We start from the raw sequence: 144,179 nt of genomic DNA on the forward strand, positions 1-144,179 counted from the left end.
CGTTCGACCTTTTTTCGACCTTCTGTGTAGACATACAGTTGAAAATACAGTGCAACGTAAAATTCTTTGTCGTGGCCTGGATAGGCATAGACATAGATTAAAATATGCTGGAGGCACAAAAGAACAAAAAACCGCAAAGCGTTCAAAAAAATCTCAAAACATACTCAAAAACATCTCGAAGCATACAATCACATGTTTTTGTTGAAACATAATGCGGTATACTAACACATGCAAAGATGTTCTCTCTGCGCTCTCTCATCCCAGCAAACCAACTAACGTGCCTTTTGCGAGAATTCCGCAAAATGCTCGCGAGCGAGCTTGTGTACGAGCGATATGCTTTTGTGTCGTAAAACGCTCGCAAACGAGCTTGCGAGCGGGAGTTTAATAATAGGAAAGAGCGCTGCGACTGTGCTGCCGGTCGAAAGCCAAAAAAAAAGCAAGCTTTCGTGTGCCTTCGGTCCGGCAATTCTCCTTCGAGTTTGTGTTCACGTCTCGACAGATGACGTGTCGAAAGATCAGTGGCATTAGAAACAAGTGCAAAAAAAGCGTGCGTTCCTTGCGCCGTCATTTTAATTATTTTCGTCGAACTGTGCAGTGCTAAGTTAAAAATCTCTACCATCTCTTACACATTTAAAAGAAATTTCTGCCAATCGGTAAGTACATTATTAATAAAAGAAATAAAATGTCTTACAAAAGAAAAAGCATATCGGAGAGGCTCGACACGTGCAAAGAGCTACTGGAGATTTTAAATTGAATCATAGGCAAAATATTTCGGAACTCGAACTCCAACAAAATGAATTACTTTGCGAAAGTAATGCATTCCAGTTTACTGAACATGCGTGGGACAGACTCCAAAAAGTGTGTAAGAGGACTTCGAACCACTTTAGCACTACGAAGTAAGTTTTACTATTTTAGCTTGTGTAATTCCCCAATTTTTAATATATTTTATATTTTCTACAGATGCATTTAAACAGAAGATTGCGATCGACAATCAGGATTTCGACCATACAACTCAAAAATATTTCCAGTATGGTCAGGAACGGAAGGCCAGATTGGAAAAAAGTGATGCAAAAAAACTTAAATTTTAGTACATAGTTCATACATATTACATACATACATTAAATTCACTTCATATTACAAATTAAAAATATTTTTTATTACGGAACAAAATGGGAACGGGTCCAAAAAAAACTCTCGAAAAAACTATTTCTTGCGAGCCTTTTGCGATATCATTTATGATAGCTCGCAAAGCAATCATTTGTGAGCCTTTTGCGATATCATTAATGAGTCTTTTTTGATACTGCTATGGGCTCGAAAAAAATATTTCTTTTGATATTATTTTATATCAAAAACGACTCATAAATGATATCGCAAAAGGCTCACAAATGATATTCAGTACCCGAATGATCGTCAGTACCCGAATGCCATAGCCGAAGTCTCTGGGGTATTCAAACTGGTAACCCATCGTGTGACGCTTTCTGGTATGAACTGGCTCATCAATATACTGTATGGTTATAGGCTATTCACACTGACGACCATCCACCATCCATTTCGGGGATGGTCCGTAAGGTTTTGCCGTTCTGAAAATTTCCCAGTTTCGTTCTCTTTCGTAGTGATCAGACGTGTTTTTGTTTTGCGCTCCGCATTTTTCCTTTTGTTTCGAATAAACAGCCGGAGTTTTCCTAATTAAATTCTAAATATACTTTCTAACCAGACAACAATCTGGAAACCTATTCTTTTACGCGAGTGCATGCCTTTTGATTTGTGTTAAAATATTATTTAACTTTTTATTTTTCGGCGTCGGCTTGTGTTGTGTTGTTGCAGTGAGTGAGTATTGCATTGCAGTCCGCTCTCGTCTGGTAGCTTTTGTTGTCTTATCACTCTCTCGCTATCACCTCAACCTCAATAACTGTTCTTTCTCTCTCGCTCTTTCAACTTTCTGAGCAATAGCGCTCTCTATCTAGTAGCTCTCGCTATAACCGCTCTCCACTCTGCTCTCTTTTTTTCTTACCAATTCCGCTTTGAGCGTTGTCTGGCACATTGGTCTGATACCAATTTGTTTTGGAAATTTTTAATTTTTTTGATTTTAATAAAATATTTGAATAATAAAAAAAAAATGGAATTCGCTGTGGTCTGCGCTAAAAAAACCTGCAAGAAGCAGATCACTCACGATCAGCCAAATGTCCCCTGCTGGCTCTGCGACAGCGTAGTCCACGCAAAATGCGCGGGATTTTCTGGCCTCGTGAGCGATGCCATAGCCAAACGTAATGGCTTGCATTACAGTTGCGAGGCATGCCGTGCGGTGGAGAAGGAAATGGTATCTTTCATGAGGCAGACGCGGAGTGGCTTTAAGGAGCTGACCGTTGGTTTCAAAAACCAATACGATCGGCTCCTAGCCATGGAGGCTCAGTTTAGCGGTTTAGAACTGCTGAATGAGTCTCCGAGGCGCAAAAAGGTCACTCCGCGGGACCTGCAAGTGCCAACCGTCACTCAGCCGTTCGCTGCCGAAAAACTGACTCCGACCACTCCAAGTGTGCAGCAGTTGATCTCGTTTGCCACTCCAAAGGCAACGACAGCTGCTGGCGATGCAGATTCGGTAGCCCAATTCATCGCCTCGGAGAATGTGCAGCCAAGTACGTCTGCAGCGTCCGTGTCCGTGGTGTCCGCAAGTTCACTAGTTGTCCCGTCCATCCCGATCCCACCAGTAAATAGACGTTCCGGACCTCCGGATATTGCCACCACAGGTACTAGACCTGTGGTGACTAAACCACTGGTGGGAGTCCCACCAAATCGACAAGTTTTTGTTTCACGGCTGGCCCCTGACCTCACATCTAATGATGTAACTGCTTTCATTCAAAGCAAAATAAAAGCCGTGGGTTTAAAGGTGGAGAAATTTAACTTCTCTTATGCCAGGGAGATAGCGTCGTTTAAGATAAGCATCTCCCCAACTCAATTTGACACCATTTGCTCCACCAATTTTTGGCCGGAGCATTTGGTGGTGAAGGAGTTTAAGGCTAAGAAGAAGAATAGGCCCCCCATATCGCTTCCAAATCTTTCCAGCGTGCCACCCTCAACCTCAACTTCCTCTTCCTCAACTTCCCGTCTTGCTCCAACCTTTGCAAAAAACTAACTTCTCTTTTAGTAACGTATCAGAATGTAAGAGGCTTGCGTAGTAAGCTCAGCATTCTTTTCCGGGATAGTGTTGCATTTGCTTCCCACGTTATTGTGTTTACTGAAACCTGGTTAAAGCCGGACATTCTTAGTTCCGAGGTTTTGGCAGGTCGGTACACAACTTTTAGAAAGGACCGTTCGTCTCGACGTGCAGGAGGGGTTCTAATTGCAGTGGACTCTTACTTCACGTCAGAACACTTCACAGTCCAAGTTCAACAGGAACTGGAATTCCTGTGTGTAAAACTGATTCTTCCCGCTTTCGCTATATTCATTACTTGCTCGTATATCCCACCTTCTTCGGATATTTCAATTTATGAGCAGCACTTGTCCGCTTTAACCGCTGTTGCTTCCTCGCTATCTGATAAAGATCGTATGATAGTTCTTGGTGACTTCAACTTGCCAGGAACTGTTTGGTCTTCGGTAAACGAGTCTAGTATCCTAGTGCCCATGTCACGACATGACTTTGTTGACGGCTTGCTTGACCTGTCCTTGTCTCAAGTCAATCATGTGAAAAATTCCTTGGGTCGATTGCTTGATCTATGCTTTGTATCGGATCCGACCATAGTGTTGTTAACCCGAGCCCTTCCGCTCACTATACCTGAAGACGCCTACCACCCTACTTTCGAGGTGTCGCTAGACATAGGACCAACTGTATTGGATCGGTCGAGTAGACTACCTGAACGTGTCCGCTGCTTTCGTAAAGCCGAGTTTGCGAAGCTTAATAACCTAATTAGGGATTTTGATTGGTCCGCTTTGTACTTGTGCACTGATGTCACAAAAGCCACAAACATTTTTTACAATGCTCTTGGCACATTTTTTGATTCTTGTGTCCCGCTTTCTTGTCCGATTAGATCTGGAAAACCCCCTTGGTTTACCAAAGAGTTATCCAGTCTAAAAAACTTAAAATCAAGACTTTATAAAAAATTTCAAGAAGTGGGTTCTCCTACTTCTCACTCTCGTTATGTAATAGCTCGGTCAAACTTTTCAGTTCTTAATGCTCAATGCTATAAGAACTACCTATCTCGTTGCAGGATACGTTTTTCTCAGGACCCTAAACAGTTTTACTGCTTCGTAAACAGTAAGCGTAGAACGTCCGCACACCCATCCTCGCTATCATTTTGTAATACGTCGGCAAATAATGATCAGGCAATTGCCGATCTTTTTGCCCAGTTTTTCCAAACTACCTATTCTGAGGAACGCTACTCTGGTCAACCGTACCCATACGGATTACCGAGGTCGAACGGCATTTTCAGTCCCTTGTTAAATGAGTATTCCCTACTTCAAGATCTTCGACTAGTTAAGCCGGTGTTTTCACCGGGTCCAGACGGGGTTCCAGGTTGTGTACTCAGGTACTGCGCCGAGGCTCTGTGTGGACCATTGCTTAAACTATTCACCATGTCCATTGATTCATCTTGCTTCCCCCCAATCTGGAAGGAATCGTTTATAATTCCTCTCCATAAAAAAGGTAGTAAGTCTGATGTAAAAAATTATAGAGGTATAGCAAAGTTATCCGCTATTCCCAAATTGTTTGAGAAGGTTTTAACTCCGCACTTGCAACATCTCTGCAAGTCACTTATATCTCCAACTCAGCATGGATTTATAAGGCGGCGATCAACCACCACGAACTTGTTAGAGTTTACCTCTTTCATTATTAAAGGCTTTCAAGGTAACTTACAGACGGATGTTATTTACACCGACTTTAGTAAAGCATTCGACTCTGTAAACCATTCCCTTTTAGCACATAAACTTGACCTTTTAGGGTTTCCGCCCAACCTCCTGAGATGGATTTCTAGCTATCTTTGTTCTAGGTCTCAAAGAGTCCTCTTCAAAAACTCCCTCTCATTACCAGTAAAGGTTTCTTCGGGAGTACCACAGGGCAGCCATCTAGGCCCCTTACTCTTCACACTCTTTATTAATGACTTGCCTTCAGTAATAACATACTCTCGAGTACTTATGTATGCGGATGATGTTAAACTCTGTGTCCAGTACAAGGACATTTCATTTCATTCTCGCTTGCAATCCGATCTCAATAGCTTTCAGTCATGGTGTTGTGCAAACTTGTTACACCTTAATGCCTCGAAATGCAAAGTTATGACATTTCATCGTTCTAACCCTTTGTTGGCTCCCTACACCCTATTTGGGGGTTCTCTTGAGAGAATTACCCTGGTGGATGATCTGGGTGTTATGCTAGATCCCAAGTTAAAGTTTTCCGAACACATTTCTACCATGGTAAATAAGGCCATGGGCGTGCTTGGGTTTATAAAGAGGTGGTCAAAGGAATTTGACGACCCCTATATAACAAAGACTCTCTATACCTCGCTTGTTCGTCCGATCTTAGAATACGGCTCCTGTGTATGGTGCCCTCAGTACAAAGTACACCAGGACCGTATAGAATCAGTACAGAAAAACTTTTTACTCTTTGCTCTGCGGGGCCTTAACTGGGATGCGGGTGTAAGACTCCCATCTTACTCTAGTAGACTATTATTAGTAAACCTCCCATCCTTAGTTAACCGTAGAAAAATGCTTGGTGTGATATTTATGCACAACTTGATCAGGGGTGACATAGACAGCCCTGATCTGTTGAGCCGCATAAACTTCACGATTCCTATTAGACTGACTAGAAACTTTATACCGTTGTTCCTTCCACTTTGTAGATCGAATTATTCCTTGCATGAACCGTTTAGGGTCTTATGCTCGGACTATAATTCCCTCTACCATATTATATCCTCCACTAATTCTCTTCCTCTTATTAAATTACTAATCCTTACACACCTTTCTAGTAATTAGTAATTGTAGTGGTATTTGTATTTTGTATTTTATTGCATGCTTAATTTCTTAATAAGTTTAGTGCTAATTTTCCTCGAAGGTTAGTCTAATATCTATCTTTCTTGCATGCTCGCGTTTGGTTCGGCTACGCACCGCGCGTCATGCGGCAGCGCCCCTCGGTCGGTTGGGCGGGAGGAGGGCTGCGTTTTGCCTGGGATCCGCGCGTAACAGCCTTCTGCTGGTGTCACACGGGCCACTTGACGGTGCAGTAATTGCATCGCCTCTTGTTAGATGCAGTCATTGCATGTCAACGTCCAATAAGTTCACCATCCATTTTGGATGTTCCTAAGCCGCACGTTTCTATGCGATAGTTAGCCGATGGTTTTCAAATGCAACTCTGAATAATTGTCCTTCGCAATGGAAAAATGGTATTCACTGCGAAAACGTAAACAATGATTGTGACAAAATTAACAAAAAATAAAAACAACAACAGAACAGCTCGGAAGGACAGCAGACCAAATTTTCGAAAAACTTATTAATCAGGCAGGCTCCGTTTTTCATTTATTTTTGCGGATTACGTTTTCAGCCAAAACGTTTCGTTTTAAGGTGTTCCATTTTTCACATTTTTTTTTATCGATATGTTACATTTTGAAGTCCGAATTAAATTGGGCGGGAAACAGCTGTGCTCACCCAGATTTTCTGTTAAGCGCATGTTACAAGCACAGTCTGAGCTGTTACATGCACATTTGTGCTGTTATACGCAAAAATTTATTAATTGCCAACGTTCCGATAACCAAATCGGAATGCGTCAGCTGCTTACACCAAAACGAAATTTGTTGTTGCTGTGGCCAATTTTTTCCGAGTCAAATTTTAGGTTGGGTTAAAATAAAATTATTTATAAAGAAAGCACAAGTTAAATTACCCTGATATAGGTATCAAGTTTATGTTAATGCATCAATAAGTCATCTATTTTTTTCCTTTTGCAATTAAGGTTCGTTTTGTTGTATAAAAAGCCGTTTACTTTTCATTTCGTCAACGAAAATGTTTTCGTTTTGAAAACGAAGAAATCTTGCGGAATGGGAAAAAGGGAGCCCCAATTTATGTGATTTCAAAAGTAAATCGGAAAACTTTTGTGAATGTGAAAAACGGAGCCTGGCTGAATAAAATGGATTTAGTGCCAGAAAACTCCTCCAGTGGTACGTTGAATAGATATATTTGTTTTTTTATTGTTTATAATATATAATATTATTACACGATGCAGCAAACAAGAGAACAACAGCAGGCGGCAGGGTGAAATGGAGTGCCGCGCTTGAGTGCCTGCTGATTGACATATGGCAGGAGAAAATTGAAGATTTGCGCGGACCACGCAGCACCCAAACAAAATTCCAGAACGACTTATTAGAAGTTTTAAAAAATAAAAATAAATGAGTTTTTAATTTTCATTACGGTCTACACAATATTTTGCGATTGCAGATCGTATCTGTTCTGCTGGTATCGGGCTGTTCGCGCTGCTCATATGTTGCAAGCTCCCAATTTTCATTAATCGCGCTGTTGTGCATATTTAATATATTGTGTAAAATACAACAGCTCATTATTATGGCGCTATTATTTTTGTGGTGGCTATCAAGACCTTTTCCGATTATTCGAAATCTGGCTTTTAAATGCCCAAATGCATTTTCCACCACTCATCATCCATTATAATAACCAAGAATTAATAAATCTTCCGCGCAAATTTAATGAACTTGTTATTGGCATCAGCTGTTTTTGATGGATGGTGGATGGTGGCAGTGTGAATCGGAGTTTCACATTTGTCAAAAAATCCCACCATTCCCCCGGGATGGGCTCAGTGTGCAGAGCCTATTAGTGGTGATACCATGGATGGTGAACCGAAACCGTCGATGGTCAACTAATTTTTCAACCATCGACCGTATCGATAGAGCTATCGATTTGATTATCAACCCTCCTGCCATTTTTTTCGCACGGTGCTATGCGATTGTTAGCCGATGGGCTTCAAATGCAATTCTGAATAATTGGCATTCACAACAAAAAATGATTTACGGAACTGGAACTGCCGAACTGGACAGCATGCTGATAGATATTTGGCCGAAAAAAATTGCTCCCATGTGTATGTGGAAATGGCCGAGCCATTAAAGGCTTGATCTGGGATGGTCAGAAGATAAAAGCAAAAAAATACAAGTAAATATTTTTTTAGTTGGCAGATAAAAGTTTTTCTCTGCAGATGTTGCTGAATTCTTTTCGGACATAATAGTGGTTGACTTGGACGGATCATGCAGCTCCAGAACATTTTCTGCTAGTTTGCTGGCTGCTTCTGCATTTGAACAATAGCAAAGTCTTGCTATTGCTAAGTTTTCACAAAAAAATAACAAGCTTTTCGCGAAAATACTATGAACTTAATATTGTGCCTCACCTGTTTTTGACTGATGGTGGATGGTTCCAGTTTGCCTCGGAGTTTCACATCTGTCAAAAGTCCCACCGTTTCCCGGGATGTACTCAGTGTGCAGAGCCAATAAATAGCATATTAGTCCACCAACTATCTAGGCTGTTTCGAATCCGAACGTTTCTATGTGATGTTTAGCAGTTAGTTTTTATTTGAAACCCTTAAAAAAATTAACATCAAGAAAAAATAATTCACGCCAGCAATAATAAATCGTGCAAGACAAGAAATAAAAATCCAAAAACAAGACGACAAAATGAAAGCTGGTGTAAGTGAAGATTTCTCAGGGAAGGCTGGAATTTCAGAAAAAGTAGCAGAAAACGGCGAAGGAGCACCAGACAAGTCCTAATCAACTTCCAATCAACTTGTTAAAATTTCACAATACAGACCAAAATTTTGTTGTTATAATGGTCAACTGCTGTTTTTGATGGATGGTGCTCAGTGGGTTTCGGTGTGTCACATCTTTCAAAAATCCCAACGTTCCTCTTTGATGCTCTCTGTGGGAAAAGGCCATAACAGGAATCCACCCTCAGATTCTGGTCGATCACTATAGAAAAAAAGATCTTGCTGGTGTTATGAGTGTATCTAATATTGTACATCTCTAACTTTGATTTGTCATGACGTTAATTTCGGACGTATTGGGTTTGCACGTGTCATCCAAATTTATATTGGTCGGTAAGTATTTCCACACTGCATATACTTATAGTACATTTTATTTTATAATTTTTTATTGTTTTGCTATGTGGAGGCCATGGAAATCAAGCGGTTTTGCATACCCCGAAAGAATCCGTTCAATTGCCACTAGGCGCTCGTCAATCTAAAGTACATGGATTTGCATTGAGTTCTTGTCATGACGCACAACATCTGTTATTGCTATATGGCGAAAATGCATTCTCGTTATTCATTTATAGCGTTAATGAGAAAAGTGAGCCGTTTCAATTGATTTACGAAGGCGAAACAAGAGACTGGATTAATGCTGCGGTTATTTTTGACAATGATGAAAAAAAAGATTGGAAGCTAGTGGTGCACATGTCTCACAGTGCCTTTTTATACCTTCAGTGTAGCATCTCATCAATGGTCTGTTCTGTGTTGGAATTAGCAAGCTGTACCGATTGCTCCATGCTTTACCATACGCGTCTGTATGGCAATAACTATAATGATTTGGCAATAATAAGTGGAAATGCGTTTGGTGAATTGTTGATTTGGCATACACAATGTCCTGTAGATTCCGATACAATTAATTGTACAAAAATATATCCATTGCTGTTACGTATTCAAGCACATAATGGGGTTATCTACTCCATCAATTTTAACCTGGCGTTGAAGATTTTAGTTACTACATCTGATGATCGTTCTGTGAAGTTCTGGAAAATTCAAAAGGTCGGTTCATGGAAAACCTTCTATATAAAACCTATGTTTAGCTGCTTTGGACATACTTCACGAGTTATGAGCTCTATTATAGTCGAAAATGGTAAGCTTTCCTAACAAAAAAGGACGGTAATACGATATAACCATTTATGATGCAGGTGGCCACGTATGTGTAATAAGTGCTGGTGAGGATTCGTATGTGTGTATTTGGAACTGTTCCGGTGATTTGTTATTAAAACGTCGGCAACAATTTGGGGCACCTATATGGCGGTTAGGTTTTGACAAAGCTACTTCTACACTCTATAGTACCAGTTCAATAGGAAATGTAGTTGCTTATAACATTAAAAACATTTTTAACCGACAGAAAAACCGATTAACCATGGTGGATGACATAGATGCCACAAGTGAGTTTATCGGAAAGCTAAAATTTGTTAATGATAAGACTATTGTTGGCCTAAGTAGCAAAAATCGTATATTTTATATGAACCTAGAAACAATATCGCCGCATGTTGAAAAGTGGTATCTAGTGTCGAATTTTCCCTACTACAAACGTACAGTGCTAGCAGCGTTTGATGGAGTCATTGCTACTTGTGGTTATAAGAGAATAACATTGCACAGTTACAATGTAAAAAAAAAAAATTTCGAGATAATTTTTGATGGCGTAAGACTGAAAGGGACAATTCGAGCATTTCATTTTTTAACCAAAGAACATTATCTTGTATCCGATGAGTTAGGAAATTGCCAGCTTCTAAAGGGACGTAAGTTGGACTTGGATTCACATATTTTGCTGAATAATTTTGGTAGGTCCTGGACAACTGCCGCCTTGCTTGTAGTAGAAAAATATCTCTTCTTAAGTAATCGTAAGGGTCACGTCATGGTATACTACCGCTGTGCTGGGAAGAATTTTGAGTTGAAAAATACTGTCAAATGTTTGCATGGAAACATGGGTTCAACTTTTTTAAAGTTATTGAATATAAATAGTCACGAACTCCACGTAATGAGCGGAGGCCACGAGCCTTATTTAAAATATCTACGTTTGAGATTTGCTGATAATAGTTTAACAGTTCTGCAACGGGAGAGAGTCCCATTAGGTTGGGTTGAAGCGTCCCCAGGTGAAGATTTACTTCTTGGTTTCAATGATAATCACATTGTGGCCTGGTCGCGTAAACACGATGTGCTCGTGCAGATAGCTTGTGGGGGTGGGCATCGTTACTGGGACTACCATCTACATAATGATATACTTTGTATATTTTTTATAAAGCACAAAAAGGTGTTTTTTTACCGTAGCTCACTTTGCAATGAAGTCAACGAGATAAATGTACAGCGTATTAACTGGCACGCTCGTAATTGTAACACAATAAAACTTCTTACGGGCCACAATGCTCTTACGCCCTTGCTTCTGTCAGCAGGTGATGATAATATTATAAAGATTGCCAAGCTAGTCAACGACAATTTAATTCATTGTGCCGAACTTCACTCCCACATTTCAAGTGTACGTTGTTTAGAAACTTGTCTCTATAAGTTCGAAAATGGTTTATTTACGTGGCTTATTTTCTCAGTCGGCGGACGATCTCAACTTTGCATTAATCAAATTGACGAAAAAGTTGCTAGTGCGTGCAATGTGAGTGAGCTGTGTACCCACAAAGTGCTAAGTACGTCAGAATCAAAAATCTGCGCTCTTGAAGCAAGATTGATGGCAATTTCCATCGCACAACATACCCTTTCGGGTATTTTTACGTTATATATAGCCAGTGCTGAAGGAGAGATTCGTGTTTATCGTTGGCTTTTTGAAAGACCTTTAGAACTACACTTAATTAATTTTCTTGACATAAAAAGATGTCCACTTAAAATGCATTGGATCAATAGCAAAAGTATATTGCTTATCACAACAACCAACGGGGAAATCTACGGTTTTGACCAGAAGCTTTCCAAACAACGTTTTCAGCTCCAGCTGCACGACGGTGGCATTAATACTTTAGATATAAAAATTTATGGACAGCTTTTACACGTTTTGTCTGGCGGCGATGACGAAAATATACAGTATACCATTCTAAATTTGGATAACTTCACAGTTCAGCAGAATACAGCATTTTTGGGTCTGCACAATGCGCAGGTTAATGCAGTGTCATTACAACAAGATAATGAAAGTGAAGGATCTCAGCTATTTGGTTATTCATGCAGTGTAGATAAACAGATATATAGGATCAATTTGATGACACATCAATTCATTCGTGTTGGATGCACATGTATAGCTGATATAAAAGGGATGTTGCTAGATGAGCATCAGCGCATGTATTTTTACGGATGCGGAATTCAAATATTACGTCGTACATTATTTGATAACGGATATTTAAAATAAATTTGCATTTATCATTTTAGGTAAGTCGACAGTATAATGCGTCGGTTCCGATATAGGTACTAGTTCAGTTAATTTGTGGAAATGTCTTTAATCCCATCTACCCATCGAAGAAATATTTATAGAAATTAAATTACTATTTTGGGTTTTTGGTTTTTGTCGAGGCCTTTTAACAAAACTTAGTGCGAAAAATATAATAAAATTAGTTAGAAATACATACAACTTAGAGATTATTACGAAGGGATGAATACAAAAATAGTAAACATAAATAACGGCATCATGAAAATTATAAACAATTACAAACATTATAAACATCCTTAATATAAGTAAGTCGGTTTGATTTTTTATGTGTTGCCTACAAAATACGAAATCTTATCATTTCAATAAAAAGGCGAAAATAAAAAAATTTAAACAAAAGTCTCATGTTAGTATTGTCCTTTTAATGCGGCTTATAAGAGGTAAACTGCTTGGTGCACACAATCCTGTTCCCACTTTGATGCACCATTTACTGACATAAACTGCAGTGAACGCCAGCTCTCGTTGAGCTACAGCGGACGGTGACAATTTCAAGTGCATGACGAAACATGAAGCAGCATGAAGATAAAGGAACATTGTAGTATATAAGGTGATGAAACTTTGAATAGTTTTAATAGAGAACTTAAAAGAAGGCATGTCAAAATCAGTGCTGCTCATTTTCTATCAGAAACTTTGAACTGTTTCTAACTTGAAACGAGGGCTAACGTTGTGAGTTGCTGCGGCGACCGCAACTCTCCATTTATACCCAATACATAGTCATTATGGCTCTCCTCCGGCAGACGCCGCGAATATTAAACGACACGACAAAGAGTGCGTGCGAGAGAGACAGAAAATCAGTCTGAGCGTGTCGTCGGGCGCTGCGTAGCCACTGCAAATTGATTTGTTCCTTTTGGCTATAAAAATGATCCGATCTGATCCAGATTAAGCAACCTGATAGATACATTCATTCTTTATGACTGTGCGATTATAGTTTTCTCGAATCTTCAATATTGTGGATGCCACAGATCTTCGTTTTTTGTGTGGTCGGAAGGGGGTCTGGCGAAATTTTGAAATATACGTTTTATAGTGAGAACTAATAGGAGTGTGGATACCAAATTTGGTTAATCTAGCCTTAATATTTATTTATTTATTAAATTAACAATTGTCTGTTAATAATGCTACTTAATTACAAAAGGAGGAAAAAAGAGAAGTTAAAAGTTAGTTAAATTTAGTTGATTATAAATATTGCATGCAATTAGTCTAAGGGACAGTTCAAAGGATAAGGAATGACAGAGGGAGTTATCATTTGACCTACATATGGGTTAACGGATTGGCATAAAAGTACGGGTAGGTCTAGATGGGACGGCCAAGCCAATCTGACCCAACGCCATTGCTTCCGGACATCCAGAAACCCAGTTCGAGTCTGTCTCAAGAATGTGCGCATTTCGGCCGCAATCTCCCGACAAGCCAGACATGACCAAGACAGTCCCATACGTTTCGAGATCAGAACATTTAGCCGGCCAAAATTCCCGCCACCAGCACATGTGGGCAAAATTGTCGCACAGCCAGCAGCTAAGGAATGAATTACCAATGATTACACAACCGAATTCACATTTCTTTGCACTGCAAACAATTGCCATTATTGACAGCAGTAGAAGAAGTAGACACTGTGCACGAATAATAAAAGTAAAGACGGAGAGCGCAGGTAAAATGGGAGAGCATACAGCAGAGCGAGCCCGACAATCAGCAGCAGCGGCAATAATTTAGAGCAGATATCCAACGAAGTGCAGGAAACGAGCAGTAAACTCACCAAAGCAGAGACACAAAAGAATAGTCCACATAGATGGAGAGTATAGGCAATCCAGAGAGAGTGAGAGCAACAATGCGAGCAGCAGGCCCGATTATGCTTTCGAAAGAGTGTGGACTATGCAAACGCTGATGCGCGAGAATAGTGCACACCGAAGAAGCGATAACGAAAAGCAGGGTAAAAACAATAACAAATTGCCTGCACCAGTCCGATGCGTTACGTTGCGAATATTGTATTTATATTAAACACTTGTTTACAAACGAAACCCTGGTGATTAATACAAAGTAAAATCAAAGTAAAGAGATTCGACCATATATCAAAACAAAGTGACAGCAATGTTGTGCGATATTTAAGCATAGGGCGGAGAATGTAGCTTTAGCAAGAGCTAGAAGCGAATACGAATAGTCTCTGAGATGTGTGGATGCCCCAGATTTTCGTCCTTTGCGGGGCGGAAGGGGGTGTGGCGAAATTTTGAAACTAACTTGTCACGGTCTGATATCACAGTAGTGTGGATACCAAATTTGGTTGCTCCAGCTCTTATAGGCTTTGAGATCCTTGAACTCACATTTTGCAATAAGCATAGCCGACTGTTGCAGCAGGAGAACTTAATTACACTACTACATAAGCAGCTTGGCGTGTGCGATGTTGTGAGCTGAGCTTTTGTTCTCACACGCGGCGCTCTTGTACTGCTCTGTGAGCATGCAAGATCGGCTCTGCGTTGGAGTCGGGGAGTTATTGCTATCTCTGACTGCGACCAGTCGAATAAATACTTTGAAGTAGACCACTTGTTTTATTGTTCTGCTATTACCTGACAATTTGAAATCAAAAAATTGCAACTAGAGCCCGTTGACTCCGTCGTATAATTTAATTTGGAAAAAGTCTTCCGAATTTTCACAGACCATGAAACCGGTGTGTCAGAGAGAGACTGAAATTGTTTTCTTGATTCTGGCCATAATAATTATACGATCTGGTTTAGATTGTAATCTAGAAGATGTAATCATCCTCTTCGATTCTGTGTTTTCTGATTTGGATGTTGAGTACGGTAACCCTAATAAAGAGAGCTTGTGAATAAGCAGAGCATAGGTTAGAAAACTCAAGAGGGTTAGTCAATGTTGAATGATGTCTGAGAAAACCGTGTTGCGACGGAGATATCAAGCTGCAACAAAGATGTTGTAGTTGCCGGGTGATCAGGAACTCAAGAAGCTTCGGGATGGCAGAAAGCTTTGCGATACCACGATAGTTTTCAATGTTTGATCTTGAACCTTTTTTTGTGAAGCGGAATGATGTAGGATTCATTCCACATTACAGAGAGACAAAACTGTTCCAAAGAGAGGTTAAAGAGAAAGGTCAAGGGTTTGCAAAGGGACAGGGCACAGTATTTTAAAATGCAGCTTGGTACCTTATTTAGACCTGTAGAAAACGATATGTCCATAAAACAAATGTCCTTGCAAAACAACGCTGTCCTCGAAAATAGACAGAACGAGGGGGAACGTTGTGGCTTGCTGCGGACACCGCAACTCTACGGTTATACCCGATACTAAGTCAGTATGGCTCTCCTCCGGCAGACGCCGCTAATATTTAACGACACGACAAAGAGTGCGTGCGAGAGAGACAGAAAATCAGTCTGAGCGTGACGTCGGGCGCTGCGTAGCCACTGCAAATTGATTTGTTCCTTTTGGCTAAAAAAATGGCCTGATCTGATCCAGATTCAGCAATCTAATAGATATGGTCATTATCTATGATTCTGCGTTTTTAGTTTTCTCAAATCTGCAATATTGTGGATGCAACAGATTTTCGTCCTTTGTGGGGGCGGATGGGGGTGGGGCGAAATTCTGAGATATACGTTTTATAGTGACATCTTAAAGGAGTGTGTGCACCAAATTTGGTTACTCTAGCCTTAATAGTCTCTGAGATTTGTGGTTGCCTCAGATTTTCGTCCTTTGCGGGGGCGGAAGGGGGTGTGGCGAAATTTGGACAGGAAACGGTCAAGGTCCGATATCACAGGAGTGTGGATACCAAATTTGGTTGCTCTGGCTTTTATAGGTTCTGAGATCCTTGAACTCATATTTTGCAATTGGCAAAACCGACCATGAAACCTGTGTGTTAGAGTGAGACAGAGCGAGAAAGAGTGAAATTGTTTTCGTGATTCTGGCTGTAATAATTATACGATCTGGTTCAGATTTTGCACTCTAGAAGATATAGTCATCTTCTACGATTCTGCGTTTTTAGTTTTCTCGTATCGTCGAAATTGTGGATGCCACAGATTTTCGCCCTTTGTGGGGGCGGAAGTGGGCGGGGCAAAGTTTTGAAATATTTTTGGAGCAGTGACATATCGCAGAAGTCTGGATCCGGACGGACAGACGGACAGACGGACGGACGGACAGACAGACAGGGCTCAATCGACTCGGCTATTGATGCTGATCAAGAATATAAATACTTTATAGGGTCGGAAACGATTCCTTCTGGACGTTACCCACATCCATTTTCACCACAAATCTAATATACCCCAATACTCATTTTGAGTATCGGGTATAAAAATGCTGTTAGCGTGAGGTAGCTGGAACGGATACGGAGTGGATGCGCTGTAAATATGAGACGAGTACGTTGTTTGGAAAAAGGTAGCGAATAAATTTTCAATACCAACAGCAGAAGCTTCTCTTTTGTTCTGGTAATGAAGGGACGGAGGAAAAGCTTTTGACTTACGCTTAGAGTTAACGAACGAATATAATTTTTTAAGAGCACTACAAAAGTTTGTACTACATTTTGAAAGGCAATGATTATAGCATTGACTATTAACGGCAAGGAACAGAGAGCGAGCGGAGGAGTATAGAGCTAAGGCCAACGTGGAGCCCGAAATTTGGTACTTTTTATAGAGCCTGGATTTATTATTTTTTAAGTATGACAAATACTTGGAGAGCCAGGGAGGCTTGGACGATACAGGTACAGTGATATCTGGAACAAAAATGTATTAAGGGCGGAGTAAGTAAAGCTAGAAAACGAGTTAACAGCATCTATGTTCGGTAATGAATAAAGAAACGACCAATCAACACGTGAGAGATGTAGATCTAAATCGATAAAGTTTGTTTTGCGAAAACATTTTATGTGGCAAGAAGCCATGGAAATGTCAGCACAACCAGATCGGGTACACTCAAGAGATATCTAAAAAGTTGGATGGTAAGGATGTTCAGGGAATGATATTGGGCTGGCTCTGGATACCGTAGCAAGAGAAGCATCGTTAACAAACATGAGGTCAAGTAGTCTGTCCCTAATGTTTTTAACGGCATTAATTTGGACAAGGCAAATATCTTTTAGCCCATTGATAAAGTCATTGTGGCAATTGGGAAACAACAGGTTATCGTCATCGCAAGGCAGCCAAGAAAGAAATGGGTGGCTAAAGTCAAAATATGGGAGGTCCATTCTATAAATAGTGTAATTATCAATGAAAATTTCAGGATCATTGATAGAAGAGTTGAGCCAGGTTTCGGTAAAAGCGATGGCATCAAATATTGCTTTCCGAGGGACCACTGCTCTAAGCTGAAGTCCTGAGCGAGATAGTGATGGTAAAGCCACTCCTAAAAGAGATCTCGGTCCTGGGGCAGAAGACTTGATAACAACAGCTAGAGCAGGACATCGCCAGCAACCAACACACCCGCACTAGGAGTACTCACCACGTCAGAAGTGATGGCAGCAGAAACTGCAGAGATGTTGGGAACTTGGATGCTTGAAGGAAGCACATTGCTCGGAGTAAAGAACACCGGAGCCGCCGTTGGCGGATTTACAGATAACGACGAGGCATGACCCCACGGAGTAACAAATGCTTCCGATGGATGGAGGTGGGAGGCAGGCGTACCAATCGGTTTTGGTTGCAATGGATTGGTATCATTATGAGCAATTTTCCGTCTAGGCGATTCGCTCAAGAGTTTGAGCCCAAGAAACTGCGATCCAAAGGCATCTCATTGAGAGCCACAAATTGCTTCCGGACATCCAGAAACCCAGTTCGAGTCTGTCTCAAGAATGTGCGCATTTCGGCCGCAATCTCCCGACAAGCCAGACATGACCAAGACAGTCCCATACGTTTCGAGATCAGAACATTTAGCCGGCCAAAATTCCCGCCACCAGCACATGTGGGCAAAATTGTCGCACAGCCAGCAGCTAAGGAATGAATTACCAATGATTACACAACCGAATTCACATTTCTTTGCACTGCAAACAATTGCCATTATTGACAGCAGTAGAAGAAGTAGACACTGTGCACGAATAATAAAAGTAAAGACGGAGAGCGCAGGTAAAATGGGAGAGCATACAGCAGAGCGAGCCCGACAATCAGCTGCAGCGGCAATAATTTAGAGCAGATATCCAACGAAGTGCAGGAAACGAGCAGTAAACTCACCAAAGCAGAGACACAAAAGAATAGTCCACATAGATGGAGAGTATAGGCAATCCAGAGAGAGTGAGAGCAACAATGCGAGCAGCAGGCCCGCTTATGCTTTCGAAAGAGTGTGGACTATGCAAACGCTGATGCGCGAGAATAGTGCACACCGAAGAAGCGATAACGAAAAGCAGGGTAAAAACAATAACAAATTGCCTGCACCAGTCCGATGCGTTACGTTGCGAATATTGTATTTATATTAAACACTTGTTTACAAACGAAACCCTGGTGATTAATACAAAGTAAAATCAAAGTAAAGAGATTCGACCATATATCAAAACAAAGTGACAGCAATGTTGTGCGATATTTAAGCATAGGGCGGAGAATGTAGCTTTAGCAAGAGCTAGAAGCGAATACGAATAGTCTCTGAGATGTGTGGATGCCCCAGATTTTCGTCCTTTGCGGGGCGGAAGGGGGTGTGGCGAAATTTTGAAACTATCTTGTCACGGTCCGATATCACAGTAGTGTGGATACCAAATTTGGTTGCTCCAGCTCTTATAGGCTTTGAAATCCTTGAACTCACATTTTGCAATAAGCATAGCCGACTGTTGCAGCAGGAGAACTTAATTACACTACTACATAAGCAGCTTGGCGTGTGCGATGTTGTGAGCTGAGCTTTTGTTCTCACACGCGGCGCTCTTGTACTGCTCTGTGAGCATGCAAGATCGGCTCTGCGTTGGAGTCGGGGAGTTATTGCTATCTCTGACTGCGACCAGTCGAATAAATACTTTGAAGTAGACCACTTGTTTTATTGTTCTGCTATTACCTGACAATTTGAAATCAAAAAATTGCAACTAGAGCCCGTTGACTCCGTCGTATAATTTAATTTGGAAAAAGTCTTCCGAATTTTCACAGACCATGAAACCGGTGTGTCAGAGAGAGACTGAAATTGTTTTCTTGATTCTGGCCATAATAATTATACGATCTGGTTTAGATTGTAATCTAGAAGATGTAATCATCCTCTTCGATTCTGTGTTTTCTGATTTGGATGTTGAGTACGGTAACCCTAATAAAGAGAGCTTGTGAATAAGCAGAGCATAGGTTAGAAAACTCAAGAGGGTTAGTCAATGTTGAATGATGTCTGAGAAAACCGTGTTGCGACGGAGATATCAAGCTGCAACAAAGATGTTGTAGTTGCCGGGTGATCAGGAACTCAAGAAGCTTCGGGATGGCAGAAAGCTTTGCGATACCACGATAGTTTTCAATGTTTGATCTTGAACCTTTTTTTGTGAAGCGGAATGATGTAGGATTCATTCCACATTACAGAGAGACAAAACTGTTCCAAAGAGAGGTTAAAGAGAAAGGTCAAGGGTTTGCAAAGGGACAGGGCACAGTATTTTAAAATGCAGCTTGGTACCTTATCTAGACCTGTAGAAAACGATATGTCCATAAAACAAATGTCCTTGCAAAACAACGCTGTCCTCGAAAATAAACAGAAAAATGCTGTTAGCGTGAGGTAGCTGGAACGGATACGGAGTGGATGCGCTGTAAATATGAGACGAGTACGTTGTTTGGAAAAAGGTAGCGAATAAATTTTCAATACCAACAGCAGAAGCTTCTGTTTTGTTCTGGTAATGAAGGGACGGAGGAAAAGCGTTTGACTTACGCTTAGAGTTAACGAACGAATAGAATTTTTTAAGAGCACTACAAAAGTTTGTACTACATTGTGAAAGGTAATGATTATAGCATTGACTATTAACGGCAAGGAACAGAGAGCGAGCGGAGGAGTATGGAGCTAAGGCCAACGTGGAGCCCGAAATTTGGTACTTTTTATAAAGCCTGGATTTATTATTTTTTAAGTATGACAAATACTTGGTGTTCAGGCCAGCAGCAGATGAGTGGCGTGCACTGTGCCAACTTCGTGCGCTCCGGTCCCAACTCACTCTCGCGCGCTCGGAGGGGCGCTCGGGAGATTTTACGACCCACTATCCACCCGGCGCTCAAGCCATCATGGACCATAGATTGTAAGGCCTAGTTTAGTGACGTTTCAACCCCCGTTTCAAACGCACGATCTCCCGCGTGACCCCCGAAATAAATACTACACATTTACCACAAAGCACCACGGCATTTTCTTTTCTTGCGACGGCTACAGGAGGTTTCACTTCATCATCCATATCGTCATTGGAGTCTTGAGCTTCGTCCGCCCCCCTACAAACATTGGTCCTTCGAGCCGGATCTTCGCCTAAACAAAAGGAGAAGTCCACATCAGCAAGCACCGACAATTCCCAACCTCCAAGATAAGTACGGATTCCCCATCTGCCCATCTCCAGTGGCTCCTCACCTGGTCCCATTCGGCTGGACATATATACATATATATACGTGCCGCGTCTTTCCTTTCACCGTTCTATCGACGGCGCCATATTCTTGGCAATTCCGGGCGCTCTCCGCTTCTTCGAGTGCTCGTACCCACATCTACATACCCAATACAACGGTCGTGCTTATAGTTCCGTTGTCTGTGCAATCAGTTGTGCCACAGTGAAGTAAAAAGCATTCACCTGCAGCGGGACCAATTTAATCCGCCTCCGATCCAGCGCTTACATTCATACACATATGTATGCATATCTGTCGGTAACTCATCTGCCTTCCTCTCCCAGCTACCAGCTGAGTTTTCGCGGCTGACAAACGGACATACATATGCACATACACATTCTGCACAGTTTTTTGGTTTTATAATTACATACATATATAAACTAACACGGGTCACTAGCGCCAGCGCGTACTGCCAGTCCAAGCCGTTCTCAACCCTCCCACACAATGGCTCACTCCGCTGCCACTACAGCAATGGCTAAATTTGGAGCAGCCTCACGCAAACTTATGCATTTCGGAGAGCGAATAAACCTTCTGAATCCTCGCACTCCATCTGCCTCTCTTGCCACGGTACGCCGTGACCAAATCCGAAGCATGTGGGCGGAGGTTGAGGCAGAGCACAAAAATTGTTTTGTGGTTGTGGCTGAAGACGTTGCGCAGGCTGAAGCGGACCTTCAATCGAAGTTCAATGTCTGTTTTACGGTGTACGAACAGTGCGTTGCTGATCTCACTGATCAGTTCCAACAACCAGCAGTCCGTCCGTCCGCACAGCCAGATTTCCACGGCGGCTGCAGACTCCCCCCATGCGACATCGAAGTTTTCGCTGGGTATTACGTACGCTGGCCTACGTTCCGAGACCTGTTTACTGCGATCTACATACAGAATCCCAGGCTGTCTCCCGTGGAAAAGCTGTACCACCTCACCACTAAGACCAGTGGTGATCCGAAGGCCATAGTGGAAAAGTCCCCACTCACAAATGATGGCTTCGAGGCTGCCTGGAATGCCCTTCGGGACCGGTACGAAAATAACAGGCTCCTGGTGACTAACCAAATAAATATCCTCCTTTCATTGGCTTCCGTTGGTACCGAGTCCAGTCGTGCGCTAAAGAAGCTTCTCAGCACCATCCAAGGAGTTTTAAGCACTGGCCCACTCAAAGGTCTCCACCGAAAACTGGGACAGCTTGCTGGTGACTATTTGTGCCTCCAAATTACAGAAGTCGACCCGGGCTTTGTGGGAAGATTCCGTCACCACGAAGAAAGAGATGCCTTCGTGGAAGGAGATGGAATCCTTCCTCAGCCAGAGATACCTTACGCTCGAAGCCATCGAAGGCAACCCGTCCGCTTCACACAGTCCGAAAGGTGATCCGAATCCGCCACCTTCCCGAAGCAACCGTTCCGTTCCCAAGGGAGTCCTGTTCCTCGGAGGGTTCACTCCTTCGAGACAACCGTAAATCCGAACCGGAGAACGTGTGATCTTTGCGGGAAAGAGAATCACCCAATTCGGCTATACCCGGACTTTCTCCAAATGAACGCTGATGCTCGTTCCAGCTGCATCAAACAAAGGCAGCTTTGTCTCAATTGTTTCACACGAGGCCATCAGATCCGGGAATGCATCGTTCTCTTTCGTAGTGATCAGACGTGTTTTTGTTTTGCGCTCCGCATTTTTCCTTTTGTTTCGAATAAACAGCCGGAGTTTTCCTAATTAAATTCTAAATATACTTTCTAACCAGACAACAATCTGGAAACCTATTCATTTACGCGAGTGCATGCCTTTTGATTTGTGTTAAAATATTATTTAACTTTTTATTTTTCGGCGTCGGCTTGTGTTGTGTTGTGTTGTTGCAGTGAGTGAGTATTGCATTGCAGTCCGCTCTCGTCTGGTAGCTTTTGTTGTCTTATCACTCTCTCGCTATCACCTCAACCTCAATAACTGTTCTTTCTCTCTCGCTCTTTCAACTTTCTGAGCAATAGCGCTCTCTATCTAGTAGCTCTCGCTATAACCGCTCTCCACTCTGCTCTCTTTTTTTTCTTACCAATTCCGCTTTGAGCGTTGTCTGGCACATTGGTCTGATACCAATTTGTTTTGGAAATTTTTAATTTTTTTGATTTTAATAAAATATTTGAATAATAAAATAGAATGGAATTCGCTGTGGTCTGCGCCAAAAAAACCTGCAAGAAGCAGATCACTCACGATCAGCCAAATGTCCCCTGCTGGCTCTGCGACAGCGTAGTCCACGCAAAATGCGCGGGATTTTCTGGCCTCGTGAGCGATGCCATAGCCAAACGTAATGGCTTGCATTACAGTTGCGAGGCATGCCGTGTGGTGGAGAAAGACATGGTGGCTTTCATGAGGCAGACGCGGAGTGGCTTTAAGGAGCTGACCGTTGGTTTTAAAAACCAATACGATCGGCTCCTAGCCATGGAGGCTCAGTTTAGCGGTTTAAAACTGCTGAATGAGTCTCCGAGGCGCAAAAAGGTCACTCCGCGGGACCTGCAAGTGCCAACCGTCACTCAGCCGTGCGCCGCCGAAAAATTGACTCCGACCACTCCAAGTGTACAGCAGTTGATCTCGTTTGCCACTCCAAAGGCAACGAAAGCTGCTGGCGATGCAGATTCGGTAGCCGAATTCATCGCCTCGGAGAATGTGCAGCCAAGTACGTCTGCTGCGTCCGTGTCCGTGGTGTCCGCAAGTTCACTAGTTGTCCCGTCTATCCCGATCCCACCAGTAAATAGACGTTCCGGACCTCCGGATATTGCCACCACAGGTACTAGACCTGCGGTGACTAAACCACTGGTGGGAGTCCCACCAAAACGACAAGTTTTTGTTTCACGGCTGGCCCCTGACCTCACATCTAATGATGTAACTGCTTTCATTCAAAGCAAAATAAAAGCCGTGGGTTTAAAGGTGGAGAAATTTAACTTCTCTTATGCCAGGGAGATAGCGTCGTTTAAGATAAGCATCTCCCCAACTCAATTTGACACCATTTGCTCCACCAAATTTTGGCCGGAGCATTTGGTGGTGAAGGAGTTTAAGGCTAAGAAGAAGAATAGGCCCCCCATATCGCTTCCAAATCTTTCCAGCGTGCCACCCTCAACCTCAACTTCCTCTTCCTCAACTTCCCGTCTTGCTCCAACCTTTCCAAAAAACTAACTTCTCTTTTAGTAACCTATCAGAATGTAAGAGGCTTGCGTAGTAAGCTCAGCATTCTTTTCCGGGATAGTGTTGCATTTGCTTCCCACGTTATTGTGTTTACTGAAACCTGGTTAAAGTCGGACATTCCTAGTTCCGAGGTTTTGGCAGGTCGGTACACAACTTTTAGAAAGGACCGTTCGTGTCGACGTGCAGGAGGGGTTCTAATTGCAGTGGACTCTTACTTCACGTCAGAACACTTCACAGTCCAAGTTCAACAGGAACTGGAATTCCTGTGTGTAAAACTGATTCTTCCCGCTTTCGCTATATTCATTACTTGCTCGTATATCCCACCTTCTTCGGATATTTCAATTTATGAGCAGCACTTGTCCGCTTTAACCGCTGTTGCTTCCTCGCTATCTGATAAAGATCGTATGATAGTTCTTGGTGACTTCAACTTGCCAGGAACTGTTTGGTCTTCGGTAAACGAGTCTAGTATCCTAGTGCCCATGTCACGACATGACTTTGTTGACGGCTTGCTTGACCTGTCCCTGTCTCAAGTCAATCATGTGAAAAATTCCTTGGGTCGATTGCTTGATCTATGCTTTGTATCGGATCCGACCATAGTGTTGTTAACCCGAGCCCTTCCGCTCACTATACCTGAAGACGCCTACCACCCTACTTTCGAGGTGTCGCTAGACATAGGACCAACTGTATTGGATCGGTCGAGTAGACTACCTGAACGTGTCCGCTGCTTTCGTAAAGCCGAGTTTGCGAAGCTTAATAACCTAATTAGGGATTTTGATTGGTCCGCTTTGTACTTGTGCACTGATGTCACAAAAGCCACAAACATTTTTTACAATGCTCTTGGCACATTTTTTGATTCTTGTGTCCCGCTTTCTTGTCCGATTAGATCTGGAAAACCCCCTTGGTTTACCAAAGAGTTATCCAGTCTAAAAAACTTAAAATCAAGACTTTATAAAAAATTTCAAGAAGTGGGTTCTCCTACTTCTCACTCTCGTTATGTAATAGCTCGGTCAAACTTTTCAGTTCTTAATGCTCAATGCTATAAGAACTACCTATCTCGTTGCAGGATACGTTTTTCTCAGGACCCTAAACAGTTTTACTGCTTCGTAAACAGTAAGCGTAGAACGTCCGCACACCCATCCTCGCTATCATTTTGTAATACGTCGGCAAATAATGATCAGGCAATTGCCGATCTTTTTGCCCAGTTTTTCCAAACTACCTATTCTGAGGAACGCTACTCTGGTCAACCGTACCCATACGGATTACCGAGGTCGAACGGCATTTTCAGTCCCTTGTTAAATGAGTATTCCCTACTTCATGATCTTCGACTAGTTAAGCCGGTGTTTTCACCGGGTCCAGACGGGGTTCCAGGTTGTGTACTCAGGTACTGCGCCGAGGCTCTGTGTGGACCATTGCTTAAACTATTCACCCTGTCCATTGATTCCTCTTGCTTCCCCCCAATCTGGAAGGAATCGTTTATAATTCCTCTCCATAAAAAAGGTAGCAAGTCTGAAGCAAAAATTATAGAGGTATAGCAAAGTTATCCGCTATTCCCAAATTGTTTGAGAAGGTTTTAACTCCGCACTTGCAACATCTCTGCAAGTCACTTATATCTCCAACTCAGCATGGATTTATAAGGCGGCGATCAACCACCACGAACTTGTTAGAGTTTACCTCTTTCATTATTAAAGGCTTTCAAGGTAACTTACAGACGGATGTTATTTACACCGACTTTAGTAAAGCATTCGACTCTGTAAACCATTCCCTTTTAGCACATAAACTTGACCTTTTAGGGTTTCCGCCCAACCTCCTGAGATGGATTTCTAGCTATCTTTGTTCTAGGTCTCAAAGAGTCCTCTTCAAAAACTCCCTCTCTTTACCAGTAAAGGTTTCTTCGGGAGTACCACAGGGCAGCCATCTAGGCCCCTTACTCTTCACACTCTTTATTAATGACTTGCCTTCAGTAATAACATACTCTCGAGTACTTATGTATGCGGATGATGTTAAACTCTGTGTCCAGTACAAGGACATTTCATTTCATTCTCGCTTGCAATCCGATCTCAATAGCTTTCAGTCATGGTGTTGTGCAAACTTGTTACACCTTAATGCCTCGAAATGCAAAGTTATGACATTTCATCGTTCTAACCCTTTGTTGGCTCCCTACACCCTATTTGGGGGTTCTCTTGAGAGAATTACCCTGGTGGATGATCTGGGTGTTATGTTAGACCCCAAGTTTAAGTTTTCCGAACACATTTCTACCATGGTAAATAAGGCCATGGGCATGCTTGGGTTTATAGTAATTTGACGACCCCTATATAACAAAGACTCTCTATACCTCGCTTGTTCGTCCGATCTTAGAATACGGCTCCTGTGTATGGTGCCCTCAGTACAAAGTACACCAGGACCGTATAGAATCAGTACAGAAAAACTTTTTACTCTTTGCTCTGCGGGGCCTTAACTGGGATGCGGGTGTAAGACTCCCATCTTACTCTAGTAGACTATTATTAGTAAACCTCCCATCCTTAGTTAACCGTAGAAAAATGCTTGGTGTGATATTTATGCACAACTTGATCAGGGGTGACATAGACAGCCCTGATCTGTTGAGCCGCATAAACTTCACGATTCCTATTAGACTGACTAGAAACTTTATACCGTTGTTCCTTCCACTTTGTAGATCGAATTATTCCTTGCATGAACCGTTTAGGGTCTTATGCTCGGACTATAATTTCCTCTACCATATTATATCCTCCACTAATTCTCTTCCTCTTATTAAATTACTAATCCTTACACACCTTTCTAGTAATTAGTAATTGTAGTGGTATTTGTATTTTGTATTTTATTGCATGCTTAATTTCTTAATAAGTTTAGTGCTAATTTTCCTCGAAGGTTAGTCTAATATCTATCTTTCTTGCATGCTCGCGTTTGGTTCGGCTACGCACCGCGCGTCATGCGGCAGCGCCCCTCGGTCGGTTGGGCGGGAGGAGGGCTGCGTTTTGCCTGGGATCCGCGCGTAACAGCCTTCTGCTGGTGTCACACGGGCCACTTGACGGTGCAGTAATTGCATCGCCTCTTGTTAGATGCAGTCATTGCATGTCAACGTCCAATAATAATGCCAAAGTGCCCATAACTGCAGTACTTGTGGGGACCGACACCACACGCTCCTGCACCGTGGCACTCCAATCGCCCGTGATTCCACCTCCCCAGTCGTACCGAGTCCAAGTTCTTCCGACGCGCCACCCAGCGTTCAGAATTATTTCGCCTCCGGCCAAAGAGCTGTCCTTCTGGGAACTGCAATCATTAATATTTGCCACCTGGGGACAAATTTCCGCGCCCGCGCTCTAATCGACCCCGGATCCGAGGCAAGGTTTATCACGGAACGTCTTTTTAACATAATCAAGTTGCCGTTCCGACTCATCCAGGCACAAGTCTCGGGAATCAATCGTACAGTATCCGCTCAATCCACGAAGATCTGTCATTTTGCCAAACGCCACGGCCTATGTTCTGCCGGAACTGGCGGGTCACCTGCCATCCTATCCGATTTCGCAAACTTCGTTTCGAGACCTGCCGGGCCTTGCATGGGCAGACCCGACCTTCCACGAGAGTTCACAAATAGATGTCCTGATTGGAGCGGATATCCTTCCGTCCATCCTGTTAAGCGGCTCATAGACCAACATCTGTGGCTCTCTCCTCGGGCAGGAAACCATTTTCAGGTGGGTACTTACCGGCCAAGTGCCCAATACTGTACAAAGCAGTATTTCATCCTTCTCTACGCAAGTTTCGAACGAGCTAGAGGCTCCCTTAGACCAGCTTCTTACCAAGTTTTGGGAGGTGGAGACACTACCGGTGAAAATCGTAGGCGAGTCGGATGCCTACTGCGAAAGCCATTTCCTCCGAACCACTTCGAGAACGTCGAACGGAAAGTACGTTGTCGCATTGCCGTTCCGTGACCCAGATCGTCTCTGATCCGATCTGGGGTATTCAAGATCGATTGCCCTGACTCGGTTTCTGAGGAACGAAAATCGTTTAACAAGAGACTCTACCTTACAAGCGCAATACGACTCCGTGATCCAAGAATACCTAGACCTTGATCACATGACAGAAGTTCCTCCGATTCATGGGTCCTCAACCTACTACCTGCCGCACCACGCTATCTTCAAGCCTGATAGCACCACCACGAAAGTCCGCGTTGTATTTAACGCATCCAGCCCGTCCACTAACGGTATCAGCTTGAATGATCTTCTGCACCCCGGCCCTGTTTTTAGGGCCTTCAGATCCTGAAGTGGCGCTACTACCTGTACGTCTTCAATGCTGACATCACCAAGATGTATCGGCAGATTTGGGTAGATCCGAAGCACACCCCCTTCCAGCGAATATTGTTTCGCAACAAGGAGGGCGAGATACGCGACTATGAGTTGCAAACTGTTACCTTTGAGGTCAATTGTGCTCCCTTTCTCGCCATCCAGGCGTTGCAACGGCTTGCAGACGATGTCCAGTCCCGATTCCCGAGAGCCAGTCACTTCATTCGGTCCTGTATGTATGTCGACGACGTCCTAGCGGGAGCAGACTCTCCCACTGAGGCTCAACTAGCTATCCGCGAGTTACAGGCCGCCCTGCCTGGTTTCCACTGAGAAAATGGACGTCCAACCACAAGGATATCCTGACTACCATTCCGAATGACCATCTCCTTCACACCGACTTCCTTGAAATCGAGGCAGAAAGCACAGCGAAGACTTTCGGAATTCGCTGGAAGGCGACAACAGACGATTTCTTCTTCGTTCCGCCAGAACTGGCATCTACGGCATCCCATACCAAGCGAGCGGTGCTTTCCCAGATAGCAATGTTGTTCGACCCTGCGGGCTGGTTGGCTCCTTTCATTGTCTGGTCAAAGATCTTCATGCAAGAGATCTGGTTGCAAGAAGTGAGATGGGACGAAGATCTTCCGACTGAGATGCGTCAGCGCTGGATGAGTTTTCTGCAGAGCTACTCCGCTCTCGACCAGATCCGCATTCCAAGGTGAATTGGCTCCGAACCATCTGTAAGGGTCGAGCATCACGGATTTTGCGATGCCTCCGAAAAGGCGTACGGTGCGGCGATCTACGTACGCATCGAGACTCACCCCCTGGTCAAGGTGCAGTTGCTCACCGCGAAAACACGAGTCGCACCCGTTAAGACTGTATCGCTCCCCCGGTTAGAGCTATGCGGCGCCTTGCTACTGTCCGAAATGGCGACGGCTATCCTGCCAAATATGCCAAGCGCACCTACAACCTGTTACTTCTGGACAGATTCAGCTATAGTACTGTCCTGGCTGAAAAAGCCTGCTTGCCACTGGACTACCTTCGTGGCCAACCGAGTGACCAGAATTCCCCAAGCCACCGAGGTCGAGAATTTTGTCACATTCCGTCCGCACGAAATCCCGCCGACCTCGCCAGCAGGGGCGTATCCTTACCAAGAGAGAACCAACTCTGGTGGCACGGAACAGCGTGGTTGCAAGGGCCCCAGCATCAATGGCCAGCCCAAGGCGGGGACGATCCCGCTATATAACCCTCGAGCAACGTGGGATGAAGGTTCACTTTGCACCGAGCCCATCCGAAGACTTCCTCGATCGGTTCTCCAATCTGGAGAGAGCCCTGCGAGTCCATGCTTATGTCCTTCGCTTCACAAAACGCTGCCGGAAGCTGGTCACCGGACAAGAGGACCACCTTGCAAGCGAATACATTACCGCAGCTGAGCGCACTCTTATCCTAGAGACTCAGCGCAGGGAATACTCCCAAGAGTATCACTGCCTAAGCGAGAAGCGGCCAGTGCCAAGGTCAAGTTCTATCCTGAATTTGAACCCGTTTCTAGACCAACATGGGCTTATAAGAGCATGTGGCCGTATCGCAACTTCTACCTTTCTGAAGTACGACGAACGGCATCCCATTATTCTGCCGTACCGCTGCCGGCTTTCCCGCCTTCTCGCGCAATTCACCCACCGGATAACTCTTCATGGCGGGAACCAACTAATGGTGCGACTTATCCGATCCAAGTTCTGGATTCCCAAGGTTCAGAAACTCATGACGGGGGTGGTAAACTCCTGCAATGTATGCGTCATCCACAGACAAGTTGCAAGCCCAAATGATGGGTGATCTTCCTACGGAACGAACGTCCTTTTCCAGACCGTTCACGCACACCGGAATTTACTACGCGGGTCCCTTCGAAATACGCAATTACACAGGAAGAGCGTGCCTGATAACCAAGGGGTATGTGTGTGTGATCGTGTGTTTTTCCACGAAGGCGATCCATTTGGAGCCCACGTCGGATCTCACGACCTAGAAATTTCTTGCAGCCTTCGCTCGTTTCGTCGCACGACGAGGGTGTCCGCAGCGCATTCACTCCGACAATGGCAAAACTTTCGTTGGTGCCGCCAAGGTGCTTTCCCGTGAATTCCTAGAAGCATTCAAGGGCTCGATAACTGGTGCGTACAGCCATCACCGGGTTTCGTGGCGTTTTATCCCACCAGGAGCTCCACACATGGGAGGTCTGCGGGAAGCCGGGGTGAAGAGTTTTAAAACTGTCTTCTACAAAGCCACGTCCATTCGGAAGTACACTTTCGAAGAGCTTTCCACGCTTCTCGTAAAGATCGAAGCACGCCTGAATTCCAGGCCGCTCTCACCGATGTCCGAAGATCCAACTGAGTTTCTGGCCCTTACTCCCGGGCACTTCCTTACCGGGGGACCCTTGATGTCTACGGCCGAACCCGAAATAAAGGGTGACCTTAAATCAATAATCAATCGATGGCAGCATTTAAAGGCCCTCACCCAACAGTTTTGCCAGCGGTGGAAAGAGGAATACCTCAAAGAGCTCCACAAGCGCACTAAGTGGCAGACGCCGACGCCAAACCTCCAGGTTGGGGATATGGTTGTCGTCAAAGAAGACAACCTGCCCTCCAATGAATGGCGGCTCGGGAGAGTCCAGTCCGTGTATCCCGGCGCTGACGATAGAGTCCGTGTGGTAGATATCCTTACTGCCCGCGGGGTCCTTAAAAGGCCTGTTGTAAAGGTCGTTCTCCTCCCAGTAGAACGCCCTAGTTCCGTCCAACAATAACGCGACTGTACCTTCCAAAGCTCCAAGTTTCATTACTAATACTTCTTCGACCACTTTCCTTCCTCCTAGTTCATCGTATCCAGACATGGCCACACGCTACTCCACATATCCGCGCCTCGCTGTCCAGCCCGCTCAGCCTCGGAAATACAGTCGACAGCTACATCGGCCCACGCCGGACGCCGCCCTCTTCGTCCAGCCCCGGCTGCACCACCGCCATCTACGCCTGCTCACGCCGAGCGCCGTCCTCGTCGGCCCGTAATCCGACCGGTCGTAGGAACCGCGACCTCATCGTTTTCGAGTCCAGCTGAACGCCGTCCCCGTCACCCCGTGAACCGCCCCGTCGTAGGAGCCCCGGCGCCCTCCGTAAGCTCCCTTCTACAACATAAGAGCCTCAATATCCTCCCGACGGCGCTGGTGGTCCTGGATATGGGCTCGAGGGATTTCGAAACGGGCGCGCTCATCGACCCATGTACGCCGGTGAGCAGCATTGACGACTCATTGGCCTCCGCCTTCAAGCTACCTACTACGCGCGTCGGCAACGAGAAGGTGTGCACCGCGGTCATTCGTACCAAGACGGGCGACTTCCGACTGGAAGCCATCCTGAAGGTCGAGCCCCGTTTGCGACCTTTGAGCGATACGATCCGGGCTCGATTTGACGATCTGAAGCTCGCAGATGCGCAATTCCATCGACCAGCCACCATCTCTCTGGTCTTAGGCGCCGACGTCTACCCGAAAGTGACAACCCGGGTTCCTGGCACGCGAGGACGGCCTTCCTGTGGCCATGAGCACGGTGTTCGGATGGATCGTATCCGGTGCATGCACGCAGCGATAGACACCGATTGGGCTTTGCATCCTGCAGGGGAGGGGGGGGGGGAAGGATGTTCAGGCTAGCAGCAGATGAGTGCCGCGCACTGTGCCCACTTCGTGCGCTCCGGTCCCTACTCGCTCTCGCGCGCTCGGAGGGGCGATCGGGAGAGTTTACGACCCACGATCCACACGGCGCTCAAGCCACTAGCCACTAGACACTAGTTTAGTGTCGTTTCAACCCCCGTTTCAAACGCACGATCTACCCCCGAAATAAATACCACAAAGCATCACGGCATTTTCTTTACTTGCGATGGCTACAGGAGGTTTCACTTCATCATCCATATCGTCATTGGAGACTGGAGCTTCGTCCGCCCCCCTACAAACACTTGGAGAACCAGGGAGGCTTGGACGATACAGGTACAGTGATATCTGGAACAAATGTATTAAGGGAGGAGTAAGTAAAGCTATAAAACGAGCTAACAGTTGCATCTTTGTTCGGTAATGAATAAAGAAACGACCAATCAACACGTGAGAGATGTAGATCTAAATCGATAAAATTTGTTTTGCGAAAACATTTTATGTGACAAGGAGCCATGGAACTGTCAGCACAACCAGATCGGGTACACTCAAGGGATATCGACAAAGTTGGATGGTAAGGATCTTCAGGTAATGATATTGGGCTTGCTCTGGTTACCGTAGCAGGAGAAGCATCCTTAACAAACATGAGGTCAAGAAGTCTGTCCCTAATGTTTTTAACGGCATTAATATGGTCAAGGCAAATATCCGTTAGCCCATTTGTGACGCCCAGCACCAGGAAGACCCAGCGCCGGCGCCACAAACACAACAAAACATTAGAAACACCGAGTAGAAACCCTGAAGACTAATTATACTAGAAACACCAAGAAACGCAATGAAGACTAAACTATAAGTATTAGTAGAATAAGTAGAACATAAGAGACAATACATGAAGACCTGCCCTATAAGGAGAAAAGAAATAAACAGAAAAAGAACAAACAATAAGAAAAAACCGAAAGAAACATTAAGCCAACCACAGCTGACCAGCCCAAGTATGACCATTCCCCAAACACCAACGGGCACACTATCAGCTGATCCGCACAAACGCGTTAGGGACACATCAGCACAACGCGCTAGGGACATGCCGTACGGATCAGCTGCTTTTCGGAAATAAAAAGGGCTCCGACAGAGCGATCAGCATCAGTTCGGCTCCGGCCAGTGGAGAGGTAAGCATCAGTAGCAGCCACCAGCAGCCCCAGCGATCCTCCCATCCTCCTCGGAGCGCATTTACACCCTTCGCAACATTTATTCTCCTCGGAGCGCATTTACCCTCCGCAACATTCTTCTCCACGGAGCGCATTAGACCTCAGCGCCCTCAACCCACACCGACCAGAAGACTACCAGGACCCGCACGCAACCATCCGCCACGTGCGGCCAACCCGAAGGACGACCCCGAAGGAAGAGCCAGAAGAAAAAAAACCCGCGCACCTACCAACTTTGTACCCTTTAAGAACAATAAAAATAACTCTATCTCTTTTATTACCGCTCAAGCCCCGCCTTATTCTTGAACCACGAGACTCTCTTTCAGCTACCACACCCAGAGATCAAACCAATTTCTGTGGAACCCGGCGCGACGAGCATACCCCGGCCGAAGCGTCGTCACAGTGGCGCCCGAGCAGGTTGTGGTAGCATAAGAAGCATAATCTCAAAGGTCAAGATGGCAAAACAATGGATAAACCAAGCAACGAAACTGGAGTTACAGAACTATTGTGAGGAATTCGGATTGGAGAAACTGGACGGACTAGAGACCCAAAGGAAACAACTACTACAATTTTCGGAGAGAACAGACCTCCCAATACATATTCGAGAGAGGCTAGAATAACTAGCAAATACCCAAACATGAGGAAAAAGCCCGAGAACCAAGAGCCCAAGGCAACAATCACCAAAAGGAGTACCCCAAAATTCAACAATGGAAGAGAGCCAAGGGGAGACCAGTACAGGCAGGAAGAAATCGCTATTTCCAAAACAGATAAAGAAAGGATCACCAGAAGCAGTAGCGATAATAGAAAAAATACGCAAGTGGGACCTGATCTTTTCAGGAAACGGAAGGCTGCTAGAATTCCTGAGCAGGATGGAGGAATTAGCAGAAACCTACGGTGTAGAACCGGACCACCTCGTATTCGCAATGCCGGTAATCCTGGAAGAAAACGCGCTAGACTGGTGGCATACAAAGCCAGCGCCAGTCATATCATGGGAGGAAGCAAAGGTCGGACTAAAAAAAACTTCTTATCCCCCCGATACCAAGAGGAGCTTGCAAAACAAGTGTCAGAGCGTAAACAAGCGGAAACAGAACCAGTTCGAGACTATATCCAAGAAATAAGGAAATTAATGAAGTTCGGAACCTACACAGAGCAGGAAAAACTGGAAATAATATACCAGAACTGCCGGCTGCCGCTGAAACTATACGTGAAGAGGAGAGAATTCCAAAAGCTGTCGTAATTCATTATCATCGCAGAAGAATTCGAAAAAATAGAGACAGATGCAGGACTCTCCAAGACTACAGGTCGCCAATGGAATTACCCACAAAACGACCAACCAGCATGGCAAAGAACCCAATACCGACAAAGAAGATGTCAAAGATGTGAAAACTATGGGCACGAGGCCCGAACTTGCAGCAGGAAACCCGTACTGTACTGCTGGACCTGCAACAAACAAGGAGTACGTACAATAGACTGCTGCAGAAAACAACCGGAAAACACACAGGGCGCAGGACCAACCCGCGAATCTCCTGTGGCCCAGAACCAGCTGAGCGGGACAACACACAACTAATATTTAACAAAAACCAACTTTTAGGACGTGCCAGGATTGGATCAAAACTGATGGAAGTAATCATCGATACAGGGGCAACAAGATGCATGATAAACGAAAGGGCGGCCGAAAAACTAAAAGGAGAAGGTATCGAAGGAGTGGAAAGCAGATTAATCCTTCTCGCGGATGAAAGCACTCGGAGAACAACACGAAGAATCCAAATAACAGTAGAACTAGGGGAAAAAGAAACCACCCAATCATTCCTAATCATGACAGGGGTACCAGACACCCCTAGGAATGGAATTCTTAAATGATGCAGGCACGTCAATAACGTGCGGAGAAGCCACAATAAACTTCAACGGGGAACCAAACCCAAAGAGAGAGGAGGAAAGCGCAAGATATTCAGTAACAGAGCGAACGGACGAGGAAATCGAAAAATGGATTACAACGGAGGTACAGAAATCCAACACTCTTGAAGGGGTGAGCAATATTATGAAAAATCGGAGATTTCTGAAAGATGACAGACCAGTCAAACAGAGGTATTACCCAAGAAATCCAGCGCAAATGGAAATCATCAACAAAGAGATCAGCGAACTCATAAAGCAAGATCTAATAGAACCATCACACAGCCCATACAGCTCACCGATTGTCCTCATAAAAAAGAAAACTGGAGATTGGAGGGTCTGCGTGGACTACCGACTGTTAAACGAAAAATCAGAGAAGGATGCATACCCATTACCACGGAAGGACTTTATTCTAAATCAGCGTAAAGAGGCTAAATACATTAGCACGCTCGACTTAAAGTCAGGGTATTGGAAAATCCCAATGGCAAAACAGAGCCGACACTACACAGCCTTTACAGCTCCCGGGCGAGGATTGTACCAATGGAAGGTCATGCCATTCGGGCTCACAACAGCACCTGCTACGTTCCAAAGAGCCCTAGACTCGGTAATCGGACCGGACATGGAACCATTCGCTTTCGCATACCTAGACGACATAATCGAAATTGGGCGGAAGATGCGGACGGAGAACATGTAATTTCCTACGCAAGCCGCAAGCTCAAAAGCGAGGAAACCAAATACTCCGCAACGGAAAAAGAATCTACTACTGGGGTATACACAAGATGAGGATGTACCTAGAAGGCTATCAATTTAATGTAATAACAGACCACCTAGCCCTCAAATGTTTAAATTCCATCGAAAGCCCATCCGGACGAGTAGCAAGATGGGCATTGGGACTGCAACCATTTTCATTCGAAATACGATATCGAAAAGGCAAGTTGAACGCAGTGGCGGACGGACTCTCCCGCAGACCACGCGAAGAAACCCGAATAGCACAAATCGTAGAATGCGCTTGGTATCAAACCAAATGGAACCAAGTAGTGATGACACCAAAAGAAGCTACGGATTATACCATAAAACACGGAAGATTATACCGACACATACCAAGCCCAACCGACGAAGACGATCAACCCTGGAAACTGTGCGTGCCAAAACAAGAGAGAAAATCACACAAACCCAGCAGCCGGACATCTCGGGATCCGACGCACAAAAATCAGAATAAGGCAGCGATACCTTTGGCCAGGGCTAAGCAGAGACGTAACACGATTCTTACGAACATGCGAAAGCTGCCAAAAATTTAAGGTATCGCAACAAGCAGCGGCAGGCAAAATGCTGACCAAAATCGCAAACGCACCATGGGAAACAATATGCGTCGATTTCGTGGGACCACTCTCAAGATCGCCGGACGGCAACACCGCACTAATCGTGTTTATCGATAAAAATTTACAAGCAGAAAAACGAGACAGGTAATGAAAACGTGGGGCACCACCCAACAATTCACGGCACCATACACACCACAAGAAAATCCAACCGAACGAGCGAACCGAACACTAAAGACGATGATCGCACAATTCGCGGGAGGAAAACACAACAAATGGGACGAACAACTACCAGAACTAACCCTAGCGATAAATAGCAGCAAGTCAGAGGCAACAGGGTTTAGTCCAGCATACTGATATTCGGGAGAGAACTTAGATTGCCGGGCAAGCTATTCGACGAGGTAACACTAGGGTCAGGTTTTAACAATCAAACAAACCAAGAAAGCACCGACAAACGAAAACAAACAGAAACATAAGCCAGGCAAAACATGGAAGAAGCAGCAGCAAAACAGGCAAGACATTACAATTTGCGAAGCGAGCATGGAAGCCAAAAAAGGGGACCTGGTATGGGTACGAACGCACCCACTATCGAAAAAGATCGACAAAACAACAACTCGAACTAACCTCACCAGTGATTACAACAGTACAAGATACGACAACGATAAAAAAACTACGAGCACACGTCTCACAACTAAAACCAGCAAAAATAGAGGAAGCAAACACAATAAGGATGCCATCTCTCTACCTTTTCAGAAAGATGGAAAATAATGAAAATAAATTCAACATTTCGGCCCGGAAATTTAAGGAAAGGATGGCACAGGCCAGCCACAAAAACCGAGCGGCAATACTACTATCGGCCGCCCCCCCAAACAGCTCACGGATGAAAGTATCAGGAACAAAAGTGTCAGCACCCAGGAAGACAGCAACAAACAAAACGATGGAAACCACGGCAGGACAGCGCGAGACACAAGGAGAACCAGAAGAAACACACAAGGAAGTAATCCCCACAAGGAAGAGGATCAGCTGGGCGAACCAGGCCAACCAACAGGAACAAATGGCACAAAGAGTCAGCAAACAACAAGGCACGGAACTTTCCTGGGCAGAACAAGTAGAAGTCGAAGAATCGGACAGGGAAGTGCTGGACCTAAGCCCCGAGTGGCAAACACCAGAACCGGGACCATGCAAGCGCAGCCAGAGGGGAAGCATCCCGAGGGAATGGAAAATAAAAATAATAATAAGAAAAAAAATCAAAGCGAAACTCGAAGACCGCTCGAAACACACGCAAAGACGCTTCAAACTATGGAACGAGGAACAGGAGGTGTGCTGGGTCAAGATCGGCCGAACGGGAGATGTCCGCATCGGTACCTGGCTCCGAGCGACCCAAGGAAAGACAACCGAACACGCCACACTGGGAAAGGAGGGCGGAGTGTGACGCCCAGCACCAGGAAGACCCAGCGCCGGCGCCACAAACACAACAAAACATTAGAAACACCGAGAAGAAACCCTGAAGACTAATTATACTAGAAACACCAAGAAACGCAATGAAGACTAAACTATAAGTATTAGTAGAATAAGTAGAACATAAGAGACAATACATGAAGACCTGTTCTATAAGAAGAAAAGAAATAAACAGAAAAAGAACAAACAATAAGAAAAAACCGAAAGAAACATAAAACCAACCACAGCTGACCAGCCGAAGTGTGACCATTCTCCAAACACCAACGGGCACACTATCAGCTGATCCGCGCAAACGCGTTAGGGACACATCAGCACAACGCGCTAGGGACATGCCGTACGGATCAGCTGCTTTTCGGAAATAAAAAGGGCTCCGACAGAGCGATCAGCATCAGTTCGGCTCCGGCCAGTGGAGAGGTAAGCATCAGTAGCAGCCACCAGCAGCCCCAGCGATCCTCCCATCCTCCTCGGAGCGCATTTACCCTCCGCAACATTTATTCTCCTCGGAGCGCATTCACCCTCCGCAACATTTATTCTCCTCGGAGCGCATTTACCCTCCGCAACATTATTTCTCCTCTGAGCGCATTTACCATCCGCAACATTTCTTCTCCTCGGAGTGCATTCACCCTCCGCAACATTTATTCTCCTCGAAGCGCATTTACCCTCCGCAACATTATTTCTCCTCGGAGCGCATTTACCATCCGCAACATTTATTCTCCTCGGAGCGCATTTACCCTCCGCAACATTATTTCTCCTCGGAGCGCATTCACCCTCCGCAACATTATTTCTCCTCGGAGCGCATTTACCCTCCGCAACATTCTTCTCCTCGGAGCGCATTAGACCTCCGCGCCCTTAACCGACACCGTCCAGAAGACTACCAGAACCCGCACGCAACCATCCGCCACGTGCGGCCAACCCGAAGGACTACCCCGGCAGCCGACCCCGAAGGAAGAGCCAGAAGAAAAAAAAACCCGCGCACCTACCAAACTTTGTACCTTTTAAGAACAATAAAAATAACTCTATCTCTTTTATTACCGCTCAAGCCCCGCCTTATTCTTGAACCACGAGACTCTCTTTCAGCTACCACACCCAGCGATCAAACAAATTTCTGTGGAACCCGGCGCGACGAGCATACCCCGGCCGAAGCGTCGTCACACATTGATAAAGTCATTATGGCAATTGGAAAACAACAGGTTATCGTCATCGCAAGGCAGCCAACAAAGAAATGGGAGGTTAAAGTCCCCCATGACAATAATTTGATCATTGCAACCTAATGCAGATACGACAGTATTAATCGCTGAGAAGTGGTTTGAGTAAATCTCAGCATCAGACCTGGGAGCAGGTTAAATAGAAAAATTCCGAACTAACACGAACTTTGACTGCAACAAATTTAATTCCATGGATGTTATTAACTCAGATGAGAAATCAGATTTGACTGCAATCAGAACCCCAACCTGCAAAATATGGGCGGTCCATTCTATAAATAGTGTAATTATCATGAAAACTTCAGGATCATAAATAGAAGAGTTGAGCCAGGTTTCGGTAAAAGCGATGACATCAAATATTGCTTTCCGAGGGACCACTGCTCTAAGCTGAAGTCCCGAGCGAGATAGTGATGGTGAAGCCACTCCTAAAAGAGATCTCGGTCCTGGGGCAGAAGACTTGATAACAACAGCTAGAGCAGGACATCGCCAGCAACCAACACACCCGCACTAGGAGTACTCACCACGTCAGAAGTGATGGCAGCAGAAACTGCAGAGATGTTGGGAACTTGGATGCTTGAAGGAAGCACATTGCTCGGAGTAAAGAACACCGGAGCCGCCGTTGGCGGATTTACAGATAACGACGAGGCATGACCCCACGGAGTAACAAATGCTTCCGATGGATGGAGGTGGGAGGCAGGCGTACCAATCGGTTTAGGTTGCAAGAGATTGGTATTATTATGAGCAATTTTCCGTCTAGGCGATTCGCTCAAGAGTTTGAGCCCAAGAAACTGCGATCCAAAGGCATCTCATTGAGAGCCACAAATTGCTTCCGGACATCCAGAAACCCAGTTCGAGTCTGTCTCAAGAATGTGCGCATTTCGGCCGCAATCTCCCGACAAGCCAGACATGACCAAGACAGTCCCATACGTTTGGAGATCAGAACATTTAGCCGGCCAAAATTCCCGCCACCAGCACATGTGGGCAAAATTGTCGCACAGCCAGCAGCTAAGGAATGAATCACCAATGATTACACAACCGAATTCACATTTCTGTGCACTGCAAACAATTGCCATTATTGACAGCAATAGAAGAAGTAGACACTGTGCACGAATAATAAAAGTACAGAGGGAGAGCGCAGGTAAAATGGGAGAGCAGACAGCAGAGCGAGCCCGACAATCAGCAGCAGCGGCAATAATTTAGAGCAGATGATCCAAAGAAGTGCAGGAAACGAGCAGTAAACTCACCAAAGCAGAGACACAAAAAAATAGTCCACATAGATGGAGAGTATAGGCAATCCAGAGAGAGTGAGAGCAACAATGCGAGCAGCAGGCCCGCTTATGCTTTCGAGAGAGTGTGGGCTATGCAAACGCTGATGCGCGAGAACAGTGCCCACCGAAGAAGCGATAACGAAAAGCAGACTGGGTAAAAACAATAAAAAATTGCCTGCACCAGTCCAATGCGTTACGTTGCAAATATTGTATTTATATTAAACACTTGTTTACAAACAAAACACTGGTGATTGATACAAAGTAAAATCAAAGTAAAGAGATTCGATGATATATCAAAACAAAGTGACAGCAATGTTGTGTGATATTTAAGCAAAGGGCGGAGAATGTAGCTTTAGCAAGAGCTAGAAGCGAATACGAATAGTCTCTGAGATGTGTGGATGCCCCAGATTTTCGTCCTTTGCGGGGCGGAAGGGGGTGTGGCGAAATTTTGAAACTATCTTGTCACGGTCCGATATCACAGTAGTGTGGATACCAAATTTGGTTGCTCCAGCTCTTATAGGCTTTGAAATCCTTGAACTCACATTTTGCAATAAGCATAGCCGACTGTTGCAGCAGGAGAACTTAATTACACTACTACATAAGCAGCTTGGCGTGTGCGATGTTGTGAGCTGAGCTTTTGTTCTCACACGCGGCGCTCTTGTACTGCTCTGTGAGCATGCAAGATCGGCTCTGCGTTGGAGTCGGGGAGTTATTGCTATCTCTGGCTGCGACCAGTCGAATAAATACTTTGAAGTAGACCACTTGTTTTATTGTTCTGCTATTACCTGACAATTTGAAATCAAAAAATTGCAACTAGAGCCCGTTGACTCCGTCGTATAATTTAATTTGGAAAAAGTCTTCCGAATTTTCACAGACCATGAAACCGGTGTGTCAGAGAGAGACTGAAATTGTTTTCTTGATTCTGGCCATAATAATTATACGATCTGGTTTAGATTGTAATCTAGAAGATGTAATCATCCTCTTCGATTCTGTGTTTTCTGATTTGGATGTTGAGTACGGTAACCCTAATAAAGAGAGCTTGTGAATAAGCAGAGCATAGGTTAGAAAACTCAAGAGGGTTAGTCAATGTTGAATGATGTCTGAGAAAACCGTGTTGCCACGGAGATATCAAGCTGCAACAAAGATGTTGTAGTTGCCGGGTGATCAGGAACTCAAGAAGCTTCGGGATGGCAGAAAGCTTTGCGATACCACGATAGTTTTCAATGTTTGATCTTGAACCTTTTTTTGTGAAGCGGAATGATGTAGGATTCATTCCACATTACAGAGAGACAAAACTGTTCCAAAGAGAGGTTAAAGAGAAAGGTCAAGGGTTTGCAAAGGGACAGGGCACAGTATTTTAAAATGCAGCTTGGTACCTTATCTAGACCTGCAGAAAACGATATGTCCATAAAACAAATGTCCTTGCAAAACAACGCTGTCCTCGAAAATAAACAGAAAAATGCTGTTAGCGTGAGGTAGCTGGAACGGATACGGAGTGGATGCGCTGTAAATATGAGACGAGTACGTTGTTTGGAAAAAGGTAGCGAATAAATTTTCAATACCAACAGCAGAAGCTTCTGTTTTGTTCTGGTAATGAAGGGACGGAGGAAAAGCGTTTGACTTACGCTTAGAGTTAACGAACGAATAGAATTTTTTAAGAGCACTACAAAAGTTTGTACTACATTGTGAAAGGTAATGATTATAGCATTGACTATTAACGGCAAGGAACAGAGAGCGAGCGGAGGAGTATAGAGATAAGGCCAACGTGGAGCCCGAAATTTGGTACTTTTTATAGAGCCTGGATTTATTATTTTTTAAGTATGACAAATACTTGGTGTTCAGGCCAGCAGCAGATGAGTGCCGTGCACTGTGCCAACTTCGTGCGCTCCGGTCCCAACTCACTCTCGCGCGCTCGGAGGGGCGCTCGGGAGATTTTACGACCCACTATCCACCCGGCGCTCAAGCCATCATGGACCATAGATCGTAAGGCCTAGTTTAGTGACGTTTCAACCCCCGTTTCAAACGCACGATCTACCGCGTGAGCCCCGAAATAAATACTACACATTTACCACAAAGCACCACGGCATTTTCTTTTCTTTGGACGGCTACAGGAGGTTTCACTTCATCATCCATATCGTCATTGGAGTCTTGAGCTTCGTCCGCCCCCCTACAAACATTGGTCCTTCGAGCCGGATCTTCGCCTAAACAAAAGGAGAAGTCCACATCAGCAAGCACCGGCGGACAATTCCCAACCTCCAAGATAAGTACGGATTCCCCATCTGCCCATCTCCAGTGGCTCCTCACCTGGTCCCATTCGGCTGGACATATATACATATATATACGTGCCGCGTCTTTCCTTTCACCGTTCTATCGACGGCGCCATATTCTTGGCAATTCCGGGCGCTCTCCGCTTCTTCGAGTGCTCGTACCCACATCTACATACCCAATACAACGGTCGTGCTTATAGTTCCGTTGTCTGTGCAATCAGTTGTGCCACAGTGAAGTAAAAAGCATTCACCTGCAGCGGGACCAATTTAATCCGCCTCCGATCCAGCGCTTACATTCATACACATATGTATGCATATCTGTCGGTAACTCATCTGCCTTCCTCTCCCAGCTACCAGCTGAGTTTTCGCGGCTGACAAACGGACATACATATGCACATACACATTCTGCACAGTTTTTTGGTTTTATAATTACATACATAGGTTAGGTTAGGTTCAGGCGGTAGCCTGGGAGAGTGATGAAACCCTCCCAAGCTCACTTGGACCTATAGAAGGTCCGTTGTGGTGCCGCATGGGCGTGTGCCCCTTCCCAGTGCCTAGAAACCGTGGAGAAACAGGCTGTTGCAAATTAAGGGCAGTCCCATCCGGAGGCTTGGATGAATCTGGACAAGGTCCCCGGTTTGATTTCGGACAGGTCCGAAATGTCTGTTAGGAAAGCAGCCCCGAGAAAACGAAGACGACGATTTCCAAGGGCTGGGCAGTGGCAGAAGAAGTGGGCGACCGATTCCTCTTCTTCCTCGTCGCGACAACTCCTGCAGAAGTCGTTATGAGGGATTGACAGTCTAGAGGCATGAGTGCCAATCTGCCAGTGTCCCGTAATGGCTCGAGTAACTGCAGAGCACTGTGCTCTGCTGAGCCTATACAGCTCGGCTGAGCGCTTCTTCGATCGATATGGCCATATCAATCTTGAGATTTTACAGGAAGCTGTTTGCTGCCATCTCCTATTGGCATTTTGCTCAAACAATTCGTGCGTGAGGAGCCTACACGTGGCCAGAGGCATCGCTACCTGCTCCCTCTCCATAAGGAGAGGAATTGTAGTACCCTGCCTTGCTAGCTCGTCGGCGGCGTCGTTCCCCTCGATGTCCCTATGGCCTGGGACCCATATAAGGAAGAGGTCTAACTGCTCTGCGATCTCGTGCAGAGACCTGCGGCAGTCATTTACAGTCGCTGAGTTCGACGATATTGAGCCTAGAGCTTTAATAGCTGCTTGGCTGTCCGAGAAAACGCACACTAAGTGCGTGTCTAGAAATAGTTTGGAGACGATGGAAATGGCCTCCTTGATGGCTACAACCTCCGCTTGGAACACACTGCAGTGGTCCGGGAGCCTGAAGCAATGACTGATGTTCAGCTCGCTGCAGTAGACTCCGCCTCCCACGCGGCCGTCTAACTTTGAGCCATCAGTGTAGAAGTGAACCGCATTTGCGGGGCCTGGTTCGCCCATCTCCCAGTCCTCCCTAAGTGGGATTGATACCTGGAAAGGCGTCGAGAGGTGATCAGTAGGGACACAATAATCTGTCCTCTCTGGTAATTGCGGGTGTCTCGTCAGGATTCCCGAGTGCCCGACCGCGGACGCTTTCCGCAGTCCGGCTTCTCTCATTCTGAGTGCGGAAAGTGTTGCCATTTTCTTTCCCATGAGATCTATGGGGAGGAGGTCCAGCACAGTATCCAGGGCTTCCCCTGGAGTAGTGCGTAGCCCGCCAGTTATGCATAGCTCTGCCATGCGTTGAACTCTGCTGAGTTTGTTGAGGCATGTCTTTTTGTCTAAGGCTGGCCACCATACTACCGCTCCATAGAGCATGATCGGTCGTATGATGGTGGTGTAAAGCCACCGAACTATATAGGGGGTCATTCCCCATCTTAGTCCGATGGCTTTCCTGCAAGTATAGAGGGCTACTGTGGCCTTCTTTACTCTATCCTCTATGCTCAATTTCCAATCGAGCTTTCTATCGAGGATTAGACCAAGATACTTGGCGTTGTTGCTGAAGATTAGCGCTTCCCCACATAGTCTTGGGGGAATCAGTGCCGGTACTTTGTACTTCCTAGTGAAGAGCACCAGTTCCGTTTTAGACGGGTTGACGCCTAACCCGCATTTGTCTGCCCATTTTGACATCTTCATGAGAGTGCTTGTCAGGCACTCACATAGCGTCTGCGGGAATTTACCCGAGAATGCTATAGCAACATCGTCCGCATACGCCACCACGCGGCAGCCACCCCCCTCTATCTCCCGCAGCAGTTCGTTCACTGCCACGTTCCATAGGAGGGGCGAGAGGACTCCGCCCTGCGGGGTGCCTCTACTGACAAATCTGGTGGACGTTGACGTCCCCAGTGATGCCTCAACCGTCCTGCATTGTAGCATCTGATCGATCAGGCTCACCGTCCGGGAGTCAACCCCCAGTTCCGTCAGTGCACCCGTGATGGCGGTCGGTAGGATGTTATTAAAGGCGCCTTCTATGTCCAGGAAGGCTACCAGGGTGTATTCCTTACAGTTGATGGACGCTTCTATGATTGAAGTGATCGTGTGTAGGGCCGTTTCGGTGGATCTTCCTTTCCGATAGGCATGCTGGGAGTCTGAGAATAGACTAGGCGGAATATTTACCGTAAGATGCATCCCCAAAAGCCGTTCCATCGTCTTCAGAAGGAAGGACGATAGACTTATGGGTCTGAAATCTTTGGGGGCAGTGTGCGAGGGCTTGCCTGCCTTGGGGATGAAGACGACTTTGGTATGAAGCCAGGTTTCCGGGATATATCCATGGGAGAAGATTCCCTCATATATCCTTTTGAGCCAACTAGTGCCTTTTTGTCCAGCGTGAATCAGTTGGGCAGGGATGATGCCATCTGGTCCCGCGGATTTGTATGGTTTGAAGCTTTTTATTGCCCACGAAATGTTCTCCTGGCTTAGCAGGTTCATGATACCACGTGAGGCAACGGAGGGAGCCGCGATGTAGTGTGGTCTGTTTTCATCGCAGCCGGGAAAGTGGGTGTTAAGGAGAAGATTTAGCGACTCATTACTGGACGTTGTCCATGATTGGTCGGCGTTCTTCAGGTAGCCCAGAGTGGGTGTAGTCTTCGAGAGAACTTTGCGCAAGCGCGAGGCTTCCGAGTTATTCTCGATGTCGCTACAGAACTTACGCCATGAGGCGCGTTTGGCTTTCCTCAGTTCTTTATGGTAAACTGACAGACTGGCCTTGTAATCGGCCCAGTTCTGCTCAGCGTTTTCGGCCTTAGCTTTATTGAAGAGTCTTCGGGAGGCTTTCCGGAGTTCCCTCAGTTTCGGATTCCACGGAGATGGTCTGAGTACCGAGCCCAGTTTGTCCGCCTAAGGTTACGAAATTGAGCTGGTCTCGGTAGTGAAAAAGAGAATACGGTTTCCACGTACCTGTGGTCCGAGAAGGAGTGCTCTTCCAGGACCCTCCAGGATACGATGTTCCCGTGTAACTCGTGAGAGGCAAGTGTGAGGTCCAGGACCTCCTTGCGGTTTTTAATAATGAAGGTGGGATCACTCCCCCTATTTAAAAGGACCATCTGAGTGGTCAGTAAGTAGTTGAAGAGGTACTCACCCCTTTCGTTGGTGTCAGTGCTTCCCCACTGGCAGTGGTGTGCGTTGGCGTCGCACCCTACGATTAGGCCGGTGTCCTTGGCCTCGCAGTCTGTGATTAGCGCCCTGAGCGCCTGTGGAGGGGGGTCTGGTTGGTCGTGACCCATGTACATGGAGCAGATTCTCAGTGAGCACCCCTGGCCTTCGAGGCTCACTGCTGTTTGGTCTTCATTGCTGAAATTTGGGAGCAAAAATAAGTGCAAATCTCTTTTTGCAAGGATGCAGGTGCGAGTTTTACCTGCGGAGTCAGCTACGTATAGCTTATAGTCAGGAGTCCTCAGACCAGGGACCCTGTTTCCGAGGATCCAGGGCTCCTGAATGAGGACTATGTCGGCTCCACCCTTGGCTAGGTGGAGCAGAAGAGCAGCGCATGCTGCCTTACAATGGTGGAGGTTTATCTGCAGGAGTATCAGTGACATTCCTGAGGTCCACCTCCACCATTGTCCTTTCGTGGTCGCTCTCCGAAGAGTCCAACTCCTCCGCGACCCCGATGTGTTTGAGATCCCTAGTGAGATCGCTCACGTCTGAGACGTAACCATCTAAAATGTCATCCGACACCACTGATGCCACGTCTGACACCGCAGGCTTGATCTCCGTACTAGGGATCTCCGGGGGCTCCAGGTCTGGCCCGACCGTCGGCTGCATGCCTTTGGAGTCGGACTTGTATGGTACTACGACTACTTTCTTGTAGCCGTAGTCCACAGCGCCCTCCGTGTCGTGGAGAAGTCTGACCGACTCCTCGTTCAGGACGAGGATAATTTGGCGCCTCTGCCCGTTGCTCTCCTCTACTTTGGCCACCTTCCAATCGGCTGTGGGAAGGTGGGGGTTGCAGACCTGCAGAATCCGGAGAATCTTATCCGGCTCTGCAGGCTTCGCCGCGACCCACGCTCTGGCCCTCGGCTTGCTGGGGATGTCCTCCCACTTCACGACCTCCAGCTGGGCTCCTGGGTAGACCTCCTTGAGCGACGCTACCGCCTTCGCGTAGAGGGCCGCCGAGCGAGCATCTTGGCAGGCGATGGCTTTCACCCTGCCTTGGTGCCACCCGGCGTCCTCACACTTGGGCGGTGGTCCTCCATTCTCCTCCAACTCCTGGAGGAAACGGTCTTGGAGCTCGTTTTCCACGAGGTGCCACTTGTCCCTAGGGATCTGCCCGTCTTTAGAGCCCCTGTCTAGGACTCCAATCAGGGTTTTTCCCCTCGCCACCTCGGCAAACGAGCGGTTGCTCAATGTCTTTGTCCTCTTGGCCTGTTGGACTTGTGTGGCGGTGTCCTCCGCCGAGCGTTGCCGCTTGCTTGGGGCCTTGGCTGTGGCCTTGCCAGCTTTGGCTGGCTGGTAGTCGGGCAGGACTGTCTTGGCCCATCGCCGCGATTCGATTCCCTGGGCAGACGCCAGGAACACCGGGTCGTCGTTGCCCAGGATGAAGGCCGCACGTCTTTTGTCCTGAAACTTGGGCCTATCTTTCGAGGCAGAGGCGCCGCCTGCCGGGGTTGTCAAGGGGTTCCCGGTCCCAAGGGGTCCGCCAGCCGCGATATCGCTCTGCATGGTCGCCCCCCCGGTAACCGGGTCGCCCTTGGGGCCCCCGACGTGGATTGGCCCGATTGGCTTTTCGGTCCTCTCCTCACAGCGCCTGCTGCCTCGAGACGGTGGACCGACTTAGTCTCCTTCCCCGTCTTTTTGGGCACTGGTTTCCCAGATGCGTTTGTAGAGGGATGGTCTTTTCCCTCCGGCACTTTAGGAGGAGTGCCGTGATCCTTTGCGGTGTTTTTTGTATTAATGTTAATGTTTGAGTTTGGCATATATGGTCCCACGAGTAGGCGGGAAGGGGTTAGTCGCCCGAGGTATAGCCCGCGTGCCCCGGGAAGCCTTATTAAAACTGGAGGTCGGCAGGTATCCAGAGTCCGCATATAAGCGACCGAGCACCCCCTCGGCCATGCATCCCTCGGCATATGACAGTGTCACCTTGGATTGGGGTTATTTCACTGAGAGTTTTCTTCTCTCCGCCCGACTACAATTAGCCAGCATCCTGGCAGAGACATGACCGTACCAGGACCTGTTTCCAGCCGCCCTCACGGGGAGAGTATAGTCGGACTTCCGCCGGTGTGTACAGTTACGGCGGGTGCCGGTTCGCTCGTGCCCACCTGTATCCTATGACGCGGAGCACAGTCGCCTTGGATCCAGGGCAAGCCATGAACCCGAGGCACCCGTGCCCCTTTCCAAGTCTACAGTTGTGACGAGCCGACCCGACATCCGTTTATCCCCCTATAGCACCCGACGGCTGACGGCCATTACATACATATATAAACTAACACGGGTCACTAGCGCCAGCGCGTACTGCCAGTCCAAGCCGTTCTCAACCCTCCCACACAATGGCTCACTCCGCTGCCACTACAGCAATGGCTAAATTTGGAGCAGCCTCACGCAAACTTATGCATTTCGGAGAGCGAATAAACCTTCCGAATCCTCGCACTCCATCTGCCTCTCTTGCCACGGTACTCCGTGACCAAATGCGAAGCATGTGGGCGGAGGTTGAGGCAGAGCACAAAAATTGTTTCGTGGTTGTGGCTGAAGACGTTGCGCAGGCTGAAGCGGACCTTCAATCGAAGTTCAATGTCTGTTTTACGGTGTACGAACAGTGCGTTGCTGATCTCACTGATCAGCTCCAACAACCAGCAGTCCGTCCGTCCGCACAGCCAGATTTCCACGGCGGCTGCAGACTCCCCCCATGCGACATCGAAGTTTTCGCTGGGGATTACGTACGCTGGCCTACGTTCCGAGACCTGTTTACTGCGATCTACATACAGAATCCCAGGCTGTCTCCCGTGGAAAAGCTGTACCACCTCACCACTAAGACCAGTGGTGATCCAAAGGCCATAGTGGAAAAGTCCCCACTCACAAATGATGGCTTCGAGGCTGCCTGGAATGCCCTTCGGGACCGGTACGAAAATAACAGGCTCCTGGTGACTAACCAAATAAATATCCTCCTTTCATTGGCTTCCGTTGGTACCGAGTCCAGTCGTGCGCTAAAGGAGCTTCTCAGCACCATCCAAGGAGTTTTAAGCACTGGCCCACTCAAAGGTCTCCACCGAAAACTGGGACAGCTTGCTGGTGACTATTTGTGCCTCCAAATTACAGAAGTCGACCCGGGCTTTGTGGGAAGATTCCGTCACCACGAAGAAAGAGATGCCTTCGTGGAAGGAGATGGAATCCTTCCTCAGCCAGAGATACCTTACGCTCGAAGCCATCGAAGGCAACCCGTCCGCTTCACACAGTCCGAAAGGTGATCCGAATCCGCCACCTTCCCGAAGCAACCGTTCCGTTCCCAAGGGAGTCCTGTTCCTCGGAGGGTTCACTCCTTCGAGACAACCGTAAATCCGAACCGGAGAACGTGTGATCTTTGCGGGAAAGAGAATCACCCAATTCGGCTATACCCGGACTTTCTCCAAATGAACGCTGATGCTCGTTCCAGCTGCATCAAACAAAGGCAGCTTTGTCTCAATTGTTTCGCACGAGGCCATCAGATCCGGGAATGCCAAAGTGCCCATAACTGCAGTACTTGTGGGGACCGACACCACACGCTCCTGCACCGTGGCACTCCAATCGCCCGTGATTCCACCTCCCCAGTCGTACCGAGTCCAAGTTCTTCCGACGCGCCACCCAGCGTTCAGAATTATTTCGCCTCCGGCCAAAGAGCTGTCCTTCTGGGAACTGCAATTAATAATATTTGCCACCTGGGGACAAATTTCCGCGCCCGCGCTCTAATCGACCCGGGATCCGAGGCAAGGTTTATCACGGAACGTCTTTTTAACATAATCAAGTTGCCGTTCCGACTCATCCAGGCACAAGTCTCGGGAATCAATCGTACAGTATCCGCTCAATCCACGAAGATCTGTCATTTTGCCAAACGCCACGGCCTATGTTCTGCCGGAACTGGCGGGTCACCTGCCATCCTATCCGATTTCGCAAACTTCGTTTCGAGACCTGCCGGGCCTTGCATGGGCAGACCCGACCTTCCACGAGAGTTCACAAATAGATTTCCTGATTGGAGCGGATATCCTTCCGTCCATCCTGTTAAGCGGCTCATAGAGCAACATCTGTGGCTCTCTCCTCGGGCAGGAAACCATTTTCAGGTGGGTACTTACCGGCCAAGTGCCCAATACTGTACAAAGCAGTATTTCATCCTTCTCTACGCAAGTTTCGAACGAGCTAGAGGCTCCCTTAGACCAGCTTCTTACCAAGTTTTGGGAGGTGGAGACACTACCGGTGAAAATCGTAGGCGAGTCGGATGCCTACTGCGAAAGCCATTTCCTCCGAACCACTTCGAGAACGTCGAACGGAAAGTACGTTGTCGCATTGCCGTTCCGTGACCCAGATCGTGAAGCCACTCCTAAAAGAGATCTCGGTCCTGGGGCAGAAGACTTGATAACAACAGCTAGAGCAGGACATCACCAGCAACCAACACACCCGCACTAGGAGCACTCATCACGCCAGAAGTGATGGCAGAAACTGCAGTGATGTTGGGAACTTGGATGCTTGAAGGAAGCACATTGCTCGGAGTAAAGAACACCGGAGCCGCCGTTGGCGGATTTACAGATAACGGCGAGGCATGACCACACGGAATAACAAATGCTTCCGATGGATGAAGGTGGGAGGCAGGCGTACCAATCGGTTTAGGTTGCAAGAGATTGGTATTATTATGAGCAATTTTCCGTCTAGGCGATTCGCTCAAGAGTTTGAGCCCAAGAAACTGCGATCCAAAGGCATCTCATTGAGAGCCACAAATTGCTTCCGGACATCCAGAAACCCAGTTCGAGTCTGTCTCAAGAATGTGCGCATTTCGGCCGCAATCTCCCGACAAGCCAGACATGACCAAGACAGTCCCATACGTTTCGAGATCAGAACATTTAGCCGGCCAAAATTCCCGCCACCAGCACATGTGGGCAAAATTGTCGCACAGCCAGCAGCTAAGGAATGAATCACCAATGATTACACAACCGAATTCACATTTCTGTGCACTGCAAACAACTGCCATTATTGACAGCAATAGAAGAAGTAGACACTGTGCACGAATAATAAAAGTACAGAGGGAGAGCGCAGGTAAAATTGGAGAGCAGACAGCAGAGCGAGCCCGACAATCAGCAGCAGCGGCAATAATTTAGAGCAGATGATCCAAAGAAGTGCAGGAAACGAGCAGTAAACTCACCAAAGCAGAGACACAAAAGAATAGTCCACATAGATGGAGAGTATAGGCAATCCAGAGAGAGTGAGAGCAACAATGCGAGCAGCAGGCCCGCTTATGCTTTCGAGAGAGTGTGGGCTATAACGATAACGAAAAGCAGGGTAAAAACAATAACAAATTGCCTGCACCAGTCCGATGCGTTACGTTGCGAATATTGTATTTATATTAAACACTTGTTTACAAACGAAACCCTGGTGATTAATACAAAGTAAAATCAAAGTAAAGAGATTCGACCATATATCAAAACAAAGTGACAGCAATGTTGTGTGATATTTAAGCAAAGGGCGGAGAATGTAGCTTTAGCAAGAGCTAGAAGCGAATACGAATAGTCTCTGAGATGTGTGGATGCCCCAGATTTTCGTCCTTTGCGGGGCGGAAGGGGGTGTGGCGAAATTTTGAAACTAACTTGTCACGGTCTGATATCACAGTAGTGTGGATACCAAATTTGGTTGCTCCAGCTCTTATAGGCTCTGAGATCCTTGAATTCACATTTTGCAATAAGCATAGCCGACTGTGGCAGCAGGAGAACTTAATTACACTACTACATAAGCGTGTGTATGTTGCGTGTGCGATGTTGTGAGCTGAGCTTTTGTTCTCACACGCGGCGCTCTTGTACTGCTCTGTGAGCATGCAAGATCGGCTCTGCGCTGGAGTCGGGGAGTTATTGCTATCTCTGGCTGCGACCAGTCGAATAAATACTTTGAAGTAGACCACTTGTTTTATTGTTCTGCTATTACTTGACAATTTGAAATCAAAAAATTGCAACTAGAGCCCGTTGACTTCGTCGTATAATTTAATTTGGAAAAAGTCTTCCGAATTTTCACAGACCATGAAACCGGTGTGTCAGAGAGAGACTGAAATTGTTTTTTTGATTCTGGCCATAATAATTATACGATCTGGTTCAGATTGTAATCTAGAAGATGTAATCATCCTCTTCGATTCTGTGTTTTCTGATTTGGATGTTGAGTACGGTAACCCTAATAAAGAGAGCTTGTGAATAAGCAGAGCATAGGTTAGAAAACTCAAGAGGGTTAGTCAATGTTGAATGATGTCTGAGAAAACCGTGTTGCCACGGAGATATCAAGCTGCAACAAAGATGTTGTAGTTGCCGGGTGATCAGGAACTCAAGAAGCTTCGGGATGGCAGAAAGCTTTGCGATACCACGATAGTTTTCAATGTTTGATCTTGAACCTTTTTTTGTGAAGCGGAATGATGTAGGATTCATTCCACATTACAGAGAGACAAAACTGTTCCAAAGAGAGGTTAAAGAGAAAGGTCAAGGGTTTGCAAAGGGACAGGGCACAGTATTTTAAAATGCAGCTTGGTACCTTATCTAGACCTGCAGAAAACGATATGTCCATAAAACAAATGTCCTTGCAAAACAACGTTGTCCTCGAAAATAAACAGAAAAATGCTGTTAGCGTGAGGTAGCTGGAACGGATACGGAGTGGATGCGCTGTAAATATGAGACGAGTACGTTGTTTGGAAAAAGGTAGCGAATAAATTTTCAATACCAACAGCAGAAGCTTCTGTTTTGTTCTGGTAATGAAGGGACGGAGGAAAAGCGTTTGACTTACGCTTAGAGTTAACGAACGAATAGAATTTTTTAAGAGCACTACAAAAGTTTGTACTACATTGTGAAAGGTAATGATTATAGCATTGACTATTAACGGCAAGGAACAGAGAGCGAGCGGAGGAGTATAGAGCTAAGGCCAACGTGGAGCCCGAAATTTGGTACTTTTTATAGAGCCTGGATTTATTATTTTTTAAGTATGACAAATACTTGGTGTTCAGGCCAGCAGCAGATGAGTGCCGTGCACTGTGCCAACTTCGTGCGCTCCGGTCCCAACTCACTCTCGCGCGCTCGGAGGGGCGCTCGGGAGATTTTACGACCCACTATCCACCCGGCGCTCAAGCCATCATGGACCATAGATCGTAAGGCCTAGTTTAGTGACGTTTCAACCCCCGTTTCAAACGCACGATCTACCGCGTGACCCCCGAAATAAATACTACACATTTACCACAAAGCACCACGGCATTTTCTTTTCTTTGGACGGCTACAGGAGGTTTCACTTCATCATCCATATCGTCATTGGAGTCTTGAGCTTCGTCCGCCCCCCTACAAACATTGGTCCTTCGAGCCGGATCTTCGCCTAAACAAAAGGAGAAGTCCACATCAGCAAGCACCGGCGGACAATTCCCAACCTCCAAGATAAGTACGGATTCCCCATCTGCCCATCTCCAGTGGCTCCTCACCTGGTCCCATTCGGCTGGACATATATACATATATATACGTGCCGCGTCTTTCCTTTCACCGTTCTATCGACGGCGCCATATTCTTGGCAATTCCGGGCGCTCTCCGCTTCTTCGAGTGCTCGTACCCACATCTACATACCCAATACAACGGTCGTGCTTATAGTTCCGTTGTCTGTGCAATCAGTTGTGCCACAGTGAAGTAAAAAGCATTCACCTGCAGCGGGACCAATTTAATCCGCCTCCGATCCAGCGCTTACATTCATACACATATGTATGCATATCTGTCGGTAACTCATCTGCCTTCCTCTCCCAGCTACCAGCTGAGTTTTCGCGGCTGACAAACGGACATACATATGCACATACACATTCTGCACAGTTTTTTGGTTTTATAATTACATACATATATAAACTAACACGGGTCACTAGCGCCAGCGCGTACTGCCAGTCCAAGCCGTTCTCAACCCTCCCACACAATGGCTCACTCCGCTGCCACTACAGCAATGGCTAAATTTGGAGCAGCCTCACGCAAACTTATGCATTTCGGAGAGCGAATAAACCTTCCGAATCCTCGCACTCCATCTGCCTCTCTTGCCACGGTACGCCGTGACCAAATCCGAAGCATGTGGGCGGAGGTTGAGGCAGAGCACAAAAATTGTTTCGTGGTTGTGGCTGAAGACGTTGCGCAGGCTGAAGCGGACCTTCAATCGAAGTTCAATGTCTGTTTTACGGTGTACGAACAGTGCGTTGCTGATCTCACTGATCAGCTCCAACAACCAGCAGTCCGTCCGTCCGCACAGCCAGATTTCCACGGCGGCTGCAGACTCCCCCCATGCGACATCGAAGTTTTCGCTGGGGATTACGTACGCTGGCCTACGTTCCGAGACCTGTTTACTGCGATCTACATACAGAATCCCAGGCTGTCTCCCGTGGAAAAGCTGTACCACCTCACCACTAAGACCAGTGGTGATCCGAAGGCCATAGTGGAAAAGTCCCCACTCACAAATGATGGCTTCGAGGCTGCCTGGAATGCCCTTCGGGACCGGTACGAAAATAACAGGCTCCTGGTGACTAACCAAATAAATATCCTCCTTTCATTGGCTTCCGTTGGTACCGAGTCCAGTCGTGCGCTAAAGGAGCTTCTCAGCACCATCCAAGGAGTTTTAAGCACTGGCCCACTCAAAGGTCTCCACCGAAAACTGGGACAGCTTGCTGGTGACTATTTGTGCCTCCAAATTACAGAAGTCGACCCGGGCTTTGTGGGAAGATTCCGTCACCACGAAGAAAGAGATGCCTTCGTGGAAGGAGATGGAATCCTTCCTCAGCCAGAGATACCTTACGCTCGAAGCCATCGAAGGCAACCCGTCCGCTTCACACAGTCCGAAAGGTGATCCGAATCCGCCACCTTCCCGAAGCAACCGTTCCGTTCCCAAGGGAGTCCTGTTCCTCGGAGGGTTCACTCCTTCGAGACAACCGTAAATCCGAACCGGAGAACGTGTGATCTTTGCGGGAAAGAGAATCACCCAATTCGGCTATACCCGGACTTTCTCCAAATGAACGCTGATGCTCGTTCCAGCTGCATCAAACAAAGGCAGCTTTGTCTCAATTGTTTCGCACGAGGCCATCAGATCCGGGAATGCCAAAGTGCCCATAACTGCAGTACTTGTGGGGACCGACACCACACGCTCCTGCACCGTGGCACTCCAATCGCCCGTGATTCCACCTCCCCAGTCGTACCGAGTCCAAGTTCTTCCGACGCGCCACCCAGCGTTCAGAATTATTTCGCCTCCGGCCAAAGAGCTGTCCTTCTGGGAACTGCAATCAATAATATTTGCCACCTGGGGACAAATTTCCGCGCCCGCGCTCTAATCGACCCGGGATCCGAGGCAAGGTTTATCACGGAACGTCTTTTTAACATAATCAAGTTGCCGTTCCGACTCATCCAGGCACAAGTCTCGGGAATCAATCGTACAGTATCCGCTCAATCCACGAAGATCTGTCATTTTGCCAAACGCCACGGCCTATGTTCTGCCGGAACTGGCGGGTCACCTGCCATCCTATCCGATTTCGCAAACTTCGTTTCGAGACCTGCCGGGCCTTGCATGGGCAGACCCGACCTTCCACGAGAGTTCACAAATAGATGTCCTGATTGGAGCGGATATCCTTCCGTCCATCCTGTTAAGCGGCTCATAGAGCAACATCTGTGGCTCTCTCCTCGGGCAGGAAACCATTTTCAGGTGGGTACTTACCGGCCAAGTGCCCAATACTGTACAAAGCAGTATTTCATCCTTCTCTACGCAAGTTTCGAACGAGCTAGAGGCTCCCTTAGACCAGCTTCTTACCAAGTTTTGGGAGGTGGAGACACTACCGGTGAAAATCGTAGGCGAGTCGGATGCCTACTGCGAAAGCCATTTCCTCCGAACCACTTCGAGAACGTCGAACGGAAAGTACGTTGTCGCATTGCCGTTCCGTGACCCAGATCGTCTCTGATCCGATCTGGGGTATTCAAGATCGATTGCCCTGACTCGGTTTCTGAGGAACGAAAATCGTTTAAAAAGAGACTCTACCTTACAAGCGCAATACGACTCCGTGATCCAAGAATACCTAGACCTTGATCACATGACAGAAGTTCCTCCGATTCATGGGTCCTCAACCTACTACCTGCCGCACCACGCTATCTTCAAGCCTGATAGCACCACCACGAAGGTCCGCGTGGTATTTAACGCATCCAGCCCGTCGACCAACGGTGTGAGTTTGAATGATCTTCTGCACGCCGGCCCGGTCCTCCAATCTGACTTGACCCTCCAGATCCTGAAGTGGCGTTATTTCCGGTACGTTTTCAACGCGGACATCACCAAGATGTATCGCCAAATTTGGGTTGACCCGAAACACACCCCTTTCCAGCGAATATTATTTCGAAACAAGGAGGGACTCATCCGCGACTATGAACTTAAGACCGTAACCTTCGGAGTCAATTGCGCTCCTTTTCTTGCCATCCGAGTGTTGCAACAGCTAGCAAGCGACGTCCAGTCCAGATTTCCGAAAGCAAGTCGCATTATCCGATCATTCATGTATGTCGACGATGTCCTAGCCGGAGCGGATTCTACCGATGAGGCTCGACTAACGATCCGCGAGTTGCAGGCCGCACTTAGCTCTGCAGGTTTTCCGCTGCGGAAGTGGACTTCAAACCACAAAGCTATTCTGGCAGGAATTCCGAGTGCTCATCGTCTCCACACAGATTTTCTGGAGATGGAGGAAGAGAGCACGGCTAAGACTCTCGGGATTCGCTGGAAAGCGACTTCAGACGAGTTTTTTTTGTCCCCCCCGAGTTAGCGCCTGAGTCGTCATACACCAAGCGAGCAGTTCTGTCCCAGATCGCAAGGCTGTTCGACCCCGCGGGGTGGTTGTCCCCATTCATTGTTCGGTCCAAGATCTTCATGCAAGAAATCTGGTTGCAGGACCTGGGATGGGACGATGAGCTTCCAAGCGAGATGCGCCAGCGCTGGCAAAGTTTCCTGCGGAGATACTCCGCTCTCGACCAAATCCATATTCCAAGATGGGTCGGCTCCCGGCCAGCGGTAAAAGTCGAACATCATGGGTTCTGCGATGCATCCGAGAGGGCTTACGGTGCCGCCATCTACGTCCGCATTGAGGTTGACCGTTTGGTCGAGGTGCAGCTTCTCACAGCGAAAACGCGAGTCGCACCCGTGAAAACCGTGTCGCTCCCCCGGTTAGAGCTTTGCGGGGCAGTGCTTTTGTCCGAAATGACGGCGGCTATCCTGCCGAATATGCCAACAGCAAGTACGAGCTGCTATTGCTGGACCGATTCCACCATAGTCCTCGCCTGGCTGGCAAAGCCCGCGTGTCACTGGACCACGTTCGTGGCCAACCGAGTGACTAGGATATCTCAAGCGACCGATATTGAGAAGTGGTGCCACGTTCCATCCGAACAGAACCCCGCGGACTTAGCCAGCAGAGGCGTGCCGTTACAGGAGTTGGTGGAGAACCAACTCTGGTGGCACGGATCAACTTGGCTGCAGAAGGGCCGAGATCAATGGCCGGCACCAGTTAATAACTCCCCCGTTATGACCTTAGAGCAGCGAACTGTAAAAGCCCATTTCGCACTCAACCCAGCCGAAGACTTCCTCGAACGATTCTCCAATCTGGAGAGAGCTCTACGAGTCCGTGCATATATCCTGCGCTTCACCAAGCGCTGCCGGAAGTTAGCCACCGCGCAAAAGGGCCATCTTACGAGCGGCGAAATTACCGAAGCTGAAAAAACTCTTATCCTAGAGACGCAGCGTAGAGAATACCCCGAGGAGTATCGCTGCCTAAGCGGTAAGCGGCCAACGCCAAGGTCAAGTTCTATCCTGAACATGAACCCTTTCCTAGACCGCCATGGGTTGATCAGAGCATGCGGCCGTGTCGCATGCTCTGAAGTGCTAAGATACGACGAACGACATCCAATCATTCTCCCTTATAATTGTCGATTGTCTCGCCTTCTCGCGCAATTTACACACCGGATAACTCTTCATGGCGGCAACCAATTGATGGTGCGCCTCATTCGATCAAAGTATTGGATTCCAAAGGTTCAAAGGCTTATGAAGGGGGTTGTGAACTCCTGCAAGGTCTGCGTTATTCACAAAAGAAGGTTGCAAACCCAAATGATGGGAGATCTCCCAACCGAGCGGTCGTCCTTTTCCAGACCGCTTACGCATACAGGGATTGATTACGCGGGTCCTTTCGAAATACGGAACTATACAGGGAGAGCATGTCTGATCACGAAGGGGTATGTGTGCGTATTCGTGTGTTTTTCCACAAAGGCGATACATTTAGAACCCACGTCAGACCTCACCACCGAAAAATTTCTCGCCGCCTTCGCTCGTTTCGTCGCAAGGCGCGGATGTCCACAGCGTATCCATTCAGATAATGGAAAAACTTTCGTTGGTGCAGCAACCCTGCTTTCCAGTGACTTCCTTGACGCGTTTAAGGACTCGGTGCCTGATGCGTATAGCCATCAGCGGGTTTCGTGGCGCTTCATCCCACCAGGAGCTCCACATATGGGAGGCCTATGGGAAGCCGGAGTGAAGAGTTTCAAAACTCTCTTCTACAAGGCCACGTCCACTCGGAGGTATACGTTTGAAGAGCTTTCTACGCTGCTCGCGAAGATTGAAGCGTGCCTCAATTCCAGGCCGCTCTCACCGATGTCCGATGATCCGACGGAGCTGCTAGCCCTCACTCCCGGGCACTTCCTTATTGGGGGGCCCTTAATGAGTACGGCCGAGCCCGAAATAAAGGGGAACCTTAATTCGATCATCAATCGGTGGCAGCATTTGAAGGCCCTCAACCAACAGTTCTGTCAAAGGTGGAAGGAGGAATACCTCAAGGAGCTCCACAAGCGGACTAAGTGGCAGACGCCGACGCCAAATCTGCAGGTTGGCGATATGGTAGTCATCAAGGAGGATAACCTGCCGTCCAACGAATGGCGGCTCGGAAGGATAACTTCCGTGTATCCCGGTGCCGACGACAGGGTCCGTGTGGTGGATATCCTTACTGCCCGCGGTACCCTCAAAAGACCGATTGTCAAGGTCGTTCTCCTGCCAGTAGAACCCCGTAGTTCCATCCAACAATAACGTGAATGTGCACTTGTCCCATTCACAGCTCCGTACTAATACTTCTTCGACTTCTCTATTCCATCCTAGTTCCATCCTCATCCAGACATGGCCCCACGGATCCGCGCCAGCCGCACCACGGAGAGCCGGCGTGATCGAGGGATCAACTCGTACCGTTGCCGGGTCTGCCGAGGAATTCATCCGCTACGGACCTGTCACCATTTCCTTCGCCTGAGCCCTGAGAAGAGACTCCGAGCTGTCCTCATTAACAAATATTGCGGAAATTGCCTGGCCCACCAACACTCCGGCCAGGATTGTCGCAGTGGCGGGCTGTGCCGGGTGTGTGGCAAAAACCACCACACTCTACTCCACATACCGTCGTCTCGTCGTCCAGTCCGCTCGGCCTCAGGAGCATCGTCGCCATCTACAGCGCCCCACGTCAAACGCCGACCTCGGCGTCCAGCCCGCTCAGCCTCGGCTGCATCGTCGCCATCCACGTCGGCCCACGCCGACCGCCGCCCGCGTCTCCCCGTGAGCCGCCCCGTGCCAGGGCCCCCGGCACCATCCGTCGACTCACTTCTACAACATCGCAGCCTCATCATACTCCCGACGGCGCTGGTGGTCTTGGATACGGGTTCCAAAAACTTCGAGACGGCGGCGCTCATCGACCCATGCACGCCGGTGAGCTGTATTGACGACTCCTTGGCCAGCGCCTTCAAGTTGCCCACCACTTGTGTGGGGGACGAGAAAGTGTGTACGGCGGTGATCCGCGCCAAAATGGGCGACTTCCAGTTGGAGACGATGCTCAAGGTCGAGCCCCGTGTGCGCATCCGCACGCCTATCCGACAGCTGAGCGATTCCGTGCGGGCGCGTTTCGATGACCTGAGGCTTGCCGATGAACAATTCCATCGACCGGCGACAATCTCGCTCATCTTGGGAGCAGATGTCTACCCGAAGGTGATCCAGCCCGGGTTCCTTGCGCGTGAGGACGGCCTGCCGGTGGCCCAGAGCACCGTTTTTGGATGGATCGTGTCGGGGGCGTGCACCCAGCCATAGGCCACCCCATTATACTTTGCAATCCTGCAAGGGGGGGGAGGATGTTCAGGCCAGCAATATACAGTTTCCGCGCACTGTGCCGGCTCCGCGCGCCTCGGTCCCGGCTCGCGCTCGCGCGCTCGGAGGGGCGCTCGGATCCACAATCCACGATCCACACGGCGCTCACCGCAGCACAAAGGCAGCATAAAGCATAGAGCATAAGGCATAGAGAGTTAGTTACGTTGTCACCCCCGCTCCAACCTGTCGACATACCGCGCGAATACCCAATAATTACATGAACAATATATATATATACACACAACGAAACCCATCGGCCTTTCCTTTCTGTGACGACTGCTAGGAGTTTATACTGGAACATACACCTCGCCGTTGGATAATTGATCCTCGATCCGCTCCACTACAAACACCTATTGCAAAATATGAGTTCCTACATTTCAGAGACTATAAAAGCTAGTGCAACCAAATTTTTCATCCACACTCCTGAGATATCGGACCTGGCGAGTTTGTTTCAAAATTTCGCCACACCCCCTTCCGCCCCCGCAAAGGACGAGAAAACTAAAAACGCAGAATCATAGATAATCAGCCAGGCTCCGTTTTTCACATTCACAAAAGTTTTCCGATTTACTTTTGAAATCACATAAATTGGGGCTCTATTTTTCCCATTCCGCAAGATTTCTTCGTTTTCAAAACGAAAACATTTTCGTTGACGAAATGAAAAGTAAACGGCTTTTTATACAACAAAACGAACCTTAATTGCAAAAGGAAAAAAATAGATGACTTATTGATGCATTAACATAAACTTGATACCTATATCAATTTAACATGTGCTTTCTTTATAAATAATTTTATTTTAACCCAACCTAAAATTTGACTCGGAAAAAATTGGCCACAGCAACAACAAATTTCGTTTTGGTGTAAGCAGCTGACGCATTCCGATTTGGTTATCGGAACGTTGGCAATTAATAAATTTTTGCGTATAACAGCACAAATGTGCATGTAACAGCTCAGACTGTGCTTGTAACATGCGCTTAACAGAACATCTGGGTGAGCACAGCTGTTTCCCGCCCAATTTAATTCGGACTTCAAAATGTAACATATCGATAAAAAAAATATGTGAAAAATGGAACACCTTAAAACGAAAACGAAACGTTTTGGCTGAAGACGTAATCCGCAAAAGTAAATGAAAAACGGAGCCTGCCTGAATGACCATATCTATCACATTGCTGAATCTGGATCAGATCAGATAATTTTTATAGCCAAAGGGAACAAATCAATTTGCACTGGCTACGCAGCGCCCGACGTCACGCTCAGACAGATTTTCTGTCTCTCTCGCACGCACTCTTTGTCGTGTCGTTTAATATTAGCGGCGTCTGCCGGAGGAGAGCCATACTGACTTAGTATCGGGTATAGCTGTACTTACTGTACTGACTGCTTATGATTTAATAGCGAGTAGTTAGTCAGGTAGTTTTCAAGAGATTGTCTAGAACTTTTGAGAGGAACGGAAGTATTGAAATGGGCTTAAAGTTATTGTTAAGTTTTCGGATCGGTAAAATTTTCGCATTTTTCTATACAGTTGGAAACGAGGACGTGGAAGATATAAGTGACAAAATCTTAGGAAGTACAATTTTCACAAATTTCGAGCTGATGTTTTCGAGACTTTCAGCATTGGACGTCACATTAAGTATACACGCAAGGACATCACATTGATGGACACAAACAAAGCTAAAACTATTATCACTAAGTGGAATGCTATTCAGGTACGTGTTACTTGTCGCTTCAGTTACATCAATTATCGAGAACTTTTTTTTAAGTTCTTCTACATTTATAATCAGCTCAGTCGTCTGTTTGCATTTGCCTAATCCTATACTATTCATTTCATTCCATCTTTTCTTAATGGTAGAGAAATTTTTGAACTTAGATTTATAGTTACTACGCTTAGCAGATCTTATACTCTTTTTTACATTTGCTCTTAAGTCTTTTTACCTTAAACGGAAGTAGTCGCTTCCATTTACTATAGGCAACATCTCGCTGATACGTTTTTTTTTTTTTATCTCGTGACTTTGGTTTTTGGTGGTATCAATTTGTTGAACAAGTACTGAATAAACAAGTACACAATAAACTTTGTGCATTTATGTGTACAACTTTGAGACCATGGTTACTAATTTACCTATCTCCCCATTCATTAATAAAGTGAAAACTTATTATGGGCGCAAACTCAATATTTAAAAAAACAATAAACTAACTGTGTGTAAGAACTGTGATAAAACGATAAGAAAAACCTAACTGATAAGAATAAGAGAAAAACCTCGTTCTCTTTCGTAGTGACTGCTTTTTGTTTTGTGCTCTGCTTCTTTTCCATTTATTTTGCAAATGCAGCCGGTGTTTTTCAAAATAAACTTTGATAAAAATCCCCATTTAACCTACAGTAAACGAGGGGGAACGTTGTGAGTTGCTGCGGGGACCGCAACTCTACATTTACGATACATAGTCAGTATGGCTACATTGAGCGTCAATGTGTGCGTGCTGGAGAGACAGAAAACGTGTCTGAACATGATGTCGGACGCTGCGTAGCCACTGAAAATTATATTAAAATGGCTATAAATATGATCCGATCTGATTCAGATTCAGCAATCTCATAGATAGTGTAATTTTCTATGGGGAATCCAGTTCGACTGCCAGGACGACCCACTGTCGTTCGTCGAACTACTGGAAGAGCGTGCCCTCTCGGACGGGGTAGACATGAACTACCTGCCGCGAGCCTTGGCAGAGCTCGTCACCGACCGAGCCAACCGTTGGTTCCGCACCAGCCGACTCCAGAGCGCCTCTTGGGTCGATTTCTGCCAGGAGTTCCTAGCCTTTTTCCTGCCTCCCCGGTACTTCGAGCAATTGGAAGACCAGATCAGGGACCGCAAACAAGCGGTGGGCGAACCGTTCAAGGACTTCGTCATCGAGCTCCGGTTGCTCATGCACCACGCCGGGTACGACAAAGCCAAGGAACTTAGCCGGATCTATGACAACACCCTCCCGGCGTACCAGCTGTACGTGCGAAGGCACGAACTGAGAAGTCTGACGCAATTAACCAACCAGGTACACGCGGCCAACGGCAACGGCCTTCGTCCCGAAGCTTCATCAACGCCGACCTCGCCCGCAGACTCGGCCGCGATAACGACCTGCGAGCCGCATGCGTCCCGATACGCCTAGCCGACGGCTCTGCGCGCGAGATAACTCAGATCTTGCCAGCGCGCGTCAAACTAGACGAACAAGAGGTACAGATGCCACTCCTGTTACTAACGAATATGGTAGAGCAAGCCATCATAGGAATGGATTTCCAGTGCGCCATTGAAACCACAATACAATGTGGCGCCACACGTCTCCATCTCCAAGGCCCCCAACGCCCCATCTCAAACACGCCGATTATCACCGCCAGCCAAGTACACGCCCCCGGACCCACGAACTCGAGACCTCCGCCGCCAACGAATTCCCCGCCACGACACGAGACAAGAGCACAAGGAACAAGAAACACAGAGCCCACGAGGCACACTAGCCCCAGGCCCACTCCGAGAAACCCAAAACGAAGCAGAGCCACGAAGAAAGCGAGCCTGTCTCCCGAGGGCACCGACGCCGTTACCCCAACGAAGGGAAAGGAACCCAGGACGCCCCTCCAGAAGACAGCCCGGCCCCAGCAACGACAGCCGCCACGCAGCAGCCAGGCGCTCGAGGTATCACCTCCGACCGCCACCCTGGCCCACGAACGCGTCGACACCGCCCTCGACGCAAAGACGACCCCTACGACACCAACCGACCTGCTACTCCCGCGTCCTCTCAGGCAGGAACCGGGAAAGGCGATCACTGCCGCACGAGGCACCCATCGGAACCCCGACGCACCTGGAGCCGACGCACCATCGATCGTCCCCGACATCATGGAACGCCTCCCGGGTAACACCTCGTACGGCGCCGGCATGCGGCCCAGCACGACGCCTGGAGCCATGTCGGTGAACTTCGCCGCCCAAATTAGCCGTTGGTCAAACGCTGCGATCGCCATCGAGACCCGCACGTCCGTACATCACGCTGAGTACAACGTCGCGCAAGCACCCCCCAGGATACACACGAGCCCACAACTCATGATCGAGGCACCCGCCGTCGTCGCCAGCATAAGCGAATACACTCGCGAAGTCTAACCACCAAGCGCATTCGACACAACGATCCTCCCCGAGCACCCCGACCACACTTGCGACCCGGGAATCGACGACCCACACGAGGACGATTCGGAACGAATCTCCGACCCATGGCCTCCCGACGTCGCGCCGAAAATACGGAAATTTCTAGACGAGGAACTGCCAACACTCGCGGGCCTCCGATGGACGACGGATCTGACGGAACACACCATCGTCATGAGGGACAACCGACTCATAAAACAGCGGTACTACCCGAAAAATCCAACCATGCGGCGGATCATCGATGAACAGGTCGACCAACCGATATCTGAGAATCGAACCGTCCCGGAGCCCCCACAGCGCGCCAATTGTCCTGGTCCGCAAAAAGGACGGGAGATGGCGCATGTGTGTAGATTATCGGCAGCTAAACGAGCGTTCCATCCCGGACGCGTACCCGCTACCCAGGATCAACTACATACTAGAGCGACTCCGAAATGCCAACTTCAGCATGACCCCAGACCTGAAAAACAGGTATTGGGAGATACCAATGGTCCGCGACAGCCGGGAAGCCACGGCATTCACGATACCCGGCCGAGGATTATACCAATGGAAAGTAAACCTTTCGGTTTACACTCCGCGGGAGCCACGTTTCAACGGACCTTCGACGCCGTTATCGGCGCAGACATGAAACCATTCGCGTTCGCATATCTCGACGACATCGTCATCGTCGGGAAAAGCTTCCAGGAACACCTGAACAACGTGAAAGAAGTTTTCGGGTCAACACGGACAAGTGCGCCTTCTTCCAACGCCGGATAAAATACCTGGGCCACATGATCAGCGAAGAAGGTATCCACACGGACCCCGACAAAATCGCAGCCGTAAAGGATCTGAGGCCACCGACCAACCTGAAAGAGCTACGACAATGCGTAGGCATGCCAACTTTGCCACCGTAGTCCAACTAATGTCACTGCTGCTGAAGAAAGGCAAAGAATGGACATGGGGCCAAGAACAACAAGACGCCTTCGACGAGCTGAAAACACTGCTCACCACCGCACCGGTACTCGCCTGCCCAGACTTTAACCTCAAATTTTCCCTGCAGACGGACGCAAGCAACCTTGGAGTAGGCGCGGTCAGCACCCAAGAGATCGAAGGGAAAAAGCGGGTCATTGCATACGTCAGGCGACGCCTCAACAAGGCAGAAGAAAACTACTCGGCCACCGACAAGGAATGCCTCGCCGTCATCTGGGCAATCCGAAAACGGCGATGCTATCTCGAAGGCTACCGATTCGACGTCATAACCGATCATCTCGCACTAAAGTGGCTGAATACCCTCAAGAGCCCTTACGGTAGAGTAGCAAGATGGGCGCTCGAACTACAGCAATACCAATACGACGTGCACTATCGGGCCGGCAACCAGAACATAGTCGCAGACGCACTGTCAAGACAACCACTGGAGACCATCTCCCGCATCGGGGAAGTCGACACAGCATGCACCTGGCTTAAACAAAGGATCCGACAAGCCCAAGATGAACCCCAGAAGTACCCAGTCTACACGCACGAAAATGGGCAGCTATACCGCTATCTAGGACACGGAGCCGACGACGACGACCACATAACGTGGAAACTATGCGTGCCCAAAAACGGCCGGACGAGAGTACTCCGCGAATGCCATGACGAACCAACGGCAGGGCACCTTGGCGTCCGGAAAACCATCCTGAGGACAACACTACGATACTACTGGCCAGGAGTACACAGAAACGTGCGACGGTACGTGCAGGGCTGCGTACGCTTTCAGAAGTTCAAAGCCACGCAGCGCAAGGCCGTGGGAAGGATGCTCACTCGTAAAGCCGAAGAAGCCTTCGCCACCTTGTGTGCCGACTTCGTCAGACCATTACCACGGTCCAAGCACGGGAACACCATCTTACTGGTATTCTTCGACACTTTCTTCAAGTGGGTCGAACTGGTATCCCTCAAGAAAGCGACAACAGCAAACCTCGAACGAGCCTTCAGGGAACGAATACTGAGCAGCTTCGGCGTGCCGAAACTATTCGTCTGCGACAACGGAACCCAGTTCACCAGCCGATCGTTCAGAACATTCATGCGAAGCGCAGGCGTGAAGCTGCAACAAACAGCCCCGTATTGCCCCCAAGAAAACCCGACGGAGAGAGCCAATCGGACTGTGAAAACGATGATCGCCCAGTTCGTCGACGACCACCAGAATACATGGGACGAGTTCCTACCCGAGCAAGGGAGACATTACAACCTCCGCCGGCGACTATGGCGCCCCGCCGTCGGGTCACTGGTACTACTACGCCAACACCACCTCTCGAACGCCGCCGAGGGCTTTGCCGCGAAGCTAGCCCCGAAGTTCGACGGCTCCTACCGGGTCAAGAGTTTTCCATCGCTAAACATCGCCAAATTACAACGTTGCGAAAGCCGGAAACACAAAACCGCAAATAACCACGAGTCCGAAGAACACACTGAGAATGCTGACATCGACGAAGAAAGCAACGAGACATCAACCCGACGCCCCAACCACGGCACCGCTGAGTCAGCAAAACCCGGGACACCCGGCCAAAAGACAGCACCGGCAAAATGGCATAATACCGCCGAGAATGCAAGCGCAGCGAACCGCGCGACCACCAATTAATCGAACAACGTTGACGCCAGCGAGAGAAGTAACGTAACGCTCACGACCGCGCGCCCCACAAATCCGCTGACGAAGCGAAGAGAGGAAACCCCAACGCAGACCACAGAAGAAACCACAAAAGCCCGACCCACGAGTCCTTGTAACTATCGCCGGGGAAGGAAGGGGAGTACACCCTCCCAACCAACGCCCCCTCTCCGCACGCAACCACCGATCAACTCGCGCCAACTCCATAACGCTGACCAAAGACATCAGGTCACGCGGACTTTCCCCACTCCAGGCCAAGCCATCGGCCAAGTGAGGTTTTCCGGGTTCATCGACTGTGGAAAGATGATGCCGCGAAAATCTGCGACAATCACCAAGAACGGCAAAGTGCACCCCGACACGGAAGTGCATTTTCAAACCCGCAGACCCAGAAATACGGGCCTATAAAAAGACGACGACGAGAACCAAGAAGCAACTTACGCAGAAAACCTGGTTCGGAGTACAGACGTTGTACCCGGAACTTACAAGAAACACCGGCGATCAATTAAACTAAGTTCATTTAAAGTGCTTAGAATTATAATAAAGTGTCAAATTATCCAAGTAAACACCCGATTGCGTAAGTTCATTCCAACTAGCCGAGGCACCGACACTACCCCACCCCGAGTCCACGCACGCCGTTTCGTATGCACGATGAGCGACGTTCACTCCAGCCCTGATCCACCTCTCTACGATAGGTCGCCTCCCGACGCCGCCGTTAAGGTTCCATCCATTTCTACAAATTTCTTGTGGATTGACCCCTGGGCGTCACTGAGTTTACCTCAGCCTGAAATAGGTCCAATACAAACTTTACCTTAAGCACAGAATGCTATTGTTCCTGCTAAGTTTCACCGAATTACTTAGTTTTGTCTTTGTGGAGATAATGTTTTTTATCCCCAATCGGCCGACTAATTATTTCAATTAAATAAAACTCGGCGCAGAAATAAAATTGCGATATGTTCTTTAATGCGTGACATCCAAATTGCAAGTGTGGCTTGCCTGCCCTTTACATTGCCGCTCCGATCGCTAAGCGCAGCTTCGCTCGGCCGACGTCGGTAGGCAGACGCAAAGCGGAGATAGCGAAGAGCGAGCTGGCAGAGAGCGTTTAGCAGGGCAAGCAAGTGCAAAGCTTTAACAAACAAATGAGTGACATAGACATAAGTAACAAACAAAATAAGCGGCTGAGGGCCAAGAATTAGGTGCTATTTGGCAAGCAGCTAATCGGCTGGGTTCTGCTCCGAACATTCACCCCCCGTTGGAAGGCAAAGGCTTTCAACAGATCCATCCTGAAGGGGCAGAACCGCTATTTTTCCAACGGCCCTCTTGAAGATGCTTGCTTGGGCGCAGCTGGCGGCTTCGCTGGGATGATCGTCGAACGCAGCAATCGGCGCTTCTTTACGAAGGCGGCTTGTCGTGATTACGTCTTGATCATCGGGAACCTCTGTAATTGCATAGAATGGTAGAAAATTTGGCAATGTAAAAATTGTTGAAAGTTGAATTTCATTTAGCGTGGATATGTAGGTTTTTAATATATCGAAAAGTTCGCGCTGCAGTTCCTGATTCTCCGATCGCAGTTTTTCCACTTGCACCTGGCACTCGAGCAGCTGCTTCCTGCATTGCTGCTCTAAGTTTTGGTACTCCAGCGTTGTGGGCCGAAAATCGTCATTAGAGATGCAAGAGGAATTTTCAAAAGCGGCTAAAACTGCACGCTTATTCTCCGAGCTATCAATGCTCCCTGACACTATCCAACCAAGTTTTGTCTCCTGCAATGTTGGCAATTGGTCTGATAGTCGAATCTGTCCGACGCACATTAAATCGAAGAGCAAACCACCGCCTATCAACAGATCGATACGTTGGGGCTTGGAGAAATTAGGATCAGCTAGTTTTAGATTATTCGGCATGGGCCAATCCTTTGCGTCTAGGCCGAAGTTAGGATGCATTTCCGTAATTGAGTTGGTGACAATTGCAGCGAAGGAAGCTCGATAGCATGCGTCCTGGGATTGTACAACTATATGTACAGACTTGCTCGAAGGTAGAATGGAATCTCCGATTCCAGAGATGTGAACATAAGACGAGCCATGATCCAACTGCAACTGATCAGCAAGTCTAGATGTTACAAAGTTTACCTGTGACGCAGAATCCAAAATGGCACGACATGGGATAAGTGCTTTATAACGATCTGTTACATGGATGGGCAGTAGGTAGCAACACGTTCTGGCTAGGCTGAGATTTCTGGATCGAAGGGGGAGGGCTAGAACACCCGCTTGCTAGAAGCACAGTCGCGGCCTCTTGCTGGATCGATTCCTCGGCCGGTGAAGAGGAAGATGAAGCACCAGTTCCCGATGGAATGTGGAGTAGCGTGTGATGTTTGGCCTGGCAATGCCTGCAAAGTCCTGACCTGCACCTCTGCAATTCATGGCCTTTGTTGAGGCAGTTCAAACACAAGCGGCTCTTCTTTGCTTCTTTGTATCTTTCAAACGCAGAGAGATTCAGGAATGCCTGACATCTAGATATGTAATGCTCGGAGGAATTGCAATGGTTACATATGGGGTTAGGATGGTCGTTACTGGAGGTGATAAGGGTGACAGGTTTGTCTTCTCCCACCTGTTGACTAGGACTTGTTGCCATGGCTGATCCCAAATTCTCCAGCATCCGACATCTCGCTTCCAAAAATGAGGCCATGCTTGACCACCTGGGCAATCCTGACGTCGGCAAGCTCTCCTCCCATTTCTCCTTGGTCTTGTGGTCCAATTTCGTGCCTATGATGAAGATCAGCAACCCATCGGAAATCTCCTGCGGGGTCGCCAAGGTCTGAAGTGCACGCAAGTGCGAATTGATTTTGTCGCTGAGCGCGCGCAAGCCGATAGCTGAGCCCTTCTCCACCACTTGCAGCCCGAAAATAGCCTTGACGTGTGCCTGAAAATGCAACAGTTTATTATCGAATCGCAACATTAGTAAATTCAACGCCTTGTCGTAATTCTCCTCAGAAAGTTCCAAGGAACGAATCGTATCCAGCGCAGCACCATCTAGACATCCACGCCCACGACACCCACCGAATCGCTGAAGCTGCAACTCGGGCATTCGAGAACGGCCTATACTACTATAGGCGAACAACGACGAATTCCCCTCGAGAGTATGCCGAGCTGTTGAATTGGCAACATTTACCGTGCGCGCAGCCATCAACTCCCGCGAAAGCCTGGACCTAACCTTGACGTAAACATTCGAAAAGTCCAGCCGGGCATCATGGGCTAACTGCAGGAAATCCAGCCTTTCAAGGCTCGTTTGAGCGGCATCGAAATCCGCATTCATTCGCTCGATTTGCTCTAAGCGAGCTTGAAGTTCTGCCTCATCTAACTCGGCAAGCTCTTCCTTGGTGAGAAAGCGATCCATGGCCTTTAGTTGGCGCGCGACGGACTCGGCCTTGTGTTTGTAGAAATCAACATCACTCGGCATTGCTGCGTTCGCGACATTGGTAGGCTCAGGTGCTGCCATGTTGAGGTTTTGACATCGAGCTGTCCGATTCCGTTTTGTACTCCGCTTGTGTGTATTAGTGAGTTCGCTGCACTGCACTGACCGAATTGTCGTGACAGAGAAATTAATAGCCAGCAATGCGTGTATGTAGGTGTATGTAAGTATGTTTTAGCACCGAATTGTGCTTAACCGCCGAAAATTTGTTAAGGCTAACGAATGTCGATCGCGAATGATAATTAATTGACACTGCAACTCAGAGATCACGTCGGGGTCACCAAATTTTATGTGGAGATAATGTTTTTTATACCCAATCGGCCGACTAATTATTTCAATTAAATAAAACTCGGCGCAGAAATAAAATTGTGATATGTTCTTTAATGCGTGACATCCAAATTGCAAGTGTGGCTTGCCTGCCCTTTACATTGCCGCTCCGATCGCTAAGCGCAGCTTCGCTCGGCCGACGTCGGTAGGCAGACGCAAAGCGGAGATAGCGAAGAGCGAGCTGGCAGAGAGCGTTTAGCAGGGCAAGCAAGCGCAAAGCTTTAACAAACAAATAAGTGACATAGACATAAGTAACAAACAAAATAAGCGGCTGAGGGCCAAGAATTAGGTGCTATTTGGCAAGCAGCTAATCGGCTGGGTTCTGCTCCGAACAGTCTTAACCAGATTAACCTGGCTTAATACCCGCTCAATTTTCGCATTTGACCACGGCAATAATAGCATTTGCAGTGCAACAGCTGTCAGGTCAAGAAATTTGCGGCTTAATTTGCAGTCAATTTCTGAATATTTTGAGCTTTAAGGTACTCTAAAATTGTGCTAATTCCATTTTTCTTAGCGCACAAGATTTTGTTGACGGAAAAAAGTCAGCCTGTTTTAGAATTTTCAAATTACCTGGTAAGCTAGTGGTGCTATTGGCAAATATCGTTAAAAAATAATGATCAACCGGCTGGCAACATTAAAAAAGCTGTGACGTATTGAAGCACGTAATTGGGTTATCTAATCCATCAGTATTAACCTGGCGTTGAAGATTTTAGTTACTACATCTGATGATCGTTCTGTGACGTTCTGGAAAATTCAAAAGGTCAGTCCATGGAAAACCGTAATTAGTGCTGGTATGGCTTCTTATGTGTGTGTTTGGAACAGTTCCAGTTATTTGTTATTCAAAACATCGGCAACAATTTGGGGCACCTTTGTGGCGGTTAGGACTTTCACTAAGCTACTTCTACACTCTATAGTACCAATTCAATAGGAAATGTAGTTGCTTATAACATTAAGAACATTTTTGACCGATAGAAAAACCAATTAACCATGGTGGATGTCATATATGCCACAAGTGAGTTTATCGGAAAGCTAAAACTTGTTAATGATAAGACTATTGGCCTACGTAGCAATAATCGCTGATTTTATATGAGCCTAGAAACAATATCGCCGCTTGTTTAAAAGTGGCATCTAGTGTCGAAATTTCTCTACTAAAAACGTACCGTGCTAGAAGCGTTTGATGGAGTCATTGCTACTTGTGGTTATAAGAGAATAACATTGCACAGTTGCAATGTAAAACGAGGGGGAACGTTGTGAGTCGCTGCTGTGACCGCAACTCTACATTTATACCCGTCAGTACGTCAGTATAATTATTATAGCCATAATCAAGAAAACAATTTCATTCTTTCTCGCTCTGGCTCTAACACACAGGTTTCATGGTCGGCTTTGCCTATTGCAAAATACATTTCAGAGACTATAAAAGCTAGTGCAACCAAATTTTTCATCCACACTCCTGAGATATCGGACCTGGCGAGTTTGTTTCAAAATTTCGCCACGCCCCCTTCCGCCCCCGCAAAGGACGAGAAAACTAAAAACGCAGAATCATAGATAATGACCATATCAATCACATTGCTGAATCTGGATCAGATCAGATAATTTTTATAGCCAAAGGGAACAAATCAATTTGCACTGGCTACGCAGCGCCCGACGTCACGCTCAGACAGATTTTCTGTCTCTCTCGCACGCACTCTTTGTCGTGTAGTTTAATATTAGCGGCGTCTGCCGGAGGAGAGCCATACTGACTTAGTATCGGGTATAGCTGTACTTACTGTACTGACTGCTTATGATTTAATAGCGAGTAGTTAGTCAGGTAGTTTTCAAGAGATTGTCTAGAACTTTTGAGAGGAACGGAAGTATTGAAATGGGCTTAAAGTTATTGTTAAGTTTTCGGATCGGTAAAATTTTCGCATTTTTCTATACAGTTGGAAACGAGGACGTGGAAGATATAAGTGACAAAATCTTAGGAAGTACAATTTTCACAAATTTCGGGCTGATGTTTTCGAGACTTTCAGCATTGGACGTCACATTAAGTATACACGCAAGGACATCACATTGATGGACACAAACAAAGCTAAAACTATTATCACCAAGTGGAATGCTATTCAGGTACGTGTTACTTGTCGCTTCAGTTACATCAATTATCGAGAACTTTTTTTTAAGTTCTTCTACATTTACAATCAGCTCAGTCGTCTGTTTGCATTTTCCTAATCCTATACTATTCATTTCATTCCATCTTTTCTTAATGGTAGAGAAATTTTTGAACTTAGATTTATAGTTACTACGCTTAGCAGATCTTATACTCTTTTTACCTTAAACGGAAGTAGTCCGTTTCATATCGCTTCCATTTCCTGTAGGCAACATCTCGCTGATACGTTATTATACCCGATACTCAAAATGAGTATTGGGGTATATTCGATTTGTGGTAAAAGTGGATGTGTGTAACGTCCAGAAGGAATCGTTTCCGACCCCATGAAGTATATATATTCTTGATCAGCATCAATAGCCGAGTCGATTGAGCCCTGTCTGTCTGTCCGTCCGTCCGTCTGTTCGTCGCTATCTATTTCAAAACTTTGCCCCGCCCACTTCCACCCCCACAAAGAGCGAAAATCTGTGAAATTCACAATTTCAAAAATACGTGAAACAGAAAATGCAGAATGGTAGAGGATGACTACATCTTCTATAGTGCAAAATCTGAACCAGTTCGTATAATTATTATAGCCAGAATCAAGAAAACAATTTCATTCTGTCTCCCTCTGGCTCTCTCTAACACACAGGTTTCATGGTCTGTTTTGCCTATTGCAAAATATTAGTTCTTACATTTCAGAGACTATAAAAGCTAGAGCAACCAAATTTGTTATCCACACTCCGGTGATATCCTCCTGATCTTGATTGAACATCGCCCCGGGCGCTTCTCCTACCGGGTCCACTGTTTCGTGTACGCGCGATCGCGTATGATACGGTCGACTACCCCCTTGTGGCATCTGTGCTGAGCAACACTAATATTACAAAACAAAAAAATCTTTCTTAAACTAAAATGAATATATATACATACATATAAATAAATAAATAAATTCCCAAATAAATAACTATCAAAAATAAATAACACCCCGCTTCTGGCCAATAAAAACTCAGATAAATAAATAAATAAATACCGATATAAATATGAAATTAAAAATTTGAATAGATAAATAAATAGTAGGTTAGGTAGAGACGGCCGCCAAGCTCGCTCGGAGCCCAGCACACATAGGCCGGTTTCGGCCCGTTGTGATACCGCTTGGGATCATTACCTCCCTGCAGATGAGACTTCATGTCAACAGTTGTCCCATCCAGATGCCCTTATAAAGTTGACGATCTTTCTGGGACATAGCGTGGACATCTCCGAGATGTCGTTCAGAAAGTTCAGAGCCCAAGTGATGCAGCCTTCTTCTGCTGAGAGCTGGACAGGAAGAGAACAGGTGCTCCACCGTCTCCTCCTCGTCCTCGTCTCTGCAGCTGCGGCAGAAATCATTGTATGGGGCACCCAGCCTGTTTGCGTGGGTGCCTACTAGCCAGTGTCCTGTGAGGGAACGTATGACTGCGCTGCACCTTTCCCTGCCTAGTTTGCAGAGCTCTGAGGTGCGCTTCTTATCTATGGTCGGCCATGTTTGCCGAGCTGTGCGACAACGTGGCCCTATTTGCCACTTGTTGTCTATCAGTCGCGTGTACTGCTCTTTTATGATGAGCTTGCAGGTGGCCATAGGCATACAAATATCCTCCTTATCTTGGAGAAGGGGGGCTGTAGTGCCAGATCTGGCCAGCTCGTCCGCTATGCAGTTGCCCTCGATATCCCGGTGGCCCGGGACCCATATAAGGCTGATAGCAAATTGCTGAGCCATCTCGTGAAGAGATCTGCGGCACTTCGCCACAGTAGCCGAGTTCGAGGAGATCGCGTTAAGTGATCTGATCGCAGCTTGGCTGTCGCTGTAGATGTTTAGATTGGTTGCCGTGGTGGTAACCGTGTGAAGGCAGTACAGAGCCTCCCTGATTGCTGTAACTTCCGCTTGGAAGACGCTACAGTGATCCGGAAGCCTGAAAGATTGCCTTATGTTAAGTTGTTCAGAGTAGATTCCTCCTCCAACCCTGCCGTCCAGTTTTGAGCCATCCGTGAAGATGCTTATGGCCCCGTCTGGGCCGGGGAGTCCCTCGAGCCAATCGTCTCTATGAGGGATGATTATGCTGAATGGAGTCTCCGTGTGCTCCATTGGAACTTGATAGTCCGTTCTTGCTGTGACCATGTTGTTTTTATTTAGTATAGATGAGTGACCTATGTTCTGGGGTACCCATTGTTCAGAGTCCCTAAGACGTATTGCTGCCATTTCTGCCCGCTCCTTTCCTGCAAAGTCAAGGCTCTGAAGGCATAACATGGCGTTTAGCGCATCATTTGGTGTAGTTCGAAGAGCTCCACTAATGCAGAGGGCGGCTGTTCGCTGAACCTTGCCCAGCTGATTGGTGATTGTCCTTTTTGTTACGGCAGGCCACCAGACAGTAACTCCGTAGGTCTGACTATTGCCAGATATATCCATCGGACTATGCTTGGGTTCATGCCCCACTTTAGGCCGATAGCTTTTTTGCAAGTATAGAGTGCTGTCGTTGCCTTCCTCACTCTATCCTTGACATTCAGGTTCCAGCTAAGCTTTTTGTCAATTACCAACCCTAAGTAACTGGCACTGTCGCTGATGGAGAGCCTGTATCCGTTTAGTGTTGGGGGATTGAGGGGCGGGACCTTGTATTTTTTTGTGAATAACACGAGTTCCGTTTTCGAGGGATTCAGTCCCAATCCGCGCGATTCTGTCCATTCGGACAATCGAGCAAGCTTTGCGGTCATTAGGTCGCATAGTGTTTGGGGGTATTTCCCCGCAAAGATAATTGCAACGTCATCCGCGTATGCCACTACTTTACAGCCCCCCTCTTCCAGGTCGCAAAGAATCTTATTGACTGCAATGTTCCATAGAAGAGGAGACAGAACTCCCCCTTGCGGGGTTCCTCTGTTGACATACCTTGACTGGGTGGACGATCCCATCGATGATGTCACCGTCTTGCGTATGAGCAATTGATCAATGAGCATCACCAAGTGACGGTCCACCCCCAGGTCAGTCAGGGCTTCTGTAATGGCGCCCGGTGTGACGTTGTTGAAGGCTCCCTCGATATCGAGAAAAGCTATTAGTGAGTATTCTTTGAGATGCAGGGATTTTTCTACACTCGAGATCACTTCGTGAAGTGCCGTTTCCGTGGATTTTCCTTTCCGGTAGGCATGCTGCGCACTTGAGAACAGCTGGGGACTTATGGTAGTCCGTAATTGTAACCCGATAAGTCTCTCAAAGGTTTTGAGTAGGAAAGACGATAAACTGATTGGTCTAAAGTCTTTCGGGGTTGAGTGTGAGGCTTTGCCTGCTTTAGGGATGAAAACTATCCTAGCCTTAAGCCACGCTTGCGGTATTGTACATACCGCCAGTATCTTCCTGAAGATACTATGTAGCCAGTTGATGGCCGTCCCCCCGGCCTTCTGAAGTTGGGCCGGGATTACCTGGTCCGGGCCTGGCTATTTAAACGGGTTGAAGCTGTTTACTGCCCAACTTATGTTCCGTTTTGTAAGGATATGGTCCATCGATTCTACCGATCCCTCTCCTGGGAGGTGTGACGGCTCGGTGGATGTGCATCCGGGGAAATGCGTGTCGAGCAGAATGTGTAGGGACTCCTCACTAGAGTTGGTCCACGTGCCATCATTCTTTTTGAGGTAACCTACCGAGGGGGTAGTTTTTGAGAGAACTTTTCGGAGTCTTGCGGCCTCCGAAGTTTCCTCGATTTCTTAGCAAAATTTTTGCCAGGAGGCTCTTTTAGCCTTCCTCGTTTCCTTTTTGTATAGTGCTAGACTGGTTTTATAGTCTGCCCAGTGAGTATCCTCCTTAGTTCTTGTGGCTCTATTGAATAGAGTCCTACAAGTTCTACGAAGGGTGTCTAGTTGCTTAGACCACCAGGGGGGTTTCTTTTTCCCCCTTGGTCTGGTAGAAGGGCATGCTGCCTTGAAGGCTTTGTTGCACGCATCCGTAAACCTGTTCACAAGACGGTTTAAGTTGTCTTCAGTGTTCGGGCAATTAGGGGCGTTAGGACGGAGTAGCTCCTCCAGGGTTGTGTTATATTTTTCCCAGTTGGCTTTTCTGGGGTTGATATAGTCGGTTGGTTTGGGGATCTCGAAGGATAATATCGTCTCGATATACCTGTGGTCCGAGAAGGAGTGGTCTCCTAGGACTCTCCAGCTCTTGATTGTGTCCAGCAGTTTGCTTGATACTAGCGTGAGGTCAATGACCTCCTGCCGACTTTTAATTATAAATGTGGGGTCGTTACCCCGATTGCATATGAATAAATTTGAGTTCAGGATGAAGCTGAACAATGACTCACCCCTTACATTCGTGTCCGTGCTCCCCCATTAGGTGTGGTGGGCGTTGGCATCGCAACCTATAAGTAGGTCTTTGTCCGTATTTTCGCTGTCGCTGGCTATTTTGCGAACCTCGTTGGGAGCATCATCCTCCTCGTGGGCCATATAGGACGCCACCAGCCTGAGATGATTCCCTTTTAGTTCTAGGCTTGCCGCCGGTTTATCGCCATCGCTATAATTATGGAGCAGAAAGATATTTAGGTGCTTTCTAGCAAGTATGCAGGTACGGATTTTACCTTTATTTTGGGATACAATGATCTTGTATTCCCTCGTCCCCAATCCACAGACCTTTTTCCTACCACCCAAGGCTCCTGGATCAGGACTACGTCGGCTCCGCTTGCGTCTAGGCGGAGTATGAGAGCAGCCGATGCTGCTTTACAGTGGTGGAGATTTATTTGAAGTATCCTTAGGACCATCTTCAAGATTCTCCACCACCGTGATGTCCGCGTCCGAGTCATCTGAGACTCTCTCTCGGCACATTGACTCAAAGTCGAGAATCAGCTCCGTCTCTGAGGAGAAGCCTTCCTGGTCTGGCTCCAGCTCGTCGTCAGGCGCTTCGATCTCCGCAGCGACATCCTGCACGTCTGGGTTGACGACAGGAAGCGCCGCGGTCGCCGCGGTCGCCGCCGCTTTATAAAGCTTTACAGAGCGCTCGTCTTCGCAGGCAATTATCTTAACATTGCCCTGGAACCACCCCATGTCCTTGCAGACTGGCGGAGGTCCAGGGTCTTTGTCGAGGAGTTCGAAGCAGCGGTCGGCCAGTGCCGCTTCCACCCACTTCCACTGACTCCTTGGGATTCTACCCTCTGCGCTGCCTTTGTCGAGGACACCAATTACCTTGGCAATCTGCGCAAAGGAGACATTTGGCAGTCCTCTGGAGCGCTTTGCTACCGGTCCCGGTGTCTCCTGCGAGCGCTGCCTCTTGGCTTGGGGAGCCACCTTTTTCTGTTCTAAGGTGAACTCCGGGAGCATGGCCGAAGCCCATTCCACCTTCTTCAGCCAGTCGGCTGATGGGCTGGCTTCACTGCTGGCGTGTTGCCGACGGAGTATGTGCCCTGCACTCCTCTTTTCGGCATATGTGTAGCGTCTGGCTTGGGCGCTTAAATAAATAACATGTATGTATATTCGGTCGACACCTAAGACGCTCAAACTTCAAACACATTCAACACAACACAAAACCTAACAAAAAAAATGACCTAACAATTCTTCTTCTTCTTACAAGATTCATTTAGAGGGGGACACGTGACTAGCCGCTCCAATTTCGTGTCATCCATCATACCGACCTGCCATGACGACAACAGATGCATCGCGGGTTGTCTTTACGACTCCCGGGCCACATATTCCTCACCACATATCGGCAGACCGACCACAGGTCCAAAACACGAAAGCACCTTTTTTTTCAACAAACATGTGAGAAACTACAATGAACATTTACCAACATGACTTACTCTAACATACGCTCACTTGCAACATCGAATTGTGACAAAATGCTCAACTGTAATTCGTAAGTCCCTATCACATATTTCATCTTTTATTGCGTTAACTGCCACCGTCTATGATTCCCTAGCATCAATCACACCGCGCCATTAGGGACCAGCTTTACGCTCACCTTAAGCCTGCAGAAGCGACTTCTGACGGGACAGCTGAACTGCACTTCGCAAGCTGTCGTCTTCTCTTTTTTTTCTTTCTACGCATCTGCCTTTACTAGTCCGAGTGACATTTGTTCAAATACCTTCCGAACCTGCGTCAGTCCAGATGCATGTGAATTCGAAAAATGATTGGGCGCCATTTGTTACATTTTGATTGTTTCCAGAGGGCAACGCCGGCTAGCTGTCGAGCCCCAGGGCTGGGTGGTGCCCCTTGCCCGCCAAATGTAGACAAAGATGGAGACTTACTACCTCTCAGGACATCGAACCTAACAACAAATTCAAAGTCAAAGAAAACAATAAACAGACGGCTGTCAAGTGGGTGAAGTTTGGGTGTTATCACTTCGCGCGTCCGCCTTACCTGTGCCCAAACACAACGTTTATTTGGGCCACCCTCTTCAGGAACGGCTTCGGCTGGCCTAATCCATGGCTTACTCCACGCGTTCTCCCTCTATTTTAATTTACTGCATCATGTTTCAATGTATAGCTTCAATAATACTCGATTGACAACTTCATCTTTCTCATAAATAACTATATATACGCAAAATTATCACTAACAAAAAAAACACTACAACGTTCGACACCAAGGTAGATAGAGAAATATCTGCTGAAATTTTGTTAAACCGCCAGGGATTCCCTCACCCATAGGTAGTGGATCATGAGTAGATGAGTGGATCCACCTTTTCTTGATTTAATTTAACTCAGGGCGCTACGGAGACTAACCCACCAAGAGCTCTTGTAAAGGATAGATTTCCACAAATCGCCCGACCAAATACGGTGGACTGACGGAACCCCATGTCACCTAAGGGTTCATCTTCTGCAACTGCAACAGCTGATTGCAGTTTTCGGTTCGTGAATGGTGTTGGTGTTTTTACAAACTTAGATGGCCAAGATGTTACGTTAAACTGCTTAAGCTAAGAATAAATACTAAATACCATATACATAAAGGACAACAAAAGGAACAAAATAACATTTAATGTGGAAGGTGTTGGCGTGTGGATTATGTTATTTTTGTGTAAGTTCAACCGTCGGGGGCGATCGATGTCCGTGGCCGGTCAGCCCTAAATTTATATATGTTCGTGTATACGCGTGTGTGTGTGTGTAAGGTTTCGGGGTTTTTTCGTGATGCACGAAATCAAACGTGTGGCACGCACTGGAAGGCGCTGCAACCAATGTCGTCCTCTTTCTCGCCCCCTTCTCACGTCCCGCGCTTTTCGGCTCACACACACGACACTTGGAACGAACTCACTTAGGTTCCACCGGAGGCTTCTTCTCTGCAGCCGACTCTCGACCGCCCGTGTTCCTATCCAGGAAACCTTCTGGCGCGGTTCTGGTGGCTATATTCCGTGACGGCTATGAGTAAAATTTCCTGCATTAACATCTATTTGCTCACCCGCCTTTTTTCTTTCCTCACTTCAAACTTTATATTTAACGCACAAAATTTCAACAGTGTTGAGTCGACGTTTCTCTTCTGTCCACGCTTTACGAATTCCATAATCAACTCCACGTTTTCTAATTCTTTTCACTCCTATTTATTCCTTTTTATCTTTACTAATACATAAACCTAATCCTATTTTGTTTCTTACATCCCCAGTACCGGCTCCAGCTTCCCCCGATGCCGCTATACACCATCGAAACTCCCTGGACTTCCGCTAGATGGCGCGTCGCCCTCGGCCCTGGCCGCCTATCGATCAGGTGGGACTGGAACAAGTAGTGGTGCAACTCTGTTTAGGTAGTTATCCACCAAGCTACAGCGACCCGTTGAAAAAGGTTCTGTTCTTTCCGAATAGGATTAGCACCACTAGTACTTACGTATTGAAACGCTGGTCTAGAAGTTACGGATTATGTATTCCCGGAGACCTGTATTAGTCACGTGCGCGTACTAACGTACCCCCCGGTTGAACCCCACCGTTCGACGCGGTGCTGAGGCGGTAGCCGAGGGTATGTAATTGCTCCTCCAATAAACCAGATCGGTGTGATCTGTACACTTCACCTGGACAAGTTCGGCCCATGGCGATGAGCTGAGTGACTCTTCAAATACACCAGTCGCCCCACGATCGATCCCTGCGTACCAGGGTACATCACCTCACGCAGTAGATGGACCGCGGTCATTGAACACTGGCATCGGAGGCAGCTGATGTTACCTGCGCCCGGTACAATCCTGTGCCACATACAGACCTCGAGTTGGAACTCGGTCCCCAGCCGGGAAGCATCGACCCCGCCTCGGATTTAGTTTTATGTTAAATCTTTCTTTCATCATCTATGCAGATACTCATCAAAATCACACACAACATCATCCTCATCCACCCATCAAATCACCTCATCCAACACACAACGAAAGATCTTTCTGCGTGGGAGCCAAAGTCTCGTAAGTGATTATCATGAAACAAGTAAGCCATCTGAAAAAGAAATGAATGTGCAGTAACTATTCGTTGGCCTTCAACCATGATCATAGTTTTTATAGACGTATTACTCATGCCTTTGAGCGACTTTCCATATACCATGGTTTTGAACTGACCAAGTTAAAGAAATGAAGATTAAAGTTTTCTTGTTCTTATGATGAACACGTAACCTAACTCTTGCACCTATATATGCATACTCATAATTATTTTTATAGAATTAAGATCATTATACCCTACCTCGCCCATATGATACTCTTTTCCACCCGCAAATAGGGAATTAAAAAATAATTGCTTTAATAAACTTAGTTTCGAAATTAAACAAGGCTAAATAGATTATTTCGGAACCATGCGGCCCCGTTTGACCCACCGATATCTTTGTTGGAGGGATCCTGACGACTAATAGGTGGCCCTGAAGGATCATGGTAGGGTGGGCGTTCTCGCCAGTGGGCGATACCGCAGCCAACAATGATCTGACTGGTAATCTTCTTCGTGTACGTATATATGCTGATCTGTCCCGTTACCTAGTATCCTTTCCCTACTCGTACGCGATTTTTATACCCGATACTCAAAATGAGTATTGGGGTATATTAGATTTGTGGTAAAAGTGGATGTGTGTAACGTCCAGAAGGAATCGTTTCCGACCCCATAAAGTATACATATTCTTGATCAGCATCAATAGCCGAGTCGATTGAGCCATGTCCGTCTGTCCGTCTGACTATAGACTATAAGAGCTAGAGCAACGATGTTTTGGATCCAGACTTCAGTGATATGCCACTGCTACAAAAATATTTCAAAACTTTGCCCCGCCCACTTCCGCCCGCACAAAGAGCGGAAGTCTGTGGCATCCACAATTTCAAAGATACGAGGAAACAGAAAACGCCGCATCGGACGACTATATCTTCTAGAGTGCAAAATCTGAACCAGATCGTATAATTATTATAGCCAGAATCAAGAAAACAATTTCACTCTTTCTCGCTCTGTCTCTCTCTAGCACACAGGTTTCATGGTCGGTTTTGCCGATTGCAAAATATGAGTTCAAGGATCTCAGAACCCATAAGAGCTAGAGCAACCAAATTTGGTATCCACACTCCTGTGATATCGGACCTTAACCGTTTTGTATCAAAATTTCGACACACCCCTTTCCGCCTCCGCAAAGGACGAAAATCTGGGGCAACCACAAATCTCAGAGACTATTAAGGCTAGAGTAACCAAATTTGGTATCCGCACTTCTGTTAGATCTCACTATAAAACGTATATCTCAGAATCTCACAACGTTCCCCCTCGTTTTATATATTCTTATCTCGACAATTTGCCAGAGCTCTAAATTGGTAGTAAAATGTCCTCCATCCCCACACCGCGCCGACCAGAGACAAAAGCCGAAGCCAGCGCGTACTTTCCTACTTCAGTTTAGTTTACATCGGCTTCTAGAACCTGTACGTTGTATGCTACAGTGTTTCCAATAATGGTATACGAATATGTGTGCAACGCGGCAGCTTGTAGCGGGGGTGGAATCGTAGCTGGTTCTAGCTTACATGCTAAGACTACGGTGAGCGACGTGCGGATCGTAAGAGAGCACAGCACCGGCAGAGGGAGAGCGAGGCAGAGGGCGATGTAACTGGCTGTTAACTGAGCGCGGTACCTATCAGCGATAACAGGCTGTTAGCCTGGGATGCTAACAGCGCAGTTGCCCTGTTACAACTGCTGCTCTGAACATATGTGATTTACGGTGACTACGGTGAGCGACGTGCGGAACGTAAGAGAGCACAGCACCGGCAGAGCGAGAGCAAGGCAGAGGGCGATGTAACTGGCTGTTAACTGAGCGCGGTACCCATCAGCGATAACAGGCTGTTAGCCTGGGGTGCTAACAGCGCGGTTGCCCTGTTACAACTGCTGCTCTGAACATATGTGATTTAAAGCTCTTTTCGTTTTCTTTGTGATTTCTGTTTTCTGTTATGACTCCAGCATATTTGAATGTATGGGTGCACATGCATTCTCACGTACTTTGCGTGTGTATTATTGTATTGTTGGCCGCTAGAACCAAAATTTGAGTTTGGTTTTTGGGCTGTCTCGCTTGAGTGTGGGATTTAAAATACAAGCTGTTATTTGTATACTAGGTGACATGGCAAACGTTGTTTTGACATGTATATTAACAGCGCAATGGCATATCGTAAATGAATATATTCTTCCACACGCAGCTTCTGTTGATTATATCGAAAGGATCGTAGTCGTTCACTCTCTATCTTCACATACATGTCCATTATAAATTGTTGGCAAAGCTCACGACATTGTCATTTTACAATGACATTGTCCGCGTCTAATCATCAAACTATACGAATAAAAATACTTCGAACTAACGTTCCGTTTTGTTTCGGCTCCTATAATAATAATTCAAGATTTATTCTTTAATAACAAATTAGGTATCACTAATAATCTGAAGATATATTCCCCCTCATGATCAATACACTTTTGCATTCGTTAGAACCATTGCTCATTGCAGTTTTTCAATTCCTTTTAAGACATCTTCAAAACATGGTTTTTGAACTATTCAACTGCTTCTTCGGCGCTCGTAAATCGTTGACCACGCAGTTTTTTTTTTTATGTGAGAAATAAAAAGAGGTCATTGGGTTCCAAGTCAGGACTGAAGGGCGGATGAGTTAACATTTCGATGTTTTGACTGTTTAAAAATTGACATGATTGTCGAGTTGTGTGAGATCTCGCCTTGTCTTGATGGAGAATGATTCGTGTTCGGCAGTTGGTTATGCGAATGTCTCCGAAGACCTCCGGCAAAAAAATGGTCGTGTACCACTCAGAATTGACAGTCCTACGTTGCTCTAGCAGAACAATGGCCACATGACCCATTCGCCCGAAGAAACAGGCGACCATTTGCTTCAAAGTGCTTCGTGCTCGAACAACTTCTGTTGGATTTGGCTCATCGTGGAACACCCACACGGTTGATTGCTGTTTAGTTTCCGGCTCATACGCATACATCCATGATTCATCATATCACGATTTTATAAACGACTTTTGAAGCTCCATGGTCGAACTTTTTAAGGATTTCCTTACTCCAATCGACGCGAGCCTTTTTTTGAGCGATTGATAAGTTATAGGGTATCCAACGAGAACAAACCTGTTTTTACAACTAAGTGTTCATGGAAAATGGAATGTATTGCAATGTAATTAATGTGCAAGGATGCCTCTATCTCATGATATGTCACATGTCGATCTTGCACTATCAGTTCACGCACACCATCGACACAAGGGCCGACTAACCAGGCAGTGCTCGTTCTCAATAGAGTCGCTGGCTCCGATAGAGGCAGTAAAATGCGAGCTTAACTACGGCTTCAGCTCGGTCACCATCAACGTGTATAAAGCGGACGCGGCGTCCGCGGCGCTTCCTGTTGTCAACCCAGACGTACAGGATGTCGCTGCGGAGCTTGAAGCGCCTGACGACGAGCTGGAGCCAGACCAGGAAGGCTTCTTCTCGGAGACGGAGCTAATTCTCGACTTTGAGTGAATGTGCCGAGAGAGAGTCTCAGACGACTCGGACGCAGACATCACGGTGGTGGAGAATCTTGATGATGGTCCTAAGGATACTTCAAATAAATCTCCACCACTGTAAAGCAGCATCGGCTGCTCTCATACTCCGCTTAGACGCAAGCGGAGCCGACGTAGTCCTGATCCAGGAGCCTTGGGTGGTAGGAAAAAGGTCTGTGGATTGGGGACGAGGGAATACAAGATAATTTTATCTCAAAATGAAGGTAAAATCCGTACCTGCATACTTGCGAGAAAGCATTTAAATATCTTTCTGCTTCATAATTATAGCGATGGCGATAAACCGGCGGCAAGCCTAGAACTAAAAGGGAATCATCTCAGGCTGGTGGCGTCCTATATGGCCCACGAGGAGGATGATCCTCCCAACGAGGTTCGCAAAATAGCCAGCGACAGCGAAAATACGGACAAAGACCTACTTATAGGTTGCGATGCCAACGCCCACCACACCCAATGGGGGAGCACGGACACGAATGTAAGGGGTGAATCACTGTTAAGCTTCATCCTGAACTCAAATTTATTCATTTGCATTCGGGGCAACGATCCCACGTTTATAATTAAAAATCGGCAGGAGGTGGAGCTGGAAAGTCCTAGGAGACCACTCCTTCTCAGACCACAGGTATATCGAGACGATATTATCCTTCGAGATCCCCAAACCCATCGACTATATCAGCCCCAGAAAAGCCAACTGGGAAAAATATAGCACAACCCTGGAGAAAGTACTCCCTCCTAACGCCCCTAATTGCCCGAACACGGCAGACAACCTAAACCGTCTTATGAACAGGTTTACGGATGCGTGCAACAAAGCCTTCAAGGCAGCATGCCCTTCTACCAGACCAAGGGGGAAAAAGAAACCCCCCTGGTGGTCTAAGCAACTAGACACCCTTCGTAGAACTTGTAGGACTCTATTCAATAGAGCCACAAGAGCTAAGGAGGATACTCACTGGGCAGACTATAAAACCAGTATAGCACTATACAAAAAGGAAACGATGAAGGCCAAAAGAGCCTCCTGGCAAAAATTTTGCTCCGAAATCGAGGAAACTTCGGAAGCCGCAAGGCTCCGGAAAGTTCTCTCAAAAACTACCCCTTCGGTAGGTAACCTTAAAAAGACTGATGGCACGTGGACAAACTCTAGTGAGGAGTCCCTACACATTCTGCTCGACACGAATTGCCCCGGATGCACAACCACCGATCCGACATACCTTCCAGGAGAGGGATCGGTAGAATCGATGGACCATATCCTTACAAAACGGAACATAAGTTGGGCAGTAAACAGCTTCAACCCGTTTAAATCGCCAGGCCCAGACCAGGTAATCCTGGCCCAGCACTCTACACTTGCAAAAAAGCTATCGGCCTAAAGTGGGGCATGAACCCAAGCATAGTCCTATGGATTTATCTGGCAATAGTCAGACCTATAATACTATACGGAGTTACTGTCTGGTGGCCTGCCCTAACAAAAAGGACGAACACCAATCAGCTAGGCAAGGTTCAGCGAACGGGTGCCCTCTGCATCAGTGGAGCTCTTCAAACTACATCAAATGATGCGCTAAATGCCATGTTATGCCTTCAGAGCCTTGACCTTGCAGGAAAAGAGCGGGCAGAATTGGCAGCAATACGTCCTACGGACTCTGAATAATGGGTACCTCAACACATAGGTCACTCATCGGAGTGAAAATAAATAAAAAATAAAAGGTCCCAGCATGAACGGACTATCAAGTTCCAAGGGAGCACGCGGAGACTCCATTCAGCACCTCATAGAGACGAATGGCTCAAGGGACTCCCCGGCCCAGACGGGGCCATAAGCATCTTCAAGGATGGCTCGAAGCTGGACGGCAGGGTTGGAGGAGGAATCTACTCTGAACAACTTAACATAAGGCAATCTTTCAGGCTTCCGGATCACTGTAGCGTCTTCCAAGCGGAAGTTACAGCAATCAGGGAGGCTCTGTACTGCCTTCACATGGTTACCACCACGGCAACCAATCTAAACATCTACAGCGATAGCCAAGCTGCGATCAGATCACTTAACGCGATCTCCTCGAACTCGGCTACTGTGGCGAAGTGCCGCAGATCTCTTCACGAGATGGCTAAGCAATGTTCTATCAGCCTTATATGGGTCCCGAGACACCGGGACATCGAGGGCAACTGCATAGCGGACGAGCTGGCCAGATCTGGTACTACGACCCCCCTTCTCCAAGATAAGGAGGATATTTGTATGCCTATGGCCACCTGCAAGCTCATCATAAAAGAGCAGTACATGCGGCTAACAGACAACAACTGGCAAATAGGGCCACGTTGTCGCACAGCTCGGCAAACATGGCCGACCATAGATAAGAAGCGCACCTCAGAGCTCTGCAAACTAGGCAGGGAAAGGTGCAGCGCAGTCATACGTTCCCTCACAGGACACTGGCTAGTAGGCACCCACGCAAACAGGCTGGGTGCCCCATACAATGATTTCTGCCGCAGCTGCAGAGACGAGGACGAGGAGGAGACGGTGGAGCACCTGTTCTGTTCCTGTCTAGCTCTCAGCAGAAGGAGGCTGCATCACTTGGGCTCTGCCTTTCTGAACGACATCTCGGAGATGTCCACGCTATGTCCCAGAAAGATCGCAAACTTTATAAGAGCATCTGGATGGGACAACTGTTGACATGAAGTCTCATCTGCAGGGAGGGAATGATCCCAACCGGTATCACAACGGGCCGAAACTGGCCTAAGTGTGCCGGGCTCCGAGCGAGCTTGGCAGCCGCCTCTACCTAACCTATACTAACCCAGCAGTGAGTTCTGGCTGGCAAAACTCCTCCAGCTGAACCCTCCACGAGGGTGCCGGCTGGGCAATGGACCCTGCATTTTCCCGGGCGAGGGTAATGCACCGTCGCTTGCCCTGTCCGGGATGGTCCATCGTCTTCCCGATCTAAAGTCGGGGGAACTGAACCAGGGCCATAAAACGCTAGGGGGTGGAAAAATATAAACCAGTATGGACCTTCGGGCCAAACATGGAGGCTGGAAAGGAGCACACACGGGTTGGGATGACAACCCAAACGTCGGTGGAAAGCGTGAATTCTACCACCGGCGGGCACGGGGAGGAGCAATCCTCTCTGCGTATCGCCAGCGGTCACACCTTGGGCATGGCGGGAGCAGGCCATGTCAGTTGTAATACTACTGCCACAAAAACGACGCGTTGCAGGGTGAGCCGCGCGGGTGCCGCTGTCGACACAGACTCGGACCCGGAGAGCGTGCAATCCATTAGCAAAACAGAAGAAGAAAGCCTTCTCCGCTAGCCGGAACCAGGAATCAGCTCCCTGCGTAGGGAAGGGCCGAAGCGTTCCAGGGACGGGATGAAGGCAAAAGCTCAGTATAAGGCGGCCCTCAAGTTACTGAGCCGGCTCCGGGGCAAGGCGGATATCTCCCAGAGGAGAAGTCCAAGCTAGCCTGGGCTGAGCAACGGGTACAGGAGTTTCGCGAACACTACGCGCAGCTGCCCCAGATGAAGGCAACAAACGGTGGATTCGCCAACAAGGTGGAGGAGATTTTGGCCCCCAAGAGGCAACGCTCGATCGAGAGTGCTGCCAAAGACACTCCGGCGAGCAAGGGGCAACGCGGGCCCAAGGTGGCTACCCCCCCAGCCGAAGGCAAGGAAGCCGAGACAGAAGGCCATGAGCGAAGTGTCCAAGAGACATCTCATTGTGGCCTTGATAGACCGCAGCGACGAGAATGGGAAGATGACGGCGGCGCAGTGGAAGTTAATCCACGCGCAGCTCGTTGAATCACTGTTCACGCGAATGGAGGAGGACCCCAGCGCTCCCATGCCCACGTTTGATGGAGCGGGATGGCTGAACGGGGTCAAGTTCCTCAAATGTAACGACGACCCAACGCGGAAGTGGCTGGTGCAGAAGGTGCCCCTACTGGAAGTTGACGGTAGTGATGCTGGAGAGCGAGGAAAAGCGCCTTATGGCAGCTTCCTGCTACATGGCACACGACAGGCCGGCTCCACCGGAAGAACTTAGAAGTCTGGTGAAGGAAGCCGGCTCCAGAAATCTCCAACAACCGATTGGCGCAGACGCCAACGCCCATCACAATGTGTGGGGAAGCCCCGACATCAACGATAGAGGTGAGTCACTCCTAGACGTCAAACGTGCTAGACCTAACTCTCGTCACGGGAAAGAGCACTTTGGTATCTGACTGGAGAGTCCTCGAAAGACCATTCTTCTCAGACCATAAGTACATTTAGTTCAAGTGCGAATTCGAACACTTTTCGAAGATAACAGTCTATAGAAACCCCCGGAACACAAACTGGGTAAAGTTTTAAAAGACAGTTACTTCGAAGCTCGCGATTCCGGGCTCAGTTAATTCTGCGGAGGATATAGAGAAATCCCTAAAGATCCTATCCAACGAGCTACTGAACGCCTACCACGCAGCGTGCAAACCTTCGAGAACGAAGAAGAGGTCCAAGCCACTCTGGTGGAACCGAGATCTCTCTCTTCAAAGGAACAACCTCAAGGAATTCTTTAATATCGCCAAACAAGCGACCGAAGAGATTGTCAATGAGGAATATAAAATCCTACTTGGGAGCTACAAGAAGGGAATACGTAAGGCACAAAGGAACTCGTGAAGGAACTTCTGCTCCAACATTGAGAAAGTGCCCGAAACCGCTAGGCTCCGGAAGCTGCTTTCAAAGCAGCCCACAGTACAGAGCCAACTAAAACTAGATAACGGACAGTGGACAGAGGGCTGCAAAGAAGCCCTAACAGCACTAATGGAGGTGCATTTCCCTGGATGCACCAAGGTCACTAACGTCAAGGAGCATCAGGACCTGGCAACCGAGAAACAGCACCCCCCAACAGGTCTGTTAACCACTAAGAGAATCCACTGGGCCATAGACTCCTTCGCAGCCATAAAAGCACCAGGACTGGAACGGATATTCCCAGCCATAATGCAGTTGACCAAAGAGGTTATCACCCCATGGCTCTTCGCAATATACTCAGCATGCCTAAGTACGGGCAATATCCCCGTCCAATGGAGAACCTCGAGAGTTGTCTTCCTCCCAAAGGCAGGAAAGTGCAGCCACGTGAGTCCCAAGGATTACAGACCGATAAGCCTTACCTCCTTTATAAGCTGTTGGATTTACATATCAGGAATGAGGTAGGGGGACTGATGTCAACAAACCGACACGCCTACACCAAAGGGAAATCAGTGGAGACGCCACTACACTCGCTAGTATCCACCAACAAGTCGCCTAGAAGCGAATAACATACACCCAGCAATCAACGTTTGGATCAAAAACCTCCTATGTTGTAGACGGGTGCAATCGGAGTGAGGCACCGCTTCCATGGCTAAGACGGCACACAGAGGCACACCTCAGGGTGGAGTCCTGTCGCCACTACTGTGGAATTTGGTGGTCGACGACCTCATTAAAATATTTGATAGGAAGGCCCCAAAAATAACAGCTTATGCAGACGACATAAGCATAATTATTACGGGTGTTTGCCCATCGACCCTCAGCTCACTAATGGAACGAACACTCAGGGAGATACGCGAGTGGGCGGAAGAAGTAGGACTCAGTATCAACGCGGACAAGACGGACCTCATCCTCTTTACCAAGAGGTACAAGGTACCGATATGGACCCCCCCCGAAGATCAATCAAACAAGGCTAACCCCAAAAACACAAGTCAAATACCTGGGCACAGTACTGGATAGTAAACTGGCATGGAAACCCAATGTATTGGAAAGGGTGAAGAAGGCCACCATTGCGCTTTATGCATCCAAGAAGATGCTCAGCAGCACATGGGGCCTGTCTCCGGCTCTGATGCATTGGATTTACATCTCGGTGGTGCGACTAACTCTGCTGTATGGAGTCTTAGTGTGGTGGCAAGCTACTGGAAAGAAAACGTATCATAAGCTTATGGAAAGGACTCAGCGACAGGCTTTTCTCTGTATTACAGGGGCGCTGAGGTCAACCTCAACAAAAGCACTCGAAACTGTACTCGTAATCGACCCCTTGGACATTCACGCTCGCCTGATTGCGGGAAAGGCAGCACAGCGCCTCATCGCATCAGGAATTATGTCGTCACAAGGATACTGATTACATGATCCCCCAAACATTCCCCGACATCAAAACTATCTCATCTCTGGGACCCGAAGACTGGAAAACGGGAAGGTCTTGGTCCCTTGGCACCTCAACATATATACGGACGGCTCCAAGATGGACGGAGGAATAGGAGCGGGCTTATTCCACAGACCCTGAGATAAGGCTGTCGTATAAGCTACCGGACCGATGCAGCATATTTCAGGCGGAAGTTTTCGCCATCCGGAAAGCAGCAGAGGTCGCTTAGCTTATAGAGCGAGCACACGATGCGGTCAATCTATTCGTCGACAGCCAAGCGGCAATCAGATCCATGCAGGCGTCCGTGGTCAGTTCCAGAAGTGTCTTGGCGAGCAGGGAGGCACTATATACCCTAAGCACGACAAAGTCAGTAAGGATCTATTGGGTTCTATCTATTGCCTGCATTGCATTCATTGCCTGGTAGCTGCACATTCAGCAAAGCTAGGCATCACCAACAGAGACAGGTGTAGGAAATGGGATGAACCTGGGGCTATCGAAACCCTGGAACTTCTCATCTGCACCTGTCCAGCTCTCTCAAGGGCAAGGAGGAGATACCTCCTTGGTATGGATCTGGATCCAAAACATCGTTGCTCTAGCTCTTATAGTCTTTGAGCACTGGGCGCTAATAGGGACGGACAGACGTACGAACGGACTGACAGACATTACCATGGTAGAAATGTATTAGGAAAACTTTAACTTGGGGTCTAACATAACACCCAGATCATCCACCAGGGTAATTCTCTCAAGAGGGTATAGGTAGCCAACAAGGGGCTAGAACGATGAAATGTCATTACTTTGCATTTCGAGGCATTAAGGTATAACAAGCTTACACAGCACCATGACTGAAAGTTATTGAGATCCGATTGCAAGCGAGAATGAAATGAAATGCCCTTTTACTGGACACAGAGTTTAACATCATCCGCATACATAAGTACTCGTGAGTATGTTAATACCGAAGGCAAGTCAGGGTGCCTGCCCTGTGGTACTCCCGAAAAAACCTTTACTGGTTAGGAGAGGGAGTTTTTGAAGAGGACCCTTTAAGACTTGGAACAAAGAAAGCTAGAAATCCATCTCAGAAGGTTGGGTGGAAACCCTAAAAGGTCAAGTTTAAAACGGAGTTAAAACCTTCTCAAACATTTTGGGAATAGCGGATAACTTTGCTATACCTCTATAATTTTTTGCATCAGACTTGCTACCTTTTTTATGGAGAGGAATTATAAACGATTCCTTCCAGATCGGGGGGAAGCAAGAAGAATCGATGGACAGGGTGAATAGTGTAAGCAAAGGTCCACACAGAGCCTCGGCGCAGTACCTGAGTACACAACCTGGAACCCCGTCTAGACCCGGTGAAAACACCGGCTTAACTAGTCGAAGATCTTGAAGTAAAGAGAATTCGTTTAACAAGGGACTGAAAATGCCGTTCGACCTCGGTAAACCGTATGGGTACGGATGACCAGAGTAGCTTTCCTCAGAATAGGTGGGTTGGAAAAATTGGGCAAAAAGATCGGCAATTGCCTGGGTGTACGGACGTTCTACGCTTACTGTTTACGAAGCAGTAAAACTGTTTAGGGTCCTGAGAAAAACGTATCCTGAATCGACATAGGTAGTTCTTATAGCATTGAGACTTAAGAACTGAAAAGTTTAACCGAGCTATTACATAGGAGAACCAACTTCTTGAAATTTTGTATAAACAGCCAGGCTCCGTTTTTCACATTCACAAAAGTTTTCCGATTTACTTTTGAAATCACATAAATTGGGGCTCTCTTTTTCCCATTCCGCAAGATTTCTTCGTTTTCAAAACGAAAACATTTTCGTTGACGAAATGAAAAGTAAACGGCTTTTTATACAACAAAACGAACCTTAATTGCAAAAGGAAAAAAATAGATGACTTATTGATGCATTAACATAAACTTGATACCTATATCAGGGTAATTTAACTTGTGCTTTCTTTATAAATAATTTTATTTTAACCCAACCTAAAATTTGACTCGGAAAAAATTGGCCACAGCAACAACAAATTTCGTTTTGGTGTAAGCAGCTGACGCATTCCGATTTGGTTATCGGAACGTTGGCAATTAATAAATTTTTGCGTATAACAGCACAAATGTGCATGTAACAGCTCAGACTGTGCTTGTAACATGCGCTCAACAGAAAATCTGGGTGAGCACAGCTGTTTCCCGCCCAATTTAATTCGGACTTCAAAATGTAACATATCGATAAAAAAAATATGTGAAAAATGGAACACCTTAAAACGAAAACGAAACGTTTTGGCTGAAAACGTAATCCGCAACAGTAAATGAAAAACGGAGCCTGCCTGAAAGTCTTGATTTTAAGTTTTTTAGGCTGGATACATCTTTGGTAAACGAAGGGGGTTTTCCAAATCTAATCGGACAAGAAAGCGGGACACAAGAATCAAAAAATGTGCCAAAAGCATTGTAAAAAATGTTTGTGCCTTTTATGACATCAGTGCACAAGTACAAACCGGACCAATCAAAATCCCTTATGAGGTTATTAAGCTTCGCAAACTCGGCTTTACGAAAGCAGCGAACACGTTCAGGTAGTCTACTCGACCGATCCAATACAGTTGGTCCTATATCTAGCGACACCTCGAAAGTAGGATGGTAGGCGTCTTCTGGTATAGTGAGCGGAAGGGCTCGGGTTAACAACACTATGGCCGGATCCGATACAAAGCACAGATCAAGCAATCGACCCAAGGAATATTTCACATGATTGACTTGAGACAGGGACAGGTCAAGCATGCCGTCAACAAAGTCATGTCGTGACATGGGCACTAGGATACTAGACTCATTTACCGAAGACCAAACAGTTCCTGGCAAGTTGAAATCACCAAGAACTATCTTTATCAGATAGCGAGGAAGAAACATCGGTTAAAGCGGACAAGTGCTGCTCATAAATTGAGATATCCGAAGAAGGTGGAATATATGTAAAGGACAGTGTATCAAGCAGTTAACACTATCCCATCTAAATTAACATTTAAACTTAACATACCATCGATAAGACCTAACCGATATAACCAGACTTAATCGATGCTTAAAAGACCTAACCGATAAGGGGTTATCGATATGGGAGTCGGTTGTTGGAAGTAGAAGCTGAGGCTTCGCCTGCAGCTTTGGCTTAAACGACGACACGCCAGCCAGAGTCAGGCCAATTTCAGTTTCGGTGATAAATTTCGTATAATAAAGAAGACATTAAGCAAACGCCAGTCGCCAGGAATGAGAATGACAACGACAACAAGGACCACCCGCAGCTCGGACACATTTTACACCTGGCTGAAGAAGCAGTAAAAAAAAAAAAAAGTTGAACAAAAAGTCGTGATAAAACACTCAATAATTGTACCGTTGAAATTATACACTTTGTACTCTTTTTCGATCTAAACATTATTAATAAACGATAATTTAATATAAATCTTACATTTGGGGGCTCGTCCCTCGGAGTGTGTGAAAAAGAAAAACAAGAAAACAGAAGCTGATGCAAGAAGAGGATTGTTGAAAAGTTTTTAAAGTTGTTGTTTGTAGCTACATAAAGTTTTAAAGTTGTTGTTGGTGGCTATAAACATTAAGTTGAACAATCCAAATTCTGTGAGCATAACAGTAGACACGGAGTTTAATAAAATATCGGTCGTTTAATTCGGTTGGAAAATTGTGAAATTCATTGTCGCGCCGCAGGTTCGCCTTGTCCGTGCGCAGTACATACATAAGCAGAAAAAACACGCACAGACACGTTGTGTGTGATACACACTTATAAACAGAAAATACAAGCACTCGTCGGGTATGCAGACACAAGTCGAAAAGAGCCGCAAAATTATGCAAACACCGCCGAAGCAGCAAAGTTTGCAAAGCGGTAAAAAAGAATATTGCTATAACTGTGGATCAGGAGAACACAAACGCAAAGACTGCAAAGCCGAAACGAAGTGTTTTAAGTGCAATCAGAATGGTCACATTTCGCGTAACTGTCCTTATGAAGCTGATAAAGTTGATAAAGTTCGCGTCATTTTGGATCGCAGACGCATGAAAAAAATTCAAATAAACGGCATTGTAGTTGACTGTCTTTTGGATACAGGGTCAGATGTAACTATAATCAAATAGAGTATATTGAAGACCCTGAAAAACGTTAAACTTTTGAAGTGCACAACTATGTTGCGCGGTCTGGGTCAGATATCAACACAGCCTGTTGGATACTTTAATGAAGAAGTTACCGTGGATAAGTTGCAGACCACACAGAAGTTTTTAGTAGTCCCCAGTAGCCAGATTGATTTCGACGCACTTTTGGGGCATGATTTCATTATGCAAGGATACACGTTCTTGAAGCATGACGCAGATCCTGTGCCAAAAGATGAGCATGCTCTTATATATAATTTAACTGAAGAGTCATCCTTTGTAGCTCCACCGCAATATCGAAAAGACGTTGAACAGATGATAAGAAACAGTTACCAAATGCCCACAGAAGTTGCAAAGCAGTCTTCCCGACGGAGTAATCAAGCAGTTTCATCACTCACCGAGTCGTTTATCAACAGACGAAGCCAGTGCCGTACAGAAGCAAGTCGAAGAATGGATCAAGCAAGGAATCGTGCGCAAGTCGTCTTCAAATGTAGCGAGCAGAGTTGTCGTCGTGAAGAAAAAATATGGTACACTTATAGTTTGCGTAGACTACAGGTAGTTAAACAGCATGGTATTGCTGGACTGCTTCCCAGTCCCGATCATGGAGGAAGTCTTGGAAAAGCTGCAGTCGGCTAAGTGGTTTACCATAATGGACCTTGAAAACGGATTTTTCCATGTGCCTATGGAAGAGCAAAGCAAGTCGTATACGGCCTTCGTCACAAAGGATGGATTATTGGAGTTTAATAAAGCGCCTTTCAGATTCAAGAACTCGCCAGCCGCGTTCATTCGGTTCGTATGCTATATTTTTCAAGAATTAATCAACTCTGACATTATGCAGCTTTATATGGACGACATAATTGTTTACGCCGCTTCGCCCGAGGTATGCATGAGGAAGACGAAGTTGGTTCTGGAGACAGCTGCGCAGATTGGCCTAAAGATCAAGTGGAAGAAATGTAGCTTCATGCAGCCACGCATTAGCTTTCTGGGCCATATCATTGAGGACGGGAGAATCTGGCCCGGCAAAGAGAAGACAGCAGCTGTCAGTCGGTTAGCTACGCCCAACGACAAGCATTTCTGGGACTCACAGGCTTTTTCAGAAAGTTCATCCCTGGCTATGCACAAGTTGCCCGGCCGCTCACGAATCTACTCAGGAAGGAAGCAGTTTTCAACATTGGCGAAGCAGAGCAACAGTCGCTACAAACCTTAAAGAATATGCTTGTAATCGCACCTGTATTACATTTATACTCACGAGAAGCGCCAACAGAACTCAAAACGGATGCATCCAAAGATGGTTTCGGAGCAGTTTTGTTGCAGCAGTTTGATGGCAATTTCCACCCGATTTACTATTGGATTAAAAAGACTACACAAGCTAAGTCCAAACGTCACAGTTACTATTTGGAGGTCAAAGCTGCATACCTCGCACTCAAGAGTTTCGCCACTACCTGTTGGGGATCAAATTTGATCTTGCCACTGACTGTGCGGCGTTTAAGCAGACAACAACGAAAGCAGATATACCCAGAGAAGTTTCCCAGTGGATTCTGTATATGGAGGACTTTACATTCAAAGCAGTACACCGCCCAGGGGACAGAATGAGACACGTGGACTGTCTCAGCCGTTTTCCGCAGACATGCATGTTCGTGACGACGGAGCTAGCAGCTCGGATAAAGAAAGCACAGCAGGATGACGATTTCATCAAAGCCACAGTTGAGATCCTGAAGCAGCACCCATATCAAAACTACAAGCTAAAAGGAGGTCTTCTCTTCACATCTGTAAATGGCAATTACGTATTGGTGGTTCCAAGGCTGATGGAAAGGGAAATCATTCAAAGATCACATGAAGTTGGACCAATGGATGCGACAGCCAAGCAATACAAGTACATTTTTGCTGTGGTAGATGCATTCTCCAAGTTTGTGTGACTGTTCCCAACTAAGTCAACAGGTCACGAAGAAGTTGTGAAGAGGCTGAGAGATTAGTCATTCGTGTTTGCTTTTCCCAAGCGCAGAGTCAGCGACAGAGGAGCAGCGTTTACATCCAACGCATTCAGCGAGTTTCTCAACGAGAACAAAGTCGAACATGTGTGTACAACGACAGGTGTGGCGAGAGGCAACGGTCAGATTGAGCGGGTGAACCGTTCAATTTTGGGTATCATCGCAAAGCTCTCAGCTCAGGAGTCAACGAAGTGGTACAAGCATGTGCCAAAGGTTCAGATGGCGATTAATTCGCATGTGCATTCTACGTTGAAGTCGTCGCCATTCGAGGTCATGTTTGGGACAAAGATGCACAGACAAGCTGAAAGTCGACAATTGAAGGTTCTCAACGAGGAGTTGGTTACGCAGTTTAACAACGAGCGCCAAGAACTGCGTGACCAAGCGAAACAAAACATTGAGACGGCGCAAGAGGTGTACAAGCGCAATTATGATAAAAAACGACGACCAGAGCACGGCTACAGACTAGGAGACATGGTCGCGAGGACAAGAGGTCAAGAGCACGCAGTTCGTCGCAGGACGCAAGTTGGCCAGCGAGTATCTAGGCTCATATGAAGTCACCAAGGTAAAGCGGAACGGTCGCTACGACATCAGACAGGTTGCTCAAGTCGAGGGGGCAAACATCACCGCAACGAGCAGTGACAATATGAAGCTATGGCGTTTTGTCTCAGAGAACGAGGATATATTATCATCTGGGACAGATGAAGATGAGCAGGAGGGCCGAATGTAAAGGACAGTGTATCAAGCAGTTAACACTATCCCATCTAAATTAACATTTAAACTTAACATACCATCGATAAGACCTAACCGATATAACCAGACTTAACCGATGTTTAAAAGACCTAACCGATAAGGGGTTATCGATATGGGAGTCGGTTGTTGGAAATAGAAGCAGAAAGTTGAACAAAAGGTCGGTAGAAAACACTCAATAATTGTACCGTTGAAATTATACACTTTGTACTCTTTTTCGATCTAAACATTATTAATAAACTATACTTTAATATAAATCTTACATATATGAGCAAGTAATGAATATAGCGAAAGCGGGAAGAATCAGTTTTACACACAGGAATTCCAATTCCTGTTGGACTTGGACTGTGAAGTGTTCCGACGCGAAGTTACAGTTCATTGCAATCAGAACCCCTCCTGCACGTCGAGACGAACGGTCTTTCCTAAAAGTTGTGTACCGGCCTGTTAAAACCTCGGAACTAAGAATGTCCGGCTTTAACCAGGTTTCGGTAAGCACAACACTATCCCGGAAAAGAATGCTGAGCTTACTATGCAAGCCTCTAACATTCTGATACGTCACTAAAAGAGAAGTTAGTTTGGGGGGCCTATTGTTCTTCTTAGCCTTAAACTCCTTCATCACCAAATGATCCGGCCAAAATTTGGCGGAGCAAATGGTGTCAAATTGAGTTAGGGGGTTGCTTATCTTAGACGAGGCTATCTCCCTGGCATAAGAGAGGTTGAATTTCTCCACCTTCAAACCCACGGCTTTTATTTTGCTTTGAATAAAAGCAATTACATCATTAGATGTGAGGTTAGGGGCCAGCCGTGAAACAAAAACTTGTCGTTTTGGTGGGACTCCCACCAGGGGTTTAGTCACCACAGGCCTAATACCTGTGGTGGCAATATCCGGAGGTCCGGAACGTCTATTTACTGGTGGGATCGGGATATACGGGATATAGCGAACTTGTGGACACAACGGACACGGACGTTGCAGACGTACTTGGTTGCACATTCTCCGAGGCGATGAATTCGGCTACCGAATCTGGATCGCCAGCAGCTGTCGTTGCCCTTGGAGTGTCAAACGAGATCAACTGATGCACATTTGGAGTGGTCGGAGTCAGTTTTTCGGCGACGCACGGCTGAGTGACGGTTGGCACTTGCAGATCCCGCGGAGTGACCTTTTTACGCCTTGGAGACTCATTCAGCAGTTGCAGACTGCCAAATTGAGACTCCATGACTAGGAGCCGATCGTATTGGTGGATTAGGAAGGTATTTAATGTTTATTTAAGAAAGCTCCGGTTGTTTATGTTAAACCACGGGAATATATGCGGAGCGCAAAACAAAAACGCGTCTGATCTACGAAAGAGGACGAACGTAGATGAAGGCAACAAACGGTGGATTCGCCAACAAGGTGGAGGAGATGTTGGCCACCAAGAGTGCCAAAGACACTCCGGCGAGCAAGGGGAAACGGTTGCCAAAGGTGGCCACCCCGCAGCCGAAGCCAAGGAAGCCGAGACAGAAGGCCATGAGCGAAGTGTCCAAGAGACATCTCATTGTGGCCTTGTAGTGACGCTTGAACCAGCTACAATAACATTACTACAACAACAAAAAAAAAGAATGTAAAAAACTAAACAAAAATTTTAAATCCAGGGTATATCATAATTGCGGTTAGCGCCCCTATTGCTCGTGATCGGCGGGTACTTTTTGGGCAGACGGTCGGACTCGGGAGAGAATAGACCGCGGTTATGTTAATGCGAGGGAAATGGTGGTTGGTACTTTCGCTGTTAGGAGGGTTCGTGGATGCAAGTCAAGCTACGGTCGCTCTTTTCGATTTTGGGCCCCACTTCAGAAAGTAGTGTATTTGGTCGAAAGCGGAAATATTAGCGGAAATACAAAACATAACCTCGCGCCAGTGCCAAGTCAAAAAAAAAAAAAAAGAATCGTGTTGCTTTCAAATTATACCATAAAGAAACTAACCAAATCGAAAAGAAAATTTTCCACCCCATTAAGCGGGCGTCCCATTCTGACCCCACGCCGGAGCAAAGGCAACCGAAAGTGTTCTCTTTTTCTTTTGGACGGTCATAAGCAAGTACAGATAACCAGCAAGATAATACAGATAATAAGCAAGTACAGATAACCAGAGTGCCAATCGCAACATAGCGGTAAGTTGGACATTGGGGTTTTTAGGTGTCGCTAGGTAGTGTTGAATTTTGGGTTTTATTTGAGTTTTATTTTATTACAGAATTGGCACTTTGTGCCAAGCAGATTTCCAAGAGCGAAAAGAAGAAACAGATAATTGGGATCGATGACCGAGCCGTCCACCGCAACAACCAGCTGGCCAAGTACATAGAAAGGGAAGAGAAGAGACTGCGCTCCCGAAAAAGCACAAGAACCGAGCGAATTCGCCGCTGGCGCAGAGAAGCACCCAAGGCAAGGAATAGATCACCGAGTCAGCTGTGGGTCCGTCTTAGTGCATCAGCAGCATCGTCGGCGCCGGGAAGCTGAGAAACTAAAGCGGAATAACGAACATTTTTTTTTGCCCAAAATTTTTTTTGCGTAAACATTTAGACCCCGGCCGCCCAGCAAAAAAAAAAAAATTGTACCCATGAGCCAATAGGCAAAGTTTTAGTGAGTTACGAATACGAATACCTTGCTCCCCATTTCGGCAGTGCAGAGCCTTTAATTCAGTCGTGGTTTTCTTTTCCCTTAAACCGTAAGGGCTAGCCATATGTGGAGCCCAAAGCAAAGAAAGGCATAAGGGAAAAAGAAAGACCAAACCAATGCACCAAAGCAATGAAAAAAAGCAGTCCCACGAAGGCCTCTGCGCGCCTTGTTCTTTCTCTTCTTTTCTCTTTTTGTTGTTGTGCTCTTCCAATAAAATTACATTTACAGCAATTACAGCAAGCGGATCGTCTTCGACAAAAGCTCTTTAGGAGATGGATGGCACGTAAGTGAAAGAATATTGCTTTACACTAAATAAAATGCATGCATGAGCGTGAGAGAAGGAGAGGTATAGGAAAGAAGGAAGGGGAGAGGTAAAACAGTTGGGCAGATCCACATGCCTGAAGAGAGAGCAAGAACAGTAACCGTTGGTTTTTATGTTGTTGTCATAAATGCTCTTTTAAATTTGTATGCCAGTTTAGCGGCTACCTCCTATATACATATATACTGGTTATTTTATATTATATACATATTTTAATTCTATTTTTCTATTTATTTATAATTATTCTATATTAATTACTATTATTATTATTTAAATTTCCAACTTGGAATATTCTGGAATTCTGTTGTTCGCTAAATTAATTTTTGAGTCAATTGGGAGTTTAAATAGAGTAGGGAAATATAATAAATAAGTTTTAAAATGAAATCGATAAGGAACTAAATTATTTAAGGGCGCCACGCCGAGTGGATTATGGAAATTAAGTGATTCTGGTGGTTTTAGGGATCATCGGCCACTAATATGGCTTTGCAGCCCAGATGGTCAAGGTAGGGTGGGCATAACGCTGCTGCACCGATAGCTACTCAACAGCGCAACCCGTACTTCAGCATGTTCTGTTTTCTTTGCAGAGCAACCTCTATGTGTGCATAGCTTGTCACTCTTAGTAGCTTCTTTTCTGTATAACCAGTCCGATCGATCATGTGTTAGGGAGGAAAACAGCACACGAAATCAATATTATTATATGTATCCAATGCGAGCAGCTAGCACAGTGGTAAATCCTCACACCCCCCCCTTTTGTCGACGACAAATGGAAGCCGGAACCAGCGCGTGCTCCTCTGGTCGCTACAAAAAGATCAGCTCGTTATGATATCGTATCGCTATACGTTGTATGCTACAGTTCTCACTTATAGATATATTATAATCTTATTTGGCGCCCAACGTGGGGCATGAAGCAGCCATCCGGGCTGACCCCAACCGATAGTCTTCATTATTATCAATTACATCTGATAATTAGTTTCTTACATTTGTTCATTTAGTTCTCTGTTCCTTGTTCTGTTAATGGTTAGAGCTCTATGGAGATAGCTAAAGCTTAAAATTCCTTTACTAACTGGACTCCACTAAAACAGTTAACTCATGTGCTTTATGGAGAGTTTGTGGAAGCGTTATAACTTTAAATGGTTATAACTCCAAAATGCAATATTATAAAGTCATTAGAATCCTTGGGTGGATTGTTCATACTGCATAGTAGGCGTTGCTTATTGGTTACACGTGGAGTCAAGACCTACGGCCATCCCGTTTACCTTGCTGGAGGACAATCATACCTGTCAGTTGCCTTTGGAATCGTGATACCTTCTCATGAAAGTTCACTCCTATGTAACATATCTCCCTTCCTTCTTTGCTTCCTTTTTGTTTTCACTTATATGTCCTTATATTGTTTTCTGGAGCTTAGTGAGTTACAGCGTAGCCGCCACTGGCGGAAAAGAATATTCTATCGTGTACTCTTTTCGTTTTCTATTCTATTCTGTACTATATTGACAAGCACATATTAGATCAGCTGATTAAGACCGTCAAAACCATATGAAACGATAGCATGGCAACCAAACAGCTTATACAAATTCCTTCTTTTATACAATTTTTTTTAGCGTTATACCAAAATTAATTTAATTACGCGATTCAAGAGCAATGCCGGTTAAACGAAGCCCTGAAAAATTGATTAACCTAAAAGACATTGAACGTTTCTCAACTTCGAACCACAGAGCACCGTCTATTTCTCACTCACTGACTACTAGATCGAAAACCAAACCAGTCGAAACTGAAACCATGCCTGACCCTCCACCAGATCAAGAGAATTTAGATGCTTCCACGCCGACTACGAGCAATAGAGCGGCAAATGATGTTTTGTACACGGTGATGGCAGGCATAATTTCAGCAGAAATGGCAAAGCAAACTCTAGCCATGATTGCAGCAATGGCACAACTAACAGAAAAACTTTCCCAAGCTATTAGTACAGGTTTACAAGCAGCTTCGACAGCTTCCTCTAGAGAGAGGTCCCCAATCCGTACAGAGCAGTTGTCATCAGAGATACACGTTGAGCAGCAGCCTTTATTGCCCAATACACACTCGCAGGCAGCTTCGGATGAGACACGGGATTATGGTCAAATCTTCAGTCAGGCGCCACTGCGTTTTAGCGTTATACCAAAATTAATTTAATTACGCGATTCAAGAGCAATGCCGGTTAAACGAAGCCCTGAAAAATTGATTAACCTAAAAGACATTGAACGTTTCTCAACTTCGAACCACAGAGCACCGTCTATTTCTCACTCACTGACTACTAGATCGAAAACCAAACCAGTCGAAACTGAAACCATGCCTGACCCTCCACCAGATCAAGAGAATTTAGATGCTTCCACGCCGACTACGAGCAATAGAGCGGCAAATGATGTTTTGTACACGGTGATGGCAGGCATAATTTCAGCAGAAATGGCAAAGCAAACTCTAGCCATGAGTGCAGCAATGGCACAACTAACAGAAAAACTTTCCCAAGCTATTAGTACAGGTTTACAAGCAGCTTCGACAGCTTCCTCTAGAGAGAGGTCCCCAATCCGTACAGAGCAGTTGTCATCAGAGACACACGTTGAGCAGCAGCCTTTATTGCCCAATACACACTCGCAGGCAGCTTCGGATGAGACACGGGATTATGGTCAAATCTTCAGTCAGGCGCCACTGCCGGGTGAGGTACGTCCGGATCGTATAAGTCAAATAATGGCAAATTGGAAGCTGAGATTCAACGGCAAGGATTCGATATCTATAGATGACTTCATTTATAGAATCGAAGCCTTAACCCACCAAACGATGAATGGGAACTTCGAACTAGTAGCCCGAAACTCGAACAATTTATTTGAGGGTAAGGCTAGTGAGTGGTATTGGAGATACCACAAAAGTGTTTCATAAATTCGCTGGCATGACTTATGTCTAGCGTTAAGGGGTCAATTCAAAGATTCACGCACGGATCGCATAATCCGGACGGAAATCGAAAATCGTAAACAGCTCGTAAATGAGTCGTTCGATGATTTTTACAGTGTGATCGCCGCCTTGGCAGATCGGCTCACACCGCCCATGTCGGAGCAATCTTTGTTAGAGACTCTAAGAGCAAATCTTCTTACTGATGTTCAGCGAGAAATATTATATGAGCCAGCTTCCACCATTGCTCAGTTAAGACATCTGGTGCGAACACGCGAAATTTTTATGCGGACAGTCCACAAACCTTCAGTGGCTATACCGAAACCCAAATATCGAAATATTAGTGCGTTGGGACATCAAACAGACCACATTTCCGAATCCGATAGTTCTGAAATTGAAGAAAGCTGCCATTGAAGCTTCCTGTTGGAATTGCGGGGCGAAGGGCCACCGTTATCAGGAGTGTCTGGCAGAACGGCGAGTCTTCTGCTTTGGTTGTGGATTGGCTGACACGTATAAGCCCAACTGCCGCCGTTGCAGCTCGAATTCCACAAAAAAACTTAGCAGCGCTTGCACAACCGAAAAGTGCACGCAAACAGTTTGTCTCGAGTGGGACGAATACAGATTAGATGAGACTCCAAAATTTCTACATAACTTATTACCGGCCGCGTCATATCACCCTGACTTACAGCAATCCATCAATTATTCCACTCCCGGCAAAGGTAGCACTCGTTCGCGATTGAGTAGGATCGCCTTCAACCATCAAACTAGGGCTGAACGCAAGATGCTATTAGAGACAGTAATTGGGAAACTCCATGACTTTCGCCCATATGCCCAAGTCACTCTACTGGGTAACACGGTAGTCGGCCTTTTGGACACCGGTGCGTCCGTGTGCTGTATTGGCGGTCATCTGGCGAAAGACGTAATGGAGAAAACGGAATATAAGCCTTTACCGGCCACGGTGAAGACGGCCGATGGAAAATCACAGGATATTATTGGTCGACTGACGACAGAGGTTAGCTATCGGGGCGAATCCAAGAAGATAACCTTTTTCTTAGTCCCAACTTTATCGGGAGACCTTTATTTGGGTATAGATTTTTGGAAGGCTTTTAACTTGCTTCCAGTTTCTCTTTTAAGTGAGCAACTATCGGTTGTGTCATTGAGCGATCCCTTAAGTAGGTCATTAACTGTACATCAACAAAAAACACTAGCAGCTGCCATTCTTCAGTTTCCCTCCTTTGCTATCAAGGGTTTAGGACGCACCACCTCGATATCGCATTCGATTGATATAGCTGGCGCAAAACCAGTCAAGCAGCGTCACTATCCAGTTTCACCTGCTATAGAGAAGCTGATGTACAATGAATTAGATCGAATGCTTAAGCTGGGGGTAATCGAAGAATCAAATAGTAGTTGGTCCTAACCAGTAGTATTAGTGCGCAAACCTGGCAAAGTTCGACTCAACGATTCTACAGTAAAGGACGCATATCCTATGTCGCTTATCGATGGTATTCTGGCAAGATTGCCCAAGGGCGAGTTCATTACGAGCTTGGATCTAAAAGACGCATTTTGGCAGATAGGAAATCGCGGGATAAAACGGCTTTTACTGTTCCCGGAAGGCCTCTTTATCAGTTCACCGTGATGCCATTTGGGCTAGCTAACTCACCTCAGACCATGTCAAGGCTCATGGATAACTTCATTGATGACCACTTGATCGTGACTGCACCGTTTCAGCGGCATCTGGAGGTATTAGGAATTCTAGCTACTTAATTTAAAATAGCAAATTTAACCCTTAATGTTGAAAAGGGTCATTTTTGTATAAAGGAGGTCAAATATTTAGGTCACGTAATTGGTGATGGCACAATTAATACCGATCCAGACAAAATAGCAGCTACTACCGATTTTCCAGTACCTCGTTCAATTAAGCAAGTTCGACGTTTCCTTGGCTTAACTGGATGGTATCATAAGTTCATCCGGAACTATGCTGCATTGGCCGCCCCTTTAACAGATACCCTAAAGCAAAAGCGTAGCTTTGTTTGGAGCGAAGAAGCACAAAAGTCGTTCGAATTATTAAAAGAACATATGAGCACAGCCCCTGTTTTGCATAGCCCGAATTTCAATATACCATTTAGCATACATTGTGATGCAAGTGACTCTGGCGTGGGGGCCGTGTTGATGCAGACCAATGAGGAGAAGGATGAAGTACCTGTGGCTTTCATATCACGGAAGCTAAATAAATGCCAACGGAATTACACAGTGACCGAAAAATAGTGTTTGGCGGTTAAGAAGTTTAGGGCTTACAGATGCTCTTTCGCGCACAAATACCGAAGACTTATCGGCATTAGTTTTGTCCAGCATTGTTAACCTTCAGTCAGAAGAATTTAGGTCGCCTGAGTATGTAGCCCTAAGAGCCCTAAGAAACTCGTCGAAAACGCGTCCAAGACTCCAGGTTTGAAAATCGTAGATGGGTATATATACCGACGCGCCGAGCACGCGGCGGGAGACAAAGTAGCTGAAGATTTATGTTGGAAACTTTGGATACAACGAGGATTAGTCGAGGAAACCTTAAAAGACGCTCGCGAAAACCAGCTATCAGCTCACTGTGGGATAAACACAACATTATAAAAACTTAGGCGTTTCTACTATTGGCCGAATTTGGTGTCCGACGTAAGGACATATATAAATAATTGCCATGTAGGCAAGATCACAAAGCATCCCAATCACACCCTTCGACCTCCTCTAGGGAACATTGGTACATCGGATAGGTTTTTCCAGAAACTGTTTGTCGATTTCCTGGATCCGTATCCCCGAAGTCGTTCTGGGCATATAGGGATTTTTATTGTGGCTGATCACTTGTCGAAGTTTCCTTTCTTAAAGCCAGTAAAAAAGTTGACTGCGGATGTCGTGGCACGGTATCTGGAAGAAGAATTGTTCCATTGTTTTGGGGTTCCTGAAACAATTGTTTCTGATAATGGTGTTCAGTTCAGGTCTGAGGTGTTTAATGCGCTGCTAAGGAAATATCATATTGTGCACAGGTATACTGCTGTTTACGCTCCGCAGGCAAACGCATCAGAACGAGTAAACCGATCGGTGATAGCTGCCATGAAATCATATGTCCGCCCTGATCAAAAGAATTGTGATGAGCAGCTCAGTAACATTTGCTGTGCGCTGCGTTCCTCGGTCCATTCAGCCATAAATACGACTCCTTATCGCCTCGCTTTTGGCCAGCACATGATTGTCGATGGAGCCAGCTACAGGCTGTTAAGAGATTTACAGATGCTGGAAGATCTCACTGTACAGTTTGGTAAAGAGGATTCGTTTGATCTCATCAGACATAAGGCAAAGGATACGATGCACGCACAACACGCTAGGAATGAAAGAACATACAATTTGCGCAGTCGGCAGGTGTCATTTGCTGTAGGTCAGGAGATATATCGACGGAATTTCCAGCAAAGCAATTTCGCGAAGGGATTTAGCGCTAAACTAGCACCAGCTTTTATTAAAAGTCGGATACGACAGAAGCTATGAAGTTGCTACTATGAGGTGGAAGATCTGCAGGGTAAATTAATCGGGAAGTTTCACACCAAGGATTTAGAACAATAACTTTTCTTTTAATAGCCGTTCAAGCGTGGATCCCAATTTTGGTGTGGTCCCTAAAGTGTGATTTTGGTAGGGGGGAATTTGTAGTGGCGCTTGAACCAGCTACAATAACATTACTACAACAACAAAAAAATAAAACGAAAAAACTAAACAAAAATTTGAAATCCAGGCTCGTGATCGGCGGGTACTTTTTGGGCAGACGGTCGGACTCGGGAGAGAATAGACCGCGGTTATGTTAATGCGAGGGAAATGGTGGTTGGTACTTTCGCTGTTAGGAGGGTTCGTGGATGCAAGTCCAGCTACGGTCGCTCTTTTCGATTTTGGGCCCCACTTCAGAAAGTAGTGTATTTGGTCGAAAGCGGACATATTAGCGGAAAAACAAAACTAAACCTCGCGCCAGTGCCAAGTCAAAAAAAAAAAAAAGAATCGTGTTGCTTTCAAATTATACCATAAAGAAACTAACCAAATCGAAAAGAAAATTTGCCACCCCATTAAGCGGGCGTCCCATTCTGACCCCACGCCGGAGCAAAGGCAACCGAAAGTGTTCTCTTTTTCTTTTGGACGGTCATATGCAAGTACAGATAACCAGAGTGCCAATCGCAACATAGCGGTAAGTTGGACATTGGGGTTTTTAGGTGTCGCTAGGTAGTGTTGAATTTTGGGTTTTATTTGAGTTTTATTTTATTACAGAATTGGCACTTTGTGCCAAGCAGATTTCCAAGAGCGAAAAGAAGAAACAGATAATTGGGATCGATGACCGAGCCGTCCACCGCAACAACCAGCTGGCCAAGTACATAGAAAGGGAAGAGAAGAGACTGCGCTCCCGAAAAAGCACAAGAACCGAGCGAATTCGCCGCTGGCGCAGAGAAGCACCCAAGGCAAGGAATAGATCACCGAGTCAGCTGTGGGTCCGTCTTAGTGCATCAGCAGCATCGTCGGCGCCGGGAAGCTGAGAAACTAAAGCGGAATAACGAACATTTTTTTTTGCCCAAAATTTTTTTTGCGTAAACATTTAGACCCCGGCCGCCCAGCAAAAAAAAAAAAATTGTACCCATGAGCCAATAGGCAAAGTTTTAGTGAGTTACGAATACGAATACCTTGCTCCCCATTTCGGCAGTGCAGAGCCTTTAATTCAGTCGTGGTTTTCTTTTCCCTTAAACCGTAAGGGCTAGCCATATGTGGAGCCCAAAGCAAAGAAAGGCATAAGGGAAAAAGAAAGACCAAACCAATGCACCAAAGCAATGAAAAAAAGCAGTCCCACGAAGGCCTCTGCGCGCCTTGTTCTTTCTCTTCTTTTCTCTTTTTGTTGTTGTGCTCTTCCAATAAAATTACATTTACAGCAATTACAGCAAGCGGATCGTCTTCGACAAAAGCTCTTTAGGAGATGGATGGCACGTAAGTGAAAGAATATTGCTTTACACTAAATAAAATGCATGCATGAGCGTGAGAGAAGGAGAGGTATAGGAAAGAAGGAAGGGGAGAGGTAAAACAGTTGGGCAGATCCACATGCCTGAAGAGAGAGCAAGAACAGTAACCGTTGGTTTTTATGTTGTTGTCATAAATGCTCTTTTAAATTTGTATGCCAGTTTAGCGGCTACCTCCTATATACATATATACTGGTTATTTTATATTATATACATATTTTAATTCTATTTTTTGCTATTTATTTATAATTATTCTATATTAATTACTATTATTATTATTTAAATTTCCAACTTGGAATATTCTGGAATTCTGTTGTTCGCTAAATTAATTTTTGAGTCAATTGGGAGTTTAAATAGAGTAGGGAAATATAATAAATAAGTTTTAAAATGAAATCGATAAGGAACTAAATTATTTAAGGGCGCCACGCCGAGTGGATTATGGAAATTAAGTGATTCTGGTGGTTTTAGGGATCATCGGCCACTAATATGGCTTTGCAGCCCAGATGGTCAAGGTAGGGTGGGCAAAACGCTGCTGCACCGATAGCTACTCAACAGCGCAACCCGTACTTCAGCATGTTCTGTTTTCTTTGCAGAGCAACCTCTATGTGTGCATAGCTTGTCACTCTTAGTAGCTTCTTTTCTGTATAACCAGTCCGATCGATCATGTGTTAGGGAGGAAAACAGCACACGAAATCAATATTATTATATGTATCCAATGCGAGCAGCTAGCACAGTGGTAAATCCTCACACCCCCCCCTTTTGTCGACGACAAATGGAAGCCGGAACCAGCGCGTGCTCCTCTGGTCGCTACAAAAAGATCAGCTCGTTATGATATCGTATCGCTATACGTTGTATGCTACAGTTCTCACTTATAGATATATTATAATCTTATTTGGCGCCCAACGTGGGGCATGAAGCAGCCATCCGGGCTGACCCCAACCGATAGTCTTCATTATTATCAATTACATCTGATAATTAGTTTCTTACATTTGTTCATTTAGTTCTCTGTTCCTTGTTCTGTTAATGGTTAGAGCTCTATGGAGATAGCTAAAGCTTAAAATTCCTTTACTAACTGGACTCCACTAAAACAGTTAACTCATGTGCTTTATGGAGAGTTTGTGGAAGCGTTATAACTTTAAATGGTTATAACTCCAAAATGCAATATTATAAAGTCATTAGAATCCTTGGGTGGATTGTTCATACTGCATAGTAGGCGTTGCTTATTGGTTACACGTGGAGTCAAGACCTACGGCCATCCCGTTTACCTTGCTGGAGGACAATCATACCTGTCAGTTGCCTTTGGAATCGTGATACCTTCTCATGAAAGTTCACTCCTATGTAACATATCTCCCTTCCTTCTTTGCTTCCTTTTTGTTTTCACTTATATGTCCTTATATTGTTTTCTGGAGCTTAGTGAGTTACAGCGTAGCCGCCACTGGCGGAAAAGAATATTCTATCGTGTACTCTTTTCGTTTTCTATTCTATTCTGTACTATATTGACAAGCACATATTAGATCAGCTGATTAAGACCGTCAAAACCATATGAAACGATAGCATGGCAACCAAACAGCTTATACAAATTCCTTCTTTTATACAATTTTTTTTAGCGTTATACCAAAATTAATTTAATTACGCGATTCAAGAGCAATGCCGGTTAAACGAAGCCCTGAAAAATTGATTAACCTAAAAGACATTGAACGTTTCTCAACTTCGAACCACAGAGCACCGTCTATTTCTCACTCACTGACTACTAGATCGAAAACCAAACCAGTCGAAACTGAAACCATGCCTGACCCTCCACCAGATCAAGAGAATTTAGATGCTTCCACGCCGACTACGAGCAATAGAGCGGCAAATGATGTTTTGTACACGGTGATGGCAGGCATAATTTCAGCAGAAATGGCAAAGCAAACTCTAGCCATGATTGCAGCAATGGCACAACTAACAGAAAAACTTTCCCAAGCTATTAGTACAGGTTTACAAGCAGCTTCGACAGCTTCCTCTAGAGAGAGGTCCCCAATCCGTACAGAGCAGTTGTCATCAGAGACACACGTTGAGCAGCAGCCTTTATTGCCCAATACACACTCGCAGGCAGCTTCGGATGAGACACGGGATTATGGTCAAATCTTCAGTCAGGCGCCACTGCGTTTTAGCGTTATACCAAAATTAATTTAATTACGCGATTCAAGAGCAATGCCGGTTAAACGAAGCCCTGAAAAATTGATTAACCTAAAAGACATTGAACGTTTCTCAACTTCGAACCACAGAGCACCGTCTATTTCTCACTCACTGACTACTAGATCGAAAACCAAACCAGTCGAAACTGAAACCATGCCTGACCCTCCACCAGATCAAGAGAATTTAGATGCTTCCACGCCGACTACGAGCAATAGAGCGGCAAATGATGTTTTGTACACGGTGATGGCAGGCATAATTTCAGCAGAAATGGCAAAGCAAACTCTAGCCATGAGTGCAGCAATGGCACAACTAACAGAAAAACTTTCCCAAGCTATTAGTACAGGTTTACAAGCAGCTTCGACAGCTTCCTCTAGAGAGAGGTCCCCAATCCGTACAGAGCAGTTGTCATCAGAGACACACGTTGAGCAGCAGCCTTTATTGCCCAATACACACTCGCAGGCAGCTTCGGATGAGACACGGGATTATGGTCAAATCTTCAGTCAGGCGCCACTGCCGGGTGAGGTACGTCCGGATCGTATAAGTCAAATAATGGCAAATTGGAAGCTGAGATTCAACGGCAAGGATTCGATATCTATAGATGACTTCATTTATAGAATCGAAGCCTTAACCCACCAAACGATGAATGGGAACTTCGAACTAGTAGCCCGAAACTCGAACAATTTATTTGAGGGTAAGGCTAGTGAGTGGTATTGGAGATACCACAAAAGTGTTTCATAAATTCGCTGGCATGACTTATGTCTAGCGTTAAGGGGTCAATTCAAAGATTCACGCACGGATCGCATAATCCGGACGGAAATCGAAAATCGTAAACAGCTCGTAAATGAGTCGTTCGATGATTTTTACAGTGTGATCGCCGCCTTGGCAGATCGGCTCACACCGCCCATGTCGGAGCAATCTTTGTTAGAGACTCTAAGAGCAAATCTTCTTACTGATGTTCAGCGAGAAATATTATATGAGCCAGCTTCCACCATTGCTCAGTTAAGACATCTGGTGCGAACACGCGAAATTTTTATGCGGACAGTCCACAAACCTTCAGTGGCTATACCGAAACCCAAATATCGAAATATTAGTGCGTTGGGACATCAAACAGACCACATTTCCGAATCCGATAGTTCTGAAATTGAAGAAAGCTGCCATTGAAGCTTCCTGTTGGAATTGCGGGGCGAAGGGCCACCGTTATCAGGAGTGTCTGGCAGAACGGCGAGTCTTCTGCTTTGGTTGTGGATTGGCTGACACGTATAAGCCCAACTGCCGCCGTTGCAGCTCGAATTCCACAAAAAAACTTAGCAGCGCTTGCACAACCGAAAAGTGCACGCAAACAGTTTGTCTCGAGTGGGACGAATACAGATTAGATGAGACTCCAAAATTTCTACATAACTTATTACCGGCCGCGTCATATCACCCTGACTTACAGCAATCCATCAATTATTCCACTCCCGGCAAAGGTAGCACTCGTTCGCGATTGAGTAGGATCGCCTTCAACCATCAAACTAGGGCTGAACGCAAGATGCTATTAGAGACAGTAATTGGGAAACTCCATGACTTTCGCCCATATGCCCAAGTCACTCTACTGGGTAACACGGTAGTCGGCCTTTTGGACACCGGTGCGTCCGTGTGCTGTATTGGCGGTCATCTGGCGAAAGACGTAATGGAGAAAACGGAATATAAGCCTTTACCGGCCACGGTGAAGACGGCCGATGGAAAATCACAGGATATTATTGGTCGACTGACGACAGAGGTTAGCTATCGGGGCGAATCCAAGAAGATAACCTTTTTCTTAGTCCCAACTTTATCGGGAGACCTTTATTTGGGTATAGATTTTTGGAAGGCTTTTAACTTGCTTCCAGTTTCTCTTTTAAGTGAGCAACTATCGGTTGTGTCATTGAGCGATCCCTTAAGTAGGTCATTAACTGTACATCAACAAAAAACACTAGCAGCTGCCATTCTTCAGTTTCCCTCCTTTGCTATCAAGGGTTTAGGACGCACCACCTCGATATCGCATTCGATTGATATAGCTGGCGCAAAACCAGTCAAGCAGCGTCACTATCCAGTTTCACCTGCTATAGAGAAGCTGATGTACAATGAATTAGATCGAATGCTTAAGCTGGGGGTAATCGAAGAATCAAATAGTAGTTGGTCCTAACCAGTAGTATTAGTGCGCAAACCTGGCAAAGTTCGACTCAACGATTCTACAGTAAAGGACGCATATCCTATGTCGCTTATCGATGGTATTCTGGCAAGATTGCCCAAGGGCGAGTTCATTACGAGCTTGGATCTAAAAGACGCATTTTGGCAGATAGGAAATCGCGGGATAAAACGGCTTTTACTGTTCCCGGAAGGCCTCTTTATCAGTTCACCGTGATGCCATTTGGGCTAGCTAACTCACCTCAGACCATGTCAAGGCTCATGGATAACTTCATTGATGACCACTTGATCGTGACTGCACCGTTTCAGCGGCATCTGGAGGTATTAGGAATTCTAGCTACTTAATTTAAAATAGCAAATTTAACCCTTAATGTTGAAAAGGGTCATTTTTGTATAAAGGAGGTCAAATATTTAGGTCACGTAATTGGTGATGGCACAATTAATACCGATCCAGACAAAATAGCAGCTACTACCGATTTTCCAGTACCTCGTTCAATTAAGCAAGTTCGACGTTTCCTTGGCTTAACTGGATGGTATCATAAGTTCATCCGGAACTATGCTGCATTGGCCGCCCCTTTAACAGATACCCTAAAGCAAAAGCGTAGCTTTGTTTGGAGCGAAGAAGCACAAAAGTCGTTCGAATTATTAAAAGAACATATGAGCACAGCCCCTGTTTTGCATAGCCCGAATTTCAATATACCATTTAGCATACATTGTGATGCAAGTGACTCTGGCGTGGGGGCCGTGTTGATGCAGACCAATGAGGAGAAGGATGAAGTACCTGTGGCTTTCATATCACGGAAGCTAAATAAATGCCAACGGAATTACACAGTGACCGAAAAATAGTGTTTGGCGGTTAAGAAGTTTAGGGCTTACAGATGCTCTTTCGCGCACAAATACCGAAGACTTATCGGCATTAGTTTTGTCCAGCATTGTTAACCTTCAGTCAGAAGAATTTAGGTCGCCTGAGTATGTAGCCCTAAGAGCCCTAAGAAACTCGTCGAAAACGCGTCCAAGACTCCAGGTTTGAAAATCGTAGATGGGTATATATACCGACGCGCCGAGCACGCGGCGGGAGACAAAGTAGCTGAAGATTTATGTTGGAAGCTTTGGATACAACGAGGATTAGTCGAGGAAACCTTAAAAGACGCTCGCGAAAACCAGCTATCAGCTCACTGTGGGATAAACACAACATTATAAAAACTTAGGCGTTTCTACTATTGGCCGAATTTGGTGTCCGACGTAAGGACATATATAAATAATTGCCATGTAGGCAAGATCACAAAGCATCCCAATCACACCCTTCGACCTCCTCTAGGGAACATTGGTACATCGGATAGGTTTTTCCAGAAACTGTTTGTCGATTTCCTGGATCCGTATCCCCGAAGTCGTTCTGGGCATATAGGGATTTTTATTGTGGCTGATCACTTGTCGAAGTTTCCTTTCTTAAAGCCAGTAAAAAAGTTGACTGCGGATGTCGTGGCACGGTATCTGGAAGAAGAATTGTTCCATTGTTTTGGGGTTCCTGAAACAATTGTTTCTGATAATGGTGTTCAGTTCAGGTCTGAGGTGTTTAATGCGCTGCTAAGGAAATATCATATTGTGCACAGGTATACTGCTGTTTACGCTCCGCAGGCAAACGCATCAGAACGAGTAAACCGATCGGTGATAGCTGCCATGAAATCATATGTCCGCCCTGATCAAAAGAATTGTGATGAGCAGCTCAGTAACATTTGCTGTGCGCTGCGTTCCTCGGTCCATTCAGCCATAAATACGACTCCTTATCGCCTCGCTTTTGGCCAGCACATGATTGTCGATGGAGCCAGCTACAGGCTGTTAAGAGATTTACAGATGCTGGAAGATCTCACTGTACAGTTTGGTAAAGAGGATTCGTTTGATCTCATCAGACATAAGGCAAAGGATACGATGCACGCACAACACGCTAGGAATGAAAGAACATACAATTTGCGCAGTCGGCAGGTGTCATTTGCTGTAGGTCAGGAGATATATCGACGGAATTTCCAGCAAAGCAATTTCGCGAAGGGATTTAGCGCTAAACTAGCACCAGCTTTTATTAAAAGTCGGATACGACAGAAGCTATGAAGTTGCTACTATGAGGTGGAAGATCTGCAGGGTAAATTAATCGGGAAGTTTCACACCAAGGATTTAGAACAATAACTTTTCTTTTAATAGCCGTTCAAGCGTGGATCCCAATTTTGGTGTGGTCCCTAAAGTGTGATTTTGGTAGGGGGGAATTTGTAGTGGCGCTTGAACCAGCTACAATAACATTACTACAACAACAAAAAAATAAAACGAAAAAACTAAACAAAAATTTGAAATCCAGGCTCGTGATCGGCGGGTACTTTTTGGGCAGACGGTCGGACTCGGGAGAGAATAGACCGCGGTTATGTTAATGCGAGGGAAATGGTGGTTGGTACTTTCGCTGTTAGGAGGGTTCGTGGATGCAAGTCCAGCTACGGTCGCTCTTTTCGATTTTGGGCCCCACTTCAGAAAGTAGTGTATTTGGTCGAAAGCGGACATATTAGCGGAAAAAAAAAACTAAACCTCGCGCCAGTGCCAAGTCAAAAAAAAAAAAAGAATCGTGTTGCTTTCAAATTATACCATAAAGAAACTAACCAAATCGAAAAGAAAATTTGCCACCCCATTAAGCGGGCGTCCCATTCTGACCCCACGCCGGAGCAAAGGCAACCGAAAGTGTTCTCTTTTTCTTTTGGACGGTCATATGCAAGTACAGATAACTAGAGTGCCAATCGCAACATAGCGGTAAGTTGGACATTGGGGTTTTTAGGTGTCGCTAGGTAGCGTTGAATTTTGGGTTTTATTTGAGTTTTATTTTATTACAGAATTGGCACTTTGTGCCAAGCAGATTTCCAAGAGCGAAAAGAAGAAACAGATAATTGGGATCGATGACCGAGCCGTCCACCGCAACAACCAGCTGGCCAAGTACATAGAAAGGGAAGAGAAGAGACTGCGCTCCCGAAAAAGCACAAGAACCGAGCGAATTCGCCGCTGGCGCAGAGAAGCACCCAAGGCAAGGAATAGATCACCGAGTCAGCTGTGGGTCCGTCTTAGTGCATCAGCAGCATCGTCGGCGCCGGGAAGCTGAGAAACTAAAGCGGAATAACGAACATTTTTTTTTGCCCAAAATTTTTTTTGCGTAAACATCTAGCCCTCGGCCGCCTAGTAAAAAAAAAAAAAAAATTTTACCCATGAGGCAATGGGCAAAGTTTTAGTGAGTTACGAATACGAATACCTTGCTCCCCATTTCGGCAGTGCAGAGCCTTTAATTCAGTCGTGGTTTTCTTTTCCCTTAAACCGTAAGGGCTAGCCATATGTGGAGCCCAAAGCAAAGAAAGGCATAAGGGAAAAAGAAAGACCAAACCAATGCACCAAAGCAATGAAAAAAAGCAGTCCCACGAAGGCCTCTGCGCGCCTTGTTCTTTCTCTTCTTTTCTCTTTTTGTTGTTGTGCTCTTCCAATAAAATTACATTTACAGCAATTACAGCAAGCGGATCGTCTTCGACAAAAGCTCTTTAGGAGATGGATGGCACGTAAGTGAAACAATATTGCTTTACACTAAATAAAATGCATGCATGAGCGTGAGAGAAGGAGAGGTATAGGAAAGAAGGAAGGGGAGAGGTAAAACAATTGGGCAGATCCACATGCCTGAAGAGAGCGCACGAACAGTAGCCGTGGGTTTTTTTGTTGTTGTCATAAATGCTCTTTTAAATTTGTGTGCCAGTTTAGCGGCTATACATGTAAGATTAATATTAAAGTATCGTTTATTAATAATGTTTTGATCGAAAAAGAGTACAAAGTGTTTGATTTAAGATGTGCAATTAATGATTCTGTTCTTCCGACTTTTTGTTCAACTTTCTGCTTCTACTTCCAACAACCGACTCCCATATCGATAACCCCTTATCGGTTAGGTCTTTTAAACATCGGTTAAGTCTGGTTATATCGGTTAGGTCTTATCGATGGTATCTTAAGTTCAAATGTTAATTTAGATGGGATAGTGTTAACTGCTTGATACACTGTCCTTTACATTCGGCCCTCCTGCTCATCTTCATCTGTCCCAGATGATAATATATCCTCGTTCTCTGAGAAAAAACGCCATAGCTTCATATTGTCACTGCTCGCTGCGGTGATGTTTGGCCCCTCGACTTGAGCAACCTTTCTGACGTCGTAGCGACCGTTCCGCTTTACCTTGGTGACTTCATATGGGCCTAGATACTCGCTGGCCAACTTGCGTCCTGCGACGAACTGCGTCCTCTTGATCGCGACCATGTCTCCTAGTCTGTAGCCGTGCTCAGGTCGTCAATCTGACCGTTGCCTCGCGCCACACCTGTCGTTGTACACACATGTTCGACTTTGTTCTCGTTGAGAAACTCGCTGAATGCGTTGGATGTAAACGCTGCTCCTCTGTCGCTGACTATGCGCTTGGGAAAACCAAACACAAATGACCAATCTCTCAGCCTCTTCACAACTTCTTCGTGACCTGTTGACTTAGTTGGGAACAGCCACACAAACTTGGAGAATGCATCTACCACAGCAAAAATGTACTTGTATTGCTTGGCTGTCGCATCCATTGGTCCCAAATGATCAACGTGCAGCGTGTATAGTGGTGTGTCACCCTTGTCAATGCAATGAAGATAGCCGTCTTGTTTTCCCAACTTTTTGCTGAAAATTATACAACTGATACAATTAGTAATCAACTTATTTACTTTCCGTTCAAGGTGCGGAATCCAGTATTGCTGCTGAACTGAGTGCATTGTCTTCGCTGTAGAGAAATGACCAACTTCATGCGATCCTTGAATGATTTCCCTTTCCATCAGCTTTGGAACCACCAATACGTCATTGCCATTTACAGATTTGAAGAGAAGACCTCCTTTTAGCTTGTAGTCTTGATATGGGTGCTGCTTCAGGATCTCAACTGTGGCTTTGATGAAATCGTCATCCTGCTGTGCTTTCTTTATCCGAGCTGTTAGCTCCGTCGTCACGAACATGCATGTCTGCGGAAAACGACTGAGACAGTCCACGTGTCTCATTCTGTCCCCTGGGCGGTGTACTACTTTGAATGTAAAGTCCTCCATATACAGAATCCACTGGGAAACTTCTCTGGGTATATCTGCTTTCGTTGTTGTCTGCTTAAACGTGGCAAGATCAAATTTGATCCCCAACAGGTAGTGACGAAACTTCTTGAGTGCGAGGTATGCAGCTTTGACCTCCAAATAGTAACTGTGACGTTTGGACTCAGCTTGTGTAGTCTTTTTACTCCAATAGTAAATCGGATGGAAATTGCCATCAAACTGCTGCAACAAAACTGCTCCGAAACCATCTTTGGATGCATCCGTTTTGAGTTCTGTTGGCGCTTCTCGTGAGTATAAATGTAATACAGGTGCGATTACAAGCATATTCTTTAAGGTTTGTAGCGACTGTTGCTCTGCTTCGCCAATGTTGAAAACTGCTTCCTTCCTGAGTAGATTCGTGAGCGGCCGGGCAACTTGTGCAAAGCCAGGGATGAACTTTCTGAAAAAGCCTGTGAGTCCCAGAAATGCTTGTCGTTGGGCGTAGCTAACCGACTGACAGCTGCTGTCTTCTCTTTGCCGGGCCAGATTCTCCCGTCCTCAATGATATGGCCCAGAAAGCTAATGCGTGGCTGCATGAAGCTACATTTCTTCCACTTGATCTTTAGGCCAAACTGCGCAGCTGTCTCCAGAACCAACTTCGTCTTCCTCATGCATGCCTCGGGCGACGCGGCGTAAACAATTATGTCGTCCATATAAAGCTGCATAATGTCAGAGTTGATTAATTCTTGAAAAATATAGCTTACGAACCGAATAAACGCAGCTGGCGAGTTCTTGAATCCGAAAGGCGCTTTATTAAACTCGAATAATCCCTCCTTTGTGACGAAGGCCGTATACGACTTGCTTTGCTCTTCCATAGGCACATGGAAAAATCCGTTTTCAAGGTCCATTATGGTAAACCACTTAGCCGACTGCAGCTTTTCCAAGACTTCCTCCATGATCGGGACTGGGAAGCAGTCCAGCAATACCATGCTGTTTAACTTCCTGTAGTCTACGCAAACTCTAAGTGTACCATCTTTTTTCTTCACGACGACAACTCTGCTCGCTACATTTGAAGACGACTTGCGTACGATTCCTTGCTCGATCCATTCTTCGACTTGCTTCTTTACGGCACTGGCTTCGTCTGTCGATAAACGACTCGGTGAGTGATGAAACGGCTTGATTACTCCGTCGGGAACTATCTTCAGTTGAATTGGAGACTGCTTTGCAACTTCTGTGGGCATTTGGTAACTGTTTCTTATCATCTGTTCAACGCCTTTTCGATATTGCGGTGGAGCTACAAAGGATGAATCGTCAGTTACATTATATATAAGAGCATGCTCATCTGTTGGCACAGGATCTGCGTCATGCTTCAAGAACGTGTATCCTTGCATATCAGCGACGAAACGGAACTTTTTAATGAAATCATGCCCCAAAAAAGCGTCGAAATCAATCTGGCTACTGGGGACTACTAAAAACTTCTGTGTGGTCTGCAAGTTATCCACGGTAATCTCTGCATTAAAGTATCCAACAGGCTTTGTTGATATCTGACCCAGACCGCGCAACATAGTTGTGCACTTCAAAAGTTTAACGTTTTTCATGGTCTTCAACATACTCTCTTTGATTATGGTTACATCTGACCCTGTATCCACAAGACACTCAACTACAATGCCGTTTATTTGAATTTCTTTCATTTTAATTTGGACGTTGACATGCAATGACTGCATCTAACAAGAGGCGATGCAATTACTGCACCGTCAAGTGGCCCGTGTGACACCAGCAGAAGGCTGTTACGCGCGGATCCCAGGCAAAACGCAGCCCTCCTCCCGCCCAACCGACCGAGGGGCGCTGCCGCATGACGCGCGGTGCGTAGCCGAACCAAACGCGAGCATGCAAGAAAGATAGATATTAGACTAACCTTCGAGGAAAATTAGCACTAAACTTATTAAGAAATTAAGCATGCAATAAAATACAAAATACAAATACCACTACAATTACTAATTACTAGAAAGGTGTGTAAGGATTAGTAATTTAATAAGAGGAAGAGAATTAGTGGAGGATATAATATGGTAGAGGGAATTATAATCCGAGCATAAGACCCTAAACGGTTCATGCAAGGAATAATTCGATCTACAAAGTGGAAGGAACAACGGTATAAAGTTTCTAGTCAGTCTAATAGGAATCGTGAAGTTTATGCGGCTCAACAGATCAGGGCTGTCTATGTCACCCCTGATCAAGTTGTGCATAAATATCACACCAAGCATTTTTCTACGGTTAACTAAGGATGGGAGGTTTACTAATAATAGTCTACTAGAGTAAGATGGGAGTCTTACACCCGCATCCCAGTTAAGGCCCCGCAGAGCAAAGAGTAAAAAGTTTTTCTGTACTTATTCTATACGGTCCTGGTGTACTTTGTACTGAGGGCACCATACACAGGAGCCGTATTCTAAGATCGGACGAACAAGCGAGGTATAGAGAGTCTTTGTTATATAGGGGTCGTCAAATTCCTTTGACCACCTCTTTATAAACCCAAGCACGCCCATGGCCTTATTTACCATGGTAGAAATGTGTTCGGAAAACTTTAACTTGGGATCTAACATAACACCCAGATCATCCACCAGGGTAATTCTCTCAAGAGAACCCCCAAATAGGGTGTAGGGAGCCAACAAAGGGTTAGAACGATGAAATGTCATAACTTTGCATTTCGAGGCATTAAGGTGTAACAAGTTTGCACAACACCATGACTGAAAGCTATTGAGATCGGATTGCAAGCGAGAATGAAATGAAATGTCCTTGTACTGGACACAGAGTTTAACATCATCCGCATACATAAGTACTCGAGAGTATGTTATTACTGAAGGCAAGTCATTAATAAAGAGTGTGAAGAGTAAGGGGCCTAGATGGCTGCCCTGTGGTACTCCCGAAGAAACCTTTACTGGTAAAGAGAGGGAGTTTTTGAAGAGGACTCTTTGAGACCTAGAACAAAGATAGCTAGAAATCCATCTCAGGAGGTTGGGCGGAAACCCTAAAAGGTCAAGTTTATGTGCTAAAAGGGAATGGTTTACAGAGTCGAATGCTTTACTAAAGTCGGTGTAAATAACATCCGTCTGTAAGTTACCTTGAAAGCCTTTAATAATGAAAGAGGTAAACTCTAACAAGTTCGTGGTGGTTGATCGCCGCCTTATAAATCCATGCTGAGTTGGAGATATAAGTGACTTGCAGAGATGTTGCAAGTGCGGAGTTAAAACCTTCTCAAACAATTTGGGAATAGCGGATAACTTTGCTATACCTCTATAATTTTTGCTTCAGACTTGCTACCTTTTTTATGGAGAGGAATTATAAACGATTCCTTCCAGATTGGGGGGAAGCAAGAGGAATCAATGGACAGGGTGAATAGTTTAAGCAATGGTCCACACAGAGCCTCGGCGCAGTACCTGAGTACACAACCTGGAACCCCGTCTGGACCCGGTGAAAACACCGGCTTAACTAGTCGAAGATCTTGAAGTAGGGAATATTCATGCGACTGCGATCCAAAATGACGCAAACTTTATCAACTTTATCAGCTTCATAAGGACAGTTACGCGAAATGTGACCATGTGACCATGTGACAATGTGACCAATGTGACCAGTTAAAACACTTCGTTTCGGCTTTGCAGTCTTTGCGTTTGTGTTCTCCTGATCCACAGTTATAGCAATATTCTTTTTTACCGCTTTGCCCACTTTGCTGCTTGAAACTCGTCTTATGCTGTTCGTTATTGCCCTTCTTCTCCAATATGTTCAAACGATCATAGATATCGAACTCTTCTTTCAAGGCCCTGAAGGTCTTACAGCGATACATGGCATACTTATACTCTTTTCTTATGTCCAGACCGTTCACAATATGGCTTATAACAGCAGCGTCTTCAACATGTCCGACTGCTGCTATTTTTCTCATCTGCAGCAAGTACTCGTGCATCGACTCACTACTCTTCCTCTTTCTTTCTTGCAGCAGCTTATGAATGTCTGCACTGTTATAGCTACATGTGAATTCATCCAATAATACGTTCTTGAGTTCCTCATAGGTGCACACGCATTCTGCTTCAAGGAAAAGCTTAGCTGCACCGGTCATTTTTCCTCTGGCCTGCACATACTTTTGCTTTTCAGTAAGCTCATATGCGTCGGCATTTTTTTCGAAAATCTCAAACCATTTTTCTATGGGAACCGATTTTCCATCACAATCGCTCACAACTTTTGTAAAATTATCTGGAGCGATCTTCATTTCTCGTTGCTCATCGCAAAGCACTTTCAAACTTAGCAACTTTATCATTTGATCAATCTTGTCCTCAGTATTCTTTTCCGCATTTTCTAAATCTTCCCTCTCGTTTGCAATCGGGCGCGACGTTCCTGGTACAGCTTCTTCCTTCTCTCTCTCTTTCCAGTGCAACGGCGGCGGTGTTTGCATCATTTTGCGGCTCTTTTCGACTTGTGTCTGTGTACCCGACGAGTGCTTGTCTTTTCTGTTTATAAGTGTGTATCACACACAACGAGTCTGTGCGTGTTTTTTCTGCTTATGTATGTACTGCGCACGGACAAGGCGACGCTGCGACGCGACAATGAATTTCACAATTTTTCAACCGAATTAAACGACTGATCTTTTATTAAAATCCGTGTCTACTGTTATGCTCACAGAATTTTGATTGTTCAACTTAATGTTTATAGCCACCAACAACAACTTTACAACTTCATGTAGCTACAAACAACAACTTTAACAACTTTTCAACAATCCTCTTCTTGCATCAGCTTCTGCTTTCTTCTGTTTTTCTTTTTCACACACTCTGAGCTCTTTATTCGACGCGGACGAGCCCCCAAATGAAGGATTAATATTAAAGTATCGTTTATTAATAATGTTTTGATCGAAAAAGAGTACAAAGTGTTTGATTTAAGATGTGCAATTAATGATTCTGTTCTTCCGACTTTTTGTTCAACTTTCTGCTTCTACTTCCAACAACCGACTCCCATATCGATAACCCCTTATCGGCTAGGTCTTTTAAACATCGGTTAAGTTGTTATGGGCGGTTTTGGAGAGAGCCGATAAGCATCAGGGCTGGAGAAGAAAGAGACAGCGGCATCTATAGTGGATCCTGGGAAGCAGTGGCAGAGTTGCGTGGGAGAAAAGGAAACGGGGCGAGGAGGAAGAAAAAAGAAGGAGTTTCCGGTGGAGAATAGTGGAGGCCGCACGTGCCCTGAAAGAAAAAAAAAAGGAAACAAAATTGGTGATCGTGGAGACGACCATCTCACCAAGACATCAGCGGCAGGCATCAACATCAGCAGAAGCGGCGGACCGCGGCAGCAGCAGCCCGGTACTGGCCAGGCCGGAAAACTGGTGCGAGAACTGGCAGCGGAGCACCGACACCAAGGAACCGTCAGCGGAGCACCGGCACCAAGGAACCGTCAGCGGAGCACCGGCACCAAGGAACCGTCAGCGGAGCACCGACTGGAGACACGTTTCTGTCCCCACACACCAACCCCCCCGGGGAAAGAATCCAGACTTCGAAGCAGAAATAAACCCACACGAATCAATGTCACACACCTTCATCCACACACATCACACCCAACCCACGCATGTATACCCTCATTCATAACACATCACATAACATCACCACATTTCACACATCTACACCCGTCCGACCCACAATTAAACAATATATCACGATTATATAAAAAGAACACCACGATTAAACGTAAACATCAGCAAGCATCAGAAAGCCACAACTTCTAGCAAAGGGGGCTGCCAATTCGGCCGAAATAGGGTTTATTTTTTTTTTGTTAGTATTTTTTGTGTCAGTATTTGTTTCCGTTATATAAACCTAGATTATGAATTAATGTTCAAGGAGATAAATAAGAAAATATAATGGATATAAAAATGAAAATTTGAACAGAGTCATGAGTGAATAGAAAACGGTAGTTGGGTGGGACGAGAGCGAGAAGAAGAGTGGGACCCTGAATATGAGAAGGGAGCGCTCATGGAAGGTGGCGCTCATGGAAGGGTGGGACCCTGCTAGGGATAACGAAACCAACTATCCCCGCTGACGAAAGTGCCAACGAAGACAAGTCTGTCCTATAAATTAGATTTGTTTTTTTTGTATGTTTTTTGTTTGTTTTTGTTTTGTTCAACCCGTCCCCTGACTTATCGGGTCGGAAACACCCCTGACTTCCCCGTGAGCTAGCTGGGAACGATAGGCCAGGGTGGCAAAGAGGCGGATCATAACTAATGGCGCCCAATGGAAATAGAAGGGATCGATTTGAAACACGAGTCTTAAAGACCCGGTGTAAAATGGAACCCTGGTAGAACGAAACTCAGCCGGTCCGCGAGCCGGGAATAAATCCTAGCCGTCGTAGCCGCTGAGAGGAGTAGAAGTGAGGAAAATGGACATGGTAGTTATGTATCGGAGGTAGAAGGGAAGGAAGTGTGGGTCCCGAGTTGTGGTCCAGGTATTACCAGGTGGTAGTAGCCTCGTTGTCCGACTCGTGGAGCCCGCTGTCCGGATCTGAAAAGAGGAAGAGGTGCCGGGGGATCTGTCGAGTCGTGGTCCGGGTTATGTCCAGAGGCATTAACGTCGTTGTCCGATTCTGGGGGATCCACGGTGATCTGAGGGAGGAAACAGCAAAGGGAGTTGGCACTCAAAAAAAGTAAGCGAAGGTATATAGCAAGGGGAAAAGAAGGGGGTCCGCTCACCTGCAAAACAATAAATGCAGTTGTCTCTCGTCCCACCAAACAAATTAAAGGTGAATTTTTGTCTCAAGCAGTTTGGGAATTATATGTTTTTTTTTGTTAGTGATTTAGCAGACTATTGGAAAGCCGAAGCAAGAAAACCCAAAGGGAAATCATCTTTTTTTTGAGGACTAACAATCCTCGCTAGCATTGTTTGGAAGCAATTTTAGAAGTAGGCATTAGGCAAGTCATCGGAAAAAGAGTTTTTGTTTGGGAGAGGAAGTATTTAGTTATTTAGTGTTGTATTTAATTAGGCGATTAATGGTAGATGTAGGTGTTTATTTATTTGATTGAATCAATTTAGATATTTAGATTTATCAATTTATTGATTTAAATTAACCGATTTACGTATTTGAATTTATTTATTTGGTTATCTAAACATTGAATTAATTATTCGCTTATTTATTTATTGCACTATTTATTTGTTCAACATTTGTTCAATTTATTTGTTTTCTCGTTATGATTGAAAGTTTTAAAGATTATTTAGCCAGGAACTAGGTGTTTAGAGGAGTAGGGTAGTCGGATAATAAACAATCCAATTTATTTATCGCCAAGATAGTTAAGTAAATAGAGAATAGACAAAGGAAAGGAGTACGTTACGAAAATTGGTTGATGAGTGACCCGGAGATTTTTAAAGGGTCGGGAAAGACAAGGCGTAGCCCTGAGGCACAGCGCAGGTACCAGCCGTACAACATGCCGACGACTCGGTCCCAGGACGGTAAAGCCGGCAGTAGGCCGGAAGGGCCGTCGCAAGTGGCGGAAAACATACATGCGGGGTTGTACCAGGAGGACCCAGAGGCCGGAGCGGTAGGAGGTCAACAGCGAACCCGTAAGGACCTGGTGTTACCGTCCGAGTTAAGCTCAGCCGTGAACGCAGCGTTAGCCCAAGCACAGGAGACCTACCGAGCTTCGCTCGGGCAGCAAATGGAAGCGCTGAGATCGTCAATGCAAGCGGACATGCTGGAGTTCATGCGAGAGATCAACGCTGTGATGGGTTCGTTAAAAGCGGAGCGAACGGCGAGTGATGCGAATGGAAGGAATCGGGGATCGAATGCAACCAGTCTGGGAGGAGGTCAACCGGAAGCACCCGCGAACCAGCAAGCACACCCAACGCACTTGTTTGTGGACAACCGAACATTGGAGGCCGATCAGAGGACCCAAGCCGATCAGAGACCCGTGGAGGAGTGGCTGTTCAACGGGGTGGGCGCCGAGAAACTGCTGGCGACGCGATGGACAAGGAGCGGTCCAGACATGGGGGATAGTAGGCGCAGGGAAGATCACAAAATGCATGAATTGGATGCGAACACTCACGACCCGGAGGAACAGACCGAGGCATTGGATGCTGTACATAGGACGAGGGAACCCGGAGGCGATCGCGCCCAGCGGAGGTGCTGGAATTGCGCTCAGCCGGGTCACACCTATTTTGAGTGCGAGTCGGCCGTGCGTAACTTCTTCTGCTGCAAGGGCGGGCTGGCCGGGGTCATCCTCCCTAAATGCCCTAAATGTCGACCGGGAAACGCGAAAAGGAGCACGACGCAATTGGAGGAGTCGAGTTCCACGTCGCCGAGAAGCAGCCAATAGATAGGTCCTCCAACGTTGAATCAGATACCCCTAAGGAAAGAAGTACCAATAAGTATATTTACACTACCATATATAAGGTTAACCAAGCTGTATTACCCGAAGCTAGATGGTCCGAGCGCAAGCCGATAAAGGAAAGGCAGCGTCAGTACGAGCTGGAGACGTTGCAAGGCTCACGTATTGGGGTGTTTCACGCAAAAGATCTGAAGCAGTAGCCCGGGCATCTCAGTCGATGGAGCCAGAGACTCTCGATCTCAGGGTGTGGGCGATGGCCTACGTTGGGGCCCCTTAATTGAAAAAGCCCGCCTGTTTGGCACTCCCGTTTCGGCGGAGGAATCCTGGAAACGGTAGTGTGGTGTTATGGGCGGTTTTGGAGAGAGCCGATAAGCATCAGGGCTGGAGAAGAAAGAGACAGCGGCATCTATAGTGGATCCTGGGAAGCAGTGGCAGAGTTGCGTGGGAGAAAAGGAAACGGGGCGAGGAGGAAGAAAAAAGAAGGAGTTTCCGGTGGAGAATAGTGGAGGCCGCACGTGCCCTGAAAGAAAAAAAAAAAGGAAACAAAATTGGTGATCGTGGAGACGACGATCCCACCAAGACATCAGCGGCAGGCATCAACATCAGCAGAAGCGGCGGACCGCGGCAGCAGCAGCCCGGTACTGGCCAGGCCGGAAAACTGGTGCGAGAACCGGCAGCGGAGCATCGACACCAAGGAACCGTCAGCGGAGCACCGGCACCAAGGAACCGTCAGCGGAGCACCGGCACCAAGGAACCGTCAGCGGAGCACCGACTGGAGACACGTTTCTGTCCCCACACACCAACCCCCCCGGGGAAAGAATCCAGACTTCGAAGCAGAAATAAACCCACACGAATCAATGTCACACACCTTCATCCACACACATCACACCCAACCCACGCATGTATACCCTCATTCATAACACATCACATAACATCACCACATTTCACACATCTACACCCGTCCGACCCACAATTAAACAATATATCACGATCATATAAAAAGAACACCACGATTAAACGTAAACATCAGCAAGCATCAGGAAGCCACAACTTCTAGCAAAGGGGGCTGCCAATTCGGCCGAAATAGGGTTTCTTTTTTTTTGTTAGTATTTTTTGTGTCAGTATTTGTTTCCGTTATATAAACCTAGATTATGAATTAATGTTCAAGGAGATAAATAAGAAAATATAATGGATATAAAAATGAAAATTTGAACAGAGTCATGAGTGAATAGAAAACGGTAGTTGGGTGGGACGAGAGCGAGAAGAAGAGTGGGACCCTGAATATGAGAAGGGAGCGCTCATGGAAGGTGGCGCTCATGGAAGGGTGGGACCCTGCTAGGGATAACGAAACCAACTATCCCCGCTGACGAAAGTGCCAACGAAGACAAGTCTGTCCTATAAATTAGATTTGTTTTTTTTGTATGTTTTTTGTTTGTTTTTGTTTTGTTCAATCCGTCCCCTGACTTATCGGGTCGGAAACACCCCTGACTTCCCCGTGAGCTAGCTGGGAACGATAGGCCAGGGTGGCAAAGAGGCGGATCATAACTAATGGCGCCCAATGGAAATAGAAGGGATCGATTTGAAACACGAGTCTTAAAGACCCGGTGTAAAATGGAACCCTGGTAGAACGAAACTCAGCCGGTCCGCGAGCCGGGAATAAATCCTAGCCGTCGTAGCCGCTGAGAGGAGTAGAAGTGAGGAAAATGGACATGGTAGTTATGTATCGGAGGTAGAAGGGAAGGAAGTGTGGGTCCCGAGTTGTGGTCCAGGTATTACCAGGTGGTAGTAGCCTCGTTGTCCGACTCGTGGAGCCCGCTGTCCGGATCTGAAAAGAGGAAGAGGTGCCGGGGGATCTGTCGAGTCGTGGTCCGGGTTATGTCCAGAGGCATTAACGTCGTTGTCCGATTCTAGGGGATCCACGGTGATCTGAGGGAGGAAACAGCAAAGGGAGTTGGCACTCAAAAAAAGTAAGCGAAGGTATATAGCAAGGGGAAAAGAAGGGGGTCCGCTCACCTTCAAAACAATAAATGCAGTTGTCTCTCGTCCCACCAAACAAATTAAAGGTGAATTTTTGTCTCAAGCAGTTTGGGAATTATATGTTTTTTTTGTTAGTGATTTAGCAGACTATTGGAAAGCCGAAGCAAGAAAACCCAAAGGGAAATCATCTTTTTTTTGAGGACTAACAATCCTCGCTAGCATTGTTTGGAAGCAATTTTAGAAGTAGGCATTAGGCAAGTCATCGGAAAAAGAGTTTTTGTTTGGGAGAGGAAGTATTTAGTTATTTAGTGTTGTATTTAATTAGGCGATTAATGGTAGATGTAGGTGTTTATTTATTTGATTGAATCAATTTAGATATTTAGATTTATCAATTTATTGATTTAAATTAACCGATTTACGTATTTGAATTTATTTATTTGGTTATCTAAACATTGAATTAATTATTCGCTTATTTATTTATTGCACTATTTATTTGTTCAACATTTGTTCAATTTATTTGTTTTCTCGTTATGATTGAAAGTTTTAAAGATTATTTAGCCAGGAACTAGGTGTTTAGAGGAGTAGGGTAGTCGGATAATAAACAATCCAATTTATTTATCGCCAAGATAGTTAAGTAAATAGAGAATAGACAAAGGAAAGGAGTACGTTACGAAAATTGGTTGATGAGTGACCCGGAGATTTTTAAAGGGTCGGGAAAGACAAGGCGTAGCCCTGAGGCACAGCGCAGGTACCAGCCGTACAACATGCCGACGACTCGGTCCCAGGACGGTAAAGCCGGCAGTAGGCCGGAAGGGCCGTCGCAAGTGGCGGAAAACATACATGCGGGGTTGTACCAGGAGGACCCAGAGGCCGGAGCGGTAGGAGGTCAACAGCGAACCCGTAAGGACCTGGTGTTACCGTCCGAGTTAAGCTCAGCCGTGAACGCAGCGTTAGCCCAAGCACAGGAGACCTACCGAGCTTCGCTCGGGCAGCAAATGGAAGCGCTGAGATCGTCAATGCAAGCGGACATGCTGGAGTTCATGCGAGAGATCAACGCTGTGATGGGTTCGTTAAAAGCGGAGCGAACGGCGAGTGATGCGAATGGAAGGAATCGGGGATCGAATGCAACCAGTCTGGGAGGAGGTCAACCGGAAGCACCCGCGAACCAGCAAGCACACCCAACGCACTTGTTTGTGGACAACCGAACATTGGAGGCCGATCAGAGGACCCAAGCCGATCAGAGACCCGTGGAGGAGTGGCTGTTCAACGGGGTGGGCGCCGAGAAACTGCTGGCGACGCGATGGACAAGGAGCGGTCCAGACATGGGGGATAGTAGGCGCAGGGAAGATCACAAAATGCATGAATTGGATGCGAACACTCACGACCCGGAGGAACAGACCGAGGCATTGGATGCTGTACATAGGACGAGGGAACCCGGAGGCGATCGCGCCCAGCGGAGGTGCTGGAATTGCGCTCAGCCGGGTCACACCTATTTTGAGTGCGAGTCGGCCGTGCGTAACTTCTTCTGCTGCAAGGGCGGGCTGGCCGGGGTCATCCTCCCTAAATGCCCTAAATGTCGACCGGGAAACGCGAAAAGGAGCACGACGCAATTGGAGGAGTCGAGTTCCACGTCGCCGAGAAGCAGCCAATAGATAGGTCCTCCAACGTTGAATCAGATACCCCTAAGGAAAGAAGTACCAATAAGTATATTTACACTACCATATATAAGGTTAACCAAGCTGTATTACCCGAAGCTAGATGGTCCGAGCGCAAGCCGATAAAGGAAAGGCAGCGTCAGTACGAGCTGGAGACGTTGCAAGGCTCACGTATTGGGGTGTTTCACGCAAAAGATCTGAAGCAGTAGCCCGGGCATCTCAGTCGATGGAGCCAGAGACTCTCGATCTCAGGGTGTGGGCGATGGCCTACGTTGGGGCCCCTTAATTGAAAAAGCCCGCCTGTTTGGCACTCCCGTTTCGGCGGAGGAATCCTGGAAACGGTAGTGTGGTGTTATGGGCGGTTTTGGAGAGAGCCGATAAGCATCAGGGCTGGAGAAGAAAGAGACAGCGGCATCTATAGTGGATCCTGGGAAGCAGTGGCAGAGTTGCGTGGGAGAAAAGGAAACGGGGCGAGGAGGAAGAAAAAAGAAGGAGTTTCCGGTGGAGAATAGTGGAGGCCGCACGTGCCCTGAAAGAAAAAAAAAAAGGAAACAAAATTGGTGATCGTGGAGACGACGATCCCACCAAGACATCAGCGGCAGGCATCAACATCAGCAGAAGCGGCGGACCGCGGCAGCAGCAGCCCGGTACTGGCCAGGCCGGAAAACTGGTGCGAGAACCGGCAGCGGAGCATCGACACCAAGGAACCGTCAGCGGAGCACCGGCACCAAGGAACCGTCAGCGGAGCACCGGCACCAAGGAACCGTCAGCGGAGCACCGACTGGAGACACGTTTCTGTCCCCACACACCAACCCCCCCGGGGAAAGAATCCAGACTTCGAAGCAGAAATAAACCCACACGAATCAATGTCACACACCTTCATCCACACACATCACACCCAACCCACGCATGTATACCCTCATTCATAACACATCACATAACATCACCACATTTCACACATCTACACCCGTCCGACCCACAATTAAACAATATATCACGATCATATAAAAAGAACACCACGATTAAACGTAAACATCAGCAAGCATCAGGAAGCCACAACTTCTAGCAAAGGGGGCTGCCAATTCGGCCGAAATAGGGTTTCTTTTTTTTTTGTTAGTATTTTTTGTGTCAGTATTTGTTTCCGTTATATAAACCTAGATTATGAATTAATGTTCAAGGAGATAAATAAGAAAATATAATGGATATAAAAATGAAAATTTGAACAGAGTCATGAGTGAATAGAAAACGGTAGTTGGGTGGGACGAGAGCGAGAAGAAGAGTGGGACCCTGAATATGAGAAGGGAGCGCTCATGGAAGGTGGCGCTCATGGAAGGGTGGGACCCTGCTAGGGATAACGAAACCAACTATCCCCGCTGACGAAAGTGCCAACGAAGACAAGTCTGTCCTATAAATTAGATTTGTTTTTTTTGTATGTTTTTTGTTTGTTTTTGTTTTGTTCAATCCGTCCCCTGACTTATCGGGTCGGAAACACCCCTGACTTCCCCGTGAGCTAGCTGGGAACGATAGGCCAGGGTGGCAAAGAGGCGGATCATAACTAATGGCGCCCAATGGAAATAGAAGGGATCGATTTGAAACACGAGTCTTAAAGACCCGGTGTAAAATGGAACCCTGGTAGAACGAAACTCAGCCGGTCCGCGAGCCGGGAATAAATCCTAGCCGTCGTAGCCGCTGAGAGGAGTAGAAGTGAGGAAAATGGACATGGTAGTTATGTATCGGAGGTAGAAGGGAAGGAAGTGTGGGTCCCGAGTTGTGGTCCAGGTATTACCAGGTGGTAGTAGCCTCGTTGTCCGACTCGTGGAGCCCGCTGTCCGGATCTGAAAAGAGGAAGAGGTGCCGGGGGATCTGTCGAGTCGTGGTCCGGGTTATGTCCAGAGGCATTAACGTCGTTGTCCGATTCTAGGGGATCCACGGTGATCTGAGGGAGGAAACAGCAAAGGGAGTTGGCACTCAAAAAAAGTAAGCGAAGGTATATAGCAAGGGGAAAAGAAGGGGGTCCGCTCACCTGCAAAACAATAAATGCAGTTGTCTCTCGTCCCACCAAACAAATTAAAGGTGAATTTTTGTCTCAAGCAGTTTGGGAATTATATGTTTTTTTTTGTTAGTGATTTAGCAGACTATTGGAAAGCCGAAGCAAGAAAACCCAAAGGGAAATCATCTTTTTTTTGAGGACTAACAATCCTCGCTAGCATTGTTTGGAAGCAATTTTAGAAGTAGGCATTAGGCAAGTCATCGGAAAAAGAGTTTTTGTTTGGGAGAGGAAGTATTTAGTTATTTAGTGTTGTATTTAATTAGGCGATTAATGGTAGATGTAGGTGTTTATTTATTTGATTGAATCAATTTAGATATTTAGATTTATCAATTTATTGATTTAAATTAACCGATTTACGTATTTGAATTTATTTATTTGGTTATCTAAACATTGAATTAATTATTCGCTTATTTATTTATTGCACTATTTATTTGTTCAACATTTGTTCAATTTATTTGTTTTCTCGTTATGATTGAAAGTTTTAAAGATTATTTAGCCAGGAACTAGGTGTTTAGAGGAGTAGGGTAGTCGGATAATAAACAATCCAATTTATTTATCGCCAAGATAGTTAAGTAAATAGAGAATAGACAAAGGAAAGGAGTACGTTACGAAAATTGGTTGATGAGTGACCCGGAGATTTTTAAAGGGTCGGGAAAGACAAGGCGTAGCCCTGAGGCACAGCGCAGGTACCAGCCGTACAACATGCCGACGACTCGGTCCCAGGACGGTAAAGCCGGCAGTAGGCCGGAAGGGCCGTCGCAAGTGGCGGAAAACATACATGCGGGGTTGTACCAGGAGGACCCAGAGGCCGGAGCGGTAGGAGGTCAACAGCGAACCCGTAAGGACCTGGTGTTACCGTCCGAGTTAAGCTCAGCCGTGAACGCAGCGTTAGCCCAAGCACAGGAGACCTACCGAGCTTCGCTCGGGCAGCAAATGGAAGCGCTGAGATCGTCAATGCAAGCGGACATGCTGGAGTTCATGCGAGAGATCAACGCTGTGATGGGTTCGTTAAAAGCGGAGCGAACGGCGAGTGATGCGAATGGAAGGAATCGGGGATCGAATGCAACCAGTCTGGGAGGAGGTCAACCGGAAGCACCCGCGAACCAGCAAGCACACCCAACGCACTTGTTTGTGGACAACCGAACATTGGAGGCCGATCAGAGGACCCAAGCCGATCAGAGACCCGTGGAGGAGTGGCTGTTCAACGGGGTGGGCGCCGAGAAACTGCTGGCGACGCGATGGACAAGGAGCGGTCCAGACATGGGGGATAGTAGGCGCAGGGAAGATCACAAAATGCATGAATTGGATGCGAACACTCACGACCCGGAGGAACAGACCGAGGCATTGGATGCTGTACATAGGACGAGGGAACCCGGAGGCGATCGCGCCCAGCGGAGGTGCTGGAATTGCGCTCAGCCGGGTCACACCTATTTTGAGTGCGAGTCGGCCGTGCGTAACTTCTTCTGCTGCAAGGGCGGGCTGGCCGGGGTCATCCTCCCTAAATGCCCTAAATGTCGACCGGGAAACGCGAAAAGGAGCACGACGCAATTGGAGGAGTCGAGTTCCACGTCGCCGAGAAGCAGCCAATAGATAGGTCCTCCAACGTTGAATCAGATACCCCTAAGGAAAGAAGTACCAATAAGTATATTTACACTACCATATATAAGGTTAACCAAGCTGTATTACCCGAAGCTAGATGGTCCGAGCGCAAGCCGATAAAGGAAAGGCAGCGTCAGTACGAGCTGGAGACGTTGCAAGGCTCACGTATTGGGGTGTTTCACGCAAAAGATCTGAAGCAGTAGCCCGGGCATCTCAGTCGATGGAGCCAGAGACTCTCGATCTCAGGGTGTGGGCGATGGCCTACGTTGGGGCCCCTTAATTGAAAAAGCCCGCCTGTTTGGCACTCCCGTTTCGGCGGAGGAATCCTGGAAACGGTAGTGTGGTGTTATGGGCGGTTTTGGAGAGAGCCGATAAGCATCAGGGCTGGAGAAGAAAGAGACAGCGGCATCTATAGTGGATCCTGGGAAGCAGTGGCAGAGTTGCGTGGGAGAAAAGGAAACGGGGCGAGGAGGAAGAAAAAAGAAGGAGTTTCCGGTGGAGAATAGTGGAGGCCGCACGTGCCCTGAAAGAAAAAAAAAAAGGAAACAAAATTGGTGATCGTGGAGACGACGATCCCACCAAGACATCAGCGGCAGGCATCAACATCAGCAGAAGCGGCGGACCGCGGCAGCAGCAGCCCGGTACTGGCCAGGCCGGAAAACTGGTGCGAGAACCGGCAGCGGAGCATCGACACCAAGGAACCGTCAGCGGAGCACCGGCACCAAGGAACCGTCAGCGGAGCACCGGCACCAAGGAACCGTCAGCGGAGCACCGGCACCAAGGAACCGTCAGCGGAGCACCGACTGGAGACACGTTTCTGTCCCCACACACCAACCCCCCCGGGGAAAGAATCCAGACTTCGAAGCAGAAATAAACCCACACGAATCAATGTCACACACCTTCATCCACACACATCACACCCAACCCACGCATGTATACCCTCATTCATAACACATCACATAACATCACCACATTTCACACATCTACACCCGTCCGACCCACAATTAAACAATATATCACGATCATATAAAAAGAACACCACGATTAAACGTAAACATCAGCAAGCATCAGGAAGCCACAACTTCTAGCAAAGGGGGCTGCCAATTCGGCCGAAATAGGGTTTCTTTTTTTTTTGTTAGTATTTTTTGTGTCAGTATTTGTTTCCGTTATATAAACCTAGATTATGAATTAATGTTCAAGGAGATAAATAAGAAAATATAATGGATATAAAAATGAAAATTTGAACAGAGTCATGAGTGAATAGAAAACGGTAGTTGGGTGGGACGAGAGCGAGAAGAAGAGTGGGACCCTGAATATGAGAAGGTGGCGCTCATGGAAGGGTGGGACCCTGCTAGGGATAACGAAACCAACTATCCCCGCTGACGAAAGTGCCAACGAAGACAAGTCTGTCCTATAAATTAGATTTGTTTTTTTTGTATGTTTTTTGTTTGTTTTTGTTTTGTTCAATCCGTCCCCTGACTTATCGGGTCGGAAACACCCCTGACTTCCCCGTGAGCTAGCTGGGAACGATAGGCCAGGGTGGCAAAGAGGCGGATCATAACAAAGTCTGGTTATATCGGTTAGGTCTTATCGATGGTATCTTAAGTTCAAATGTTAATTTAGATGGAATAGTGTTACATACATATATACTGGTTATTTTATATTATATACATATTTTAATTCTTTTTTTTTCTATTTATTTATAATTCTTCTATTTTAACTACTATTATTATTATTTTAATTTCCAACTTGGAATATTCTGGAATTCTGTTGTTCGCTAAGTTAATTTTTGAGTCAATTGGGAGTTTAAATAGAGTAGGGAAATGCCACTGTTGGAAGTAATAAATAAGTTTTAAAATGAAATCGATAATGAACTAAATTATTTTAGGGCGCGATGCCGAGTGGATTATGGAAATGAAGTCTGGGGGTTTTAGGGATCATCGGCCACTAATATGGCTTTGCGGCCCAGATGGTCAAGGTAGGGTGGGCAAAACGCTGCTGCACCGATAGCTACTCAACAGCGCAACCCGTACTTCAGCATGTTCTGTTTTCTTTGCAGAGCAACCTCAATGTGTGCATAGCTTGTCACTCTTAGTAGCTTCTTTTCTGTATGACCAGTCCGATCGATCATGTGTTAGGGAGGAAAACAGCAACCGAAATCAATATTATTATATGTATCCAATGCGAGCAGCTAGCACAGTGGTAAATCCTCACACCCCCCCCTTTTGCCGACGACAAATGGAAGCCGGAATCAGCGCGTGCTCCTCTGGTCGCTACAAAAAGATAGCTCGTTATGATATCGTATCGCTATACCTTGTATGCTACAGCCTTGATCGACCGCAGCGACGAGAATGGGAAGATGACGGCGGCGCAGTGGAAGTTAATCCACGCGCAGCTCGTTGAATCACTGTTCACGCGAATGGAGGAGGACCCCAGCGCTCCCATGCCCACGTTCGATGGAGCGGGATGGCTGAACGGGGTCAAGTTCCTCAAATGTAACGACGACCCAACGCGGCAGTGGCTGGTGCAGAAGGTGATCCTACTGGAATCTCTATGGGAGGGAGCCAAGCTGGACGTGGTAGACAGGGAGCTGATCCTGTCCATACCAAAGGCGAAGGTGCTCTTCACCATTGCTGTCCAGGGGGAGCGAGCACAGAAGCTGCTGCAAAGGCAAAATCCGGATGTGCCAACGGCTGACTCGAAGGTGCTGTATGCTGTATGGGGCGTAGGTAGCGTATACCTACGATTGAAAAAGCGCCACCCCTAGGACAAAGATGCGCAAACCCTCCAGGCAGGCGAGGTCAAAAAAGAGCTAGGTCTCGAGACCATAGCGGAGGCCGCCCAGGTTCTTGCGCTGGACGACTCAGAGGAAGAGGAGGGCGGTGACCTGACGAGCATAGTCATCCCGTCGTGTGAGGTTGAGTTTGTGATGGACCTATTTCAGGCTGAGGTAAGCCCAGTCACGTCCAGGGGTCAATCCACAAGAAATTTGTAGAAATAGATCCAACCTTAAGGGCGGCGTCGGGGGGCGGCCTATCGTAGAGAGGTGGATCGGGGCTGGAATGGGCGTCGCTCGTCGTGTATACGAAACGGCTGCGTGGACTCGGGGTGGGGTGGTGTCGGTGCTTCGGCTATTTGGAGCGAACTTACGCAATCGGATGTTACTTTGATAATTCGACACTTTATTATAATTCTTAGCACTTTAAATGAACTTAGTTTAATTGGTCGTCGGTGTTTTGTTGTAAGTTCCGGGTACAACGTCTGTACTCCGAACCAGGTTTCTGCGTAAGTCTTGGTACAACGTCCGTACTCTGAGCCGGGTTTCTGCGTAAGTTTCTGGTACACCGTCTGTACTCTGAGCCGGGTTTCTGCGTAAGCTGTTCTTTGGTTCTCGTCGCCGTCTTTTAATAGGCCCGTATTGCTGGGTCTGCGGGTTTGAAAATGCACTTCCGCGTCGGGGTACACTTTGCCGTTCTTGGTGATCGTCGCGGCGTCATCTTTCCGCAGTTGATGAAGCCAGAAGACCGCATTTGGCCGATGGTTTGGCCTGGAGTGGGGAAAGTCCGCGTGACCTGATGTCTTTGGTCAGCGTTATGGAGTTGGCGCGTGAGCGTTACGTTACTTCTCTCGCTGGCGTCAGCGTTGTTCGATTAATTGGTGGTCGCGCGGTTCGCTGCGCTTGCATTCTCGGCGGTATTATGCCATCGGGCTCGTTTTTTGCCGGTGCTGTCTTTTGGCCGGGTTTCCCGGGTTTTGCTGACTCAGCGGTGCCGTGGTTGGGGCGTCGGGTTGATGTCTTGTTGCTTTCTTCGTCGATGTCAGCATTCTCGAGTAGGTCAGTGGGTTCTTCGACCTCGTGATCGTTAAACTCTCTCAGGTCGTTGATATTTGCGGTTTTGTGTTTCCGGCTTTCGCAGTGTTACAATTTGGCGATGTTTGGCAATGAAAAACTCTTGACCCGGTAGGGGCTGTCGAACTTCGGGGCTAGCTTTGCCGCAAAGCCCTCGGCGGCGTTCGAGAGGTGGTGTTGGCGTAGAAGAACCAACGATCCGACGGCGGGGCGTCATAGTCGCCGGCGGAGGTTGTAATGTCTCCCTTGCTCGGGTAGGAACTCGTCCCATGTATTCTGGTGGTCGTCGACGAACTGGGCGATCATCGTTTTCACAGTCCGATTGGCTCTCTCCGTCGGGTTTTCTTGGGGGCAATACGGGGCTGTGTGTTGCAGCTTCACGCCTGCGCTTCGCATGAATGTTCTGAACGATCGGCTGGTGAACTGAGTTCCGTTGTCGCAGACGAATAGTTTCGGCACGCCGAAGCTGCTCAGTATTCGGTCCCTGAAGGCTCGTTCGAGGTTCGCTGTTGTCGCTTTCTTGAGGGATACCAGTTCGACCCACTTGGAGAAAGTGTCGAAGAATACCAGTAAGATGGTGTTCCCGTGCTTGGACTGTGGTAATGGTCCGACGAAGTCGGCACACAGGGTGGCGAAAGGTTCTTCGGCTTTACGTGTGAGCATCCTGCCCACGGCCTTGCGCTGTGTGGCCTTGAACTTCTGGCAGCTTACGCAGCCCTGCACGTACCGTCGTACGTCTCGGTGTAGTCCTGGCCAGTAGTATCGTTTTGTTGTCCTCAGGATGGTTTTCCGGACGCCAAGGTGTCCTGCCGTTGGTTCGTCATGGCATTCGCGGAGTACTCTCGTCCGGCCGTTTTTGGGCACGCATAGTTTCCACGTTATGTGGTCGTCGTCGTCGGCTCCGTGTAATAGATAGCGGTATAGCTGCCCATTTTCGTGCGTATAGTCTGGGTACTTCTGGGGTTCGTCTTGGACTTGTTGGATCCTTTGTTTCAGCCAGGTGCATGCTGTGTCGTCTTCCTCGATGCGGGAGAGGGTCTCCAGCGGTTGTTTTGACAGTGCGTCCGCGACTACGGTCTGGTTGCCGGCCCGATAGTACACGTCGTATTGGTATTGCTGTAGTTCGAGCGCCCATCTTGCTACTCTACCGTGGGGGCTCTCGAGGTTATTCAGCCACTTTAGTGCGAGATGATCGGTTATGACGTCGAATCGGTAGCCTTCGAGATAGCATCGCCGTTTTCGGATCGCCCAGATGACGGCGAGGCATTCCTTGTCGGTGGCCGAGTAATTTTGTCGGGGTCCGTGTGGATACCTTCTTCGCTGATCATGTGGCCCAGGTATTTTATCCGGCGTTGGAAGAAGGCACATTTGTCCGTATTGACCCATAGGTTTGCCTTCCGCAGTCGTGCGAAAACTTCTTTCACGTTGTTCAGGTGTTCCTGGAAGCTTTTCCCGACGATGACGATGTCGTCGAGATATGCGAACGCGAATGGTTCCATGTCTGCGCCGATAACGGCGTCGAGGGTCCGTTGAAACGTGGCTCCCGCGGAGTGTAAACCGAAAACGGGTATCGTGAATGCCGTGGCTTCCCGGCTGTCGCGGACCATTGGTATCTCCCAATACCTGTTTTTCAGGTCTGGGGTCATGCTGAAGTTGGCATTTCGGAGTCGCTCTAGTATGTAGTTGATCCTGGGTAGCGGGTACGCGTCCGGGATGGAACGCTCGTTTAGCTGCCGATAATCTACAGACATGCGCCATCTCCCGTCCTTTTTGCGGACCAGGACGATTGGCGCGCTGTGGGGGCTCCGGGACGGTTCGATTCTCAGATATCGGTTGGTCGACCTGTTCATCGATGATCCGCCGCATGGCTGGATTTTTCGGGTAGTACCGCTGTTTTATGGGTCGGTTGTCCGATGTCGGGAGGCCATGGGTCGGAGATCCGTTCCGAATCGTCATCGGGTGGGTCGTCGATTCCTAGGTCGCAAGTGTGGTCGGGGTTCTCGGAGAGGATCGTTGTGTCGACTGCGCTTGGAGGTTCGACTTCGCGAGTGTATTCGCTTATGCTGACGACGACGGCGGGTAGGGGGCTCGTGTGTGTCCTGCGGGGTGCTTGCGCGACGTCGTCCTCAGCGTGATGTACGAACGTGCGGGTCTCGATGGCGATCGTAGCGTTTGACCAACGGCTAGTTTGGGCGATGAAGTTCACCGACATGGCTCCAGGCGTCGTGCTGGGCCGCATGCCGGCGCCGTACGAGGCGTTACCCGGGAGGCGTTCCATGATGTCGGGGATGATCGATGGTGCGTCGGCTCCAGGTGCGTCGGGGTTCCGATGGGTGCCTCGTGCGGCAGTGATCGCCTTTCCCGGTTCCTGCGTGAGAGGACGCGGGAGTAGCAGGTCGGTTGGTGTCGTAGGGGTCGTCTTTGCGTCGAGGGCGGTGTCGACGCGTTCGTGGGCCAGGGTGGCGGTCGGAGGTGATACCTCGAGCGCCTGGCTGCTGCGTGGCGGCTGTCGTTGCTGGGGCCGGGCTATCTTCGGGAGGGGCGTCCTGGGTTCCTTTCCCTTCGTTGGTGGAACGGCGTCGGTGCCCTCGGGAGACCGGCTCGCTTTCTTCGTGGCTCTGCTTCGTTTTGGGTTTCTCGGAGTGGGCCTGGGGCTAGTGTGCCTCGTGGGCTCTGTGTTTCTTGTTCCTTGTGCTCTTGTCTCGTGTCGTGGCGGGGAATTCGTTGGCGGTGGAGGTCTCGAGTTCGTGGTTCGGGACGCCCCGGTGTCAACCGTGGCTTCCGCGCGCCGTCCTCCGATGGTCACTCTCGCCATTATCCGGCCGTCGTGCACTTGTAGCGGGTTTCATAGTAGGTTGTCTGAGGAAGCGTCGTTTCCCGACGGATCCCGGCGGCAATATCCCACATCCCGCGTTCCGCGCCTGCCACATTCCCAACAGAAGAGGATCGATGGGTTGATGCAGTCGCGAGAAACATGTCCAGCTTCTCCGCAGCGTCGACAGGCTGCGTGTGGGTGGGCGATGGGGCTGGTGATCATTCTATGTGCCGTTGCCTGTGCTGGAGCGCCGGCCTGGTGCGGCTTCCTTGCGGGTTCCGAGGTGTTTCAGTGAGGTTTTCGGAATTGGGCCCGATTCGTCCCGCTTTCGTTTTGTTGTGCCGTTGGCCGCGTGTACTTGGTTGGTTGTCGAGGGGGGATGAGGGTCGCCGGTACGTTTCGTTCCTGGAAACTCTCGAACTTCGTGGCCACCATTGTTAATTGCGTCAGACTTCTCAGTTCGTGTCTTCGCACGTACAGCTGGTACGTCGGGAGGGTGTTGTCATGGCTAAGTTCCTTGGCTTCATCGTAGCCGACCTGGTGCATGAGCAACCGGAGCTCGATGACGAAGTCCTTGAACGGTTCGCCCACCGCTTGTTTGCGGTCCCTGATCTGGTCTTCCAATTGCTCGAAGTACCGGGGAGGCAGGAAAAAGGCTAGGAATTCCTGGCGGAAATCGGCCCATGAGGCGATCTGGAGTCGGCTGGTGCGGAACCAACGGTTGGCTCGTTCGGTGAGGAGCTCTGCCATGGCTCGCGGCAGATAGTTCATGTCTACCCCGTACGAGAGGGCACGCTCTTCCAGTAGTTCGACGAACGACAGTGGGTCGTCCTGCCCGTCGAACTGGATTCCCCACTTTCGGATCCGTTCCGCCATCTGTGCGGCGTGACTGTATTACTGACCGTCTGTGGGGCCATTTCCTCCTGCTGTCGGCAAGATCCTTCTCATGGGCGAAGGCCTTGGCTCCGGGGGCGGGGGCTTCGGTAGATCTTCGACGGTTATCGATGTCGGTGAGGTGCTGGCTTTGCCCTCCATGATTCCTGGAACTTTGTAAGGAAGCGATCCTGGGCTGGGGTACATATCTCAGTCTACTCCAGGGTCGAAATTACAGCAATATTTATAATTTGCCGGGACTCCGAGTTCGGGGCCGTCGACGGGACAGGGAGGCAATCCCCAGACAGGAGCGACCGAGAGGAAAGGGAACAGTACGGGGCGCGGCAGTGGCAACCGCCGGACCGCGCTTACGTGGCCCTGTCGGACTAAGAATTACTACGAGGGTCGGAGATATCGACAGGCATCGCCGGGAGGGCTTAGGCAATCGCCGGATAGCGCCCCCGGGATCCTGTCGAACTAAGAACTGCTAGAAGGTCTTTGCTATGCGGGGATACCGACAAATACCACCGCGAGTACCTAGGCTATCGCCGGACAGCACTCGCGGGGGCCCCGTCGGACTAAGGATTACTACGAGGGTCGGAGATATCGGCAAGCATCGCCGGGAGGACTTAGGCAATCGCCGGACAGCGCTCCCGGGATCCTGTCAAACTAAGAACTACTGCGAAGGTCGTTGCTATGCGGGGATACCGACAAATACCACCGCGAGTACCTAGGCTATCGCCGGACAGCACTCGCGGGGGCTCCGTCGGACTAAGAATTACTACGAGGGTCGGAGATATCGGCAAGTATCGCCGGGAGGACTTAGGCAACCGCCGGATAGCGCTCCCGGGATCCTGTCAAACTAAGAACTACTGCGAAGGTCGTTGCTATGCGGGGATACCGACGAATACCACCGCGAGTACCTAGGCTATCGCCGGACAGCACTCACGGGGCCCCGTCGGACTAAGAATTACTACGAGGGTCGGGGATATCGGCAAACATCGCCGGGAGGGCTTAGGCAATCGCCGGATAGCGCCCCCGGGATCTTGTCGAACTAAGAACTACGGCGGGATCACAAACTACTGGAGGGAATCATGCGGGGGGGGACGCCAACAGTTGTCACCGAGAACGCCTAGGCAATCGCCGGACAGCGGTCTCAGGATCCTGTTGGGCCACGAACTACTGGGGGAATCACGCGGGGGCCCCGACGGGCATCCGGAGCGAATGCGGATCACCACGTGGGTGTAGCCAAAGAGGGAGACTCGGGCAAGAGGCGCGGGGAAGGGCGGAGAAGATGAAGCCCCTGGCATTCGGGTTCCCTAGCATATAGATTGTTGATGACCAGGCTATGTTTTCGTTGTATTCGTTACATTTCACTTTATTCTTCTTTGGTTCCCTACCTATCGCACCGCTCAGCAGCCCGCATGCACGTCTTGAGACTCGCTTACCCCTCTACTCCCACGCTCGTGCTTGGCGAAAGCCTCCTCTTTTCCCTGGGATTGCAGCGCCGGTGCAGGATCCCGCCTCCGTAAACGTAGTGTCGATGCCGGATCCTTCGCGCACTGTTGATCGCGTTAATTTCCAAGTAGTCCGCCACGTGTGTTCCTTTTCTTCTCGCGCGCCACTCAGATTTTTTCTTCCGTCAACGCGTCCGATTCCTACCACTGCCTCTCATCTCACTGCCTTCCTTTTTTACGTTTTCCCAGCTTCAGAGTCGGCGTTCTGCTGGCTCTGCCGATCCAGCGTCGGCGTGGGCGGCTGGCGTCGTTATTTCCCCTCTCTTTTCCACTGTTGGGGCGTCGTTGCTGGGTTTGATTGCCGCTCTCAGCGGCCCTCTTCTGCCGCTGCTGCGTTGATGCTGTCGGCTTGTCTTGTCAGCGCTTCTCCTCGGCCGCTGCTGCGTCGATGCTGTTGGCTTATCTTGTCAGCGCCTTCCTCTCTGCCGTGGCTGCGTCGATGCCGGCGGCTCGCTGGATCCCGTTGTTTTTCCTCGTCTCCCTTTGGCCGCTGCTGCGTCGTTGTTGTTGTGTTATCTTGTCGATGCTTCCCTCTCTGCCTGTTGCTGCGTCGATGCCGGCGGCTCGCTGGATCCCGTTGTTTTCCTCGTCTCTCTTTGGCCGCTGCTGCGTCGTTGTTGTTGTGTTATCTTGTCGATGCTTCCCTCTCTGCCTGTTGCTGCGTCGATGCCGGCGGCTCGCTGGATCCCGTTGTTTTCCTCGTCTCCCTTTGGCCGCTGCTGCGTCGTTGTTGTTGGGTCTTGGTTCTGGAAAGCCAGTGGCGTCCGCCGTGATCGCGACTTGCCCCCTTTTTACGAAAATAGTAAGCTACGTGGGGCTTAGAGACCCCTCGGGCCGTATAATATAAAATTAATAACAAGTGGCCTTCGTGGCCTTCCCCCCTCCCCCTTAACCTAAAACTGAACAGTCAATGCTTAAACCTAGAAAATAAAAAGTCAAAAATCTTAATTCCAATGAAATAATTTCGGGTCCCTCCAGTGGGAAAATGCCGGCAAGATGATGGGTGGAAAAAATGTGGGTGGAGCGTACGCTCCCTCACACCCCCTCCATACTTCGGGGGTGCCGAAGAGTGACTGTGACAGCCCGGCTACGGGTAATTTTGATGCGGAAGCAGGTGCCGTCGTGGACCTCCAGTCGCCGGACCCCCAGTCGGTAGGCTCGATCGCGTAAGAACACAGTGATGTTGGATATGAGGTCCCGGGGCAACCGCCGCCCTGGCGCGTTGGTCCGCCATTCGGGGGGAGCCTCTGCCCATTCCGGGTCGTCCTGTACCGCGGCTACCGTAGGGTGGAGTCGGAGGATTTGCAGCAGGTCGGCCATCTCGCCATACTCCAGCGGGAGGCTCTCTTCGGAGCCGAAGTCGCGTACTTCCT

The 144,179-nt window shown here is 47.0% G+C and overlaps 2 protein-coding genes and 2 long non-coding RNA genes across 6 annotated transcripts; all 4 read left to right on the top strand.

Moving 5' to 3' along the window:
• Window positions 1-264: 264 nt before the first annotated feature.
• Window positions 265-1,156, top strand: LOC26534275 (uncharacterized). Its single transcript, XR_001453496.2, has 3 exons — window positions 265-653; window positions 703-896; window positions 961-1,156. It is a non-coding gene; the product is annotated as an uncharacterized lncRNA (long non-coding RNA).
• A 5,879-nt stretch (window positions 1,157-7,035) lies between these two features.
• LOC117184470 (uncharacterized) lies at window positions 7,036-7,379 on the top strand. Its single transcript, XR_004469836.1, has 2 exons — window positions 7,036-7,133; window positions 7,199-7,379. It is a non-coding gene; the product is annotated as an uncharacterized lncRNA (long non-coding RNA).
• A 1,527-nt stretch (window positions 7,380-8,906) lies between these two features.
• On the top strand, window positions 8,907-37,740 carry LOC26534064 (WD repeat-containing protein 6). 3 transcript variants are annotated; one of them, XM_015179527.2, is made up of 3 exons: window positions 8,907-9,067; window positions 9,141-9,863; window positions 9,919-12,533. In XM_015179527.2, the coding sequence occupies exons 1-3, from the start codon at window positions 9,010-9,012 to the stop codon at window positions 12,117-12,119; spliced, it is 2,982 nt and encodes a 993-aa protein (XP_015035013.2). In that variant the 5' UTR covers window positions 8,907-9,009; the 3' UTR covers window positions 12,120-12,533. The 3 variants fall into 3 exon arrangements, with proteins under 3 accessions (XP_015035013.2, XP_033238101.1, XP_033238102.1); XM_033382210.1 differs by lacking the exon at window positions 9,919-12,533 and adding an exon at window positions 30,983-37,740 and having other exon boundaries at window positions 8,933-9,067; XM_033382211.1 differs by lacking the exons at window positions 8,907-9,067; window positions 9,919-12,533 and adding an exon at window positions 30,983-37,740 and having other exon boundaries at window positions 9,783-9,863.
• A 21,302-nt stretch (window positions 37,741-59,042) lies between these two features.
• Window positions 59,043-60,182, top strand: LOC117184812 (uncharacterized). The gene is made up of 2 exons (XM_033383753.1): window positions 59,043-59,134; window positions 59,203-60,182. The coding sequence occupies exon 2, from the start codon at window positions 59,221-59,223 to the stop codon at window positions 60,166-60,168; it is 948 nt and encodes a 315-aa protein (XP_033239644.1). The 5' UTR covers window positions 59,043-59,134; window positions 59,203-59,220; the 3' UTR covers window positions 60,169-60,182.
• The last annotated feature ends 83,997 nt before the right edge of the window (window positions 60,183-144,179 follow it).

The sequence above is a fragment of the Drosophila pseudoobscura genome, chromosome X (assembly GCF_009870125.1).
Source record: "Drosophila pseudoobscura strain MV-25-SWS-2005 chromosome X, UCI_Dpse_MV25, whole genome shotgun sequence".
Taxonomy (NCBI): Eukaryota; Metazoa; Arthropoda; class Insecta; order Diptera; family Drosophilidae; genus Drosophila; species Drosophila pseudoobscura.

Excerpts from the sequence above, each read along its gene's own strand:
- LOC26534064 (XM_015179527.2), top strand. The coding sequence starts at position 9,010 with ATGACGTTAATTTCGGACGTATTGGGTTTGCACGTGTCATCCAAATTT. Across the intron at positions 9,068-9,140 it reads ATCCAAATTTATATTGGTCG|GCCATGGAAATCAAGCGGTT; the intron begins GTAAGTATTTCC and ends TGCTATGTGGAG. Across the intron at positions 9,864-9,918 it reads CTCTATTATAGTCGAAAATG|GTGGCCACGTATGTGTAATA; the intron begins GTAAGCTTTCCT and ends TTTATGATGCAG.
- LOC117184812 (XM_033383753.1), top strand. The coding sequence starts at position 59,221 with ATGGCCCCACGGATCCGCGCCAGCCGCACCACGGAGAGCCGGCGTGAT.